Consider the following 144,179-nt stretch of genomic DNA (forward strand, 5'->3'; position numbering starts at 1 on the left):
AATCGTGGTGGGAAATGAGGCCTGAAACTGATAATCTATCAGATTTTATTTTTTGTTCCGATGGTCATTTATTCCATCTAACTCACTGTCGATCACATCGGCGTGCTTTGCCTTCTTGCTGCAATTTTCTTTGTACTCTTGGTTCCCAGCCATGGCCCTGCTTCCTGCTGAATTAAACCGCAACCCAGACAAAACCGAAGAACACATCTCTCCCAAAGGTCATGTAGGAGGTCACCCCTGGTGAGATGGACATTGCAGATGTGGTAGAAAGATTAGAGGTGGCTTTGATGAAACCTTCGTCTGTTCTTTGCCCCTGCTCCTCAGAGTGGAAGATCTCATTGCCTGGAATTATTGAAGACTTTTGACGGGCACCTCCGGCAAAATGCCCCACAGATCCTCAAGTGTGTGTGTGTGTGTGTGTGTGTGTGTGTGTGTGTGCATTTTACACAACACTTCAGAATGATTGAGGTGTTCAAAAGGACTTTGCCAGGTGAGCTCTTTGCAGGGCTCAGATTCCCATAGGTTGCCCTTCCTTAAGGTCCCTCCGTGGCCCTTATGTTCTGTTTGATGACAATTTCTGTTCATTCCAGATTGTATTACTTCTCTTTAGCAGCTTCAAACAGCTCCCTGGAGCTGCAGTTTTAGCATGTGGGTGCTGATCACATCAGTCCCTGGACTTTTGTTACTTTTCACCCCTTTGAAGGTTTCCCTCCGTTCTTCTGTTTTCGGTGGCTTCCGCTTTCATCTCTGCTGCCTTTTCTGCCATGGTGTTATCTATTCATTTGAGAGAGTCTGGCCATTCAGGCATCTGAAGATGAGGCCATTCCCTCCCTTCTGGGTCCTGACTGCCTCCGTGGGTAGCCCTCGATTGGGGCTTTTCATCAGGCCACAGTGAGGACCCCTCTTTGGGCTGCTGCTTTGGTGCTGTGATAAGAATCAGTGTACCACAATTTCGTTTTTATCAGCCTCTTCTGTGTCTTCCTATTTGGGGTTGAGATGCAGGAGTTTCTGGCATGGCTGGTACTTTTAGAAATGGTTTCATCTCTGATCATGGTAGATAATGAAAGGGAGGCCACCTCATCTCCATCTCAGGCACTTTCCACAAATGACTTTTTACTGTCTCTTTCCTCATTGTGACCAAATGACCAGAACACTGAGCAGGCGTCAGATTTGGAGTGTTTTAGTCCTGAGGCCGCCTGGTTTCCTACCTGAGACTTTATCTAAGTCCTTTGCTAACTACCACACTATTCTCCTCTAACATTCCTGCCAGGAATAGTACATGTTATTCTGCCTAATTGAATAGTTCATGTGTTTTATTTCAAGAGCTCTTGTGCTAAATAATATAATTATATAAATATATAATTTGAAGACAATATAGCCTGTTACTATTCTCTTGTTCGTGTGTGGGGGGGGTGCACACATAAAGGGGTGCTCATATATGTGGGTGTACCTGTATGTAGAGGCTAGGGCAGTGGAAGATGTGTTCCTCGTTGCTTTCCACATTTTTGTTTTGTTTTTAGTCAGAATCTCTCACTGAACCTGGAGATCACTAATTGGATAGACTGGCCAGCCCAGGAGCCCCAGGGACCCTCCTGTCTGCCTCTCCCGGGGCTGACATTTGCATGTGCTATCACTCTCTGATTTTTGTCTGGGGGCTGAAGGTCCCAACTCAGATCCTCATGCTTGTACCGCAGGCATTTTACTGACTGGGCTATCCCCCTGGCTCCCTAGTGTAAGAATTTTCTCAATTCAGTATTTCACACCAAGGAGAAAGTGTTAAAAGAGTAGACGTGGGGAGCCAAGAGGCCAGGTGAGCATCCTTTCAATGTGGGCAGAGGTTTGCTTTAGACTTAATGCCAGGAAGCCCCCCCCCCCCTTTATAGTGTTGGCAAACCCATGTGATACAGCCTGCCTGGACCTCTCTTTCATCTCTGAGGATAAACTTTTTTTTTTTTTGGGGGGGGGGGGCGGTGTTGAGACAGGGTTTCTCTGTGTAGCCCTAGCTGTCCTGGAACTCACTCTGTAGACCAGGCTGGCCTTGAACTCGGAAAGATCCAACTGCCTCTGCCTCCCGAGTGCTGGGATTAAAGATGTGTGCCACCACACCCAGCGAGGATAAACTATTAAAAAGTGTTTTTATGTTTAAAGTAGATTAATGAAGAGGTGTCACTTGGAAATATATTCTCACTTTCTGGGGCCACTGTTATGGAGTTACCTTTGTCCCCGTATCTCTGTGACCTGAAAGATAGAAAGACCATAAAGTGACCATCCAGGCCTGGTTTGTATAGCAGGTCACATGAGCTGCTTTCTGGAGACTATTAGGAGGGTCAATGAATTAAAACCTAATTGGTGATTTATTGGTGGCATGCTGTTAAAGGGCCATGTAAATTATGTCTATGGCAGGCATGCACAGATGATATAAAAATGTATACACGAAAAGGGAGATAGATTACCAACAAGGGCATCTTCGGAAGAACAGGAAGTCAGCTTCATGTGTCACTTTCAAAACACCTGCAGGAAGTAGCTTTCCTTGGCCTGCCCACCCGAGTGCCTCACAGTGCCAATGCTTCAAACAACCCGAAGTCCGCTGTCAATGCTCCCCTGGAGGCGATGTGTCAGAGCACTCCAGTGGGAGTCAGAAACTCAGGTTCGAATTCCAGCTTTTCCATTCGTGTATGACCCTGGCTGAGCCAAAAGCCTTTTTTTTTTTGGGGGGGGGGGGGGGTTCCACCTCCTCCTGCCCCTTCCTGAGCATCTGTATTCCCGTCTAGCTTTTTCTTACATTCTTCCTAGGAAAAGCCTTGTGAAAACATCAATAATAAAAAAATTCTATGGGAACTTAGGGGTGACCGTGGAGATTTCACTACAAAGAGCATCATTATTCTGGAGCCTGGGCCCTATATGGAGTCTAAGAGACAGAAGCCTAAGGTACCTGAGCACTAGTCTAGGACATTTGCCGACCACTGTGGAGTCTACACAAAGTGGCTGTCATCTGGCGGGTGGGGGCGGGGGTGGCAGTTTCCACTGCCTCCCCCAAATTAACTGGTTTTCATGGATGTGTGCCAGCTCTTCTGGCAACAGGCTAGCAGGTTTTTTTGCTTGTTTTGTAGGGGTGTGGGGCTGTTGTTTTACTTTAATGAATCACCGTAGCCACTACTAAAGAAGGCACCGGTTAGCATGCACATATGTGTATAAAGCGTCCTTTGACAAACCTGCCACCTCACTTGCTTCTGTTTCCCGCTGCATTTCCCCTTACCGCTAACCTTTTCTTCTCCAGAAGGCTGGCAGGTTCAACATTATGCAGACTTAGAATAGCAGCAGCAACAACTATCTTACTAGAAAGAGCCGTGTTTAAACCCTAGCTCTGAATTAGCCGAGGAAACATTCGAAACACCACTCTAAATAAAGGTGGAGGGATGTTTGGATCATTTCATTATTTTATCGATATTTGGTGAATGTTAGAATTGACTGAAAACTCTGTGTGTCACACAGGTGTCCTACTAAGTAAAACTCTTCCTTCTGCCAGTAGACCTTCAGGCATTGCTTAGTGAACCTTAAACAGCCAAACCCCTGGTTGTGAGGTCTTAAGTAACAAGGGTTATTATTATAGGCACATACAATTCTGTATGTGCAGACAATTGAGAAGAATTGAGATATCCCCTTGTAAATTAATTTTCCGGAGCATGTCTCTATAAATGCTTAAACAACTTCACTTTTATTTTGCAGGGGGAAGGTTTTCAAAATATATTATTATGTAAGTCCCTGTCCTTGTATGCTGTCATTCTTAATGATTCAAAGCTATTATAAACATTAATTATTATGGCCTTCGCAGTATGCCGCAACACAAGATGTCCTCAAGATACCCAAGGTGTGACTGGTGGCTGGCCCCTACACTGAGTGAGCCTGTCCTGCCATAGTTTTTAATTCCTTATGTCTCACCTTTTGTCTTTTCGTGAAATCTCTTCTGTTAATAATTTATCCCGTATTTTTTCTCTGCCCTTAATTGCAAAGGTCTCGGCTGTTCTTTCAAGGCTCTTTTTCGAATGTCTTTTGTATGCCCAACCTTCAGACAGCATGGCTCTCAGGTCTCTCTTCCAGGCAGGCAAGCAATCCCGGACCGCCGGAAGCTTGCTTTTGAAGCACATGGCTTGAGCTCGGTCTCTCGGATTTTAGTGGGCGTCTTTGTAACATTCTCCGTATTTGTGGAAGGCTTTCATGTGAGATGTCTCTAATTATGGAAGGCTTTATCACAATTATTTGTACTTCTCTGACCGCAGTCGTAATTTGTTTAACCTTCTAATTTACCTGTGAACACTCTGAAAATGGGATGCCTCTCTGAATATGATGACAGTGTTTAGCGCAGAAGAACCAGATTCTTTTCACTTCCCTTTCCAAACCTCTCCTACAGCATCTCACCCAATGCTGCTCCCAGAAATATCTCTGAAGGAAATTTAAAATTATCGTCACACACACGCTGTATACCAATGTAGCTTTCGAAGAACTATAATTGTCTTTCGTGTTCTGGAAAACACCTCTATGTTTTTCACACCTTGGTTTAAATAAAAAAAAAAAAAATCAAGAAAGTCCACACTGAGCATGAAAGAGATGAAAATAGAATTATTCACAGACACAAATTCCAAATGCAGTTCAACTTTCCTATGGGAATCTTTGGCTGATGTAAGAATCCGTAGGTCATTATTAGATATAATTTCATTCATTCATTCATCTCTCCCAACAATAGCATTTATTTAATACTCGCTGGGCCCCACCAGGGATACACAAACCATATCAAACTCAATTCCAAGGTTTTGTGAGTCACAGGCCAGCTGCTGTGTGTTTGACTCGCTCCCTTAGCTCAAACTGAAAGCTTCAAATAGAAAAACAACTTGTTTTTCTTTTTCTTAAAAAGAAATCCTGGATTCTACTAGAATGATCCCAAATATTTTGTAATCTGGGAAGGAATTTGAAGAAGGAATGGCATAACGTTTTCTTGCTCGCTGACAAGTAATTCAGTAGCCCCATCCAGGAGCATTTAAAATAGCTATGAAATAATGGGAAGCAATTGTACCTCTGAGGAATGTACTAGGAGCGTGCCTGCCAGCAGGTGATGTTTTAAATGCCAGGTTTGATTCAGACCTGTCGTTTGCTTCCTGATGAGAATTTGTGATTTGGAGGGAGGGAGGGTGTTGTCTCTGGAAAAATTAATATAAATGGAAGTTAGGAAGCAATGGGAGTTTTGTAGACAGACACCCTTCCGGATCTCTTTTGCTGTGTGATCATATGCGCGTAGTCAGCATCTCTCTCTCTCTCTCTCTCTCTCTCTCTCTCTCTCTCTCTCTCTCTCTCTCTCTCTCTCTCTCCCTGCCATTCCTTTTTCTGCCAGTGACTCATCTTGTTTTGAATCTTCTAAAGACCTGTGATCTTAAACAGTGTCACTTAATCATAGCTGATCCTCGTGATTTTGTAAGGCAATCATTGGTATAAATTTTGAGTGAAGTAACCACTGAGTGATGGATTCTGTCTCTGACCTACCACAGTGTACTCTGTAGACCTAATGTCATTTCATTAGCTTAGGAACACACAGGCAGAGTGAGGCCGTTCCACAAAAATCATTCATGTTTTATTGCCTTGTAGTCTTTTTTAAGAGCATTTTTAAAATTTTATGTATTCATGTATTTTGTGTGTATGAGTGTATGAGTAATTTGTCTGCATTGTACATCTGCATACTAGAAGGCATCAGACAGTTGGGCTGCCATGTGGGTGCTGGGAATTGAACTCAGGACCTTCGGAAGAGCAGCAAGTGCTCTTAACCACTGATCAATCTCTCCAACCCCATTGCCTTGAAATCTTAAGGGTCACATTAGAAACCATTTCAGATAGAATCACGATATGTTCATTAATTAAATATGTATTTTAGGAATTCTTGAAAGAGAAAAAAAAGACATCGTATTTCCAGAGAGGACAAACTTCTGTTTGAGGCATCACTTTTAAACATTCAACAAATGTTTTTGAAGTAGAATAAATTACCAGCTTATTTTAAGTCGGACCATCCTGGTGCTACGTTGTTAGAAAATGGTGCCAATATTGAATTTTGAAGGCTAACAGAGCCCGGAGTCTTCCATATTCATTCTCATGATGGCATGGTCTAATATCCTGATCATGCAGCACACAGCAAGTGTCTGAGAACCAAAGCATCTACTTTTCAATGGAAACTTTCTCTGAGTCCTTTGGATTCCCTGGATCTACTACAGCAGTGTATGGTGGTACCCAGATGCCCACTTCAGTTCACTGTTCAAACTCCTCGTTGAAATATTTTGCATTGTTTACTTTGGTACAAACTTCTAACGCTGGCTTATAAACTATCCTGATCAGTGATGAAACCAACAGTGTGCCAGATTCTAGAAGTCTGTGATCATTAACTAAATTTTCAGGTCTTTCCCAAAACCCTTGTTAGAGATAGGCTATTATTTCTTTCAGTTTTATAGGTGAGGAGACCGAAGCTTATAGACACACAGCCAGTCGGGTTAAGACCAGAATGGGAAACCAGATTTTCCAATCCCAGCTCCGGCACTCTTTCTATCATGTGTTCCAATGTCAGCAAGACATTTGCTTAGTCGACAAATATTTACCCAGCAACTGGATGTGCCAGACACTATGGTAAACCTTGGCATAATGGGTGATACAAAGAGACTAAGACAGGCAGTGTTTTCCCTGACTCTGGAGATGAGCGTACAAACGATTACCAAAAAAGAAGGTGAATGAGGCCAATGAGATGACCGAGCAGGTAAAGACACCCGCCGTCAAGCCCAAAGACCTGAGTTCAATCCCAGAGACCGGCATGGTGAAAAGACAGAGCTACTCTAGCATGTTATTCTCTGATAGCACGTGTGTGTGTGTGTGTGTGTGTGTGTGTGTGTGTGTGTGTGTGTGTGTGTGTACACACAGAGAGATTAATTTTTGAAGAGAAAAAGACATTAGGGAAAGAAGAAGGTACAATTAAAAACAAAAACAGACATAAACAATGAAGGTGAAGAGTCAGGTTTACAAAGAGAGCAGGCTGTAAATGGGGGCCTAGAACTTTTCTGGTGGAGGTTGGGGGTTTCTCCATCCTCCAAAGACCATGGCCTTTCAACTGAGAACACAGAATGACAAAGATGGATGGAGGAGTGGCGTCATCTATTCTCATTGTTGATGAGTTTTATATTTATGAATCTTTACAAGCATCAACATTTATTTATGACCCTCCCCATCAGTGTTGGTTTTGTGGGTGCGGGCAGGCAAGCAACCACGCAGGGCACCCAACTGTGAAGTTCCCATTTCCAGCTGAGGCAACACTCTCCAGCCCTGTTTCGTCTCTCTCGGATTGTAAACAAAGGGGCTTCTTCCACAGTCTGCTTAATGCCACATTTGCCTAATCTTGGTGCTTTTTGTTGATAACCTCACTATTTGAAATGACTGGCAGTGTGGCACTCGCCAAAGAGCCCTCTGGGGCTCCTAAGTGTAGGAAGGCCAGTGATGTGCTTGTAAACTCCATGTACTCTCAAAGCTCCCTTCGGTCACAAATCCAGGACTCATGATACTGCTGGCTGTGAGGTCGGTGTAAGGAATCAACAGAATATATTAAGTAGGGTGGCTTTAGACAGAACCATGATTAAAAACAAGGTTATGTCTTCACCAGTTGGCAAAAGTGCTTTGAGCACCACTGGCAGAAGGATAAACCCACCTTTTCTCTGGGCAAGATGATTCCATACTTAGTGTTTCTGCTGACTTCATTAAACATAGCTATAGCAAATAACCAGAGAGACAATGCATGGATAAGCAGCAGAGAGCTGCAAGTTTTGGTGTGCATGCAGAGCAATTGGAGTGCACGCATCACCGGTTGGAATGTAAAACAGCACAGCCACTCTGGCAAGCACGAGGCATTGCCTCTGTGAAATGTTTGCAGCCCTCCTTATGACCCACCATTGCTAGACATTGACCCACATGGAGTCAAAATGCACATTCCCACACCAGTGTGAGTGTTTACGACAGATTTAACTGTGGTTCCGAAAATGGTGGAAAATACTCTTCTTGTGCTGGGGAAGGAGTAATCAACTTCATTCAATAATAAGGCGCAGGGTGGGGGCAGTTATTGATAGAATAAGCATTGTGGGATAAATCTCAAAAGACCTCATACTAATACACCATTTGCGTCTGTATGTTTGTGCATCTGCCTATCTGTGTATGTCTAGATACACTTGCAGCTTATGCAGCGGTATGTAAAGGCCAGAGAATGCTCTCACTACCATTCCTCAAGCTCCATGGACATTTCCAATTAGACCAGGCTGGCTGTGCAGTGAGCCCCAGGGATTCTCCTGTCTCTGCCTCTGCCTCCCTTAGACTGCGGTTATAAGCATGTGCCACTACACCTGGCTTTTAACATGTGGATTCTAGGGATCAAACTGAGGTCTTTGTGTGTGTAAAGCAAGAGGTGTCCTGGTTGAGCTATATCTCCCTCTTTAGAAGCAAAAATATACAGAAGAAAATGGAGCTCCAGTTTCCAGAATCTGAATAGAAGGACACATTGACTACAGAGAGGTATGCAGGAATACTGAGAGGAGGAGATCTTGACTGTATTGGTGCTATGCCCTTAAATGCCTTTATCAAAATGCTGTCTGAAGGGTAAATCATAACATAGTATTTTTTATTTGCCACAGTAACTCACAAAAGCAAGAGGGGCACTCCAGGTCTTCCCCTGTCATTCTAGCTGATAAAATACTGTGAGTGTAAAACAAACGCTGTATAATGTTTGAGGTTACATGATGAGTTGAGTGGTGTTTCCTCTGAACACACAAAGACATTTTCTTTCCTCTTGTTTTGCAATGCCCAGGTCTCACGTGGTGACAGGGAATACTTATAGGCTCTTCGACAAGCATTGAAATCTGCACACTTGACTGTGCTTCCAAAAAAGAAAAAAAAAAAAGTACGTTATTTATTAGAGGACAGAACTCTTTCATGACTGGAACTGTCCGGTTAAATGGCAGTTTGACCTTGAGACCATAGAAAAACTAAGACATCAGAGAAAATATGACGCCACCACTTATCTTCCTTGTGTGTGTGGTTATTTAACCAGGGGCAACTGTCAAACATGGATGGTTTAGCTGCCCACGTCCTTGGAAGCCAGAGAGACCCACCACATCATCTAAGAGCTACTGTTGTTTTTAGTCTTCCTTGTTTATGATAGCTTTGCTCCATTAACTCAGTTATATTTCAAGGAGTGGGGATGTCGTAAATGAACTCACCATCACAATCTAGTTTATGAAACTCAGTTTCACCATACAAGGTGTACCTAACCTTTGGAGTAATGGGCACGCTTGGCTCTCTGAGACAAGCCTTTGCAGCAAATTCAATAATGTATACCAGTCATTTCTCCATATTGTATACTGCGGATGCACCAACAGGTCCTTCCTGTAGCACCGCATTTTAACAATTACCTTACATTTTCCTTTGTGATGTCAGAAGGCCTTAACTCTCTACGTGTAGTTTTGTTTTGTACGAATGACACTTGTGATGAACACACATACCACAGCCACTTCAAAAATGTAGGCAAGAATTTTACTCAAAGCACTCAGAAAGCTCAGAGCTCTGCTTAACCATGTGTTAGAGTAGGTGGACGAGATAAGATCTTATGACACATATTGCAAAGGGCACTTACAGAAAGAACTGGGATGTTTCCATTTGTTAAAGCAAAAGCCAGCAAATGTCTTTATCTTATATGATTTCTGTAGAATAGCATAAACTATAAAGTTACTATTTTCTACATTTGTAACACATTTGTTGTGTTTGGAAGCTTTTAGAAATGCTACTTTTGGTGCTTATAATTTTTAAATTTCCTTAGGATTACTTGTAACATCCAGTTATTTAGAGCTGTATATTCCAAAATGGAAAAAAAAAAAAAAACTCCCCTCAAGAGTTAATTTGTAGCAAGTGTTCCTTAAATATACAAATGGTAACATTGTTTCCAAACAAGGTAATTACAACTGTGTACAGAATGTTTCTTCATTAGTAGTAATTAAATAATTTACTAAATTGTGCAATAATTCATGACGACACATGCTAGCCCTGCTCGGTTACAGGAGCTGGTGATAGAAGAATTCCTTGCACCCGTGCCTAGATGGAATTAGAGTGGCAATTTTTGATTCCTGGAGAAGTCAGCTTGTGCTTTTAAAATTACTGAGTAGTGCTGAACACAAGGAAAACAAATGATAAATCATTTGAGCATTGTGGCCTAGTGAGTGAACACCTTAGAATCCATATGTGCAGGAATTGCTTAAATACTGATTCTGTAGTCTAGGACATGTCACTTGATTTCTTTGCTCCCTACTTCCCTTGTCTGTGAAAGGAGCACAGGAAAATGAAAACCCAGAATGTATTTTGGTGAAAAGAATTTTGAAAGAAAAATGCACGTCTGCCACACAGGAAATCCCAGGAAATGGTCTGCCAGCAGGAGAGGAAATAGAAGCAAAAGTAGTGGCATTGAATCTTCATCCAAAGTCATTTGGAAGGTCTGGGGAGATGGTTCAGTCCTGAGTTATAATCCCAGCTCCAGGGAGAGAGTTGGAGACAGGAAGATCCCTGGGTCTCACTGGCCAGACCGGATAGCCGATGGTGAGCTCCAAGTCCAGTGAAAGACCCTCACTCAAAAACCAAGGTGAAAAGCAATAGAGGAAGACACCTAACATCATCAGCCTCTAGCCTGCCTGTATACACACACACACACACACACACACACACACACACACACACACACACAGAAAGCCATTTCAATTCCATGAAATTCTGGGTGGGGCAGACATGCAAGATTGTATCCACACACTGGATACTAAAACTCAGATGTGAATAGATTGCTTAATTTAGTCATCCTCATCTTCCAATAGGTAGGGATCATTTTTCAATTCAAGAGGAGTGCGGTGATTATCTTTTAATACAAATTAAACATAGTTGGAAGGCTTTAATGTTTTCATTAAGAAAAAAATACCCACTCGAGTTTGCCCTGGTTCTAGTGTTCAGGGCACACTTGCACTGCCCTGGACTTAGGCGTAAATAATAGATGGGCTTCTGGGAGGGAGAAGAGGCTGCAGTGGAACACTGTCAGCCCGGATGAGTTCCATGCTATAAGCTGGGGCTTAGATAGGAGCATCCAAACTGCTATTGACATGCGGCACAATTGTCTGAAATGTCAATAGATATAAAATGAGGATCTCATAATGCAGAATAATTGATTACTCTGCTTGACTGAACAGGAACATATTTTGTCTGTGAAAGCAAAATAATGACAGCATTTACTCCTGCAAAGTTCCTCACTTCAGAACTTGAATTTCCCAGCAAAGCCCACGTGACTCTGTGGGCTTGATCACGTGTGAAAAAAAATAGGGGAAACTGTCTGTAATTGCTTATCTTTTCTTCATCATTTTGTATTTATGTATGATCAGGGCTTTTTAAAAATAAGATACAGTCTTTCCAGGAAGTGTCTATATTAATAGGAGCATCTATTATAATTTTCAGAACTGACATGGATGAGATACAAAAATCAAGTAACGTTCAATTTATCTTGTTCATCCTCAAATGCTCTGCTGAGCTTTGGGGAAATCACACCACTTTCTACTTTACTTTTCCTCCATGCACTCATAGGCTCTGTGTGTTTTACTAAGTATAATTTAACCTGATGACTACCAAACCAACTGTAAATCCATGCAATAAGACTATAGACCAAGCAAGATAAAAAGACACCCATTTTCTTAAGCACGGTTTCTTTCTTATGCCCTGACCCACCCCGCTACACACACATCCCAAACACATTCCATGATTAGATAGAGTTTGATTTTTAAGTTTTATTTGTCTTGGTTTTTCTAGGGCCTCGTGTTTCCCAGGTTGGTCTTGAACTCACACTCTAGCCAAGGGTAGCCTTGAATTTCTGATGCTCTTCCTTCTACCTCCTGAGTTCTGGGATTATCGTGTGTGCCTCCATGTCCAGCTGAATGTCTACAGTTTGAAGCGCTCAGTGCGAGGCATGTGAAGGGGAGGCAGAAGATGCAGCTATGGGTCCACCATTTAGACTTTTCCTCTTCTCTGTCTATGTGTAGTATATGCTACTGTGAACCCTTAGCACTGTTGCCCCTTTGCCTAACTGGAACCCTTGTGTTCCTATTTCTATCAAGGTTGGAGCCAGACTTCAAGGTCTAGCCTAGATGATACCTTCCTTCTCAAAAAAATATAGCTCTGTACACATTAATCTCTCTTGTTCTTTTTTAAATTTATTTTATTCTATTTATTTTTATTTTATGTGTAGCTGTGTGTGTGTATGTGTGTGTGTGCGTGCCTGCTTCACTGTATGTCTCACGTGTATGCAGTTCCCTCAGAGGCCAGAAGAGGGCATTGGATCCCCTATAACTGGAGGTACAGGCAGTTGTAAACTACCCACCCACTGTATAGGAGCTGGGAAACCAGAGAACTCTGCAAGACCGCCAAGTACTCTTAACCACTCAGCCATCTCCCCAGCTTCCACCTCTCCCACTCTCGACTAACATAGCCCTTGATTTCCAGAACACTTAGAGTTAGCATCACACGTTCTGTCTAACATTGTAGCATCACAATCATTCTCATTTGATTTCCTGCTGGATCAGGAGCTCCTCAAAGGACATCATAAAGTTCTGCTCGTTCTCCTTCCCTCTCTATGTCCTCGCATAGCCATGCATAGAGATTTTTTTACTCATTCTATGGGAGCTTGCTCTCTCACAGAAAAAGAAATGTAAGAAACTTGCCTGACCAAAGTCCTCTTAGGCCAAGCAGTAGCTAATTTTTGTATTCCCTACTACCTACATAGCAGTTGCTGAATAAACACTTAATGTTTCCATGTGTATATATGTGTGTGTGAGTGTGTGTGTGTGTGTGTGTGTGTGTGTGTGCATGCTTGTGTGCACAGGTGCACATGCACATGTGGGTGTGTGCTTGTGAGGCCCAGAAGTTGACATAGTATGTCTTCCTTGGTCACTCTCCACCTTGTTTTTCTGAAGTCAAGTCTCTCACTGACCCTGGAGCTTGCCAATTTAGCTAAACTGCCTAGCCTCCAAGCTCCAGGGACCCTCCTGTCTCCACCTCTCATCCTGTCTTCGCCTCTCACGGTGCTGGAACTACATGGTGCTGCACCCAGCTTTATGCATGGATGCTGGGGATCTGAACTCAGATCCCTGAGCTTGCATGGCAAGCACTGTCCTCAGAAGGCCCTGTAATACTTACTTTACATCAAACACACAGCTTCAGCCTTTGTAGAGAACAGAAGTGTGTGCCGATCTCCTTCCAACAAATCTTTACTAAAGATCAGTGTTTTGAGTTGGTATAGGTTCTATGTTTGCTAAAATATGGGAATTAGCTCCTTTCTGTGGTACCTCCTAGGCATTTGGCTCCATCAAGATGAAGCTAAGTAACTCCTTCCCAGCCACCAGCTGTCAGAAACTCAATGAAGTAGATTATGAACTCCGACTTGGTTTTTGCTATGCACCAAGCATGGCCACAGACATAGCTGCTGATGCTCTGGGTGAAGAGTAGGAAGGGTGTGTGGTCTGATCAGTGCGGGGACAACAAACAAGGTCTGCCTGTGAAGCAAGGTGTCTTGATCAACGGCAGAGTGCGCCTGCTGTTGAGTAAGGGGCATTCTTGCTATAGACTGAAAAGAACTGGAGAAAGGAAGAACAGGTCTGTTCAAGATGCATTGTGAATGACAATGTGAGTGTTCTCGACATGGTTATTCTCAAAACAGAAAGAGAGAGAGAGAGGGAGAGAGAGAGGGAGAGGGAGAGAGAGAGGGGAGAAAGAGAGAAAGGAGAAAAGAAAGAAAGAAAAAAGGAGGAGGAGAAGAAGTATGTTCTGGAACTGATAGATACTACTGTGCCTTGTTGGTTGGGGCTCAAAAGAGCTAGCAGAATCTGAAAACTTTTCAGTCTCTCTACAGAAGATGATGTCCACCAATGTTGTCAGAAAGCCATTAAACAAAAAAGGTAAGAAGCCCAGGACCAACAGAGCCAAGATTCAATGTCTTGTTACTCCACGTGTTCTGCAACATAAACCCCAATGCTTTGCTCTGAAGAAACAATGCACTAAGAAAAGTAAGGAGGATCTAGAATATGCTAGATTTTTAGCCAAGAGAATGAAGGAAGCCAAAGAAAATGCCAGGAACAGATTTCCAAGGGCTGCCCTCACTGAGAGCTTCTACTTCTGAGACTCCAGTCAAAAATAAGTCTTTAAGAGGGACAAAAAAGTGATCAGAACTTGAAAACATACAGGAATTAGTAGGGTGGAGATAGATTGTTCTGTCCTAAGTGTTAGTGCTCTGACCTTTCTTTATATTTAATCTGCCTTATGGCCCTGCAGGACTCTTCTGTTCTTACTTCACATGTGATGAAACAGAGCTTTGCTCAAGATCACTCAACTGGTGAGTAGGATGGAGGCTGGTTTTGAGCCCAACTTCTCCATCGACTGCCAAAGCACTTTCTGCCATAAGACAGAGTTAGGAAGTGAATCAGGCTCCTCCGAGAAGTGAGGAGAAAGAGCTCAACACCAAGAAAGGAATGATGGTGCTCTCGGAACATGAATGGCTGTGACAATAAAGACCTTTGATATCTCGTTACTCCCTCATTCCACAAGGGACAGACCTCGGTCCTGGGAGGTGAAATGACTTGTCGGAGGTCTCACAGAAAGACGCCAGTGATGCATACAACACTATGTCCTTAGCCCTCTTGAAATCCCTGTATTGAGAGAGACAGAGACATACACAGAGAAAGACAGAGACAGAGAGACAGACAGACAGACAGGGGACTACTTAGGGGAAGGCAGGCAAACAGCCAAAGATAGGCAAGGGTACCAAAGTGGAACAGTGGGAGAAATGGACGATTGAGAACCAAGTACAGTGGCTTGTGTGTACAAACATCACAACAAAACCCATGGCTTTGTATGCTAACCCTCAAAAAGGAAGAAAGAAAGAAAGAAAGAAAGAAAGAAAGGAAGGAAGGAAGAAAGGAAGGAAGGAAGAAGGAAAGAAAGAAAGAAAAAGAAAGAAAGAAAGAAAGAAAGAAAGAAAGAAAGAAAGAAAGAAAGAAAGAAAGAAAGAAAGAAAGAAAAGAAAGAAAGAAAGAAAGAAAGAAAGAAAGAAAGAAAGAAAGAAAGAAAGAAAGAAAGAAAGAAAGAAAGAAAGAAGTATACTCATGTATATTTAAATGGTTTCAGACATGGCCTATTCTTCCAGCGTTAGATGTGTAATGAGGACACCCCTGGGAACTTAATGGAATACAGGCCTCCTTGTCTCCAGTTTGCTTCTCCTTGCTCGCCACCTTAGCAGGTGTATGTGTGGAGAAGCACCTGCTGCCTACGTAGTCTATGGAGGCCGGTCATCTCTGCCTGCCAGTGAACTTCAACCTTTTCCTCATTGTGATGGTTACAAAACACAGGCCAAATCTCTGAGTTTCCTAATAGCCATATGAAATATTTGGCTCTAGAAATCTCAAAGTCTATGAAGCACTGCCTGGCTTCAGCCAAACCACCCACCTTGATGATCTATTCCACTAATAGGCACAGGAGTGGTCCACAGCCATCCATCCAGTGCTAGTGGACATGGTCACCCAGATACTAGGCCCCTCCAGAAAAGTGCAGCTTTACTCAGGGAAATGACTGACTTCTGTTCGGTTTTACAGCAAAGGTCATCTCATTGGTAAACTTCTCAAAATCAAAGTAATCGCCTTCTTCTCTTTGTGTTCTGGAGTACAGTTCTAGGCATGAAATAGTCAGTAATTGTGGTCAGTTAACAGAAGTGTGTGTGTGTGTGTGTGTGTGTGTGTGTGTGTGTGTGTGTAAAACTGAGGACATCTTTTGCCACTCTAATACTGTGTTTCAGCAGATATCCTGGACAATGTATTTGCATACACTCATGTATATTTAAATGCTTCTCTACTTTGGCCTTAAAATAGTGAGCAAGACAGACAAGCTGTTAAAAGGGTCATCCCCTCCTCTTAACACTCATAAACAAGATAAATCAAGGATTCCCTTTCTTACCTTTGATTCCTGGATCTCTCCAGTATTATTCATAAAATGTTGTTTTGTGAGACCCGAAGCCTTCTAGAGTCACAATTTGGCAAGGCCATGATCTAAGTAGGGCAATGGGTACCTTCTCTGTAGCTTCCTGTGTAGTCTTGCTGGCCCTGTGGGTCTTTCAGAAAGCTGATCCTATGGCTCTGTTTTAGCCAGAATAGTCTAGCTCCTGAAGAATCCAGTGCAGAGTGGCCAAAGATCCAGCTGAAACAGGTGTATAGGACTACATTAACCTTTGGGTGACCTCTTCCCTGTTCAGTTAAAATGAAATGAATTATCAAGCTGAGAGACAGAGAGAGAGAGAGAGAGAGAGAGAGAGAGAGAGAGAGAGAGAGAGAGAGAGAGGAGGGAGGGAGGGGAAGAGGAGAGGAGGGGAGGGGAGAGGAGAGGAGAGGAGGGGAGAGGAGAGGAGAAGAGGGGAGGGGAGGGGAGAGGAGAGGAGAGGAGAGGAGAGTATTCTTTTTTTTTTTTTTTTTTTTTTTTTGGTTTTTCGAGACAGGGTTTCTTTGTGTAGCTTTGCGCCTTTCCTGGGACTCACTTGGTAGCCCAGGCTGGCCTCGAACTCACAGAGATCCGCCTGGCTCTGCCTCCCGAGTGCTGGGATTAAAGGCGTGCGCCACCACCGCCCGGCGAGGAGAGTATTCATATTCACATGCATCAGCAAATGTTGAAATCATCTTGTTCTGGGATCTTGGAGAGTTGGGACAAATTCCTCAACCTACTGGTTTGCTATTCTCCCCCAAAGCCTTATATGCATGCTTGGGTGTGATATACTATATGATTAGATTTCCGTGTGGTAAAAATCCAAATCTCAGAAAGCTAAGGATCATTTTTTAATTAAATTTCTTATTTGACGATTTCATACGTGTATATGATGCACTCTGCTTGCTCTCGTCCCACCATCTCTCATCTCCCCACTTCCCCCGTCTGTCTTCACATCCCTACTAATCTCCCACACTCCGTCTTTTTCTTTTGTTTGTGTCCCTCAGGGTTTGGCCAAGGCCATCTGTATGGCCTTACGATCAGAATTATCCACTAGATTTTGGCATGTTCACCAGTGGGTATCCAACTGAAGACAGTGATTCCTCCCTCTCCTAGAGTGAAGGGTAGGGCTCCTTGAGCTCTTCCACACCCATGGCTGACTGCTGGAAGCCCTATGTTGAGTAGGCCCGTTGCAAGCAATTGCAGCTGCTGTGAGTTCGTGCTTAGTTGACTGTTTGGGATTAAGAGAATGGGACTTCACTGGCCTGTCCCCTGTCTTACATTCTTTCCACTCTCATTCTACAATGCTCTTTGAACCTTAGAGGGAGTAGTATGAATGACTTATTTAGGGCCCAGGCCTTGTCCATTGCTCTCTCAGCAGCTGGGGCAGCCGTGAGTCTCTAGATTGATGAACTGGCCCTGTGGAGTGGAGGCCAAATCATTTTCTTGACCTCTGAAAGAGAAATTGGCAGCTTCCTGGTCATACTCCAGTCTAGATCCCTGCAGAATTGCCCCAGGCTCCACTTCTTCCCAAGTGCCAGATCCAGTGTGATGAAGCACAATGGGACCCCATGAGAGTCTGTGGCCATCTGTAAACTCTGAGGTGAATTGCATGTGTCTGTAGTCCATTTTGACCCTTTTCCTGAGATTACCCAACACAAATGTTTGAGAGTTCATGTGTAACACTCTCCGATCAGCAGGAAAGAGTTCCCATCCTATGGAACTGCCTTCATGTAAGCAATAGTCTTCTTTTTCTTCCCCCTTTCAGACCACTTATTTAAAAGAATGCAAAGAATGTATTTCTTAAAGCTATTTCCCCTATAGTAGGTACTCCACTGCATTTATTTAATAAAATCCAATTATTCCTGTATACTTGTAATGTTTTAATATTGTACTGTGTCTCTATATGATGATATTTTAATTTAGTGTGTGAAATTTTATAAAGAATGAATCAGTTGGAGTTCCAATTTGATTTTTTTGAAGGAAGATATATAGCCTTTCATTCCTGGCTGATTTGTTTGGCCAAAGACTTATAATTTCATAGGAAATTTATTCTATGGGCCATCTGTTAAAAAAAAAAAAAGGTCTCTCATTTTTATTTCCAAAAGTTTCATAAAAGCTGTTACTATGAAGAACAATTATCTCCCCTAGGTTAAAAACTGATGATATGCAATAGAGGCATGTATTACATATAGCATCTAGCCACCCAGGGAAGTTAGGACTTAATATCTGAATTCTGCTGCTCATTGGTTGTAGGATGTGAGAGCAATACATTTCCAAAGGGCAAGGTCAGGATTACATTATCCTGAAAATATCTTTGTTGAATGGATTTGTAAATCTTTCAAATAAGTATGATGAGATTCTGTTTCTGTTGAGGACCTCTCTGTAGGAGGAAAGATCAGCCTATTTGCAATGGTGGGAGTCCATGTCACCTCGCATGTCATCCCTCATTACCCATTTCATTTGAAATGGCCTGGAAATAACCGATTACTAGTGATGTAAGACTATTTACCTTGGAGTCAGATGTCTGGCAGGCAGGCTGGAGCTAATGGATTTGGTTATTTTCGAAGCATTCTTATCTAAAGCAAGATACATGTGAATTCTCAGTTGTCTATCAAGATGTACTTGCATTGCACAGAACACATGAGCATGCTCTCTATGATTATATTTTCCTTCTTTAACAATACAAAGAATTGAAAAATGCACCCAGAACCCAATGGTAGACTAGTCTGGTGGCACTCCTCTTTGAACATTATTAGCACAAGGAAAACCCAGAACCAAATTTGAAGAATGGGGCATTGCCTCATTGGGAGATGGAGTTGCATCATGGGAACATGGTGTAATTTAATTTCATAATTGTAAACATTACAGTGGGTATGGCTGATTTCCTTTGTAATCCTTGTCCACTTCACTATGGCTGGACAGCTGAGTTAACATGGGTAGGTCCTGGCTTCACATTCTTATCTTGTCTTTTCTTATTTTTTTGTGGTTGTATTTCAAAAAAAAAATTCTAAAGAAAAAAAAACCCACTTGGGGATGGATGTATCTAATCAAACATTTTTGTAAAGCCATAGCTTGACTGAAAGACAATGAAGTTTTCTGACCATTCCAGTCCCAGCACTGTGTAAATGTTTGGAAAACTTCATTTTTCCTTGAAATGGGATTGGGAGGGTGGGAAGTGGGCAAATCTGAATCTTTGTTTGTTACAGGGCTGGATGTCTGCACGTGTTCTAAATTATGGGCCCAATACAGGGTCAGAGGCAGCTTGGTTATATGGAAAGAGAAATACTAGAATCCTTCCAGTTTGATTATCAGGAAGGGGGAGGGGTGTCTCTAAAGAACAACAGTAAATAAGCAAACTTGGCTTAGAATTTTTTTTTCCCCCTCTTGTGCTCAATACTGTAGGCATGCTTGCCAACGTTTTAAGTAAAGCAGACTCCCGGTAAGTAGTCTTGAAATTCATCGTGAAGAGATTCATCTGGGGACAAAAATAAAGCCATGATTTACGTTTCCATAAATCCAGTTTTTAAAAAAAGTTTCAAATGTTGGAGGGAATTAAATCTCAGTTGTAAATTTAATTGTATGGTTAACGGTGTTGTTTGTTGTAGCTTCTGTTTAAAATACAATGCCTCATCTTTGAGGTTAGAAAACTAGCGCCCTTTCCACTTGGAGGTGAGTTTTCTGGAGAGTTCTGGATAGGATGAGCCTGAAAATGAGTGGCTCAAATTGCCTGGCACCAGGAGCTCATTTAGCAGACAGACATGGTTTTCCAGACTTCCAAGTACAGGTGGTCTTGAATACGGGATGCTGCAGGAGTGGGCAGCAGGGAATCAAGACCTTGGATGCTGTGAGCTGGGTGAATCCTGAAAGTCTTAGGGGGAGCTTGTCCCTCAGGACCGGTGTCAGTGCGGGACGTGGGGGCTGGGATGCTCTGGGAACACGAGGGAGACTGAAGCTCCCCCAAACCAAAAGCTTCTTTGGGGCCAACCATCAGGTGCTTTTGTCACCGAGAAGGATTCCGGGACGGACTGTAGAGTGGCGTCCCGGTGCTTAACTGAGGGGGTGGGCGTGTGGAAAGTGATCAGACGCTTGGCAGAGAGCTTCCGGGCCGCCACAGGTGATCGGCATCTGAGGAGGTAGCTAGGGACCCCGGTGCAGGCCCCCGGGAACGCAGGAGGGCAGCACCGTGTCGGGGTGGGCCGCTCGCGGTCACCTGCCCGCGGGGGCGGGGCGCGGCGCCCGGGCGCACCCGCCTCCTGCCTCTCGCTCCCGCCCCGGGAGGAAGCGGAGGGGCGCGGTGTAAACAGAGCGGCGGCCGTGATGTCAGCCGGTCACATGGAGCCTCTTATGGCTCGGGATGGCTCTCGGCGGGCGGGCAGCTGCGGCAGCTGCTGCTGTGGCTCGGGCGGCGGCGGCGAGAGGGGGCTCCGGGGTCGGACGGTCGGCTCTCCCTGCGCTCTCCGCACCGCGGCGTAAAGGATGTATTTTGTGATCGCAGCGATGAAAGGTGAGCTCCGGGGGGCCCGCGGAGACTCGGGTGGACTAGCGGCTCCGGGGGGCGGGGAGGAGGGCAAGCAGGGGGAGGGGTGGGCGCGCCTGCCCGAGCGCACGTACAGCCTGGGGGCAGCTACTCGAACCCAACGGGGCCACCACAGCGTCGCCGCTGGAGCCCCAAAGGAAGGATCGGCCTGCCTCGGGTCGGGGGAGCTAGACGCACGGGCCCGATCGCCCCTCTGGCGTCTCCTTAGCCGCTGTCACTCGCCTGGGTGCGCCTAGCACCCGGCGGGGCTCCCCAAAGAAAGTTTGCCCAGAGTCGCAGAGCTTGGGACGCGCCAGGAGGGTCTGGCAACCCAGAGGAAGCTGGGGACGTCCACACTTGAGTCCCCAGGGCCCGCACCCCGGGACAACTCTGGCCTGTGTTGGGGGAGGAGCGGCGGCCAGGCCGGGCCCTGCTTGCTAACGCTGGTGGTGTCATCGCCGGGACTGGTTAGCGTTCCAGGCCTGGCGTCCGAGCTCCGCACGGCCACCCCACCCTCTGCTGCTCCGAGCGCCGGAGCTCCCGGGCGGCCAGCGGGTTGGGGAAGTGCAGCAGCTCAGCGCTGCGTCCCCTGGACGCCGCCACTTCCGAAAGCGCGCGGGCCCGAGCCAGCCCCGCGCCCCGAACGTGCCAAGACGCCCTCGGCCGCAACCCCGGCCGCAGCGCGCCCCGACTAGACACTTAGATTTGTGCATGGATGTAGGGAGACAACCTGATCAGTCTACGGGATTGGCGGGCCGAGGCCGAGATTAGACTGCGGCGAGGGCCTATGGCCATAGGTTAGCCGCGGTCAAGCCTCCGCGCCCCGGGCCTTCCTCCAGGAGCTGGTGTCTAGAGCTGGGCAGTAGTACCGTGGAAAGGAAAGAGGAAAATGGTTTGCCGGGACGGCTGGCTTCAGGTGCCCCAAGGTGAGGCGGGAAGAAGCCCAGGCAAGTCAGGGAAGTTTGCGATGGAGACAAAGTTTGGAGGTGCGCAGGAAGTTGTTTGTGCCGCAGGGAGAAACAGACACACACACACTTTGACCATTGCAGATGGCCCTGGAAAGACTCAGCCCGAAGCACTCTGCGCGATCGTGAGCCTGCTGGGTCCTCACGGGCGGATAATCTGCCCTAGCAGTGTGCAGGCCCCGTCGCCCGGCTTGGGGATTTAAAGCTCCATCTGTCTGTGGCACAGTGACGGCTGTTCTCAGGGGCAACAACTGTGCGCACCCCGAAGGTCTTGCGGGGGTTTTGCCCGCCAGCGCGGGCGACCCGGTGCTCGTTAAACGTTTGCTAGATTTGGGATTATTTCATTGTTGCAATCCAGGATGGACACCCGTACCATATCTGCGCAGGGTTTACTTTCAGATCACCGTGTGTTTTTCACTGGAGATTGGGTGGCATCTTTTATTAATTATTAACAGGTCGAAGCATTCGGGACGCCGAGATGAGCTGGCGGTGTGCGATGAAATCTTTCTGTAGGATGCGCCCACGGCAAATTTAGTGCCTTTCCCCTACCACTGGCGGGAAGTGAGACTGAATCACTTTTATAATATGTGACTGGTATAGCAAAAGAGGGAAGAGCTGCCTGTGATCTTAAGTGTGTGAAATTACTGGGGAAGGAAAGGTGTTGAGGTTTCTTATTATGTAAAAGAAATCTGTTTCCCCTCCCCAAAAGAAAACCTCGGTATTGCTTCCTCTCCTTAAACCGGTTAAGTGAAAAGTGACATCAGAAGCCGTGAAGCCAGTTGTATTTTGTTCCCTCACCTCCCTAAATTAAAAAAGAAAGAAATTGCTGTTTGGGAAGTGTCAGCGATCGTCCCCATCCATTCTATTTACATTCGAGTTGATTGGGAGAAAGGTGAGAAGCTGAGGAGACTTCTTTTTAATTGCCTTTCTTCCTGCTGAACAGTAAAACCCTCAAACATTAAGGAAATATCTTTTGATGATGTTATTGGAGGCTGATTTTTTTTTTTAGTAAGTTGACTTGGTTTTTGTAGGTCTAGTACCAAGTGAAATTCTAGCCAAATCCTCCCTGTGATAAAACCCTGAGATCCTCAGCTTCTCCCCCAAACACCCCCCACCCACACACAAACCCTTCTTGGGAGCATCCTCTGGCTTCCTAGATTGATAGCATTGTCGTAGAGAAAGGAAAAAAAAAATGTTGCTTATACCTCCTGGCAGTGAAGTTTCCCTTAAAACTCATGCCCTGGGTGTATGTGTTATCAGGGGGTTGGTGATAACAATTAGGATGTTTCGGTTCCAGCATCTCTACCTACAATCTTGTGTCTTCACAGGATTGACTTGCTTTGGTGCAAAATTTAACTGAAGAAAAATAGTTGTGGGAAAGCAAGGAATGCCGTAAATGTTTCCATATCAGATTTAAGGGAGAAAGAAAAAAAGAAAGAAAGAAAGAAACTGGCCTGGAATCATATTAAATACTTCCCTGCTGCCTCTTGGTTTTAATAGTTAAATTGGTTCCATATGCAGGAGTTTACATAATTAGATTTTTTGTGCGAAACAGGAAGGCTCTTCTTCATAGTATAGCTTTCTGGTGTGTAGATGCCTGTGAACAGAGGATGAGAACAAGCCACTATAAAAGAGAGGCATCCTCTTTGTTGCCTGATTTAATGATGTTTAAGAAACATCATTAAATCAGGCCTTTTTGAACTCACCAAAGAAGCAAATCCTTTCTCTGTGTCACTTGTCAAATTAGTTTAGGCTTAAAGTAGTTCCATGCTTAGGAAGTAATAACCTTGAGTTTGAGCAATTTTCCTCTCAGCTGTCAGTGTTGTTTGTTTGTTTGTTTGTTTGTTTGTTTGTTTGTTTAATTAATTAACAACAAATCCCCACTACCGTTTGGATTGCTCCTTGGGCACAGGGAAAGAGTGGGGATGATATTTAGTACTGAGGCAAGGGGTACTTGTTCTGGTCATCATGAAAGTGTATGGGCCAAGTGCCACTGGCTGGTAGCTGAGTGCTGAAAGACTTGGAGCCGGGCTGCTGGTATCCTATGGCTCTGCAGCCTCTGTTTGTGTAGAGGGACCTTGGAAGGCTCAAGGCGCCAGTGTAAGCTTCCATCCTGTCTTGGTTCCTTCCTCCAGTTTGTCACACAGGTGCAAGGCACCTTAAACCTTGGCAAATGCTCTGTATACTGGTGATTCCTGTCACACTCCACGTCAACAGTCTGGAAAAATTTCGCTTTTGTTTTTACCATGTGGAAACTGAATTCAGTTCCTAGTCTCCTTGTAAGCATCATTCCTGTGGTAGCTCTGACCTGGGATTTGTGTCCCATTTAGGGGACCTTTGATGGCTAGAACTGTGACAAAGTGATGATTGGACCTTGAAAAGCAAACATTCAAATGGCCGCCACTGCTGAGCCAAGTGTTATTTGTCTTTTTCTCTTGTAAAGAGGATTCGGTTCTGTGGAGGACAGAAGGGCTGGGGTCCGAGAGATGGTTCATTGGGTGAGGGCACTTGCTGTCAAGTCTGAGGACCTGAGTTCTGTCCCTGGAACCATTGGCCTCTGACCTCCACATGTGTGCCATGGCAAGCACATACCCACACGTCTATGGATATAATAAATAAATATTAAAAATAATTCAAGACAGAGGTCTGAATTTGTGCATTGGTGGCAGGGGAGCCTTGATTCTCCACGGGATGGTGTCTAAGTGCAGTTTTCGTAGGCAGCCTCTCAGTGCTGTGTATTTCAGTCATGTCACAGGACGTGCACAGCAACAGTAAGCTGCTGTCAGGTGCTGTGCGATCAGCTCAGCTGAGCGCTATGATGCTGTAAACATTGCCCAGGCGGAAAACAATGCGATCTCTAAGCAAATATATACTGTGGAATTTAAGTCCTGGTTTTTTTATGCTTGGTAGAATACCTTTAAATGTATCAACAGTTCTCTAGTCCTCTTTTCTCCCATCTTTCCATTCCAGACAGGGGAATCACAATACCAACCAGCAAGATCAGTAAATAGATCTTGGCCAAACGTCTGGGGGAGCATCCGTGGGCTTTGTAACTAGCTCTGTGGCTCCTAAGAAGATAATGTTTAGAAAGGGCCATTTGTTAGGACAAAAGTTAACTTCGTGGAGGGATGGGTGGATGGATGGATGAGTCTTCTAAGATAGATGTGGAGTTCAGTTTTCTTAAAATTTTGACCACCAGTAAAGTCCCTTGGATAGAATTTATTGTCTGGGAATACTCTGTAATGGAGATGCTTTGGGCAGGCCTGGGGTAAGCTCAGTTGGTAGAGTGCTAGCCTCGTATGCACAGGCCCTCTTCCCTTAGCACCAAAAGAAAAGAGAAAGATGGATTTTTTTTTATTTTCGAAATACTCACAATTTTTACTGCAGAAAAATCAGGGCTGCTTTAGTCTGTATGTTTCGTATTTGATCACTAAAAACCGTGATCTTTTTAGTCACAGCAAGCCAGCAGGTACACTGATTTTTATATTTTTCTAATTTAAAATATATTTTTGAACATTCCCCTGGGACGTCAAGTATGAACTGACATTTGATAATGTTTCCAAGTCTGTACACTGGTCCTGTGAGGATGGACAGACAGAGTCTCTGCCCCATCCAGCCACTCCTTGAGTGTCCTGCCCATTCATTCCGGCCTTTTGACTAGTGGATGGAGAGATTCCCAGTCTGAGCTCTCCATAACTATCAGTATTGTGTATGACATGACAGAACGGCCTTTTCCATCAACTGTCAGAGTGCCAGGCCTAGAAAAGAGGTATCAATGAGAGCTCATATTAGCTAATGGGCAATATGGGACAAAAAGGCAGTGGAAATATTTTGTTTCTAGCTTGTCTTTTTTAAGTGAAATGTTAGCCCCCGTCAGGTTGTGAGATAGCATAACTTCAACCTTTGTGCTCATGACTATAAAAAGCAAGGCCAAGTTTACTCCTGCCAGGGCTCTTCTTTGGTCAGATGCTGACTTTCCTCTGAAGTTTCCTAGGCAGTTTCCAAACCAACAGGGACAGAGTATCCATCTGTGTGCATTAAGCTGCACTTCATGTCTCACACACACTCCTGCTTATGTTGTCTGAGGATCCCGTGCATGCATGAAGAAAAGGAAGCTCACGCAGGTGGGAAGCCATAGCCAATTTCTTTCAGCTGACACCTGGTAGAGCCTGGCCCAGGCCACTGAGTCCTACCATCTTCCTACCACCCCCTGAAGGAAGCCATAAAAATGTCCTGTACATAACTTTGCCTCTAGTTAGTATAAATGAGAAGTCTGCCATTTATATGGGGGGAAAATAGATTCAATTATGTAATGCTTTGCTGAGCCTAATATCTTTAAATTACTCTTTAATAAAATCAATTTTATATAAATGGAGTTATTCTTATTTGCTTCTCATTTCTCTTCATGATTTTCATTAAGCCTGCTTGCTATTAAGATCTGGGTGAAACCTAAGCTAGACTTTCCTAAATAATATAGACTACTATCATGAAGTTCAGCTGACCTGTGCAAGGAGTCCCAGAATCCAACCGAAGATGTGTCTGTCTGTCTGTGCCGTCTATCTTTAGGCAAAGGGTTTCCAAATGTGTCTTTTTATTTTAATATGCCTCGTGTGTTCAAATGGTTGTGAGCTGTGCCTGCAAGCATGGCCGTGTTGATAGGCAAGGAACATTGTTACACGCCGTTGAGAGACGCGGTGTCTTTCACGTCAGCAGAAATCGTTTTTCCTGAAGAGGTGCGGACACTCGCATCTTGCTGGGCAGGCACTTAACCTTTCCAGCTCCTGGATTGGGGTGTGCTGTTATTTCAGAGGCTTGGAGAGAGTTGAAATTTTTTTTAAGTCCCTCGGATTAAACACCCCATCAGTGAGTGGGTGTTCTCCACAACATTCCTGTGACATGAATGTCCTGTTACGCTTGAACACCTCCTAGGATGGGGAGCTCAGTATCTCTAGAGGTCGTGTATTCCATGTTGAATTAGAAAGATCATTTCCTATCAAGCAGACATCTCTGCCTTGTTCTTGTAATCCTCTGGTTCTGAGTCTGCATTGCAGTGCGTATGGGGTGCGTGTAATCCATCCTTGGAACTGAAGACTGGTAGAAACGAGCACGCACACACCTAATCTCTGCTGTCCCCTTCGACCCCTCTCCAAGTTCACGGTTCAGCCTTCTTATGATCTTGGTCAGCTTGGTCAGTTTCTTCCTCAAATGCACAAACACTTGACATTGTGATGCCAAGAGTGAAATCAAGGTGCCGGATGTGATATGGCTGACATGGTGCTTAACTCACCACATAGGAAAAAGGAAAATACCACTTAGAGATTTAAGAAAAAAAATACCTTGTTTCAAACATACTAAGGTATATAAAGAAGGCGCTATAATCCCACTGGGGATCAGTCTTTGTGGTAATCTTTGTAATTTGTAAAAGTGGGGGTCTTTATTTGACTTACATTGATTATTTAAACTATCCAGGAAAATAAAAAAAAGTCACAAAAATAATTATCGGAACATTACAAGCGCTTATGAGCTTTTTGGTTTTTTTTGCAAAGCAGTATCACATCTGAGACAAGGCTGCCCTCTAGTGGCTACGTGCACCTGACAAGCAAAAGCCACGTTGGTGCGATGAAATTCCCATCAGGCTAGTGGAAAAGGTCAAAGGTTGTGGATATTTTCTCAGCTGCTGTGGGGCATTCCTCACCAGATTCAAAAGTGTAATTCGTTGCCTTATGCAGTTATTAGAAATGACTGATTAGATAATGAATTTCTAATGTTTTCTTATTAGTAAGTAAGGGACATTTTTAAGAAACTTAAGCTCTATGAAAGCTTGTTTCTAACAGTCTGCTATGGATACTAAATTTGAGTGGCATTTGGTTTGTGAGCAGTTAAGACCTGTAGAAAAATCCTTGTCCTGTCTCAAAATTTTAACTTCTGTTCTATTCTCCTCTCTCTTTTTTTTTTAAATGGGTCAGTGAAATCCATCATTTTTTTTTTTTTCAAATCAAAATCTTTTTAGGAAAAAGAAAGAAAGAAAAAACTCAATAATTAGACTCACTGATGATCTTCTTGGCATCAAAACAATTTTAGACATGGGTGCAGAAACTGTTAGCTCCTTGGTTTATGAAGACCCAGATGGTTTAGTTCATTCAGTTAGTAGAGCAGAGCGCTTGCCTTGCATACAGAAGGCCCCGTGTTCAAGCTCCCATACTGCATAAAGCAGGTGCGGTGGGGCATTCTGGTAATCCCAGCACTCATGAGGTAGAGGCAGCAGGATCCAAAATTGAAGGTCATCCTCAGCCACATAGGAGGGCTTGAGGCCCGCTCCTCAAACAAAAGACAGGGCTCAAAGACAGATGGCCCAAAAGAACAACAAACGCACAAGCACTCGGTGTAGAATCAGAGGAGAGGGTTCATTCGCATAACATGGAGGCTCTTCAGTGAGCTTTGAGTGTCAACCGCGAAGCCATCAGACCTCTGTGGAGAAGCCAGAGGCCCAGAGTTCTGATTTTCCAACGAAACGCCGTGGGTGGGGGGACATCCCAGAGGTGTAAGAACACATGCGAGGGTGGGATTTTCGTTGCTCCAAGCTTGGGGCCCGAGCTGTCAGCGCTGAGGTAACCAAGATGAAAGAAAGATGCCTGCCCGTCTGCCGTGGCATTAAAGGAGGAGGGGTCTGGCTTGCTGCTGCTACTCGAAAGAGGCTGAGGGAACTTTTCATGAAAAACAAGGCGGTAACAACAAGAAGAAGGTGGGGGTGGGGCCAAAGAAACTGCTGTTTGCGCCCCTTGATCTTAGAAGTAAGACCGAGGTTCAGAAGTGAGGACTTGTGGTTAGGTTGAGATCAGTTATTGAAGCAAATTGTTTTGTTTTTTTTTTTTCAAAGTGTCCCACCCAAAAGTGTGATCCTCATACTGTTTGTTTGCTATTTTTTTTTTTTTTAATGTCATGGATTGTTATCTTCATTTCTCACTTCTGATTTCTACAGAGCACAGTGCAAACATAAATATTTATTTCGGACAACGCTTAGGTGTTTCCTGTATGCCAGATCATTCTGGTGCCACCTGTATGTTTTTATAGTCAGATTCAAGGCCTTCCTGTCAATCGGGTGTCTCGGGTCATGAATCAGCATTTTTAAAATATACCAAGATGTTGGCAGTCACAGTTAACCAGAGGAGACTTGTGTTGAGGATGTTGGGCGCTCGAATTTGTAGTTTCTCAGAGGTTCATGCCATTTATAACCAAGGAGACAGCGATCCCATGAAACATTAATATAATTGGGGAAGGCCAACTCTTACATTTATGTGTGAACATGGTTTTCTTTCAAGTAATCTAAGAGTTAACTATAAAATATCTGCTTAATGATCCTGCTTAAGACTAGTTCCCAAACCCTGGAGTAAAACTCCTAACTTAATTCTGTAACAGGCAGATTACTGGGTCCCACCTAGAGATGGCCTGATGGAGTCAGTGTGGGGTGGGGCCCAGAGGGTGGATTTAATCAGCATCCTGGGTGTTTCTGATGCAGGCATCCTTGGGCCTCAATTTGTTACACCCTTGTGTCCTAAGCTGTCAGAGCTGGGGTGGGCAGTGAGGTGCTCTTCTCCCTCAGTGGTCCCTGGATACTGTCATTCATCACCATCCCATGGGAAACATTCATTTGCATAGAGTTCTGCTTCTGGTGGTCTGGGCCAAAGCCAAGGAGTCAGTACTTGAAAAGTTCTTCTGGTGGTCGTGAGGACTGGATAGGTTTGGGAAGTCCTGCTCTGGCCTCCTACCTAAGGAAAGAAAGTGAGGTTCCCACAGTTTATCTTCAGGTAAACATAAGCTTCCCTTGGTCCCACTGAAAAGAGACAGAGATAGGTACCCAGAGTGAGGGATTTCTGCCATCACCTTGCTTTCCACAAGTGTGGAGGAAGAAGTGGGTAAAATGGTACCCCCAGATCTCCTAACCCCAAATGACCCAAACAGGAGAGGGTCCTGAGGCAGTCTAGGTAGCTGATAGAGGTGCCTGGGACACTGGCAACGCTCTGTACTCCTTTTTCTGCACGACACTGTCTGGAGTTGGGCCTCTGCTTGCAACATTGACTCAGTGAATTCCAGCCCTGTGTGTGGTGGGGACAGTATCTCCTAGGCAGGTGGGGGAGTCTACCACAGAGTCCAGATCAATTACAATGGAAACAGCAATGTCCTTTCCATGTTGCCTTTTTATATTTTTATTTCTTTTCAGCAACAAAGTAAAGATTCCCTACCCCTCAAACTCCCCAGCATTTCCTATTAACAAAAGGCCCTTTCTCAGGTATAAGCATCAACTGAATGTGTCTGTAGTGGCCAAGCTGGGAGAGTGGGGTTAAGGGAGCCGATTCCAAATAACTAGACACCCTACCTCTGACTCCAAATAACCAGACACCCTGTCTCTGGTTTCAATAACCAGACACCCTGCCTCTGACTCCAAATAACCACACACCCTGCCTTTTGTCCAGAGTGAGTTCTCATCTGGCAAAGCCAGTAAAAGTTGGACTCCGAGTGCTGGGGAGACAGACAACACTCCAACGCGCTCCGACCCTGGGAAGTGGTTGTGCAATACCCCATTGCTGTGGTAGCTTCAGTGCTGTGGGCTGTGGGGACGGTGGTGACCATGACATGTGTAGTCAGTGTCCTCAGTGTGTATGCTGTGGTGGGTGATGTTTAAGGAAACAGACCGACTGCCTTCCTATAGGTCACTGAAGGAACACGGCCAGTCTGACACAAGTATGGTGGCCTCGTGGATGAGCATGAGAGAGCTGGGTCACAGAGATTCCCCTTGCTAACTGCCCTGCAATAGGCCCAGGACAGAAGCTCAGAGGCCATCTGGTCCCTCAGCACCCAGTATTGTCAGAATATTAGACTAGACTGAGCTTCCAGAACATACAGGCTCTGTCAGTGTGAGAGATGGATCAGCATTGAAGAACACTTACTGCTCTTATAGACGATCTGAGTTCTGTTCCGAGCACACATGTCAGGTGGCTCCAGGAGCTCCGACACCCTCTCCTAGCCTCCTTTACTCATGTACATACCTACACACAGACACAGGCTTAAAAGTGACTTTTTTTTAAAAAAAACTATTTTATTTTTTATATATTTTTAATAATTTAATTAACTTTATTTTATGTGCATTGGTGTGAAGGTATTGGATCCCCTGGAACTAGAATTAGGCAGTTGTGAGCTGCCATGTGGGTTGCTGGGAATTGAACCTAGGTCCTCTGGAAGAACAGCCAATGCTCTTAACCACTGAGCCATCTCTCTAGCCCCCAAAAGTAAATTTTTAAAGCGTGTGTGTGTGTGTGTGTGTGTGTGTGTGTGTGTGTGCGCGCTATTTGAGATTCTGATGATCTTGATCTAATGGCATTGGTGAATATCAAGTGTTGGTAAATTTTAAGCTTCACAGATGATTCTGATTGAGAAATCGCTCAAGTTCAACACGTTTATTTTATGCGTGAGTCATCTGGTCCCCAGTGTTGTGACACCGTGTTGAGGAGTGGAAAGCCCCTTCGTGTGGAGAGAGGCAGGAGAAGATGAAGACATGGGTCCCAGTCCCAGTCTGTTGCATGGTAAATGGCAGGGTTTTTCACTTACATTCTTTCCCTGTTTGTAAAATTAGGAGGTTTTGACTGATAGATGTCAGGGTCTTTTCCAGACTTCCCTGTTTATGAAAATGTTTCTGGTACAGCTGAAAGGTGGGCTGGTGTCTAGTTCAGGAAGTGGGAAAGGCAGACAGAAGCCTCCTGACTTCTCCATTCCTTGTCCCCTGCCGTAATTGCTAAAGATACTTCAATCGGCTAACCAGCTCCTTTTGGAAGTGAAAATTCTAAGGTAAAGAGAGGTAATTGCTAGGCCAGCTATTTAAATACATTTTAAAACAAGCAGGCTTTCATTAATATTAACAAATATGCCCAGACTTAGTTCTGGCAAATTACAGCCCTGTTTTATCAAGTTCTAGCCCAAAGCCTTTTCCATTTTTGATGGTTGAGTTGAAACCTAGGGGTGGGGAGAGGCTGAAAAAACGAAATGCACCGAACAGCCTCAACCACTGTATTCCACAGTAATTGTATCCCTGACCTGACATGAAAGCCCGAATCCCCAAGAAATGTAATGTCTCCCAATTTGTTTGCGTTGAATAACAGGCGGGACAGTGTGCCTCCTGTGCCGTCCATTCGTGAAAAGAAAACACCAGAACTAAGCTCTCGAGTGGAGAAGATTCTGTCCCTCCTTCATCGGAGGCCGGCAGCCCTAAGACCTTGGGCTTCATTGCAATGTCAGATCAGAAAGAGAAGAGTCTGTTAGAAACCAGCATAGTGTGATATAAGCACCTTCAGTGTATTTCCTTTCTTTCTTTTTTTTTTTGGGTGGGGGGGAAGGGGATGATATTCAACATTTCCGGGAGTGATTAAAACAAACTTTGGAGAGAGAATCTGATTGGAGTTGGCACGTGAAATTAGAGTCATATCTTCAACGGTGATCTTTAAAGATGAGCGTGTTGCCGGTTCTCTGGTTGGGTAGAAATTTATGGGGAAAGCAGGCTTCTATCCAGCAAAATTTTCTTCTAACAGAAGTTTCCTGTTTCTACCACCGCAGAGAAACAAAGTTGATTACCATTGAGTTAAGAGGGTTCAAACTTTTGGCAGCCTCTCCAAGCCCCCCTGCTGCTGTTCAGCCTCCTCAGACCCTTTTGAAGTGGCTCAGACATTTCTGTGTCATTTCAAATGGCTGCTTAGGAGAAACACCACCGACTGAACTCGTTCTGACTGTTGAGATGGCTCGAGTGTTTTCGGAATGTTTTTATTTGCTAGAAATCTGTTTTGCACTTAAGCTTCTCTTGTTGGAGAAGCTTGGTTACCAGCCATCTGATGATGCCTCGAGGTGTCTGCAGAAAAAAACGTGGGTGCCACAATTATATGAGCACAGCCCTCCCCCACCACAGATAGCATGGTAATCAGCAGCAATGGGGAAAACATGTATTTAAGGATTTGATGCTTGTAAAAGAGGGGCTGTAAAGGAACATGGTTGTTCAGATGTGAGAAGTGACTGGCGGCTCTCCTTGTAGGCATGCTAGTAACAATAAAGTCTCCAAGTTCAACATCAAAGCCATCTTAGTTTACTCCACCAGTGACTTGCACATCAAAAGGGGAGCTGAAGACAAAGAGAGTGCATGAGGTATGTTCTACCTCATTGCCGGATCCCTTGATGGGGGGCGGGGGTCTGCATGAATGCAAATCAGTTTTTTGTTGTTGGGGGGTGGCTTACAGATCTTCATTTCATAAGCGGGGCAAACGAGAACTTCATTTGTTCTTCTCACTCGACATTTACTTAGGAAGGATTCATCACAGGAGAGACTGGGGTCCTCTCTGGCTTCCTTCAGGTCACAAACTCTGTACCAGGGTGGGCATCCCAAGCTTCACCCTAATATGCTACATGGAATTCTCTACCAAACAGCACAGTTTTAATTGGGTGAGTTCGTAGTCCGTTGTTGAATTACCCTTGACAACATAAAATGGGACCTCAATTTGTAGAGCCCCCCATCCCTTCTTCTCTCTGTCTCTCTCTGTCTCTCTCTCTCTGTCTCTCTCTCTCTCTCTCCCCCCCACCCCCGCCCCAACCTTGTGGGTGGAGTCTTGATGAATCAGGTGTGGGGTACTTAACAGGTGTGTGTGTGAGTGTATGTGTGTGTCTGTATGTGTGTGTGATAATGAAATTTAGACCTGCTAAACCGGCTCTTAATTAATCACCTGGTCTGTGTCTCTGTTCCCTGACTCAAGTCATGTGTATTCCAAAATGCTGAGGTTAGAGCAAGAGTCAAGACCTGATGACACACCCCCTTCAATATTACATTGAAGATAAAACCAGCCACGCAAGTCTGAGGGGTGATTTGAAATAATATGCTCAGTTTTCTTTCTTTCTTCTTTTTTCCTTGCCTTTGAAATTTGAGATTCCTTTATAGTTAGCTTCAGTAATTTACTCATTTTTAAATGCTATTGAAAAATAGTAGTGCCCAGCGCAGTCATTAATAAATACAAAGCAGCTTTCTCGGGGCTCCAGGGAAACTTAATCAACACACAGTGTTACTAATTGATGCTATACTGAGCCAGCAGAAGCAGCACATCAGTAAACAGGAGTTAGGAAGCAAGAAGTTAGGGAGCTATAGGGATTATGTCAACATCAAGGGCTGGAAATTATAATAAGGCCTCTTTAGGGGAGTATTCATTTGCATTTGGCTGAACTGGGGCTCCCGATTACTTTTGAAGACACTGGTAAGAATGCACCTCAAGTACCCATGGCATGAAAGGGCTAACGGTGGGATTGTGGGCAGGAGCTGAACCAGTCTTCATTTTTTAACTCACGATGGTTTGATAAGTTTTCAATAGCATGGTTTAGTAGCTTCCTTTCTTAGCAATGTTAAAGAAATCAACTGTACAGATTCTCTGTTTCCAGGAGTGAGTGTGTGTGTGTGTGTGTGTGTGTGTGTGTGTGTGTGTGTGAGAGAGAGAGAGAGAGAGAGAGAGAGCACACATGTACACATCCTCCCCCAATGGTGCGCACGAGTCAGCTCTTCCTTTTCACTGTGGGTTCTAGGTGTTCACCTCAAGTCCATAAGACTTCCATGGCCAGCAATTCTACCTACTGAGACATCTCACCAGATTCTTTGTTTTATAACACAAAATTTATACTGAATTACCACAACTAAATTTTTTTTCAAATAAGTAAATAAAAGCAGAGAGGACAGGTGGGTGGAGACAGAATTAAACTAAACCTTTTAAATCTTCTTTAACCCCAACTCTACCAGGACACAAGCCTTGAGCAGATTAGAGTGTGTTGGGATTTTATTGTCTTCTACACAGTGGCCCTCTTGGTGTGTGATCCAGGGGTCTCAAAGGGTCCCCAGGGTCCTCTAGTGGGTTCTAAGGGATTAAAAGAAATTGCATGAAAATGTTAAGACATTTGCTTAACATTTTGCTCTTTATGCCCTGCCGACCTCTTGCACCAAATGGTGAACCGAATTGGGAGGTAAGACTGCTGGATGCAGCCAGAGTCCAGGCTGTGGTATTCTTTGTGCTGGTGGCCATGGAGATGACTTCCTTATTGCACACTTGGCGTTAATAAAAAGCAACATTCAGTGCCAGTTTTATTTAAGAATGTCCTTGATGAGGCAGTCCAAAAAGTACTAACTTTTAATTTAAAACATTTTTTAGATATTGTGGGTGGGTGGGTGGGTGGGCATGATATGGATGGAAAGGGGAGTTATTCCACATGCCATTGCTTACCTATGCAGGTCAGAGAACAACTTTGTAGAGTCAGTTCTCTCCTTCCACCTTTAGGTGAGATAAAGGGATCAAATTCAGATCTCTAGCCTCGCATAGCCAATTCCTTTACTGCTGAGCCATCTCTCCACCCCTAACTTTATTCAGTTTTGACCACTGAGTACACACACACACCTTCTGAGTGGTCTTTGTAAAACTTCTGCTTTGTTCTGAAGCACCATTCTGTCTCTAGGGAGAAGTGCTGTGCCCTGGTCTGCCTCGAGAGCTAGCTTGGTACTTCTTACATGGAAATCTTTGTGCTTGACAGAATGGCTGTGGTTATTCAGACTTGGCTATGTGTCCCCGTCCCTGTGAAGTGAACCCAGTGTCTGTCGTGTGGAGGAGGACAGTCAGCTGTGTTTATTATCAATAAGTTCAGTCTTGCATGCAGAAATGACAGGTTTGGAATCCTTGGGTCCAACCCCACGATCGACCTGATACTTTAGGCGCTGCACTGGTGATGGGGGGCGGGGAGCTCAGCATGGTGAGCCCTTGAGATGATCGCCTCTGATAAAGAGATGTGTCACCGCGGAGGAAAACTACAGAACTCAGTGAACCAAACATCTCTGTGAAACCAATGCCTGGGATTACAAAACCGTGCGAGGCTTCGAGGCCCAGCCACAGGACGAGATAGAGCAACTGATTTGAATTGAGCAGAGCGTCAAGTCACTGGTGTGGTTTCAAGATCCATATTCTAATTAATGACTGGCTGGGAGTGGCATTTCCCACCTCTCGGCCCAGCACTTGAGAGGCAGGAAGTTTGTCATCATTTTGAGGCCAGCCTAGTCTCCAGAGTGAAATCTTGTCTCAAAACAAACAACATGAAAAAAAAAAAAAAAAAAAAAGGGAAAATTCCCTCTTGTTAAGTTTGTGAAGCATTATAGAACATCCAAAATTGCCTGGAAGAGGCCAGTGGTACCGCTCCGTTGGTAGACCACCTGCTTAGTGTAGGAAGGCCTTTCCCAGGATGGTGGAGGGCCGGCGAGCATGGTGGTGCACAGCTTGATCCCAGCACTCAGGGAGAGGCAGGAGGATCAGAAGTTCAAGGTCATCCTTGGCTGCAGAGTGAGTTTGAGGCCAGCCTGGGCTACTTGAGACATGCTCACAACCCCATCCCCGTGTGTGTGTGTGTGTGTGTGTGTGTGTGTGTGTGTGTGTGTGTGTGTGTAAGACTATTAAAAGTAACCTTTCCTTTAGCTAGTCACTTATCTGTGTGTGACCAGATTTTCTTCTCACACATTTCCCCAAGAGAACATCACACAACACATTGAATGCAGAGAAACAGCCACGAGAATCCATAGATGAAAAAGATTTGTGAAAAATAAAATAAATAGAACATTGGAATTTTTTTGCTAAATTCTGGTGGAATTTTTTTTTATTATTGCATGACAAGTAAATGTTTTAACTGTTTCTAGTCTTCCTTTGTAATGTGGTAGCTACTGATGTACAACCCAGAGACACCAAAGCTCCTTGAGGCTTTTAAGAGTATAAAAGGAGCCAGCAATCCAATGTGCTACAGTTTACTCCAGCCAAAAGAATTTGTGGCCGAGTCCAAGGTGGGAGGAGAAGAAATTTCCACGTAGACAGATTCATCGGATGGGTTTGAGTAGTTTACTAAACAAGGCACTTTCCAATATGAATTCTGCTCTACTACACTAACATCCTGTTGTCGTGGGCAGTGGAAGGCCGTGGCTGCTGTTGGTGTTTTTTCTGGTTTTCTGTTTTACTGACCTGGCAGAGATCCACTATAACACGGTGATTTCCGGAGGCGTTATGGTGTATCCCTAACTTTCTGCAACCTGCATTAGCAAACCCAGCACTGGTGAATTCCTCCCGCCTCCCTGTTGGCTTTGCACTTTCACGGAGGAAGTGCTATTTTGATCCATTGGTATCACTAATAGCAGTGTCCCAGCTTCTGGGAGCTGGGAGGCTCCTGCCACTACTGTGGATACTTTGGTGAATTTTATCACTGTGTGATGGCTCCTTCAGAAGAGCTGTCCGTCACTCCCGCTCAGACCTCCATTAGGGAACAGTCAGCCCAAGTATCTGTCGGCACCCAGAGTGTGACGAGAAGGCTCAGCCCTCATCTAGCTTCAGATACACTTGGCAGAATCTGGTCCATTACTCTAATTAAATGCCTGAAAGCCCAACCTTCCCTGAAATCTCTTGGGGAAAATAGCATGCAGCTAGAAAGCAATACCTAATATTTGCTTGTAATTTTATAATCACTTTTTTGGCATCTGACACAGAGATGTGTACACTGCCCTCTGTGACCGGGCCATTGCCTCTTTGTTATTATCAAGCAAGGGGCACTGGGGGTCTCATGTTCTCACTGGCTTCTGATGCAAAGGTTGCTTGGGGGAGCAGATGTGTTTGGCATTCTGATGCCAATAACTGGGAGATAACTGGATGCCTCTGGCGCCTGATGGGTCTTGGTATGGGGATGCCTTGCTCCGGCTTGGTTTTATTGTCCAATTAAAGGTAGAGCCTGGGCACACTCCCTTGTATAAACGGAGATTGTGCAATGGCCCCAGCCAGGCTGGCCATGAGAAAGCCCTTCCCCCAAATCAGGAGGGCTGGGAAGAAAGAGTGCTGAGGTGCAGTTGCTGTATGGTGAGGGATGAGGCCAGGGGAAGGGAAGCAAAGCTAACTCTGCTGTCCTCCAAGTCCCTGAAGGCTGTGGGGAGGTGAGGCCAAGGCAAGCCTGGCTCTTTAAAGGTTAGAGAAACAACAACACATCTTTTACTGGCTAAAGAGAAAGCAAGGGGTGGAGGGATGGCTCAGCGGTTAAGGGCACTTTCTACTCTTGCAGAAGACCCCAGTTTGGTTCCCAAAACCTGGGGGTGGGAGGGCTCACAACCAAGTGTAACTCCACTTCCAGGTCTGATGCCATCTTCTGGCCTCCATGGGCACCTGCATACTTGGCGAATACATACGTGTGTGTGTGTGTGTGTGTGTGTGTGTGTGTGTGTGTGTGTGTGTGAGAGAGAGAGAGAGAGAGAGAGGGGGGGGATAAAAACAACAAAAATAAATTAAAAAATAAAATGAAACACTCAACTTTCCCTCTTTGAAAATAACATGTCATAATGATTATCCTCTTTGAAGTTTACTTTTTAATGGGTTCCTACGCTTTTTTATTTTATTCAATTCCTAGCATTGTCCTGACAACTGACTTAAAAGAATAGATTTTATATACTAAGTTGTATAATAGTTAGTAGTTTTGACCAGGCAAAGGTCAAAATACCCAAAACCAAAGGGCATTATTTTCCCCTGTGGATGTTGACTCAGAATAGTCATCAAAGTTGTATTCATGATTTTAACCTGATTCTGTATTATTATTATTATTATTATTATTATTATTATTATTATTATTGGAGGACACTCATGCCATGGTACACATGTGGCGGACAGAGACAACTGTGTGGAGTCACTTTTCTCCTTGCACTTTTATGCAGGTCCTAGGAATTGAACTTGGGTCATCTGCATTGTGTGGCAAGGTACTTCTTCCCTGCTGAGCCATCTCGTTGGCGTCATGTTGCATTTTGATATAAAGCTTACTCAAAGGGGAAGAACATAAAAGTACTAATACATTTTTTGGAACTGAGAATAGACTCAGCTTTGGGATTTTTCAGTCATTTTACAAACACTTTTTTACAACTATAATTGTTTCCTTCTTTGAGAATTTCATGTATGCATACAATATATTTTGATCACATCCACCCCCTACTCTTACCCCTAACTCCTCCCAGATCTACCCCTAAATCCTCTTAGCTTCATGTCTTCTTAATATAAGTATGTTTTATAACCCACCCAGTCTAATTTGTGCCGCCCACATACTAATAGGTATGGGGTCATCCGCTGGCACACGGTCCACCAGCTGGGGACCACACCAGTAAAACCGACCCTCCCGGAAGCACTCAGCTGCCAATAGCTCCTAGGCTAGGGGTTGGGGCTCCTAAGTCCCTCATACCTCCACACCAGAACAAACTTTTTGTTTATTCCCAATTCTTCACACTTCCCCTTCACAAGGTGAATTGGAATCGGCAGCCTTGCAGCGGAGAAAGTCAAGGCACCAAGACTATCTTCCTTTACATTTAGGCCTTGTGTGAACACTGTAAACACTGACTCCTAAATGAAATAATGGGGTAGGTGGGAAGGAAACGGTGAGATGGTCCCGTGATGTTGCCATGGGAACCAGAAGGTCTTCTGCAGTGTAATTCTGTCTGGACACTCTCTAGCTCCTGCTGAAGGTTCCAGCCCAGGCAGAACTAGCCAAAGCAAACTGGGCCTTGTTTTGTAAGTGATCACCCCTCTTTGGGGGCATCTTAGTCCTCTTCTGGCTTAGCTGAGGACACAGTTATATCTGGCCACATACAAAGGAAATCAAGTGGGTCCATCTCTCAGATGTCTGGCTGTCTCTTGGTTCTAAGGAATAAAGAAAACAATATCCACCTGGTAAGAAACTTGGAAAGGAGGGTACACATATGAAAGACGCTTGATACATCTCACCTCTCACAGACACTGAATTCGTCTATGTAGGTGTGATGTTATAACAAATGTCATCATCCTCTCTTACACAAGGTCTGCAGTACATATCACACAATCAAGGTTGAAGTTAAGGGAATGACTTTGCCCAAGCTCACCTCACGTGGTGCACATTGCACTTGAACCCAGGCCTGTCTCCTGCATAGGTGATCTGGTCTGATAGGAGCCAATGGGAGAGCTTGGATGACAAGTCTCACCTATTGGAACCTAAGAATCATCTAATCCTGTGGGATCCCAGCCCTGATACTGCAGTGAGCATCGGAGTTCTCCGCTCATGGTTTATCAAGTGCTTCCTCTGTGTGAGATAGATGACCACATTTAATACTGATGCCTCTCATCTCCACTTCTTACAGAGGAGGAAACTAGGACTCAGAGAGGCAGAACAGCGTGCCCAGGATCTCAAGTCCAGCATGCAGCTGCATCTGGAGGCTACATCCACCCGACTCCCTAGACTGGGCTGACCCCTCTACTGTCCTGACCCAACATCCCTAGCACCACATGCATGTCACAGAATACATTGTTCCTGACTCTGTGATGACGTCCCTGTGCATTTCTCAGGGTTCTTTCTCAACATGTCAGTGGATGCTAAATACAAACAAATGTGTTATTAAGCATGTGATAGGTACTAGGTACATTATAAAGGGATAGCAAGGGCCTGGGGCAGGAAAGAGTCATAACACAGGTAAATGCCTGCCCAGAGGGATACACACAGTTCATGGCAGGGCATAGCACAGAGAAGTCCTGATCAGACCAAAGGCCTAGTTGCAGCTTTCTAGAAGAGGTAAAGGCTGAGCCATGCTTTGAAGCAAGGAAAGGTCACTCCCAATAAACGAGCGAGCTGGTGGAAACTCTCAAGGGGTCGACGCTCAGCAATTTGGGGGACAGCAAGAAGTTCAGTGTGTCCATCTAGGGACCACTGGAAACGAGGCATCCAGAGGGAGCTGCAGGGTTCAGACTGAAAAACCCAGCCGTCACTCTCCAGAGTGCTGCTCTTCGGTTTCAGAGTGATGGGGGGACGTGCTGAGGGAGGTTGCCAAACCTTTTTAAGGCACACAGAATCACTTAGTACAATCGGGTGTACTTAGTGGCTTTCTTTTGCTTCATTATTTTGGAGGGGATAGAAAGCAAGCTTTCGGGACCCTTCTCTGGAATGATTTGGGTATCACTGCCCATGCTCCATCCACGCCCACCCCACCCCACCCCCTGTGAGCTGTCACGAGATGCATGAAAGGCACCCACCATGGACTCTTTCAATGGATTTTTTTTTTTTTTTGCACTTTGCTTATTATAAATTGATTCCAGGACTTCATTACAGTGTCACCAGAGATGAATGGGGCAGTAGTGTTTTGCCTTGCACTGCCAGAAGGAGGGAAAACAAGTTTCTACGGAGCCGTAGTTCAATCACGCTGCTTGCAGAAGCAAGGCCATGAAAGGCTGGAGCAGTGTGGCTTTGATTCTAGAAACCCCCGTAGCCCTGTGGGTGCTACAAGCAAAGGCGTAAATTAAAGGTTGGAGCCAGCTTTCAAGTATCGACTATCGAGCAAAAAGCTCAGCCCACACTCACGCACTTACTGGGGCTTGTTAAAATAAAAATACGATCTTGGCTGGGCTCGTGTCGCAGCCGGTATAATTATGACATTGAAGATTGCTGTTTGAATCGGGGCTGCTACAGCACGCATTTATTTAAAGATAGGCTTGGTAATTTAATACATGTTAGGCAGGACTTCGCTCCAAATCGGGGGGGAGAAAGCACTGTTGCCAGCTGCCTCTCAGGTTGTTTCTCTTCCAGGCAATACAGGTAAATAACCCGGCACTAGGCAAATTTAGCCAGAATGGAAGGGGTCTGGTTCCCTGACTGTATTCATGCTGGCCTGTTCAAGCTTGCCATGACGTTATTGGCTCCCGGTTATTTCACAGATGAGATATGATGATGTGTTGAAGGTAGTTGGCTTTTGAAAATATAGTTTGGTATAGGCATTGTTTGTGGTGTGTGTGTGTGTGTGTGTGTGTGTACGTGCATGCGTGCACACACATGGCTCTGGAGCCAGAAGTCAACATCAGGTGTCTTCTTCAGACCACTCTGTACTTCCCTTTTGAGACAGGGTCTCTAGCTAGCCAGTAAGCTTCCAAGATCCCTCTATCTCTGCCTCCTCAACCATAGGATTAAAGGCATGTCCCTTTACATGGGTACTGGGGATCCAAACTCAGGAACTCATGCTCAACTGAGCCTCTTGAACCATAGCCCCAGCCCTACATCCTAATTATAAGTTTCTTTTTTAAATGGGAGGGGGGTGCGTAACTAAGAAGCTACTTTTCCTTCCTCTTCCTACCAATGGCTGAGGTAGGGTGACCAGCTAGGTAAAACAGTCACAGCCTATGAGACACAGTGGATTATATTGACTGAATATCCCTAATCTCCAATACTCTCAAGCCTGAAAGCTGAGAATGGGCACAATTGTGGATTTGGGAATGGTTCCGTTTTCAGTTCAGATATTACTACCAGTACTCCAAAATCCAGAAGCAATGTGAAATGCCTCTAATTCCCCGGCATTTCAGGAAAGGGGTACTGGCTCTGTGTTTCCCATATTTTGGTTTGGGTTTGTTTGTTTGTTTGTTTTTTATTTTTTTATGCTTCATCATATCGTGAGTATTCAAGGGTTCAGGAAGTTGTGGAGAACTACACAAATACGACACAGAGTGCTCATTTGGGGACTGCCTTCTCCCGCAACTCCTTTTCCTAGCATGTGACTGTCTAAGCCATTCTCTCCTCCCTTGCTCCTTCCTGGTCCTGTGGAGCCAAGCACTAAGCATCTTCTCTCAAATGAATCAACTCATCCCCACGGACTGAGTTGTGTTTGATGTTGAAGGCCACTCAATTATGTCAGTTAAGAAACCCCTGAAGTAGCTGGGCGGTGGTGGCGCACGCCTTTAATCCCAGCACTCAGGAGACAGAGGCAGGAGGATCTCTGTGAGTTCGAGGCCAGCCTGGTCTACAGAGCAAGATCTAGGACAGGCACCAAACCTACACAGAGAAAGCCTGTCTTGAAAAAAACAAACATACAAACAAACAAAAAAACAAAAACAACAACAACAACAAAAAAACCCTGAAGTCAAGTCTGGGAGACAGAAGAGGTGAGGCTTCACCCACCCAGCCTCTTGACCACAGATCTGTGGGATTCCATGCAAGGAATGCCACTCACAGGCCTCCTCTCCTCAGGAGTGCTGGGATGTGGGAATAGACACCCAGTGTGTGTCAGCTATCTTGTTCACTTATCTGAGTTCCTCACATTCTTCCCTTCCTCATGGACTTTTGAACGGAGTCACAGGACAGTGGTAACACGGGTTTATGTGCAGACACGCTGTTCTGATGAGTGAGGCTGATGATTCCCCAGTCGGGATTAAGACTCTTCATTGTAGAAAGGGACAGCTCACTGCAACAGCCTCCTAGCCACTGGGGCGTTGTGTAGAGTACTGGAACTGTAGACCATAGGTGGCATCTAGTCCAGTGTGATCAAACTGCACCAGATGGGAGATTAAAGGCCAAGCCTAGGCTGATTTGGTGGAAGGTTAAAGACTAGAATTAGGATCTTCCCATTTCTCTGCCAGGGTCTGTCCATAGCTCATACTTCTCTGTACATAGATAGCACTAAGAATGTCAGGGCAATGCTATAGTCCAAAGGTGCAGGTGTCATGTTAGGCCTGTGTACCACTAGTCTTTATGCTATACATTTGTGTGTGTGTGTGTGTGTGTGTGTGTGTGTGTGTATATCTGTATGAAGGTGGCACCTGTATGTTGTATGTGAATAGTGTATGTGTTCATGATCTGCTGTCTTGCTCGCTCACTCTCTGCCTTAGTCCTTGAGACAGGGTCTCTGACTGAACCTGGTGCTAGGCTGGTAGTTAGCAAGCCCCAGCAATCCTTTCTCTTTCTCCCCCCAGTGCTAGGGTTACGGGTGCATAGATGGCCATGCCCAGCTTTTATGTAGGTGTTGGGACCTGAATCAGGCCCCCATTCGAGTGCCAGCAAGCACTCTTACCCACAAGCCACCTCTCTAGCCTTGATTATATGTTTTCATGGAAAAATTAAACTGTTTCTAGTTAGTAGACAAGCGAGAGAGAAAAAAAATCCAGCAGAAGACCTGTGTATACAAGGGCATTAATTACTGTAGTCTTTAAAGGCACAGAAAAACAGAGGAAACCCCTCAAATCTAAGTTCCACTGAACTCAGAACTGTGTCAGAGAAGCCAACAGAGTCATGTCCTTTCATTCTGAGTGTCATGAAAATGTACCCCTTGCTGTCAACTGTCAGTCTTCCCATAGGAGACTCGGTGACATCCCTCTCCTTACCCCCACACCCAAGCTAAAACAACACCAAGAATAATAAATAACCAATATTCGGATAATACCAATATCCAGAATTGATTACATAAGGTAGTGTTGGCAAAACAAGAGAAAGAAAAGGTGGGTAAAGAAAAAAAAAATTATCAGCTATTGAGCACTGGACCATACAGGGCAGAAAAGAGACTGGTAAAATGTGTAATAATATGGTAATATGCGTCCTTCCTGTCTCATAAGCGGGTCCTGGCAGTTATCTAGTCCAAGTCACTCCTGTGACTTGAGAGGAAAGAGGAGCTCAGAAAGGTTAAGTGGCTGGCTCGGCATCACCACTTAGCAGCAGAGTCAATTTTGGAACTTTGGTCTCTTGACTCTCAGGGCAGTGGCCCAACTACTGTACCATGACCCTCTAATTGATTGTGTGATGACAACCTGTGTCCGGGGTATGGGGTCAGCTTCATGGAGACCTCTAAACGAATAGCTGTTGGAGACTTACCGGGAAAGCTGTTTGTGGTTTCAACCATCTCCAAAGGACCAAAGTAGATTAATACAGTATGGCATAAAATCTGACGTTCCATCTGGAATGGAAGGAAGTTTTGCATGTACATGGAATTACCTAATAAGTATTTATTAAGTGCCTGTATTGTGTTTGCGTGACCTACAGCCCAAGCTCAAGTGTCTCCTCTCTAAGAGGCGGGGGAGGGGGAGACACCACTGGGTTTGTCCCCTTCACGTCCCTTCCCCTCTCTCCTGTGTCTCAGGTACACATCTTTCCTTTCTCTGGGTTGTCATATCCTTTCCATCTGCTCTTTAAATGTCAATCTCTGTCCTCTTCTCCTTTCTTAGCCAGTGTGGGTTTCTCCTCTTTATCTTGCTCGCCTTTGGCTGACGCATTCGATTTGCATGTCTTTAGCTGCAGTTAATATCTGCTAAATCAAACCATATTGGCTTGAATGGCTTCCATTGAGTTCCGAATAAAAGGATGCTTCAGTTGCCTGGCTCGGCTCTCTGTAGGTTCTTTGTCAGTCAGGAGGTTTAACTTACTCAAGACCTTCCTTGTCCTCAGCCCGCGTCCCTATAGTGTTCATCTTCCCTGTTTAAGCCAGCTCACCCTTTGAGTTGTTATTCCTGTCAACTGATCTCTGTTTGCGGGGGAATAACTGCCATTTCATTTACTCATGATTTGGTGAAATCTATTCACCTGTTGTCCCTGTTTACTGTTGTGTGGTTTTAACTTCTGCTGCTACCCTACCATCATTGTGAAGACCACAACCACAGCTGTCTTCAGCCAAGCCACAGTGAGCACGCACTGTCCGAGCATCTGTCAGAGGACTTGAGCCTCCAAGGAACAGCTCTTAGTCTTTTCAGAAAAGGGGAGCAAGATGAGCAAGCCACTTTCATTGATTAATTGAATTCAACCAGTTTCCTATAGCTAATGCCTCTCACCACAGAGAAAGGATTAGATTCTAAGTGCCAGAAGAAAGGTGTGAACAGACACTAACCACAAAAATGCCTTTTGTAAAGTATGTCATCCGCCATTGATTTTACACTCCAGGAAGTGCTAGTCTTGAAATTTGTGTTTGTTTGACGCAAAACCACCTGAACCGAAATCCACATGAAATATATCAAAACTCCTCAGCCAACTTTTATCCACTTCATCTCTCTCATTCAACAGCTGCCTGTTCTTCCCGTCTCAAAGAAGCCATGCTAGGGGTTTGCTAGCAGAATGGTGATACTTAGATTCAAGATCAACTTCCATTACAAGGAAAGTGAAAGGAATTCATCGGGGAGTGGGCTCTATGCCTGCAGGCTGCAGAAGTGAACTGTGGAGATGCCCTGCAACTCCATCTGACATATTCCCGGATTTGCACCTGCTCTACCTCCTGCCTCCTGAGTATTAGTGGCTTAGTCGTGACTTCCTATGGAAGACACACTGGAGAGAAGGAGCTTCTTCCTTTCTGAAAGGCAGTCTCACACCACACTAGGAAGCTGGGTGTGTGAGGGGTTCAAGGCCTCAGAGAAGATGTACAAAACTCATCCTTTCTCCCAAGTCTACCAGCTATAGAAGGCAAAAAGGAACCTCCGTGTCATCACGCATTTTTGGAGATGCTGAAGATCTCTCCAGTAAGAGAAGCCTTTAGGGCTTCTTTTGGTACCACTGTCTGAGGCTACCTCCCATCATTGGGGGCAGCACTTATTTCTGGCAGATCCAAAATGTACATGAGGTCAAAGTGGCAGTGGAAACTTTAGGCATCATCCTATCCATTTTCCAACAGAGAACTCCTTCCCTCCCCAGAGCTTACTATCCAGGAAACCGTCCTCTCCAGTATGGAGTTCTCAAGGGGTTACAGATGTTGTCCATGTGTAGAAATTTTCAGATTATCACACCTGGAAAGAGCTCCCATCGTCTAATGAGGAGAGGCCAGGGATAGTGATAAACATTCCATAATACTCAAGACAGCCTCATAGTAAAAGAACTCTCTGGCCTTAGAAATCCCCACAGAACATGGTCATTGCCTTGGGTTCATAATAGATCCCTTACACATGACATCTGCATTTTTTTTATCAAAGTTTTAGTTCTATTTTTAAATGTTCATTTTCATTGAACCTGATGAGACAGGTCTTTAATCCCATGTACTCGGGAGAAAGAGACAGGAGGATCCTGAGTTCAAGACCAACCTGTGCAACCTCACAAGATCCTGTCTCAAAATAAAAATAGGCTAGGCTTGTAGCTTTGTTGTAGAGAGCTGGCCTGGCATGTGTGAAGCCCTGGTTCTATCCTCAGTACTGTTAAGAAGTGCTTGTGTTCACTTTCTTATGTGTGCAGGTGTGTGTGTGTGTTACAAGTGCATGCAAAGGCCACAGGTCAACCTCAGCTGTCATTCCCTAGGTGCCAACCACATTGTATGTTTGGAAATAGGGTCTCTAATTGGCCTGGAGTCCACCAAGCTGGCTAGGCTAGCTGGCCAGCAAACCCAAGGATTCCTCCTATCTCTGTTTCACTGGTGCTGGAAATACAAGCATGAGCCACCGTGTATGGTCTTTTTTTTTTTTTTTTTTAAATGGGTTCTAGATGATCAAACTTGGGTCCTCACGCTTGCAAAGCAAGTAATTTACTGACTGGGCCCACTTCCCAGCCCTCATCTTTCCTTTTAGGTATAGGAATGTTACAGGCAGGAGGGACACAGTAAAAGTATTTCATTAGCAAAAGAAGGGAGAGGCATGCTGCATGCCATGGTAGAGTCAAGACCAGAAGTGAAAGAGGACATCTTGCTACTAGAGAAGACACGAACACAAATGCTCAGTGCCCCTAGGCAGGTGAAGTGAGGGTGATGGACAAAGGCAGTCTGGACATGTCTGGACATCAGACATGCTGGTGAGAGAGCCCCAGCCCTTGGCTCTGACCCACTGACAACGTATGGGATAACTGGTCTACCACAGCAAGCTTTGCTCCCATTTTGTTCTAAGAGAATATGTCAGTTTGAACTTGATTGTGAATCACCCCGGTTATTAATTATTAGAAACACGTTTTGAGATTCATAGATGACTTATGAAACCTGATTAGTGGTTAGGGCTGTTTCAGCCTGTTGTGTCTTTATGGTTATTGAGATTGTGCAGCTAAACATTGGGCAGGTAGCATACATCAGCCCTAACAACATGTGGATCCACATTTGGCTCTTTCTGTTCCAAAACCTTGAAGTGAGGTAGTAAATAAGTTCAAACTCCTTAGCAAGTGCTTGGGCCCTTCAGAGCTGTTGTCTCCCACCTGGCCCCCTGCCTTCTGTTGTTACTGTGATGTAAGCCTTTCACTCCTCTCACCCTTTCCTGTAGGCCCGGCCAGGCTGCCTTTGAATGTACCATGTGTCTTTCTGCTTGGAGCTCTGTTTAGCGTCTCTCTGTCCCATCTCAGCACCTGCTCACAATAGTGTGACATTCCTTCTTCGTGGCTCCGATCAGATGGCAAGTGACCCTCCTGAATTCACTTTGAAACCAGTCTGATTTGGTATATTGTGAGACTCTAGTCTTTACAGGTTGTTAGTATGTGCTAAACTGGTCACCTCCCAAATATCTAAATCTGTAATAGTAATATCTAAAGCTGCTGGCTATGAAATCACCTTGATTACTCTCTTTTCCATATGGACTTAGCTTTCAAAGTATTTAAACCTAAGTCCCTTAACTGTTTACCAGTATGCACTATGATTAATCAAGTTTTCTGCATGAAACACCAACATTTCTCTTTTCCCTTCCTATATGAAATTTTTTTAAATTAAAATCCTTTTAAAGCCTAATCAGGGAATTAGGCATTTTTATACTACCTAAGATCCTTTATTAAGAGAGAAAAAGAAGTAAAATCTTAGCCAGGAGTATTCTTATTAAATACCTGGAATGGCCCTATTTAGAATAAGCATTTTTACAGAGTTAAATATTTGCGTCTATACTTAGATCTATAAATTATTATTCTTTGAACTTGAAGTGGATTTTGAACTGGGCTCTCCATAATTATAATAATCATCCATTTCATTTATATATACTTGAACCATATAGACATTAACTAATTACTTCTTGATCACACAGCCTAATAGGAAGACTTTCCTTGCTGCCCTGGTTTTTACAGTGTGCGTATGAGTGTGTGTTAATTACAGACCCCTCTGATTAACTTGGCATCATATTATCCCAGTGCTTACTTTGCAGCCCGTCAACATCAAGGGTTTGGTAGGTGGGCAAGAAACTTGTATTAGAGTTAACTTCTGTTTTCAAGCCAGGAGGTAAGTGACATTTTATGAACCCATCAAATACCTGGCTTGGGTCCAAGCACAATTCATTTTCCTTAAGTATTTAAATAGTTGTTTGAGGAGTGTTGACTTTCTCAATTCAGGCCACATCATAATTGCCTAATTTTAAAAAAAAAAAAAGAAAGAAAAAAAACAGGTGGTCTCTAAATATATTTGAGCCAAATTGAGCTTTAGTATAATCCAGGTTGTGTGTAGGTGACATGGTTAATTAAGTTAGCCCCATTAGGGTATGCTTTCAGATGTGGCTTTTGCCCTCTGTCTGTTCGATTAAAATCTGCCGTTGTCACTCATTTAACATGAAACAGATCCATCTGGAGAAAGTCCATCGTGAAGGGGACAGAGGTGGCCGTGGGTGACACTGGTGGAGGCTCACGGCCAAATACAAATGCTCCGTAGATGCGGAGACACAGCGCGAGTGCAGTTTGTTTCATTATTCTGAGACCCCTGCCTGCTGCTGAGTCCGTCACACAGATTATATGTCAGGTGCACACACGCGTCACAGGAGCGGAATCCCCGGTGCTGCCCTCAAGTCAGAAACCAGCAGCCAAGAAGAGTGCTTGAACCTCTACTTGCAAGAAAGTAGCCTTTAAAATGGTTTTAATTAGTCAATTGCAAATTTTCCACGGTCCCCGGGGAATGGAACCCCAGGGCCTCTCATGGGCTGGGCACTACCCCTTCCCTTTGATACTTTAAAAATGAAGATGAAGGAAAGCAAGTGGCTTATCTGTGGATGTTTACAGAATAATTCTTGGTAACACACCCATTGTATCGTGATCAACTTGTGTCGCCCTCTGTTAAAACTCCTATTGTGTCTCAAAAACAGCCTGTGTGAAAAGAAGACAGTGTCCCTCTGAGTGCTGAGGGATGAATGCGGAGGCTGAGGTTTCAGGAACATTCTATCTCTTTGCTGAGATACTTCTGGAACAGGATAGATAGTATTTGGGGAACTCATGGGGACACCACTGTTGGGCCACCACAGCCTACCCCGCACCCCCCCCACACACACATACACTTTCCTACCTAGAGAATTGTGCTTAACACAACCAAAAGATCAGAATTCCCCCAGCCCAGCAAGTTTCACATGCAGGAAAGTTCAGTTGCCCAGTTTTCTCATAAGTGAAGGGTTTGGATAGTTCTCTCCAATCTGTCATCCAAGCCAGGAAAAACAGCTCCAAAGGGGCCAGCAAGATGGCTCAGCAGGTAAAGGCCCTTGCTGCCAAACCTAATGACTTGAGTTCAATCCCCAGGACCCCACATGGTGGAAGGACTGAACCTTACTCCTACAAGCCATCCTCTGACCTCCACACATACGTCATGGCAGGCATGCACACATATGTACACAAAGTAAGTGTAATAATAATTATTTAAAAAAAGTTCCACAGGAGGATCTTATTTGGTGGCCAAAGGTGAAAAACATCACATTCAGGTAAAGTTGGTAATCCATAGCAACACGGCTGACATTCACTCATTCGTTTCTACATGCCAGACACTGGGCTAAGCAATCAGCAAATGTGTCAACAACTTTAAAAGTAAGAACCATTCTTGTCTGTGCTTTAAAGATGAAGGGGAATTAAGGCCCAGAGAGGTTCACGATCTGCAGAAGGCCACACAGCCTTCTGTGGGAGAACCAGGATTTGAGCAGACCCATCTAACAGGGGCCTCCCTCCCAGCCTGTCAACTGTGTCTCTATATCTGTGTCTGGTTGTAATATGGATGGTTCTCAGATGTCAAGTGTGTATTATGACAGATATGTTCAAGTCGGTGTGCACGGGGCTGGGCATCAAAGAACAAAGAGAGAGATGGATGAAGGTCTGTGGAGGATGGGGATGATGACCTTTGCACACCAAGTGCCATGCTTGCTTAAAAACAAGTATGTAAGCCGCAGCCATTGCGTGTGCACTTTCTGCATCAGAGCAAATCTCCTGATGACCACTAAGAGTGAACCACAGTGACCTAGCACAGTGACCTCTGATTAAGATTGCCTGTGATACAGCCACACAGGAAAAGCCATGGCTCGGACCTACGGGGGCGCCCGTTTCCTGGTAAGATCTGTGGTCTTCCAGGAGTCCTCTGTCCCCCAGGCCACGACATGGACCATTCTGTTGTTGAATATCAGATATTTTCCATACCAGGAGGTGACGTGGGTCTTGCAATCTCCACACTTCTAATAAAGAAACTGAGGCTCAACCAAGCCTCTGTAAGGCGGCAGACACAGGACCCTGGGAGTTTTTGACCACAGTAGTTACTGAAACATGTCAGAAGCATCGCCTGAAACTCCCCAAGGTCAACTTCATTTTTCCTGAAACTCCTTAAGGTCAACTGCATTTTCAAGTGAAGTGGGACAGCTATTCAATACTTCTTGCCTGCTAATCTACACTCAGCTAACATATTGGAAGTGGGATTCCACAGGGGAAACGGAGGTGTCTAGTTAGACCAAGAGGACTGAGAGACTGTCCAGTTGCCAGGCACATGCCCTGGTATTTGCATGGTCAGAATCTTGCATTTTGTGGGTGCTGGAAAAGTGCTTGTGGTTTGTTTAGGTACCAGGGACTCTGTCTGAATATTAAAATACCATTTCTTTTTGGTTCGCTGTTGGACTGACTCCAGTTTCCCTTTGGGAGACTGCTCCTGTGGCTGTGGTTTGGGATTGACATTTACTTTCCTTCTGGGTTAATGGCCCCTTTAAAAAGTGTATTGCTATTTTGCAATTCAGAATCTACTACATTGTGGAAGGGAGTTCAAAAACCTTGGGAGCCATCTTGTGGTTAGAGCATCTTTCTCAAGTTTTTCTACAACATTGCATGGAATTCTTGTGTACTTTTTGAAGTTAAAGGGCTGAACTTTTTTTTCATTGCTTTGTCATTGAAATCATAATTAGTACTTAATTATCAGTTTGTATTCCCCAACATTTAAAAATTATAAATTGAAACTTACCGTGTTTTATATTTATAATTTATAATATATTATTTAAAATTTTAGATTATAGAGTGTCTCTACCACCCTGTGGGTGTTCATGGGTGTGTGTGTGTGTGTGTGCGTGTGCATGCATATATACATTTTTCAAGCTTTGATTAGCACCAGGAGTAAAAATCATGTGTTTTTCTTGATAATTTTCTATAATTTCTAAATTTGTTTCAGTAAACCTATATGATATGTAAACATGAGGGGGGAAGCTAAAATTACAGTTAAATTGTGTTAGTACTTGTTACAAAGGAAAGTTGTACAGATCGCCCAAGCAAGCATATAAAGAGGCCATTTAGATCAGTTTATTCCGAATATTCATAACAAAATTACAAAAGTGGCCGTTGACTGGGCTGTTGTGCAAAGGAAATGTTGGGGGTGTGAAATATGATCCTGTGGTGGTGACACATGGTTATATCACACTTCAGAAAGTACGCAAATAAGCAGTGTAACCCGCGTCCCCTAGGAAAACAAAACAAAACAAACCCCTCAGACATGCATCCTGGTTACCTGATGGCCTCCTGTTAGCATGTAAGTAGGCCACTGTTTTTGGCTTCATGATCATTTTCAACCTCAACTTACTTGAGATGAGAATTTTCTAGAGACTTCTAACGGGGGTGTGGTCTTGCGGCAAACAGCAGGGTGGTTCCTCTCAGCTTTTTATTTTCTTTTATTTTAAACTTTGTCACATATAGGCTACACGTGGTGGCTTGGCTTGATCCAAAAATAACATGAAATCACAAATTCAAACCACTCACCAGCTTCTTGGTGTAAATTAAGTCGCTTGCTTACTGAAAAACAGCTATACTCAGTCTTAGCTGTATAATCAAGAAGGAAAGAAAACAAAAGTCAAGATTCAACAGGGCAACATGAAGCAAAACAAAGCAGAACAAAATGCTGGTGGCCAAATTTATGAGATCAGAAGTATTTGCCTTTGGAGTCTTTTGTAGAGCATAGAGTTTTGCTTGGCTTAAAGAAATATTACAGAGATTTGACGTTCTTGAAGATGTATCTGCTGTTTGGTGTTAGAGAGAGGGCTCTGAAGTTAGGAGCACTTGTTGCTCTTGCAGAGGACCTCAATCCCATTCCCAGCACCCACATGGCAGCTCACAGTTGCCTGTAACTCCCATCCCACGAGGTCTGACTCCCTCTGCTGGCCTCTACAGGCAACTGCACATACATGGTGTACATATGGACAAGCAGGCACAGGCACAAAACAATAGAAATAAACAGATCTTCAAATGTATCCACTTAAAATCATGGAGAACAGATAGAAAGTTCTCTCAAATTGAATGTCTTTCTGATCATTATCAAGGAATTATGTGACTAAGAGAAAGGTGGTTGCCACAGGTCTATCATAGTTTCCCTGGGCTGTTCAAGAATAATGATCTGTCAGTTACATTTTGTCTGTTAGATGGTTCCATCATCCTACTGCAACAAGCCTTCATCTATCTTCCTGTAATGTCTTCTACCAGGAGCTAGCTGAGGGCTTAGGACGTAAGCAGGCACATTCCACACTGCCAGAACAGCATCCAAGTTCAAGCACTACAGCTTATACACCTGACTTGCAGGAAGTCACTTTGGATCCAAGGCATCCTATTCATAATTGCTTTCTACCCAGCTTTCCCTGACAATGTCAGCAACTTGGTTGAGTTCCAAGCACATAGTTAAATTCTTAACACAAAATATTGGGCTTGGGTGTAGCTCAGAGGCCCTGGGCTCAATCCCCAGAACTATTTATATATTTAAAAAAGGAAAGCATACTCATTTCCAGTCAGTAGGGGGAGGGCCAAGAACACATCTCACATATGACTGAAGAAAGGAAAAGAACTCCTAATCTGATGGAGCGGGAGAAACAACATATAGGATGAAAAGGATAGCAGACCGCAGTTACTCCATGTTGGAGCCATGTCCATTTGTCTCTTAGAAGACCCCAGGTATATGACAACATTTAGAATGACCTCATACTTCTTTAGTAAGTTTCAAGGAAATCTTAAAACAAGTTATACTGATTCTTCATCCTCAAGAAGCTGAGTAAAGTGGGGCTCTAGGTGTAGCACAGTTGGGAGAGCACTTACTTAGCATGGCCAAGCCCTGGGTTCTATCCCCTACACCACAAACAAAAGGAGTGATCGTGAACCCCAGGAACCTTAGCACTGGGGAGGTGGAGACAGGAAGACCACAAGGTCAGGATCATCCTCTGCTACATATTGAGTTGAGGCTAGTCCTTGCTGAAGCTCTGGCCAGCTGAGGTGTGAGCCCTTCTGCTGTGAAGTGCTTGACAGTCACAAAGCTGTCTGGAGCTAGGAGGACTTGCTGCATTGTATTCCTTGAAAGGTTACCCTCAAATCATCATTTGCTTGTTCATGGTTGGCAGGATGTTTCTCTTGTACCCTTATCATTTGGACAACTCTGACCCAGGACCCTAGAGTTTGTAACAGTATCACCAGCCCAGCCAAGCAGAGGTTGTAGCTTATTACATAAGAGTACAAAGAAAATTTGGCCAAAATATGGCATTCCCTCCCTTGGCCTTTTCTCTCTCATGTAACTTCCACCCTGTGAGTTTGTTTAAGACAGGGTCTCCTGCTGGCCTGGAACTCACTATGTAGTTGAGGATGGTCTTGAATGGCTAGGATCACAGGCAAGTCCTAACACACTTCGTTTCACTCTAGTCTCTTCTGTTTCCAAATGAGGGCATGGCAAGAGTGTTATCGGACATATCCTCTCACAGAGCCCACCCCTCTGGCTCCCACATAACCATAATAGTTGTGAGCACTCTAGCTCTTTCTTCATTGAAGAAAGTGAGTCACTTTTAGGTCTGGGTATAGAGAGATGGCATCTCTCTCCCATGACAACTTGAAACTCAACTTGCCCAGAATGCATGAGTATTAAGCAGAAAGAGTGGAGATGGGAAAAAACTATTCCAGCCAGTGAGGAGTTGGAGAAGTTTCTTCTCGAAAAAGAAGAAAATGATAACCAGTGGCTGTGGGGTTGACTGGACAGTTGGAGTTGGGTTTGGGGCCATGTCATCAATACTTACTGAATGTCAATCAGGCATTGAGTGACATGCTCTGCAGAATGATGCTTTCCTATAAATCATCCATTGTCAATCCTCAGTGAGTTGGGGTGCAGGAACAAAGGCTCAGGAAGGATACTGGCAGGGTAGTACCTTCCCAAAGGGAAGATAAGGAAATGCAAACTGGACATATTCGAGCCGAGGGGAAACAACTATTGGGGTTGACAGCTTGTCTTCATTTTTCTGAGACTTTCTGAGGTGACTTTGAACCAAGGATGGGACTCCTGACATGATGCACATAAAGAGAAGTTGTGAGCATGCAGACATGAGAGACCCCATTTATAGACAATAGCCTCTGTGGGACAGGGCTAATTCCTTCCAAGTTCCAGAGATTCTGACTTTTAGGGCCCACAGACAGGGCCTCCTGTCACACTTTCTCAGAAATGTAGGGGCAGTCGATGGCAAAGCCTTCACCTGCAGAGTGAGAAAGAGCATCTCCCTAGGAGATTGGAGCAAGTAGTTATCAAAACTTATCTTCAGATCTCCGCCTTGGTTTTCTGCTCTTCCACAGGGTATTCATCGAGGGAAACGGTAGAGTAGAAATGGGGGTGAGGGGGAGAATGGTGCACATTTACAAGCTCTCGCCTGGTCCAGATTTTTCCCCTCCACCTTTCTATTTGTGAACTACCCACAGCACTTTCAGTTTTCAGAGTAGCATTTTTCACATTAATTCAGTGTGTGTGTGTGTGTGTGTGTGTACGTGTGTGTGTGTGTGTGTGTGTGTGTGTGTGTGTGTGTACACATGCTAGTGTATGTGTGGAGGCCAGATGACAGTTTGTAGGAGTTGATGTTCTTCTCCCACTACGGGGGTTCTAGGGATTGAACTCAGGTCAAAAAGCTCGGCAACAAGCTCTTTTACCTGCTAAGCCACTTAGCCAAACTCAAGAGTAGATTTTAGCTATGTATTTTCATCAAAAGATAAGTAGGGAACACAGAGCCCTTTGTCAATAACTGAACTGGTTTATAGGACCAAAAATGAGGGCTGAGGAGGTGGTTCAATTGGTAAAGTGCTTGCCACTCATGAATGAGGACTCAGTTTGATCCCTCAGAATGCACACACACATGAACGTGTATACACACACACACACACACACAAGTCAGCAATGTGGTGTGTACCTATAATCCCAGCACTGGAAAGGAAGAGATGGGCATCTCTGGGGCTTCCCTAGCCTAACTGGTGAGCTCCAGGCCAGTGAGAGACCCTGTTTCAAAAAACAAGGTGGGATTGTGACTGAGGAAGACATCTGAGGTTGATTTCCAGACTCCACAAGCAAAGGTATGCACACACACACACACACACACACACACACACACACACACACATACGATGTTCATGAAAAGAAAAGAGGGGGTACATGAAAGAAGAGAGATACCATTCCTTCCCACCCCTCCCCAGTGTTAGACACTTAAAACATATTTGCAAAGAGCAAGAAACTTTCCTGCTCTCCATGCTTTGACAGGAAGCAGAGTGATTACTGTTTTAAGTTGAGATGTGTGTAACAAAGAAACTCAGAAAATATGTCAGTGAAGCCAACAACCTGTGCAGGGGGGGCGTGTTCTGAGAGGTGTGACTTACCCAGATCCACACAGAATTATCAACAGAGGACGGAAGCGGAAGAATGGAAGAATCTTTTCCGGGCAGGAGGAAAAGAGGTAGACGGATTGATGGGCGGGTCTTTATTTGGATAGCTGCCACTGAAGGCATTTTTAAAATGTTTCCTTAAAATCATTTTGCCCAACAGATTACAATGTTTCTGAGAAAGGGAGTCAAGAAAACTTGAAGCCATGTGAACCGAGCATCCATCCACCACTTTTCCTCTCTTCCCATCTGTGAGTTCGAGGACCATTTCATTCTACTTGGCTGCCCCCCTCAGCCTGAGTATCCCAGCATCCTTCAGTCACTGCTGGTTTTCAAACACTAACCTGGTACCAAACAGAATTTTAACCTAGCCTTGGATTCTTTTGAACAAGGCTGTGTTGGCAATTATGAAACCAAGTAGACGTTGGCAAGCGCTTTCAGAGTAATTATAGGGTCCCTTCAGTAGTACAGTATAAATAATTGCCGGTTTAAAAGCGTTTTTGTGAACAGCAATTTATACTGAAATTTATATTTGCTCCTTGAAGCCAATCTATGTCAAGGGCGCCACCCTCCCACCACACTTCTCCACCTTGAGATCTCAAGGGCTTTGGGAAGCTTTGGATTCCATGGAGCTAACTTAGCCAGGCGACGAGGAGGTTGCACACGTCTAAGTTGTCGTGAGCAAGGACAAGAGACTATAATCAGTGGCATGAATGAAGTCATGAAACTTTCTAAGCTCCGGCCACCTAGTGTGCTCCCAGAATACTGCTTACAGAAAGAGTATTCAGGAGCAGATGCACATGAAGAAGGGCAGCGATGTCCCTGGCAAATAGGACACAAGGAAGATTATCACCTCCTTGTGGTTATGATGGTGCAGACGCAAGGCACAGAACACCAAGGCACAGGAAACGCGTGGATATAATGCAGTTCTAAAATAGCCACTGAGACTTATTAAAATATGTATGTTCCTCTCTGTGAAATTTTTAATTTTCTACTATAGCGTATTAAGAATGGCTAGGGAGTCTGGGGAGGTAGTTCCGCTGGTATAGTACTTGCTTAGCATGCATGAAGCCCTGAGTTCAATCCCCAGCACCACATAAAACCAAGAATGCTGGTGCGTGCCTGTAATCTCAGCACTTGAGAGGATGTAAGCAGGAGAGAATCCGAAGTTAAAGGCTGGGCCAGCAAGGTGGCTTAACAACTAAAGGTGACTGCCACTGAACCTGACAACCTGTATTCAGTCCCACAGTCCCACGTGGTGGAAGGAAAGAAGCAATTCCAAGCTGTCCTCTGGTGTCTTCCGCATGTAACACACACAGAGAAATAAGTAATGTTATTGAAGTTTTTAAGTTCAAGGTCATTCTCATCTACGGAGTTGGAGACTGGCCTGGGCTATCTGAGACCCTGCCTCAAAAATACAATAACATATGTAATAAAATAAATTGAAATGACTGGGGACAATCAAAATGGGGGGGAGGGTAGACTTTGGTAATAGAGCAACATCTGCATGCTGGAAAGGCCCTTTTCCAAGCAGGTGACCCCATGTGCTATCTTGTCTTTCTGTTTGTCCCGGGTGGCTTCTCTTACCCAGGATGAGAACTCCCTTGAGTGTCTCACATCCCCAGCATCTCTCAGCAGAGTAGCAAGTGTCCTAAGATAATGTGTACTTTTGTTTCAATCGCTGTTCTTGGTTTCTGCATTCTAAAGTCCCTTTTAGACCATATTTCTTTTTCCACGATTGTTCGGGTGCTGGCTTTGGTATTTAAATAAGCCTTTCAATGGGTCATTAGCCCTGTAATTAATTCCAGCTATTTTTAAATGATGCCTGGGTTATTAAAGGGCTGTCGCATTCACAGCAGCCTTGTCTTTCTTAGGAGGTTTCACTCAGTGCTGGATGAGTTTTCTTCGTGCCAAAAATGCTGTCATTTTCTTCTCATTTCAAATTTATTTGTCATTGATAGGAAGAGTCTTTGAATGAGGACAGAAAATACTGAATTCTGACTCTCTGTGTGGCAGGTTCCTGCTTTTAATTTTCCTTCAAATAATTTCGACAACTATATATCCTGGATCTGAGGCCCCCATCCCTCTCTATTTCTCTCTGTATTTCACTTGCAGTTTTTTTTTTTTTTTTTTTTTTTTTAATCAGTATTGGTAAATCGCAGGATTTAAGTAAGAACTGGCGTCCTGGAGTAGAAGTTCCTTGCTCACACACATACACAAAAGTGGCTTTGCAACACCAGGGAAAAACAAACAATGAATCAATACCTTTCCCTCTCCCCTCTCATGTCCAGTGTCTGTTCCTATAAAATAAATTAGAAAACTGACTCAGTAGCAGAAAGGGACATCTCTGGAATATCTGCCTCCGGGGAGGGGCGGGGCTTGTAGGCAGATGATGTGACGTGAAGGAGACAGAGTCGGACCTGCAGGCTCCGGTGTTGTTTCCATGAAAGGTGACAAGTTTGCAGAGAGACAACAAGGCACAGGAAAAGTGGCTTGAAGGTCGTCAGAGCAGGAGATTGTGGGACGTAAATATACAGAATGAAGGGACGTGAGGCCCCGTTCAGTGAAACTTGGTTTTGCAGGTGCACCTGAGAGGAGATGGCAGAGGAGGGACACCTTGTCAAGGAGAAGCCTGTGCCCTACCCAAGGCAGAAAGGGTCTTTCCTGCATCTGCTGCCTTTACTTGGCCTCCAGCTCAAAACAACCCTCATGCCAAAGTGGCATGCTCAGAGCCAGCGGATCCCAGGCCCCTTTACCAGTTACCTGTGGACTAAAATTGGAACCCAAGACACATTTAGGGCCATCTCTCTCCATGTATCTTTTTTTAAAATATTAAAATAGCTGCTCATCTCTGCAACATCCCAGAGGCTTACCTGTTCTAATATTAGAACCCTGGCTCAGCTCCACACCCTGGGCAGACATTATAATCGATTGTAGCACAGTTTCTCTCAACCAGCACACGCTGGAAATCCATCCAACTTGGAAAGATGAGCTGAAACCCACTTGCCATCTTGACCTTCGAGTAATCCGGGGATTAAGCAGTAATTCCTAGTTCAGAAAAGCAGATGGAGATTAACTTTGATTATTGAGTCTTATCTGAGAGCAGATAAAAATACTTATAGCTCACATCATGGGAGCGGGTAGTTCCCAGTGTACACCAGTCACTTGAGTCTCATAACCCTGTCAAGTCACTTCTATTATCTCCATGACACCAATTAAGAAGCAAGCATGGGAAAGGCTAAATAACGTGAGTAGGATCACAGTAAGTCATAGATTTAGCATGGAGCCTAGGGCCCTCTATCTCTGAGCATACCCCTAACTAACAGCACACATAGGGGCATCTGCCCAGACTCCAGATATCAGAAGAATGGTTGGAACCTTCCTTACCATGAAAACTCCACCTTATTCCCATCTCTCTAAACATATTTTTAAATATGTATTATTTATTTATGATTATCCGTATGTGTGGCCAGAAGAGGGCATCAGATCCCCGTGGAACTGGAATCATAGGTGGTTGCAAGCCACCTGATGTGGGTGCTAGGAACTGAACTCAAGCCCGCTAAAAGAACAGCAAGTACTCTTAACTACTAAGCCTTCTCTCCCTAGCCTTTTAGAAAGATCTATTTATTGGGTGTCTGTGTGAGTGTATGCACGTGTGTGTAACTGTGCATGCCCCTGTGCAGGTGCGGAAGCCGGAAGGGGGTGGCAAGTGCCTTGCTCTCTCTCTCTCTCCACCAGTTCCTCTGGGACAGGGTCTCTCCCTGAGTGTGGAGCTAGGCTGGAAGCCAGCACGCCCCAGAGATCCTTGTGTCCACCCCTCTCGGAGCTGGGTGACAGCTGTGCATTGGGCCCTGGCCTGTTACAGAGGTGGTGGGACCTGAACTCTCGTCCTCATGGCTGTGCAGCTTGTTCTCCTATCTGCTCAACTGTATCTCCAGTGCCGCCTTCAGCCTTTCCTTTTGGTCTTGTGAAACCCTTTGGCCTCTTGGGGCTGCTGGCTAAAATGAGCACTGTCAGTTCAGAAGAGAGGCTGGCCTGGGGTGTTAGGAACACATTTGATTCTTCCTGTTCCATTTCCGTGCAAGAAGGAAATGCCTGACAGTACCCTTGGAAGTTGGATTCACCAACTTCTCCCTGGCTTTGGGAACCCGCGTGTTAGACACTAACACAAACCATGAAGAAAGGAGACAGGTCTCTACAGTAAACATCTGACACGCTAACCTTCCCCCCATTCAACCCCAGAGACAGCTAAAAGCCTTCCAGAGGTGATAAGTGCCATCAAGAATGAATCCAGATATTCACAGCAGGTGACCTGTTCTGAGAAGGCCAGGGGTGTCTCTGGGTTTTGAGTTCTTGTGCACCTGAGGATGGATATTAAGGGAGACTTTGAAAGGAAAGTAGCACTTCTGAATTTCTGGGTGTGTCTGCTGTGTGCTGTGGGGAGGACTGAAATGGGCCAGGAGTAGGATCCAAATTAGTCCAGGAATAGTTTTCAGGGTTAGTTTCTCTTTCTCTTCTCTGAGCATCTTTTCTCCCCATGACTGGCCATCCCCGAGCTGTTCTGCCCGATGTCCAAAGCTCACAGTCTCTCCCTAACTTCACCACTGTGAACCATGACCTGTGTTTCTTGTCCTCAAACTCAAGGCCCTTTGGCCTCCAAGGTTTGACTAAATGCCAGGAAGCCCAGTCTCTGCTCCCTCCTCCCACATGAGCTGGGTCTGTTCACCTGAGCTTCATGAGATGAGGATCAGGGGATGAACCGATGGCAGGTGAGCAGGCAGATGTGTGTGGTGCCCCGACATCAGTACCACCCCAGCTGGAGAATCTCGAGATACCCTTTCACCTCTCTAAGCCCCAGTTGCCTTGGCTGAAGAGTAAAGAGCTGTTTTGTTTAGTGTGTGTACACGTGTGCATATGTGTGATCATGCACATGTATGTACTTTTAGAGGTCATAGGAAGGCATTCGGTGTTCTCCTCTATCACTCTCTGACTTGCTTCCTGACCCTGGAGCTCTTTTTTTTTTTTTTTTTTTTTTTTTTTTTTGCAGCTGGCAGCCCAGCGAGTCCAGCTGGGGTTACAGGTGTCTTAGTCAGGGTTTCTATTGCTGCAATGAAACACCATGACCAACAAGCAAGTTGGGGAGGAAAGGGTTTATTCAGCTTACACGTCCATATCAGTCTTCATCTTCAAGAAAGTCGGGACAGGAACTCAAGCAGGGTAGGAACCTGGAGAGGCAGGAGCTGATGCAGAGGCCATGGAGGGGAGCTGCTTACTGGCTTGCTCCCCATGGCTTGCTCAGCCTGCTTTCTCTAGCTTGTGTCAAGCTGACGTAAAACTAGCCAGGACACCAGGCATGCATGGGCCCACACTGAAATTATTATAAGTTGCTGGGATCTGAACCCCGGACTTCATGCTTGTATAGCCAGGCCTCTTAGCAGCTGAGCCATCTCTACACCCTCAGGAATATGGAGTTTAACTGGGTAATCTCAGAGGTCCTGAAAGATCTAGAATTGAATGGGCTGAAAAGCCCAGTTCTGCTCTCTAGAGCACGTTAAACTAAACAAAAACTATGGTTTACTCCAGGCAGATTCCCCTGCCTTCATTTTCTCACCCAGAGTGGTTTCAAGGTTGCTGTGAGGTCACTGTGGACAGCGGGGACAGGTCTATTGAAGGCCTTTTACCCTCCTCCTGAGGATAGGCAGGGCTGGGGATGGATCCCGAGCTTGAAGCACATTCAGTGATGCTTTGCCACCATGCTCCTCTCCTAGCCTGCATCCCCTAAGCCGTGGAAACCTAGCCAGTTTAAATTATGTCAGCCACCTCTGCTGACCAAGATGTGGGGCTGTGCACCAAATCACTCGCTTGCATAAATCACTGGCCTCTTCTTATCTGTCATTTCTCTCTAGACTGAGGTCAGAGTGGTGAAGTTATTGTGCAGGCTATATTTCCGTTGGCTTGAAAGACGTAAGATTGCCAAGACAACAGATAAGGCTGCCCAAGTACCAGTAATTTCCAAAGGCTGACAATAAACTTGTGACTATTCTATGTGGTTATATCAAATGTGCCGCGTATGCCCTGCACAGCTATGAGTTCATGGCTTTCACTGGCGGAGTCCTGTGAAACCCCCTTGCAGTAACTTGAAAGATGAGACGCCGATTCCTGGCTGCCTCGATAGTCTTCTAAACTGGGTTGCTTTGGTGTGGTAGAGAACAAGGGGTCCACACAAGAAGCTCCTCACAGACTCACAAAAGGAGCAGTCAAGCCAGCATGCTTCTGCCAAATGCTGTGTCTGTTTTCTGTGAGTATGGTTGTGGTTTCACACGGTAGATCAATTGTTTCGGGCTGCTGGCATCTTCCTTTCGAGGTGTGAGTTCAGCCATTCAGTACTTGAACTTTTGTTATTTCAGAATGAGGGGACGATGGTCCATGTCACCTCTTTTAGAAGTCACCCTCCATGTGATAATATTTACATGTTTTTCTGAACGTCCTCAAGGAAGGTAAACATCAAAAAAAAAAAAAAAGTGTGCTGGGCTGCGGGGTGGCTTGGCTGGTAAAGGGCTTGTTGTGTAAGCATGAGGACTTGACTTTGATCCCTAAAATCTATGTGAAAGAGCTGGGCATGGTGGCCAGCACTTGTAATGCCACAAACTGGGGAGGTGAAGGCAGGTAGGTCCCTGCAGCTCCCAGGCCTGCTATTAGTCTAGATTAATGGCAAACTGCAGGCTGTTGAAAGACCTCATCACAATAAAAACAAAAACAAAAACGGGGGTGGGGGGAGAGGGGGGCGGGCAGGTAAATAGTGCCTAAAGAATGCCAGAAAAAAAGTTGATCTCTGGCCTACACATCTCACACACATACACACACACACACACACACACACACATACACACACACACACACACACACACACACACACACACACGTGATGACAATAACTTTAATCCCTCTCATATTTAAGTAAGGATGATTGAAAGCTGTTCACATTCCCATTGATATTTTCTAGATATGATACTAAAGCAAGAATTTTTAAATATATTTTTGTTGAGTTCTAACAGATGAAACCAGTGATACATGGATTATAAAGTCTATGGCTGTTAACATTAGTTTTGAGATATGTCTGGGGTGAACATTCAGATTTAAGTCTGAAGTAGTTTAGATTTTTTTTTAAGAATGTTGTTTTTGGCCATTTACTTTCAGATCTCACTTACATTTTGTTTAATAAAAGAAGCTGTGTTGACCACGGGGGGGGGGGGGGGGGGGGGGGATGGGAAATTCAGACACTTTCTATAAAATAGAACTCATGAAAAAGAAACACTGGTGTCTGCTTAGTAGCTATTTTCTAATACAAGGATTAAAATATAGATTTTTAATTTCCCATGGCTTGGAAAAGAGCAGGGTAGACAGCAGTGTTGCAGTTTGAATTTATAATTTGGAAGCACAAACCATGAGTGAGATTTTTTGGTGAATGCCGTAATAAGTATCACCATCCCCCACATGGTCCCAGACAGTCTTTCAGTGAAAATTCACCTTGGTCTTCAAAGGCTGTTGTAATGTTGGTCATGATGGCATATACCTGGAATCCTCCCACTCAAGAGGCTGAGACAGGAGGACCAAGAGTTTGAGTCTGAGGTTTGCCTAAGCTATACGGAAAGCCTCTGAGTTTTAAAAGGAACTCAAAGAGCATTTCAATAAAAAAGGAGACTCACTGTCACTGTAGGCAAGTACAAATAGGTTGTATCTTCGAAAATTGAAAGGTGCGCTCTACTACACTTTGGTAACTTGTTCTTACAGTATTAAAATCCCAAAATGAACAGCAAACATTCACTCTGTTTAGCCTGCTCCCTGATGCTTTTTACTTGTTCTAGACAAGGAATGGAAGAAGAATAGCTTTCTTGCTTGCTCATTCTCTCTCTCTCTCTCTCTCTCTCTCTCTCTCTCTCTCTCTCTCTCTCTCTCTGTGTGTGTGTGTGTGTGTTTGTGTGTGTGTGTGTGTGTGTGTGTGTGAATAGAAGAGGAAAACACACAACCACCACCCTCGTGTACTTCCTACCAAATAAAATACCTTTATTTTCTCTTTCTTGGGCCCAACTTGATTATGTAGAGTACATGTCAGCTGTGTTTTTAATATTATCCCACTAAGTCCACACTGCTTACTATGCTTCCTTCTTTACCCAATTCTCAGATGAAGTATGGTAGTTGGTTGTGTCTACGATGTAGTCAGGCAACAGACTCAGAACATAAAAGGCGCTCTCTATCATCAAACACATTGACAGATGCTCTAGTTCGGCCTGACCTTCCCAACAAGATCTACTAATATCTGCATGGCAAGAGGAGGTTCAATGAGGGCAATGGGAAGCTACTATGCTATGACTGCATCTTTATCCTGGTATTTTGAGCTGATGTGATGCAGCATGTCTGAAGGTCATATGTATACTTCTTGCCTTCTAAAGCTTGAGGACTTCACCATTAACTTAAAGAGTTTCTCAGAGAGGGGCACATCCTCCCATGAACATTATGGAATGGCTTTAAAAACAAACTGGTGGCCTGAATGTGCTGAAGTGATCTCGGGCCTGGGGCTGGGGTAGACCACTTGTCTAGCATGAGCAGGGCACTGGGTTCGATCCTCACACTGGCAGAATAACATTGTTTTCAAACTGTGATTGGGTGATTGCTTAGAGTGAATTGCTCCAGGAGTCCCCGGAGGAGTGCTAGCACAGGGCCCCACATGCCGGCCTGTGGAAAGTCGTGGTCTTAGCTGGGAGATGACTGGAGCTTCCATGGAGACAGTGTTTTCGCATGGCTGACATTAATGACAGCCCAATGCTCTGCCCTCATGAAGGGTTTTCATTTCAGAAGAACATCAAAACCACTGAGTCCTTTCAAGTCATCTTCTTTTACTGCGAAACCAGAAACCCTGCCGACGACTGCTTGTCGTAATAACCTGTGTCCCCAGCTGCAGGCTGTAGAAACTCGCCGTCATATAATTTTCTAATTTGTGTGGAGGTAGTTTCAGCAAACAAGTTGGTTTATTTCAGAGCATGACATCAGAAAATGCCTTTTCATCAGTGGCAAGGGGTAACAGAATTTCCACCAAGTCCACCCTCATTGAGCAGTATTGTCAAGGAAAACAAAAAATGCGGTACAGCGTCTCACTCCAAGTTCCGTATGATATTAGGTAACAGGGCCGATTTTATTTTAACAAATGTACCAGGAAGCATCCCTTCCCGTGAACTTTGTCCCTTCGAAGCAGTCAACCAACCAGGACAGCCAAACGTCTGTGCCAATGATGCCGGCACTGCCAGAAAGTTGATGAGCAATCCTCTCTGGAATTGCCTCCACCTCCTTCTGCAATGCCTTGGTCTTTTCTCCATGGTAGCTGGAGAAGTGGACACGATACTCAAGAACATCCAGTCGTTAATTCCCTGGGAAAAGTTAACATCAACAGCCAAAAAATTTAAAATAAATAAATAAATAAATACAAAGTCCCAGGCTGTTTTTCTTTGCAGGGGGAGGGGGGAGGGCTAGGAAGCAGCCATAGCCTTCCCATCTCACTGGCACTCAGTGAATACAAAAGAAATATGGCGCTGTGGCTGTGTCAGCTTGAGTGCATTACAGATCAGTCCTCATTTTGGTGTGGAAGATGGTGCCAACGGTGGGGGTTGGGGGTAAAACTCAGCTGTAACATTGACATTGAAGTCCTGTGGAACTGTCACGGCTTTATCCCTCCTTGTGGGTAGGTATGTTTAGAGAGATTCAAATGGGCTAAAGTTTCATGATTTCGAGCTTAAAATGCCTGAAATCCTAGCACTCTGGAGGTAGAAGCAGGAAGATCAGGAGTTGAAGGTGAGTCTTAGCTTCATAGAGTTCAAGGTTAGCCTGCACTACAATGAGACCTTGTCTCACGAAATGGAGGAGACGAGGGTGGGGAGGGGGCTTTTTTAAGGTGTAGAAGATGCCACTGGAGAGTATTTGCAAGCACTATATTTCCCTCGTTCTGCTTTTTTTCTGGGGATTGTTTTGGGCTTGCTGCAGAAGAAGAAAAATGGCCACATTGGACTGGGACAAATGACGATATTCCTGGAAAAGTCATACTCGGGCCTGCCACTTGGGATCTCAAACCCCAAGGCCCACTGGCCATTTAGACACATGGTTAAAGAATTTGTGACTAATCTCCCCCAGTTTAGCAGCTGTTTTCTCGGTAGACACAACCTACATTAATTCAAATGACACTGGATACCGAATCCAATTCGTAGACTAGTTAATAACCCCCTGGCTTGTGGAGTCTGTTGTGAGCCCTGGAGTCTCCCCTTTTATTCTATTACAGAATCCTTGCTCCACATTTTTTTTGTTATTGTTACAGTTGAATTAAAAAGTGAGCTGTGGCATCATAGCAATGATGGAGATGGCAGCTACCTGTCAGGTTAGGAGATGGGTCAAGAACTCTGGTGTCTGGTGGTGCCAAGGGTTCCAGAAACCCTTGACCCCCTTACTCAGGTTAACCTGAGACAGACTGCTCACTGCCTTCAAAAAGTGGTTTTCTCCATCTCAACTGCTGCCTTCAAGTCCCTTTAAGAGAAACTCCTGGAATGACACATTGTAAAAACCCACATCTTAAAGAAGTCGTTGCTGGGACTATTCCTCCTACCCCTTTAGAAGCCTAGGGGGGTTTGCACTGGGCCTTGAAGTTTGAGAGCCATTCTCAAAGAATATTTGTAAATGGACTGGAGCTGGAGCTCAGTTGGCACAGTGCATGAAGACCCAGATTTGATTCCCCAGCACTGCATAAACCAGGCAAGAGAGCCTACGTAATAACGAAATTCAGGAGGTGGAGTCAGTGCATAGGGATCAATTCAAAACCATCCTCAGCTGCATAGAAAGTTTGAAGCCAGCCTGGGTGACCTGAGACTGAGTGAGTGTGTGTGTGTGTACATTTGTAAATTAATTAGCAGCATGCAAAAGTCAAGGATGAGAAAAGGAAGAACAAAGGCTTAGCTCTGAAAGGACTTCCCTGCCCAAGAGCTTAGCAGTCTTTACTTCAGTAGACGCCAGTGGGAAAGGCTGGTCTTCCTCTTGAGGTACAGCGGTCCACTCTCGGGGAATGTCTGCAACGAACAGGGATGAACTGCTGGCTTTGCTACCAACTATGCTAAGTTCCAGAGCAAAGCCATCCATTCACCTTGTTGAACTGACATCTCAAAGAGCTGATCCCAAGAACAGAACATTGGCTTTAATCCAAATATTAGTATTTAGTTTGGAGGCTGGGAGTGGATCAAACTTTACCTTCATGACATACTTTGACTGTTTTTTTTTCCTAAAAAGTTTCCTTTGTTATTTGACAGTTTTGTGTGTGTGTGTGTGTATGTTTGTGTGTGTGTGTGTGTGTGTGTGTGTGTGTGTGTGTATTTATCACATTCATCCCCTCTCTTATCCCTTCCACACTCCATCTATATATCTTTTTCTCTCCACCAAATACCTCTCCTACTTTTCACATCTGGGATGTCCTAAATGACTTTTCATTCACAGTAGGTGATATCCACACTTCTTGTGATTGGCAAAACTGCTGGGAGGCATGACTGAAATTTAAAGCTAACATACCAAAGGTTACGTATTTGAAAAACTCCCATTACACTCAGAATTTGAATTTAGACATGCACCCGTTCATTTAGATGATTATTTTTCTGGGCATTAACCCTTCTTGAACTCCATTTCTGGGAATTGTTTGTGGTGGTGGTATTGGGTCTCTTTGAATAATATTGAATAACCAGGGCACAGCACAGTGAGTAGTTGGGTTGGTTTTCCTGGAAGTCGGGGCTGCCCATAGCCACCACACTGGGTATTGGCTCCTCAGCATCTAAGACAAAGAGCTGTGGTCCAGGGCCTCATGCTGTTATGATGCTGTAGGAGGCATTATTTCTGTGTGCTGGCAGGCCTTGGTTTCAAATCTAATACCTGAGACATCTGTGGGTGTGTACAATGCAGCTTGAGACTCTAAGATGCTCTGCAGATGGCAATGGTTTGTTTTCAAAATGTGTGACAGTGGGTGAAACACTAATGTGGCCTACAGTGAGTATTGTCGCTTCTGATTTAAAGCATGGGGTAGTAGACCCTCAAAAGGACAAAAACCTGAGCAAAATCCTGGTGTGGCGCTTTGATTTCAATTGTTTACTTCTGGAGGACACACAAGTATTTTTTTCCTTTTCCTTCAGCAGTGCCTTAGTCTTGCATTGCCCCATGTCTCCCACCAGAACAGAATAAAAGGGAATCACTGAGAGCAGCAAATATTATCTAAACAAGGCAAGAAAAGGCTGGAGAGATAGGGCCATCAGTGGACTGCTTGCCTTGGAATTTGAGCCCCAGAACTCACATTTTAAAAGCCAGGCATGGTAACACTGCCTTTATAATCCCATTGCAGGAGAGGCAAGATGGGAGGTGGGGTAGGGGGAGTGGGAGTGGACCCCGAGGGTTCACTGGCCAGCTAAGCCTAGCCTACTTGTGAATTTCCAGGCCACAGAGAGATCTTGTCCCTGAGGAACCCCAGTCGCCTTGTCCTCTGGCTTCCACGTGTACACAGAAATACACGTAAACACAAAGGAAACACGTAGGCAAAACAAGAGGCCTAGCTCTGTAGAAACGGTGTCCTAGCGCCACTGTGCTCTACCAGAGCAGGGACTTAGAGACTGGAAGAGAACATCTCATAGTATTCCCTTTCTAAGCCCCCAAGTGAAATTGGCCACACTCTGTCCACGTCTCCTCTTCCCTCAGTAGGTGACACCACAGGAAGACATGCCTATGGTTGAGGAGCTAAGACTTTATCATCATCACATCCAGGGACAGGATCCAGCTGCCCATCTAGTCCAACGCTGTGGAGCTCAGGACAGAAGTGGAGGTCAAGTCCTGGGGGGAAGATGGTCACTCTCTAGCCCAAGTGTCTGAGAAATGGTTTTCAGGTCACAGGGACCTGTGGGTGCCTCCTCCCCTGCAGCTTAGTCTCCCCCCCCCACTTGAGCACAGTGTGCAGTGGGGGGGGGGCTCTCCCCCACTTCCTCTGCTCTCAGCTCCTCTCCAGGATGCCAGCTCTGCTGTGGGCTTGCTCTAGAAAGAAGCAGTGGCTTCTCCGGATGCCTTGTGTGCCTGTTGAGGGTTAGTTCTCAGGGTAGGTCTATGCAATCGCCGTAAAGCTGCCAAACATAGAAGGAAATAATGGCTTATCCCTTGTCGTTTTTCCAAGGTTCCCTCTGTTCTAGCTGCAGCCTCACTGTCACATCTACCGTCCTTAACAGGCAGGCCGAGATGATGATCACAGCGAACGCTCACTGAGCGCCTGCTATGTGGAAGACCCTCGGGCTACAGGCCCCTTTGCCTGTGTAGGCTACAGTAACGGGGCAGAAATGGTGTGAAACGTGAGGAAACACACGGGGCTTCATGAAATGCTCAAGTTCACATAGCTAGGAAGATGTAGGACAGAGACCCAACCTCAGGCTGTAGAGTTTTGCGAATTAAAATCTCCATACTTTCCCTTCTTCTCCTCTAAAAGTAACTTCTGCTTGTATCTCTCATTTACGTGAAGAGAAGCTGGAGTTTAATCTGGAGTGATGCTAATGTTACAAGATGAACTGTTTTAGTGGGTTCTTTGTGCCCAGTTCATGTCCCTGACACCGCGGCCTAGCATGGGGTAATGACAGGTGCAGTATTGTATATGATAGATGTAGTGTGCGTTTGTGAGGTATGGGGAGTGTGTGTGTGTGTGTGTGTGTGTGTGTGTGAGCGAGCATGTAGTGAAACAAGCTGGCAGCTGCTGGTGGTGTTGCACTCTGCTGTTCTGAGCTTCAGCTGTGACGGTACACAGCACGCATAGCAACTGTTAGCAATCAGATGTGTTTTCGTCCTGTTAGCAATCAGATGTGTTTTCATCCTGTGTGGAAAGTGCTACAGTGGATAGGAAAACATATTCCAAACCTCGCCATCCGGAAGTGCCTAAGTGTGCAAGTCACAGACTTTCACTGCAAATTAGAAGTCACTTCTGAATGAATATGTCACACTCAAGCTATCCTCCGTGACAGATACCCATATGGCCAATATTAGATAGTTGACAGGGACATGTACAGGATGGCCAGAGTGTCATTTGAAATGTCTGTTGTCACAGGCCAAAGGAACGCCTTATGTAGGACAGAAAGGACAGTGTCCTGTGTCTTATTTTAGTGTCTCTGTGTTGCTGTATGTTCGTGCCTCACTCCCATGCAGGACTTAAAAGCAGCCGAAGGCTGGAGGAGTGGTTTGCTCAGCAAAATGCCTGCCTTGGAGGACCAGAGTTCAATCCACAGCAGCCACATAAGATCGCCAGGCACGGTGGCGTTGTCCTTGTAACTCCAGTGCTGGGGAGGCCGAGTCAGGAGGGTCCCTGGGGCTTGCAGGCCAGCCAGTCTAGCCAAATCAGTGAGCTCCGGGTTCAGGGACAAATACTGTCTCCAAGGAAGTGGGTGGCCTGCCTGAGGATGATGCCTGTTTCTCCTCTGTCCCCACCCCACACAGAGATGTGCACACACACAAAAGTAGCTTTAAGGCAAAACTCCCAGATAAACAGTTCGTTTTACTAGAAAGATGACGTTTATAAGGTAGTGCGGTGTGTGGATTCATGCTCAGATGTCAATGCTTCTTAAAAGGAATCTGACAGTCTCTCGCCTGGTCCACAGCATTCATTCCCCTCATGTCTCAGCAGTACCTGCTCATCCCCCCAGCTCTGAGCCATTCATTCCCCTCGTGTCTAACCAGTACCTACCCCTGTCCCCCCAGCTCTGCTGCCTCTCTCTGAGTTTGTGTTTTACAGCCAACAGCGCAACTGTCTCTCAGTCCAAGTTTTCAGAGTGTGCATTCAGAGATGGCATAGGGAGTCTTCTTTCGCTTTTTCTGAATATTCCCATTCCTGGCTCTACTGGTTGTCCTCAAAATGCACAATGCAGAATGTTTAAGAAACACTATCAATGGTTCGGCTTTTGGCACAAACCTTTAATCCCAGTACTGGGAGGCAGAGGCAGGTAGACTGTTAGAGTTTGAGACGAGCCTGTTCTGCAATAGTGAGTTCCAGGGTTGCATAGTGAGACCCTGTCTGTCTCAAAATAGAGCAAAGAAGGGAGGAAGGAAGGAAAGAAGAAGGGAAGGGGGGAAATCACTATTGGATTGTAATCCAGAAATGTATCTATGATGGATTCGAACTTGTCATCTATGATGGATTTGAACTTGTCAGATCTAGTGTTCAGATGTTATTGACCGTGTCTTAGAAGTTGGATGTACTGGAGAACTGGTAAAATTTGTCATCCTTTATGGTCTTGCAGTCTTTTTATTGAGACAGGGTCTTACATAGTTCTGCTGGCCTTGAACTTGCTATGGAATGGAGAATAACCTTGACCTGCTGATCCTCCTGCCTCCACTTCCCAAGTTCCAGGCTTATAAGGATGTGCCACCATAACCAGTTTATGCAGTGCCGGCGATGGAGCCCAGGGCTTCCTGCACTCTAAGTAACACTCTGCCAACTGAGCTACATCCCTAGCCCATGATCTGATAGAGCTTTAAATCCACACCCCTGTTTCTAGCAAGCCTAAATTCTTGCTTGTAAGTTTTAACATAAAAACCAGACCCTTCTCTATCTGTTGTATAAACTTCCACTCCGTAGGAATTATAGGGAGGTAGTGTGGAGGTGGGACACAGAGATGGCCTTGGCTAGTCCTCTCCTTCATCCTCACCCGTTCACGATCTGTGGACCTTCAAAGTTAAGCTCTTGTGGTTCTGTGTTCCATGACCACGTAAGTGGTGAATGCTGTCTTTCTAGTCGCCTGTGGCTTGATGCAGAGGGAGGTAAATGCGTTTTCAAGGCTTAAAGTTACATGGTTTTTCCAACTTTTCATCATGAATCCAGGGTTTATTTGGTTGGAGCATATTTCCTAACTGACATCATCCGCTGTGCAGGGAGCAGCCCCTGCTCTTCCAAAACCACTCAAGGTCATGGAAAGAAACAACAGGCTTCTTTGCCGGGGACACTTGCGTGACTTAACCTGAATTCTGGTGACTTTGACCCAGTTCCACACATCTTGCTTCATCCGTCTGGTTTTGGTGAGAGGAGGTCATGGAAAGTAGGTACCTAGAATTAGCAATCAATGGTTGACTTTTCAGGCAGGAGACTCTGGTCTTTTCAGGAGTGCCCTGAGGCAGCCAGGCTGTTTAGAAATTCTGTGCTCAGTGCACTCTGGTGCCATGTGTCAAGGACTCCAGGGGCCACACTCAGAAAGCCATAGGGCAAATAGGCTTAAACAAACATCCCAGTTATTATAAAACCCATATCTAGGTCCACAGATTTGTGGGGGTTTTTTTCCTTGTTTGTCCTTGGAGTTGAATCATCTGCTTGGCTCTTTTCATAGCATTATATGTAGCCATTATTTAAGAAGCTTCCCACTGGAAATACCACGATTATAAAATGGATCTAGCTCGCTGTCTGCACAGGCAGGTAGAATGAGGGGGAGCTGTACAATGAAGGGGTTCTCTCTTGAGCTTGGGTGTGAGAACTATGCTGCAATTGTGGAAGGTGGGACTGTGTCATGGAACGCAGTAAGAGTCTTAGTTCTGATGGTTCTGGTGGTGCAGAAACTAGGTAAGATCTCTAGATTGGGTTTGGTCTTTAAAGACACTTCTCTGCTGTTGCGAAGAAACGGATTCTGAATGACAGCAGCAAGCCACTGACCCCCTTGTCCTCAGCTGGCAGGAAGACTTAACCTAAATGTGGTATGAGCGTTCTTGCTGGAAGTGGGGGAGAACTTGGTATCTAGAGTAAGGCTGATCTCAGAAAAAGATTAGATGCAGCTTCAGACATGACATTTTGCTTCTAGTAGCGTATAAGGGACACCTATTTAAAAACAAGATTTCTGGAATCTCCCTTGAGCATAGTCTAACCAATAAATAAAACGGACTATTTTTCCTGATGGTATGAAATAACATTTAACCCACACCAGAAGATTCAGCAGGAGTTTTCTAAATGCTCTTTGTGCTGGAGTCCTAGAAAATCTTCAGGAACTATATACTGGGACAATATGCGTGTGTATACACATATATTTGATTCTAGAATCTTCTAGTTCATTAGAAAATCTTCAAAGAAGCTTCATGCCAACTGAGAATTCTGATAGAATGTTTAGTGACCTTTTCCTTGGTCTCTGATTTCAATTAACACCACAGAATCATAGCCACAGATGTACTCTGTGGTTGACAGGGATAAGATTTGGGGAAACAAGAAAAAAAAGGGTTTGTATTTGTGATCTTAGTGGCATCGTCTGGGGGTGGGGGTGGGGGCATTACTCAGCATTTGGCCCAGTTTGTGTGCAGAATGACGTCTTAGAAAGCATTTTCTTCTTGCTGGTCAAGTCATGTTGCTCAGGGTTTAGTTGGTAACTAGGGAGTTACCAAAAGAGGTCAAGGAATCAGTTACTTTAAATGTAGACACCTGGTGTATGACTATGGAGATGGAGAATTCTAGAGAGACTTGGGTCTGAAAATCAAAGCCTTCCCATACTCCCTTCCATGGCAAATGTGACTCCTTTCTCATTGGAGAGAATGCCCTCACCTAGAGATGAGCAGGCTCACCTGGATTTGGCTTTTAGCAAACACACACAGATCCATCAGGGGATGCAAGTCTGTTCCTCAGGAAAGCTTAATCAGGGTGGGGTGGGAACATTACAGGGTTAATGTTTTGTCCCCATTGTCTGAACTCCCTGCATCTTCACAGAAAACCACATGAGAAGATGGGCCTGGCTTCCTTACTCTTCAGAGACTTCCTGCATACTCAACTAGCTCAGCTCTCTCCGAATTCATTCTAGGACATTCTGGCCTCCTGTTTGAACTCCTCTCCACCTAAATTGGACACAAAATAGTCCAAGTTCCAAATGTCCAGTTGTGCTCAGTTTTAATTATACTTGGCAATCTTTGTTGTTTGAGGTAGAGATGTGTGTGTGTGTATCTGCCTGTCTGTGACTCTCTATGTATTTAATGAGTATTTACAGTTATGTCTTTAAAAAATTATTTTAAAAGCTGCTAAGCTTCAGGGGAAAGCTCAGTCAGTGTGAAGTTTTTAAGTAGTGGCTCATGGACTGAGGACATAGGCCCATCACAGAGTGCTTACCTGGCATGCACTACAAGGCCATGCTTTTGCTTCCCAGCACCACACACACACACACATACCCCCTTCATAATAGGTAAAATTTAGGTCTTCAAGGACAAAGGCACAGAAAAATATAAGTCTTTGTTTCTTTGTAGCTTAACAGGGGGGTGGGGTCATTTAAGTCAATTAAAAAAGTTAATACTGAACCTTGGGATGTCTGAGGACCACATGAACATGTACTGTGTTTACCAAGTGGGCGTCATGGCACCAATGGTGTTCCCAAATGGCTGGTCTAGCCCTGTTTAAATAGTGTGGCTCAGTGACTTTGCTGTGACTTCTCCATCTGAAGGGCCTTTTTCTTTCAGGTAGAAACTATCATAGCGATGTCCAAACCTGTCAGTCCCCGAGAAATGAAGGGCTTAAAACTTAATGTATGTCTAGCTCACAGGTACAGATTATAGCACCGTGTACTTTGATTCTTTGTGGTGGACCTGTTGTGGGCAGTGAGGGCATGGCGTCCTGGTTCTTGCCAACAGTGATATGCCAAGCTTCCCAAAGCTTCCTGTTTATATAGGTTTTTCATCTTCAAAGAGGGTTAAAGGCATTCATTTACTACCACTGCCTGGGAGGTAAGACGTATTCCCTTTTTATAGATGGAGGAAGTAGAGGTGTAAGTGACTTACCTGCGGCCACCCAGGGAGTCAGGTGTCAAGGACAGGTTGGAGGGCTGGCACCACCTCTTCTTGGCTGGATGGCTCTGCGGCTCTTTCTCCCTGGTGCCATTTGTTCTTAAGAGCAGTAGACCACGAGTAACAAATCCATGATACCTAATAAACCAGAACAGGAAAGAGATACCACGTGCACTGGTTGTGTGTCTGTCTGTCTGTCTGCCTGCCTGCATGCATGTATATGACGCTCTGGGGTATTTAAACATGAAGGAGACTTCATGTGACCCTCCCGAGGCTTTTCTTCCCCATCTGTAGAATGGGAATGCTACAGTTGCCTCCTGCGGGGATGCTGTGCATGTGGAAGTCAAAACAAGCTAATGAGGTCAAAAACTTGCAAAACCGCACAGAGCTCTGTAACTCTCGGCTGTCATTACTGCTGCCGGAAAATGACGACGGGGCTGCTTATGGAATGGGTATTGAGGGGGTAGGACTTTCCTAATTAGGGGTCTAATTGTTTTGGTGATGTGTGGCAATGATTTCAGTACTGTCGTGAAAGAATCCAAAATCAAGGGAAGAAAAGCCTCTCTTCTGGGGGAAAGCTAGCATTCTGAGCAGCATATATTTAGTAGACACAATGGCAAAACAAGTTGATTATGAGTTTTCTGAGAGTGCAGCTGGACTGTGGCCCATGCGGGGGGCCAGGGAACAGAGCCACACTGTATTCCAAGCCACAGGTCCAGGGTGACAGGCTGCTTCTCCTCCCACCATAGAGATAAAAGGAGAATGCTCGGTGAACTTCAAGGATGGGTCAGCCCTCCCGAGGCAGGAGGGACAGAAGAGTTGCCATTGGGCTCCTGACCTTTCCCTGTACCTATACCCATGGCAAGCACTCTGTAAGTTGTAACACTGTGGATGAGGGCACCACCCAAGGGGATGGTTTAAACAACAAAATGAGCTCCTCTGGGCAGACCAATCGAAGAGGCCTCCTCAGCAGGACAACAGGTCCAGCTGGAACGTGGACCTCTCCTTTTTTTAGCTGGACTCCCCTAGGTAGGGTGCAACCCACACAACCAATGTTGGAGGTCCTGAAACCAGAGGAACCGAGATTGCAGAAACCTGTAGTTTCCAAAGGCATTCCAGGGTGAAGACTCAGAGGCTGTGGGCCAGGCGGCCTTGACACACAGGCCGTGCTGCTGTGCAGTGCCATGTGGGAGCTCCAGGAGCCTTTAATACCCCAGCAGTTTTAAACTGGGGATAAAATAAAGTGACTAATCCACAAAGGACTCGCTCGGCCATTTGACTGAAAATAAAATCAAATGCCTTAGGGTTTTTCTTTTTAATCTTTATTGGTTTTTCTGCTTACAAAAGTAATACATGCTGGTTGTAAAAAAAAAAAAATTCAAATGTTAGAGAAATATGTAACAGAGCAAGGAAAATGTCCTCCACATGCTCAGCCTTCCAGGAAGAAAAACCACCTTGACAGATTTGTGCAAATCAGAGTCCCTTTTCCAAGGGGATCTTTGCCATTTTTTTTTTTTTTGCAACACAAGCAAAATTGATTGACATCCACATGTGTGACAGATATAGTATCATAGCTGCACCCATGGTTTGGCCCCTAGCCATTTTCCTGACAAGCTAAAAGTCACCCCAAACACATATAGTCCAATTCAAGATAGAATGGGTGCTGAGATGACTCAGTCCTTACAAGCATGAGAACCTGAGTTCAGTCACCAGCACCCAGGTAAAAAAAAAAAAAAACTAGGTAGAGCAGGGAGATGGAGACAGAGATGCCTGGGTTCAAGGTCTAGCCATATTCATAAGTCCCAGGTTCAGTGACAGCCCTGATCTCAAAAAATAAGGTAGCGAGCCATGGAGGAAGATACCCAACATCACACTCTAACCTTCACATGCTCATGCATACATGTGTACATGCACCCACACAAACACAAAGGATGGTGTGCAAATGAGCCCAAGGTGAAAAATGATTGGCATGAGCCGGGTCTATACGTTGTGCTCATATTTTCTATGAACCAACAGAAAAACCACCAACATCCTACTACCATTTGTGACATACACTGTCGCTGAAGCTAAGTGCTGGTGTGTGTGGTGCTTGTGTGGTGCTGCTGTGGCGGCAGCACCAATTGCCTTTCACCATCCTTAGAAAATAAGCAGCTTTTCTCTATCCCCACTTCGCAAAGAGCTTAGACTCCAGAGGAAAGACTTTCATTCCACTATGAGGCAGGACTTCTTATCAACAATAATAGCAACTAGTAGTTATCAAAGAACCAAGCGGTATGTGCCTGAAGAGGACGCGTGTATAAAACAACCATGTGGAAATGGTTCAGAGAGGCTGCCGTTCATACACTATACCAGTGAATCTTCAGCTGGGAAGCTGGGACCAGAGAGGCTAACTAATTTGCCTAGTCTTATGAATTGGTAAACCTGAGGTCAGTCACTGGAAGGTCAAACATTCTGCCTGGAATTCTGCAAAATGGAGAAGGTAGCCCACAATGTGAATGGTAATTTTCAGCTGTGTGCTAGGCAGGTAATTCCTAGGAAATGCCACCGACACAGGTTCCTATGGCATGGAGGCTCATCCAGATTGCCGAGAAGGTGTCGCCTGGTCCTCCATTGATTGTGTACCAAGTGCAAGCTCATTGGTTGTTATTCAGTCTGTTCAGCCTGGCAGGGTGGTATGATGATAAATTGTTTTGCTTGTATTACTTTGTGTGTGTCTAGGCACAAATGTTGTATGACACACATATGGTGGTCAGAGGACAACTTGCAGGAGTCAGTTCTCTCTTTTTACCATGTGGGTCCTAGGGGCTGAACTCAAGTCATCAGATTTGGTGTCAAAGGCCTTTAAGACCTCTGAGCCACCTTGCAGGCCCCAGAGTCACATTTGCTTAGTTATGCAGTCTTTTCACCCATTGGAGGAACTGATGGCTACTTCTCCTGTAGATTAGAAATAAAAAGCAAACTTTATATGTGTGTGTATACATATATATAATATATCATGCTAAGTGACCACCCAGCTCAAGAATCATGTGGTCAGTTAGCACGCTAGCATTCTCAGGCTTCCTACTGTCACTTGTCAGCTCTAGAAATCTGCCTCTGCAAGTGTAGAGATCCTGCCTGAATTACGTAGAGTGTACAAAAGCAAACTATTTAGGCAATAGGGCTTTAAAAAAAAGTGTGAGCAAATGAGAACTTTTCATAGCAATGTTGCTCATTGGGAGGCTGATCTGGGGCCATACAGCCACGTCTGGCTTCCAGGGATCTGCTCAGTGATACTGGCTGGGAGAAATGCACGTGTGTTCCCGTTAGTCTGTGTACTTGTGATTGTCAACCATGGTGGTGTCTGACAGAGATCATGCTTTGGAATGCTGGCCAAGTTCATGTGTGTAGTAGATAAAGGAGCTAAGACACATCCTTTGTGTGGAAAGAGTATTATTTGGAGAAGACAGTGCTTCCTGGTTGAGAACGGAAAGGCTGGAGGGATGCAAGGCAAAGGGATTCTTATCCTTCCCGTTGAAGGGAAAACTTAAATTGGCGGGACTAAGCCGCCATCTTTTTGAAATGTCTGGGAGGCATCGACTATGGTTTTCTTTTCTTTGATTCATTTGAGTCTGTCAACTGAGAGTAAGTAGGGCTGGGGTGGCTGAGGCGATTGAATGGGGAGATGGGTGAGTGCCTTGTTCCCAGCTGCAAATGTTTGCTGTGGGAATGTCAACACGTGTGATCCTGTGATCAGATGACATTCAGAGCGCTTGCGGTAAGAGCAGGTGCATTTTCGTCACTCCCAAAGAGCACTCGGGGCTGAAATATCTCCTGAGATAAGACAGCCATGCAGGGGGTCGGCTAGCAGAGCCGTTTAAGCTGACCAAACAAAAGAGCTGAACCTTGCTCTGCAGAGACCCTTCTGGTCCCCACCTGGGCAGTTCCTGGAGAAGCTTGTTCTAACTCCAATTCTTTAGCCTACAATGCCCACTGGGGCTAAGCACATCATGATAGAACAAAGGTCTGGGGGAATGGCCGCATCCTGGACAGACAAATGAGTCTACGTGCGCCCATTCATTCTTAGCTTTGTGGCCTCTGTGTAAACTTGTGCAATCAGCTTGGGTTTGGATAGCCTTGAGATCTGAAAGACCTGAACTTACGCAAGACTGAAGACCAAGGCTGCCAAAGCCTGACTCAGGCCCCCAGCCCTGACCCAGCAATACCCGCCACGGGAGGCTGTGCGGCCATTAGTTCCTGTCCTCCCCCAGTCAGGCCATGAGCCATTCCTAGAGGATGGTGGTAATAAGGCAGGGATGACACTTCTAGCCCCTCCCCCTATCAGGAGCATACCACCAAATCTCCCTATATATAACATTTCAGTAGCCCTTTATAAGCATTCTGAGTACTCTCTGAAGTCCACCCCAGAGCACAGCAGTAGCAGTCACATCCCAACTTGATTCAGGTAGTGTTACTTAGTCTCCCTAGACAGCCTGCCCAGGGCCTTCAGATCCTGATACAGAACTGATAGACGTATCTTCCATCTTTCAGACAGACTGAAGATGATTTTGTTGTTTTGCATCTGTGTGGATACACATGTGTGTACATGCATGTGAAGGCCAGAGGTGTGTGTCATGTGCCTTTCTTAGCCTCTCTCTAGCTTATTTCTACGTTGAGGCATGGTGTTTCATTGAACCCAGTACTCACCAATTCAGCTGGTCTGGATAGCCAGGGTGCTCTGGGGACTCTCCTGTCTCTGCCTCCCAAACACTGGAATTACAGACTGGCTGCCATGCCCACCAGGCATTTAGGTGGGTGCTGGAGATCTGAACTCCAGTCCTCTGCTTGCAAGACAGATGTCCACCCACTGAGCCCCTGTGCCCTGAAGATGATTCTCGAAAGGCCCAGGTTGAAGATGAGTGAGGCTGCTCAGTTTGCCTCAAGTGGTTCTGATGCTGATTGACACTGGGGTGGGGGTGGAGGGGTATCGAGGTCTGCTCATGTCATTTCAGTGATAGTTTGAAGTGGAGCAGGGGCAGAAGGCAGCTCCTGGTTGGTTGTCTTTATTTCCCAGATAAATTCTGTTTAATAGGTGGACTGAGTCGTGTCACCTAATTATTCTTTTCCTCACAGGTCAGGGTGGAGGCAGCCAGTTCTCATTATAGACCAGTTCATGCATGTGAGAAAACCCAGGTTGGAACTGTGTGGGCTGACAGAACTTTTTAGATACCTTTTTTAGATACCTTTCTCTCTGCCCCTTGTCTGAAAAGCATTAAGCATAACTCTGCCTGGTGCGGCAGACTGCCTTTCCCGTGATGTTACTGAAGATATTGAGAGGAATGCTCAATACAGGGCCTTATGCTATATCCCTCGAGGAAGTCAAACGAGGCACGGTTGGAAACGGGATGTTTATTAATACAGCTCTAAATGTTCTAAGTTCCAGTAGCACCATTGTGAGACAGCAGGCCTCTAGATGATTTTGAACACTGTCTAAATCTGGTCAGGAGAGATGCCTCATTGGTTAAGAGTTCTTGCTGCTCTTCCAAAGGGACCTGAGTTGGGTTCCTGGCGCCTATGGTCACTGTGACAACTCCAACTCCAGGGAACCTGATGCCCTCTTCTGGCCTCTGTGGGCACTGCTGTCACGTGCATATACCCCCCCCCCACACACACACACCTAAATCTTGGATGAACAAGCATGGTATGAAGTGCTGAAAAAAATACATAGGGAAAAGACCCTCCTTCTAGAAGAGCTGAAGTCACCACACGCTTGTGTTCATCTTCTTGGAAGGGGTTAGCAGACTGCATAGTTTATACTGAGTTTGAATCCAGGAACTTTGTGTATCTGGATATGGCATTGCATCATTGCATCAAGTTCAAAGTCAGTGGTTACAGAAAATATCCCTGGATATGGTATGTCATTAGTAAAGAGCAAGCCGTGTGTGTGTGTGTGTGTGTGTGTGTGTGTGTGTGTGTGTGTGTTGCACACATTGTGCAACCGAGTCCCTGGATGGAACCATTGCTTTGTGGAAGGCACAAATCTACCCAAATACTTGCATAAAATGAAGTTAACTAGGGCACTTGCTATTCTGTCTGCATGTCTAACTCGGCAGATAACACGCTATGGTGATAGCCAACGGTGAAAATGTTGGAATGTAAAGGTAGCACAACAGAACATTCTAGGTAAATGGGACCATAGCCATCACTGTAGATCAGTCTTGGTCTCCATGATTCCATATAGAAGTCTTATTTAAGAGATGAGTTAAACGTGGGATTTTCCCCCCATGTATTCTATTCTGTATATTTCAGTTCTCCATTCTGCTTTTTTCTGACTCTACTGGAAACACAATGTGTTTATTTAGAGATGAATAGATGCCTAGCCAGGACTTCGAACTTTGGTGTGATATCTTAATCAATTGGTTTTCCAGAGGCAAGCAGCTTTAAATAATCAATTGCCTAAAAATACGTTGCATGCTGCACCAAAAGAAAAATCAATTTCCATCATAAAAAAAATTCAGAAGCAACTTCTCCTGTTTGGCAAAATTCATCATTGTTAAATTCAGGCAGGATATTAACTTTATGGCTGAGAGGTTTGGCTGTACAAAGATGAACTAATTTTGAACACATGGCAACTACATTAATTCTTTTAAAAGATGAGTGAGGAGCCCTTCCTATCATATGTAACTTATTAATATTTTGAACTGAATCATTTTCCTAAGTAGACCTGACTTTTGGGGGGTGTATTTTTCTCTACAAGTCAAAAGCCACATGCTCAGCCAAGACAGATTTATGACCTTTTAAAAATAATGATGGAAAATGAGATGGGATGGGAGGGGACACACTTTAGTATCGGCTTTGCTCTGAGGCCTAAACTGCGAACTCTCCAGTTCTGGAAGCCTTTGAAATGCTGATTCCAGTCTTCTTGTGGGCTCTTAAACACCTTCTCAAATGACCCATTTTAATAACCCGAAAGCTATTATATAACGAGCAGCCATAATTTAGTCCAGGGCTCTAGGGGGACCCTCACAGTTCAGCAATGAATAGTTAATGCAGGATAATGTTTAGCAGGTTATTAGTTTTCACTATACAAATGCTGATCGGGGAACGCTTTTATAAGGTGTTTAAAAGAAAATGTAATTAACTGGTTGCATGCTTCTGTTGCAGCTCAAATTGAAATTATTCCATGCAAGATCTGTGGAGACAAATCGTCAGGAATCCATTATGGTGTCATTACGTGTGAAGGCTGCAAGGTAAGCTGTTTTAATTGTTGTTGTTGTTTCTATTCATGTTACGGGGCATCTTTGCCATTTCTATTTTTTACTTCCAGTCTGCTAAAAATTCAACTCCTTGAGATTCTGAGTGATGATGACAGGGTGTGGTCAGGACTGCGATGTTCAATTATCATTACTGCAGTTACATATACTTTACTCCCTCCATCAACATGGCAGGAGAATAAAGAGCAAGGGACCAGAATCTGTTGCACTGATGAGCTACCTCGGGGGCTGGGGAGATGGCTCAGTGGGTAATGGCATTCCGTGTGCAGGAATGAAAACCTGAATTCAAATCCCTTGGTGCCCATGTGAAAAATCCAAGAATGGCCACCCGTGCCTCTTTCCCCGGCTTTCTAGGGTAGAGATCCAGAAGCTACTGGCCAGCTAGCCTAGCAGCAACAGGGATGTCCAGGTTCAGTGTGAGACCCTGTCTTAAGGGAATCAGGCAGGGAGCTCCAGAAGAGGACACTGACATCCTATTCTGACATCCATTGGTGTACACACACACACACACACACACACACACACACACACACATACACACGACCTCTGATTGCCCTGTTACTGGATTTATGAGAAGGTATTTCCAAGTTTCACATGGATGTGACTAAGTCTTTCTGTTGGTATCCAGATGTTAGTGCACCTGGTTAAATTATAGAACTGAGCTCTACTTCTGGTGCCACTTGCCCACATTGTTTGGGACACATCTCAGCCTTTTTAATGACTCAGCTTTTTCCATGAAGTAGCCATGGCACCTGCCCTTCCTACCTGTTCGGACTATTCCAAGAATAGGAGGTGCTTTTAAATAAAAGCCCAAAGAACAGAAAAGAGTCATTTGAATGAGTAGCATCTTTATTACTACTACTGTGACCATTTGTATGATGTGACCCTGGGGCCAGGGACACAGAACAAGCTTACTGTGAGAACGGAAGACAGAGATGCTTAGTCATTCCAAGACCATGCCCCCAAACTTATACAAATTTCCATCGACTAAGTTTTAAATTCTTCTGCTTGTATGGGAAGAGTTCTGAGACAGCGTAAAAACGGCACAAAATGAGTAGGAGAAATGTTATTTGATGCAAACAGCCTAGGAGACAGCTACAGCTAGACCCAAATTAGCCCTGAGGCTTTTTAAGATGGGGGGGGGGGGAGAATTTGCAAATATGGTTTGCATTCCTTTAGTGAAAACAAGAATATATTGTGTCATAAAATAGAAAAATCTCCTGCAGACATACGTAATGGCTGAGAGATCTAGGGGAGATTAGCCTCATAATTGTTAAAATTGTTCCTCTCACTGCTAATCATAATATCGTTTGCTGATTTACATATATGTAAATACATCATCTAGACCTCGGGTTAGTGAAGATGGATTTTTTTTTTTTAATTATTACGTGTATTTACTTGGGGAAGGAAAGTGGTGTGCAGATGCCATGGCATGCATGTGGAAGTCAGAGGACAACTTGCAGAAGTCAGTTCTCTCCACCATGTGGGCCCCAGGAACTCAGCCATCAGTCCGGTGGCAAGTACCTCTACCCACTAAGCCACCTCACTGGTCAAAGCTTGGGACTTTTGCATATCACCAAATCCTTTTGTACTTTAAAAGGCCACCCACCTTTTAGAAATGGGAAACTTGTTACTGAGGGGAATTTTGAATTATTCATCGCTGTGGCAAAGGCCTCGTAGTACTGGATTTATTTTAAAAAAAAAATCCCACACCCTTTTCTTCCTTAATCTGGCCTCTCTGAAATAAATTCTTTTAAAAATGAAATACTTGGGGTTGGGGATTTAGCTCAGTGGTAGAGCGCTTGCCTAACAAGCACAAGGCCCTGAGTTTGGTCCTTAGCTCCAAAATAAATAAATAAAAATGAAATACTTGAGGCTGGAGAGAAGGCTTAGTGGGTAACACTGCTTGCATTGCGAGTATAAGGACCTAGCATCTATGTTTAAAAAACTAAAACGCTGCATGCGGCTGTGTGTGCTGGAACCCTGGCATTGGTGGGGCAGAACCAGGAATATCCTGAGAGCTCAGTGACCAGCCACCTGAGCTGAAACAGTGAGCATCTCTGTCTCAGGCAATAAGAGCAACAGTGGAAAAGCCCCCTGTGGCCTCTGCATGTCTCCCACACACGTGAAAAGAAAGTTGAAATACTAACCTAGCTATGCAAATGACCTGTCTGTAACCACAGCCTCAACTTCAGCCTGCGTCCCCAAAGCTGTATCCATGGTAGAAGCACCAGAGCCTCTCCTATCCCCACAGCGTTTGCTGCTCTGTCGTGGTCCTCAGTAAATCTGGCGTATCACCCGGGTGTTTATACCACCTAGGTCCTTCCATTCTGCCCAAGAAGCTCAACCCTCCCTGAGCCTGCCCACTGTGCCCCTGTGGTTCTTCTATGTGTTGAACTGACATACAGTAGTTGGAAATATGAAATACAGGGGCGGGGTGACTTGGGTGCTATGCTTTAGCAATTTGAAAGGCTCACTAGTAACAGGCTATTCAGTAAATCCTCAAGTGGCAGAGGACCGCTGCATTTCCACATGCACATGGAACATTGTAAGGCCCAGTGTTTATTCTGGAGGAAAGAAAAACAGCAAGGCTAACAGTAGCTAAGATCCTATTATCATCTGGAATCCCTTCCAAATCCTGTCCACGTGACACCTCCATGCTGAAATAGCTTTCAGCTGTTGGTTCTGAGCCTCTGCTCAGGTAGCTTCCCACAGTGAAGGCCACTAAACCACTAAAGTATAATCTATTCAGTGTTGTAGATTTTTGAGGGATACAGTACCCGTTCCATATTGCAGTTTCTGACTGTGACAGGTGTAATCTATTCAGTGTTGTACATTTTTGAGGGATACAGTACCCGTTCCATATTGCAGTTTCTGACTGTGACAGTTTTATCCCTAGTTACAGTGAAGTCAAGAGACTTCTGCCACTGTCATTAATTACCAAATTTTAACCAGGTGGAGGTGATCCCACCATGGCTAATCATAAATGGTTTTCCTTCTGGCAGTATAATTAGACATAGGAGGGAAAAACCACAGTACACATCAAGTAGGTATATAACCAGGAGGTGGGTAGTGTATTATATACACACATATAAATCATAATATACATACACTTACATCATAGTATATTTACCATGAAGGATTCATTTATCTGAGACTTATTCATCAGGACTTATAGCTAAGATAGTGTCCTATGTGAAACTTCCTCTTTCAGCCAATAACAGGGAAATTCACAATCATCTCCACATATATGCATTCTCATAAAATAACTATAGGAAGGTTTTTAAAGAAATTTAGAGTATGTAACAGATACTTTTCTCCCCTCTGAAGAAATTGTTGTCAAAGTATGTTGGAGCTTTTGTATGTGCTTGGCTGGAAAGAAGCTTGACCAATGTTCCCTTCAGGCCCAAATAGCTCTTCACGAATTCTATTTGATTGTAAAAAGTCACTGTGACCCCTGAGCTGGTTCTGTCTAGTTTTCAACATTAATGCTTTCATACTCAATATTTTTACTTTTAATGCCTAGTCCTGGATTAGAGTTCAGCCTTTTAAAATGAAAATTAGATTTGGGAAAGGCTGCTGTTACTTCCCCCTTCAACCATCCAAGTTTTCCATTCTTCCACGTGTAAGTGATGAGGTGAATGGAGTACTTCCGGTTCAGTCTGCAGCGCCTCAAAACCAAATGACCTGTTAAGCATGTCTCAGTAGCTACTGTCCTTCCTCCACTCACAAACACGCTGGGTTCAAGGCCGTGTGGTAGGTAGAAATCCTCCCTGCCCTAGTGCTAGATTTCTGGAAGGTTCTCCTTGGGGGCACTGAGTGCCTTTCCTGGGATTGGATCTGAGAATGTTGGAGCTCAGGTGCTAGCAGATTTCTCCATTTACAAAGGGGACGTGTGAGGTGAGGTCAGCTTCACATCAGAGTTCATTGGCACACACAGTTCCATGAGGAGGTGGGCCATATCTATGGAAGAAAGTTTCCCTGGGTAGGGTTGCCTGGCTAGGGGACCTGTACACCAGCTAACTGGTGCACATGAGACTGTCTGAAGAACCTGAGTCTCAAGCCCGTCTGGTGGTGGTGGTGGTGCACGCCTTTAATCCCAGCACTTGGGAGGCAGAGGCAGGTGGATCTCTGAGTTTGAGGCCAGCCTGATCTACACAGCCTCTTTCTTTGCCTGACTTCAATCTATGGATGACCTTTCCCTGAGTAAAACTGACAGTTACCATCTTTCTCCCCTTGTCCTGCTGCTCCACTTGCTCCCCACACTCATCCTCACCCTCCTGAACATTCTCAAAAGAAAGCTCCCAGGATAAATAAAAAAATAAAATTGGGACATAGGGCGTCGTTTTACACAGAGGACTCGGCTCTTCCCAGCCCCAGAAATAAAACAAAAAAAAGGCAGACATAGAACCCACTCATAAAGTCTTCTGAAATTCCAATTCTTAGTTGAATTTCAAAACGCAATGCTTTGGGCAGGCCTAGGAGCACTCCCGATAACTCAGAGTCATGAATAAATCTTGGTTGTCAAAAAGCAAATGTGTAGCCATTCCAAAGCGTCTGCCATTAGAATTCCACAAGGCAGCTGTCAGCTGTTTTCTTGTAATTAAACAGCCAATGAGCAGCTAATTAAGACATATGTGTACACAGAAGTGGAAGTGGGTATGTTAATGAACTGTAGGAATCAATTCATTACGTGAAAATTGTCAAAAGACCAAACATCAGATCAGTATTGCAGCCTGTGCTTCATGGAGGAGCAGCCCCAAGTATGAGGGGACACCCCCACCCCAAGGGTAAGACTCCTGAGTACCTCCCCACCAGACCTACAGTTCATTGTCCCGCCAGCCCACATGCTTGGGCCAAACCATTAATAACCCTGGTATTTCGAAGACTTTTATGAGGCAGATCTAGCAGACTAGTTTCGCCAGCTATGTAGAAACCCAGCGTTTGGGACCCTGTTTCAACCTGGATTTGATCATTATCAGCGACTTTAACTACAAGTCTGAGAAGCAGCTAGGGGCCTTTTTTTTTTCCGATCTGTCCTCCATACTTCTGTGACCTGAGGCTGAGGAGATGTCTTCATCGGTGAAGCGCTTGCTATACAAGTTTGATCCCCAGTAACACACACCTGTACTCCTAGGAGAAGCAGATGGGAGAATCCCTGGGGTCAGCCTAGCCTAACTGGTGAGCCCTGGGGCCCAGTGACAAACCCCTACCTGCAAGGAAGGAAGGGAGGGAGGGAGGAGGGAAGTAGGGAGGGAAAGAAACACAGCTCCTGAAGATTAATACCCCAAGGTTGACCTTTGGCACACCCACCACAAAAACAAAAACCTGTGACCTTTGGAATAAGATGCACCTAGAATCAGGAACCCAAATCTGGCACCTCCTGTCATCTGCTTGCTGTGAGGTCTTGAACACGTAGCTCCATCTCTCTGAACTTGAAACTTGTCTGTAAAACAGAAATGCAAATTGCTGCTTTACATACAGTTAATGAAGTGTCCTGCACAGCACTTAGAAGCATGCTCAGAACATGACTGTTACTGCAGCCCCGCCCCCGCCCCGTCATGATTCAACAAGTATCGGAATGAACAATTTTGAGCAAAGAAGGCAGTCGAGACAGAAGTAACACAACTAGAGAGGTAATTCAGAGTAGGAATATGCCTGGGATGGGCTGGCTCAGAGAAAGTCCCAGAAGAAAAGGGGGGGGGGGAGGCATAGATTATGAGTTTCCAGGCTATGGCAGGCAGGAACAGAGGTCATCTGGGGAGCTAGGACACAGTAGTTTAGGTTGGTCTATGTGTGGCTTTGGGAAGAGGATTGAGTCTGGGAGATAGATGCCTGGATGGGTGGCCGATAGGCAGGGAGGACCCCAGCGCTGGGTCTTAGATGAGTGTGTACCCCAGTTTGGATGGAGGAAATAAAGTCTATAGTTTCAACCTGAATTTGGGTTGATAATTTCATCTCCATATATGAATAAGAAAGTGAGAAAACAGAGACACATTTTGGAACTTCACATCTTCGTCAGTGAAGATGTGAACAACTTTGCTGAATCATTTAGTAACCTTCAAATTCTGGACGAATACTTCCACCTTTCTATGCTCTCCCCAATTCCATGGCCACAGTTATGACACACTCTCGCATTCAGTCTGCATTGAGGTCACTTTCTGTATGACCTTTTCAGTTTAGACAGCCATCAATCAACCAAGCTTACCAGTTTCCATGGTGTAAATAGTCCATGAGGCTACTGCCAGCTACCCAGGACACAGCCTAGCTAGAGAGTCGGGAAGAAATAATCGGTACTTCAGTATCCCCAGCTGTTGCCAGCCTTCCAATATACTCGCAGCACACACCCTAACAATCGTTTTTTAGTGGTTAGGTTTAATAACTGGGTTGAATGAATTTCCTGACATTTAGCATTCAGCTCTTCAATCCAGGTATAAGCTTTCTCCCGAACACCCTAGCCCCAGGTCTAACCCAGGAAGACTCCCACCCAATGGTCAAATTCAATATATATAACCATATCGTTTTCTGAAAAGTACCAGGGAATAGACACGCCCAAAGAATAGTAAGCAGGTATCATAAATAAAGCTAAAAAACTGTGCTCTAAGTATAAGGTAACGTGGGGCTGGAGAAATGGTTCAGCAGTTTAGAACACATATTGCTCTTAGAGAACCAGAGTTCAGTTCCCAGTACCCAAGTCAAGTGGCTCAGAACCCCCGTAAACTCCAGTTCTAGAGGATTCAATGTCCTCTTCTGGCCTCCAAGACACTACATTCAACCATACCAGGGACACACATATACATTATTTTTTTACTTTGAGATAATATAATTAAATCATTTCCCCTTCCCTTTCCTCACTCCAGACCACCCCATATACCCTTCCTTATTCTTCCAAACTCATTCCTTATTTCAATTATTACACACACACACTCATATATATTCCTAAATACAGCCTGCTCAGTCTGTATAATGTGACTTGTATGTATGTGTTCCGGGGCTGTTCATTTGGTATTGGATAACCACTGATGCTCGTCCCTGGGGAAGACTATTTCTCAGGCTCTTGGCATTCTTTGGTTGCCTATGGTTCTTTGTGGAGAGTTGAATGAAGCCTCTTGGGCTTTCTGCTGCCCGTGTTAGCCTGTTTTGTTATCGTTGTCCCTCAGCTCATGTTTAGGTAGTCACGGTGGTAGGACGTTATGGGTGTAACTATTTCATATTGCTCAAACTCCATTGTGTCACCTGCTGAGGGCTAGCTACAGTGCCTGATAATCTCTCAACTTCCTTCCAGCACAGAAGGCTTACTGGTGTTGTATTTTGAAGGGCTGCATGGCAGCATATAGCCACTAGGTGGTGGTAGTGTGCCACAATCCAATGTTGTGGGATCGTTGTATGCTATGTGAAGATATATCGCTGTGATTGGTTTAATAAAGAGCTGAATGGCCAATAGATAGGCAGGAGGTATAGGCGGGACTTCTGGGCAGAGAGCGAGGAAGTTGGAGATGAGTCTAGGTGTGTGAGAGACATGAGGAGGCACAGAGGAAGTAGTACATGACAGAACGTAGATGAATAGAAATAGTTTAGTTTAAGTAGGTTCTAAAAGCTAAGGCCAAGATTTCATAATAAGTCTGTGTCATTATTTGTGAGCTGGTAGTCCAAAGAAAAATCTGACTACAGTCTAAACATCTCCTACCTGAGGTAGATCATGGTGACTTCACTCAAGCCCACCATGTCTGGAATGAAACCTCTCGGTGTTCTGGCATACCTTTTGGTACTAGTAAAATTGAACAATGATGTAGTTAATGTCTTTCTTGCCGTCAGTGCTGGCTCTGTGGTACACATTCCCCTCAAAGCTTAGTCACAGGCTGCTCAGCCTCAGGAACTCATGTCTCAGAGGGACCTTCTCTAGGACATCTACAAGCAGACAGAATCCTGCTTCTCACTCAGAAATGTGATGCTTCCACATTAAGAAATGTGAAATCAAAAAAATTTTAAAGAAAGAAACAAGGAACCTACTAAGCTTTCTTCTGTTTCCTTCTCATTTCTAATTCTCTCCTTCATATTCTTTTGGGTTTTTTTGTTTGTTTGTTTGTTTTTTGAGAAGGGTTTCTCTGTGTAGTTTTGGTCCGCTTTGCAGACCAGGCTGGCCTCGAACTCACAGAGATCCACCTGCCTCAGCCTCCTGAGTGCTGAGATTAAAGGTGTGCACCACCACCTCCCGGCTCTCTCCTATGTATTCTAAAGCTTTACTTATTTTGCTGGTATAACTTCCTCAACATTAAAACTGCTTAGAGATCCCCACAAGGAACACTTAAGAGGTCTTTAAAGAAGGCCAGGGCTGAGCAGATGGCTCAGCGAACCATTTGCCATGTAAACATGAGGCCCTGCGTTCAATGCCATGTTAAAAGCCAGGTGTGATTGCACGCATGCACTTGTAATCCCCTCAGAGAGAAGAGGGGTGGGGTGGAGACAGGCAGATACTCAGGGCCTATGGTCAGCCAGCCTGGCCTAATCATGAGTTCTAGGTTCAGTGAGAGACTCAGTCTCAAAAAAACAAACAAAAGTCGAAGGTGGACAGCACCTGATGAGCAGGGTATGCACAGGTAACACACACCGGGGAAGCAAAGGACTCATCTCTCTGAAAACACAAAGTTCAGTTTGGCTAAGTCATTGCCACCTCCTCAGACTCTCCCTAGAAAGCTACACCGGACCCCTCCCATAGGGGAGAGGATATTTCTTCTTGAGCATGGGGCTCTGTTGTCTTCGCCCAAGACAATGGCCTCTTCCTGCTTCTCAGCTCTGCCCTGTCACAGCTGCTGAGCAGGCCTGTGCTTGACGGACTCAACTGAAGAGTAAATGTGAGGTGAAGAGGGGGTGTGTGAGGGGGCTTGCTCTCCCAAATCCTTCTCAGTGGCCACATCTGAGCAGACAGCTTGGAAGCCAGTCGTGAGCTCCAGGATTGCTGCCACCAACCCTAGATCCACAGAATACTGCATCAATCACCCTTGTAATCAATCCACGAGCCAATTTACTCAGACGTCCTTAATGAGAGTGACTCTGAGACCTTGCCTGGAGTTTCGTTGCCCTTCACTCTATGAATGAGCCCAAGTGATCACCATATGGCTGCGGTAGGTAAGGTGAACAAAAGGAGACAGACTACTTCTGGGCAGAGGGAAGGAGACGATGGACTTCAGAGGCCGATTTCTCACGTGACTCCTACCCCACCTCAGCGGCAGTTGTAGACCCTGATTTGATAAGATGCTTGGGCAGTGGCAGCCCTGGGCCAGCTGAAGGAACAAATCTAAAGGAAAATGTTGATTTCAGAGTCATTTTACCAGTGCATACCTTGGCTTTGGACACTCATATAATGGTGGGCCTCGATGAGAATGGCGGGGGTGGGAGGGGGAGGGGTCCTTTGACAAATTGTGGAAGTGGGGAAACAAAAGGGATGAGAGTGTTCTGGAAAGCAGCCTGGAAAGTCCCTGACCAGACTTCCTGTCATGCTGGAGGTGGGATTTTGAGCAAGTCACACCATCGAGAGGCTTTAGTACCTTTACCCTTCATACAAATAAATAAAATGAAAGAAACAAAGAGGGGGTGGACAGTGGCCGAGTCCCAGGACGGCGGTAAACACTCAGCTCAGACAGAGACTGAAATGAACACCCCTGCAGGTGACCTCTTGGTATGTTTTTAAATATATTTTCTTGGCTTTTAAGAAAACTTTTTCACCAAGGACCACACACACACACACACACACACACACATTTTAAATATTTTGACAAGGGACTGCTTTCCAAGACAATGGCCTTGCTACAAGGCCGATTAAAAGAGCTAAGCTAACGTGCATCTAACTTACATGACTTGGTCCACACAGACCCCAGTCCCCATCGGAGCAGCACATGAGGCCAGGAGCAGTGGATTCCCAGTGCCTTGAACGCCTGTCCACTTGTAGAGTAATAATCAGAAAGCAAAGAGAAAAGGAGAAAATTAGAGTCACTCATGGGCCTACTAGCCAAAACCAGCAATTCTTTTCATTTAGGGGCATAATTTTCCTTCATTTTTTTATATCAAATGTGTGATGTTCTCGCACTTACAAACTGGATTACCTAGGTTTAGTTATTTAGCCAATTTTATCACCTTTTTATATTAACACTATTTCTGAAACATGATTTTCAGTGGTACCCAACTCCATTGGGTGAGTGTGTACTAGAACACATCAGTCATGTTGGGCAGCTAGTGCTCTCAAGAGCCTCCTTCTGGATGAATCTTTGTACCATTTTTCTGGTGGTCTTTTAATGTTTATTATTCCTTAAAAGATTCCTGACTTACAGGACAAGCACATTTTGTTTCTGTTCTTAACGATTCTAATATAGTAGCCAAATTGGCCTCTGGAAAAATCTGTTGGCAGAAGCATATCACTACTATTTTGACATTACCTGGTCCATTCTTCCTTTACTCCCTGACCCATCAATGTCCCCTTGGTTGGAGTCATCTGTCTTTATCATTAAAGAAAGCTCTGAAGATGACCATTCTCTCTCTTATACCCTTCACACAAATAGTTCCTTACCTTACTTTTCTTTTGGGTGTTTTTCTTTTGCCCAGCTTACAATGCCATTCAAAGAAAAAATATATATAGATATGCATGCATACACATACACACGCATATATATGTATAGATATACATGTATACATATATGTGCAGTGCATATACATACATCTCCAATGACTCTGGAAGTTAAGAAATATGCTTCTAAGTAGCACATGTGTTGCATAAGAAATCTACGGCAGATTAGAACACATTTTCAAGAAAGTGATAGTGGAAATACTGTACCTGTGGTAAGCTTGTGGGTTGCTGCTAAAAGATCACTAAAGAAAAGCCTGCACATTTCAGTCCCAATACTGAAAATCAGGAAGTTAATAAACACACAGCAAAAACAGCATCCTTGAGGTCAGCAGCTCCCTCATGTCTTTGCACACCCTCTCATTTCCCACACAGCACTCAACACAAATGAGAAATCCCATGATCACAACGCTGGACCTGTCAAATCCTAAAGGCTTTGATTCTAAACACTGCTGATTCTCAACCACTGAGGATGGAGAATTCCCCGTACAACTGATTTTAAAGTAGTCAAACCAAGTGTCATTCAACTGTTTCACCAACAGGTTCAGACTTAGGGAGTGAGAGATGCCTAAATGGCCCGAGACTTGAGTGGCAGAGAGAAAACTCCAACACCACAGCACACCCAGACTGCAGCGCGCTGAGTGCAACCACGTTTTCCTTAATGTTGGGCAGCCTGGAGAAATGTATACTTTACCAAAAAGTGTTTTGGAGTCTGGGGAGATAGAAGACTTCATGGGTTAGAGCATTTGCTGCATAAGGATGAAAACCTAAGTTTGAATCCCCAACACTTACACAAAAAGCCAGGCACAGCCATGGGGACTGTGGGAGACAGAGAATGGAGGATCGCCAGGGCTTGCGACATGACAGTCTATTTCCAGATACAGAGAGACCCTGTTTCAACAAATAAAGTCGAGAGCGAGAGCAGGACATCTGATGCCCTCCTTTGGCCTCCACAGCACACACAAGCACACTCATGCATACGCGCATGTGCATGCATACACACACACACACACACACACACACACACACACACACTTGTGTGTACACCTCCATACATGCACCCCAAAAAAAGGTATTTTAGAGATACAGGTTAAAGGCAAATCCTTTGGTGTCATCCAGCAAGCACACAGTTGTTTGTTTGTTTGTTTTGTTTTTTGATCAGCCGGATCATGTGTCTTTTACACAGTCAACTGGGTGGAAGTTAAGGAAGTTTTGCATGTGTAAGGGATAGAGGATTAGACTCTGGGGGTTAATTTTATTCAAGGAAAAAGAAGCGACTTTAATTTCATTAATGGTCTCCTGGACGATTCTGCTCCAAGCTTATCCCTCCATTAAATATTAATTTAATGGTGCCCAGTGCTTAGCCCACGGCCTTTGGCATCCCCGCTGGAACGGACACTAACCTGTTCCGTATTTACAACTGAATCACAGGGCTTTTTCAGGAGAAGTCAGCAGAGCAATGCCACCTACTCCTGTCCTCGTCAGAAGAACTGTTTGATCGATCGAACCAGCAGGAACCGCTGCCAGCACTGTCGGCTGCAGAAATGCCTTGCCGTGGGCATGTCTCGAGACGGTGAGCCTCTCAGAGCCGGCGTGGGGCAAATGCGTGGGGCTGGGCAAGCACTCCTGAAACGTGGGCACTGCTCCGTCAGGGGAAGCCCTCTCGGTCTTCCCGGGTCCCCGGCAGCATTCTGCAATCCACAGCACTTCCTGCAGTCAGCGGACTAGCTGATGGGGGCAGACATACAGAGTAGTGTCTTGTAGTGAGAGAACCTTCAGATTGCCAGCATGTCACAAACGACAGGTATGTGTCATCTGAGGGCTTTCAGAAACACGTCTCCTGCAGGAAACCCAAACCAGGACAAATGAAGTAGACTTAACGCTGGTAAGTCTATGGGCATTTGGCAGGAAACAGTTCTTCTGGTAACTGGGTCAAAGTCAAACATTTGCAGCTTTCGAACATGTGAAAATAGTGCAAAGCGAGGCTCGGTGACAGATGTCCTTTTTCATTAAGAGAAGGACTAGAAATGGGCCAGTGTCCAGTTACAGAGCACCTGAGCATCCTCCCTGAAACTGATCTTAAGTGCACCAAATAACCAACAGCAGGATTCAAGACAGTTACGCATGGACCTGGGCAGGAAATGCAGCAGGTCCGTTTTAAGGGCTTTTCCGAGTGCACTAGCTGACTGTCTCCAGAGATCTCCTTGGATGGAGTGTCAGCCTGCCCTTCCCACCATCAGATGTTCTTAGGACCCGGTGGAGCCACCCAGGCAGGCTCAAGTTCATTTTCACTCCATATTCTGCAAGTCTACCCACTACTAGAGAGGTCAGGCTTTATGCCACTGGGGACAGGCATCATCTCAGAACCCACACTAAGTCCGTCTTCCTACAGCATTAAACTGACAGTTAGGTATGGCTCTTATCAGCTTGTCAGTTAAAACTGAAAGTTATACATGCACTTCTTTGGGTGCTGGTCATTTTTTTCCCCCTCACTAGATACAACTGTCATTTTATTAAGACGAAAGCTAAAGCATAATTACGGAGTCAGAGACATTTTACCCATGGGGGTGTTCTAAAATATTCCTTGCCCCTCCCCAAATTAAAAACCTTCAGAATGGCTTCTTACATGTAGGTTGTTGTGAGGAAGAAAATGTATTCAGAGGTTTATAAAATTACATGACTGTTTGGCGTCCAGCCCTACCTGAGCTGGAGAAGCTCCGAGGTTGTTGATATTCTCGTCTGTTCCTCTGTGTGAAGGACAGGACATCCTCCCCTGGCGAGAAGAGGCCACCAGCTGGTCAGTGGAGTGGGCTCTCGGCTCCCAATTTCATTTTCATCTCCCCTGCCTTCTGCCCCTCATGTCACTGGCAGTGGTGGGATAAATGAGTTCATCCCCCCAAGTCAGGAATCAGTTAAACTACTATCAAATCGGAGAGTGAAGTCTCTCCAGCAGAGGCTACATCTGCAGAGTGCTTAGGCAGGGAGGAGGAAAAAAAAAAGAACCTCCGTGGGAGAATTCAACCCAGGAAAACGGTTTCCTGTTGCCTAGATGAGTGTCTCGGGAGCAAACACCTGAGGTAGTGAACCGGGAGCCGCTACAGCCCTGCCGTCTTTCACCTGGAGGACGGGTCCTGAGCACCAGTGCTGCAGACAGGGACCATCCCCGGGATCTTATAAGACCTGCACTCCGCTGTCCTTTTACCTGAGGCTATATGATTGCAAAGGATCACTTCATGGTGGACCCAGTTCAGACCCAGGGCTGTGTGCCTTAGCTACTTGGGAGGCAGAGAGAATGACCCCCTTGCACCTGGGAGTTCAGGGCTAGCCTGGGCAACACAGTCAGATGACCCCAACTCCAACAAGAAAATAAAGACAGGCCCATGGCGGCCAGGAGACCTCCTAAGTCAGGCAGATTCAGACATACAGTTCCACAAACTCTAGACAGCCTCCCCATAAAGCCCCAGATCTAGCTGCTTGAGCAGGAAGAACTTCATTCTTGTGTACAGACTAGAAGACTTAGTAAAGGATGAGGCTTCTGCCTCAGCATACCCCAGAAGCCTTTACATCTCTGCCTTTCTGTCCAAACACTGCAAAGTAAGGGGTAGGTCTAGGCCAGGCCATGTGATAGAGAATGAACAAACCCATTAAGCTATACTTCAGAGCCAGGTTTGGGAGTATGCCTGTAATCCCAACACTTAGGAGGCTGAGGCAGGATGTTCAGCAGTTCAAGGCCAGTCTGGGCTACTTAGTGAGACCCTGTCTCAAAAGGGGGGGGGGGGGTCTAAGGGCATAAGACTGCAGGAAAACAAAGAGAAGGTTGCCTGGGATGTATGTTGGAGGCATGTGAGGAAGCCTATTCTTGCTTTGTGGGTGACCTGCTTTTGTGCTGACCTGCTCTGAGATTTTCTGGAAACCCGAAAGCTTGGGAAAGAATAAGGCTGCCTGGTTCAAGGTACACTGTGCTCTCTCTCTTCCAGCTGTCAAGTTTGGCCGGATGTCCAAGAAGCAGAGAGACAGCTTATATGCTGAGGTGCAGAAGCACCGGATGCAGCAGCAGCAGCAGCGAGACCACCAGCAGCAGCCTGGGGAGGCTGAGCCGCTGACGCCCACCTACAACATCTCAGCCAATGGGCTGACGGAACTGCATGACGACCTGAGCACCTACATGGACGGGCACACCCCCGAGGGCAGCAAGGCCGACTCGGCCGTCAGCAGCTTCTACCTGGACATCCAGCCCTCCCCTGACCAGTCGGGACTGGACATCAATGGGATCAAACCCGAACCCATATGTGACTACACACCAGCATCTGGCTTCTTTCCCTACTGCTCCTTTACCAACGGAGAGACTTCCCCAACTGTATCCATGGCGGAACTAGGTAATGGCGGGTGTGCATGCTGCCTCTGGCTTGCTCTGGGCATGCCCTGTGAAGTAAAAGGGGTACAAGGGACTGTCCTCTGAAGGCTGGGATTTCCCCTCCACCAATTCAGAGGCCAGCCTTGCTGTGTGATTGTTCCTATGGTGTTTGCAGTAAATGTCTTGCTCAGGCACTAGTCAGGGTGTATGTAAGCAGCCTGTGTCCCACAGCGCCCAGGGGAAGGCCACTCAGACGAGTTATTCACTTAGACTCCAGGTATTCCTTTATGCCTGAGGTCACACACATACATAATAATAATACCTAATCTGAGCCATAGGTATATTTTTGTAATTTTAAAGTTTTAATTGGTTGCTAAAACGTTTACATTTTTAATTGACACCTAACAACTATGTATAATCATGAAGAACAGTGTGGCATTTCAATACATGTTCACATGGAGTAATCATTGACTAAGGGCATTTAGCAAATCTGTGACTTTGGACACTTAGCATTGATTTATAGTGAGCATTCAGAACCCTCCTTTCTAGCTTTTTCAAAGGGAAGTCCACATTACCATTCTCGGAGCCGCCCTCCTGTGGGGCAGCAACCCACAGTTGGCTCCTCTCATGACCCCAACTGTACCGTGTGTCTGTTAGCCATTCTCTCTAACACAGTCTCCCTGCTCGACTTGAACACATATAACAAAAATCAGTTTGTCAGCACTTTTTTTGGAGATTTAATTTTTTTTTTCATTACATTGGACCAATATTTGTGAACCCCAGTAACCAACCGGTACCGGTTGGGGAATGACCCATCTGGTGCACCCCGCAGGTCGCCAAGCTTTGCTGCGCTGGTGTGAACTGTATGTGCCTGAGGTGACGTAGCTCTCAACTTGCCGAAATGTGTTGAAGAGGACCAATCAGTTTTTTTGGTGACCAAACTGATAAGGTTTTATATAGGGCTCAGTTTGCCAAAATAACGACCCAACACTCACTTCCTTATTGTTTTCCTCTTGGGAGATGATGACCTAGAAACACTGATAGCCAGACAATGGAAACTTTCCCTTCGCGTGTGTTATGCTAACACCCTCTGCTATATTTAATCAATTTTTTAAATACGGTGCTATTATTAGAAGAACTTTGATAAGAGCCTCCGCAGTGGCTGAATGATCTGCCGTTGCCAGCGTTTCTACACGGGGTCATTACAGTCCTTTGGGGTATTTCAATTAGCTGCTGCGGAGACCAGTGCGCTCCGAGGGAGACCCGGGGTGGCAAAGAACCAGCCGGTCTGACTTGAGCACAGACATCCTCGGTGCACAGCCACAGAGGCCGTGTTCTTTAGATGGTGCCTCCACCTCTGTACCCCATAAAACATCCCTTTTAAGTGAAAATTGATATTTCCAGTCAAAAATCCCCAAATAGAACAACTTGAATGTTCTTTACAGTTTTTACACAAGCATCTCTTTCTGGATCTAAATTTAAATCCTTGGGAGCGAGCCGGGGTGTTTAAGCCTGCTCTTTACCCACTGCACAGTACTGAAGGTGCACCACCGCTCTTTTGATTAGCAGAGAAACCTCTGAAGTAAAAGTCATGCTGAGCAGAGGTAGGTTTGATTTTTTTTTTTTTCCCCTGAACTAGAACAAAAAACTTTTTCTTTTTTTTTTTTTTTTTTTTTGGTCATGGAATCTTGGTTGGCTGAGCCTGAAGCAAAACTGTAATGAAAACTAAATTTTCAAAAATGAATAAGGATTTGATTGAAAGCCGACAAAGTTCCCACGCAAAGTGACCTGACTCACCCCAGGCCTGCCGCCGCCGCTCCACCGGAGGGACAGTGAACCTGCCTGTTCGCCTGCCAGATAGACAGTGTTGAAACAGAGCCAAAGAACTGAGTCAAAGCATTACACCCCCCCTCCCCCACCCCACCCCTACCCCGTGCACATGATATTTTGGCTAAAAGAGCAGAAATACCTGAATGGGGCTAAAAATGGCTTAGCTGGTGCCCTCCAGTCTCTGGACAGACCTACACTGGTCACCTCCCAGTGGATGTGGGAGTCATGGTTATAGCATTTTCTAGGATGAATAAACTAATAGAACCAAACTCAAAACCAAATTAGAATTCTTCTGAGAGAGGATATTTTCTATCCCACTTGTATGTCAGGGTAGTTCAAGGTTGCCGAACGTGGAAGTGGCCGAAGACTGGCTCAACCCTCTTCCGAGCTACCTCATCTGCTGTGAGATTTCCTTCGCAGCCTTACGGCCTGTGGTCCTTTCTAACAAAAGCTCTTGACTTCCTGGTAGGCTAGACTTTGTCATCAGAATTTAAGCCAATCACGCAATAGGAAAGTAGGTTCTACACGAACATATCCTAAGTCCAATCCCATCTTTCAAGAATTATACCCACGGTATTTTGAGCAGAACAGGTCTTTATCCTTGGCTAGGAAACCCTGCCCGTGGCGTTCAATTAGTGCCTGAATCACACATTCCAGATAACCAGCCAAGGTTGGGTTTGTTACAGTAACGGATAGCACCTTGTTGCAAGAGCTGTCTGAGTAGACACAGTGAGACAAGAAGTCAGCTGCTGTGGGCTGTGGGTCCAGCTTCGCTGTTGGTTGCACAAGCCACTCTGAGCCACGCAGCCCACAAGCAGCAACTCTCCTTGTGCATTCCCATATGTAGAGAGGTTAGCACGCACTCTGAAGCCAGACGCTATCTGCATCAGAGCTCTGCCCCTGAACAGCTGTAACACCTTGGAAAAGTTACTTAACCACATTGGCTCAGGTGCCTAGCCGAAGAAATGGGGACAGTGCTGTCACCTTCCTTCATCTTCTGAATATATATATAATATATGTGTGTGTGTGTGTGTGTGTGTGTGTGTATATATATATATATATATATATATATATATATTCAGAAATATAATATATATTCAGAAAAGATGTAAATCCTTTGGGTCTGCACACAGCAAGTGCTGTGTAAATTTTAATTATTGATATCATCTGTAAAAATGAGGTGCATTCAGCCCAGATGGTACCTAAAGTTCTAGCCTACCCAAAGAGTCTGAGAGAAAATCTTATAAGTCAGGACTCCCCATGTGAGGGGTTTAACTGTTATAACACACACAGCACAATTCAAGTTAAAAACGGAGATTTTCTTGCCTTCGGGTTTTGTTTTGAAGTAAGCTCACAACTTTGCATTGGGCTGCATCCACAGCTCTCCGCAGCCATGTGCTGCCCAGGGGCAGCAGCTGGAACACCCTGGGGGCCCTGACAGTGCTGCCATGGTCATGGTTGAGGAGGAAAACGGACTCACCTGTGTCACAAAGCAAGAAAACTCACTCACCTGCTGAGCTTTGCCCAGAAAGTTTATCTCCTAACTCCTAACAGACCTCACTGTCCCCTACCTGGTCTGAGAGTCACACTGACTTCTTAGATTTTTATGTGACCTGGTTAGACTCTCTTCTGCTGAAATAGTGAGGTGTCTTAAAAACATTAGCCTTGTCAGATCCATTATGAACTGGAATCAGAAACACTGCCTGAACAGTTGGTCAGAATGTAGCTGCTGCCCCCTGCTGGCCCACTGTGTGCACTGCGTTTGTCGTTGTCTCTTCCTATTGGCTGTTGTGAAAGTCCCACCTAGGTCCAGGTGTCCATGAGCCATTTTGCAAACGCTGGGGATCAAACCTAGGGTTGTGAGCATGACAAACAAGCACTCTGCCTCTGAGCTACGTCCTCAGCCCTGGATAAAATTTGAGACAGGGCTTCACTCCGTACCCCTGGAACTCACTACATCCCTCATGACCTAGAACTCATGGCAGTCTTCCTGTCTCAGCCTCCCAAGTGCTGGGATTGCAGGCATATGGCACCGTACCTGGTGCCCAGTAACATTTGTTAGGATCAACTGAAACTAGATGTTGCCCATACTTACTAACAGGAAAAGGCATAAGGAAGAGCAGAGTGTGAGCCCTGTAGGACCTCCTGAGCCTCCTTGTTTAAAAAATATGCTAATCTTGGTTTATAGTCTAGACACTGTTCTCCATAGCGAGAGCTCTTTATCTGAGCATTAGTTTTCTGCTTCCCAGCACCCATTCTTTTTATCTTACGAGCTGGCTTCTCCGCTTCTCAGGTCTGTCCGCTTAAAGTGCTTTCTTTTTTTTTTTTACAATCCTGTTTGTTTGTTTGTTTGTTTGTTTGAGACAGGGTTTCTCTGTGTAGCTTTGCACCTTTCCTGAAACTCACTCTGTAGCCCATGCTGGCCTCGATCCACCTGCCTCTGACTCCAGAGTGCTGGGATTAAAGGCGTGCACCACCACCGCCCGGCTCTACATTCCATTTTTAAAAAAATATTGTTTATCCAGGCTGCTCTGGTACCTGTGTGTTGCCAGACAGGGCTGTTAGGGTTTGTTATGTTTCTGCGTCTCTAAGGAGACTCTGGTTTTGGATTACATTTAGGTGAACTTGCCGTTCTCACACAAGCATGTCTCCTGCTGTCTGAAGGAAGCTGCAGCATGTTTATAAGCAAGCAGGCTCTGCCGCTGTTGTCCCCAGCCTTGTGTCCTTTGTCACCCTAAGTGGCTTGCCTGCCGTGGACTCAAGATCCTGGGAAAGTGGTTATTTTTCAGTATGATTTGATGTTCATAAACTCCTGTCAATTCTTTCCAATGCATTTTTTTAGACAGGGTTTTGCTATGTAGACCTGCTAGCCTAGAACCTTCTATGCACAACAGGCTAGCCCCAAATGCATGGCCGTACTCCTGCCTCCACCCCAAGAATTCAAGTTGCAGACACGTACTGTCATGTCCAGCGTTTTAAACATTTGAGTCATGATTCCATTCCCTAACACTGACTACTGTCCTGCTTCACGCGCACTCTCTCCGATCTCGATTTTAGCAGCTGCCACCCTGGTCCTTCTGCTCTAGCCTTTCTAGGTCCCAAGATACCAAGCACAAAATTGCCTGTCCTCTGTCCCCAGATGCAATCTTCAGTACCTCAGTTTTCCTGGCAGAGTTTTGCTTGATCCTATTGTTGTAACATTTCCCAATTCAATCCTAAACATCCAAGATCCTTCAGAAGATGGGCCCCTAGCTACCCAAGTCTGCTTTAACCCTGTCACACCATCCAATCTGTCTGTCCCTGGCAAATGCCACTGTGTTCTTTCATCCACTGGCCCTTCTCTACAGAACTGATCTCCTTCCCAACACAACTGACCACTCCTGCCAACCCTACCCATCTCTTGGGGTCCAACATGGTATCCCTCCTTTTCTAGGAAGCATTCTGCAATCCTAGTCAACCAACCCTGAACTCTCCCTTCACGGATAGTGACTACCTTTTATCTTGTGGTGTGATTCACCTCATGCTTTATTGTCTGATGTCCTGAATTATCTTTTCTGTGTGTCAACACATGTCCACAGATGATCAATTCTAGAGATATCTTTGGCATATGTTTAATATTACCAAAGCCATTGTACACAGTCTAACAACTGTACAGCATCGTATGTGATGCTCCTCTGTTCTAATTGTGATTTCATTCCATTCTCATAGCAGCCCCATGAACAAGTGCTGTAAGAAAAGCAAAGTACAGGGAGGTTAAAGGACTTGCCAAGGCCATACAGCTCAGAAGTAGCAAGCAAATACATGGACCCAGACCGTCTCAGTCCAGGGAGGGTTGCTCTCTTCACCAAACTAATACATAGTCTGTTCATGCCTCAGCAATGCTTGTCCCGATGTCTGCTAGAAAACCAAAGGTAATGGCCAGCTGTCATGAGAAAGCTGAGGAGATGTTTCAGTCAATAAAGTGATTGCCGTTACAGCATGAAGACCTGAGTTCAATCCCTAAGAACCTATGTTTAAAAAAAGAAAAAGCGGGACATGATGTAAGCACAGCTGTGGAGGAGGAAAGTAATGGAGGCAGACTCTCGATGCATGTACACATGCAAAAATAAAAAAGTTTATATACATACACACACACACACACACACACACTCACATATACACACACAAACACATTCACATAATTTCCTGGCTTTTCAAGAGCCACTTTTGTTAGGATATCCTAAAAAGTCAGGAAGAGGCTGTCAATCATTTCCCTAAGGCCATCAATCTATGTTCATCTCCAGACACTGGCGGAAAGCCTATGACAAGGTCAAGGTCATCAAGGTCTCTGAATCTAATACGCTCCATGCAGTCAGTGTTGGCTTTGCGAGGCCTCTGTTCTCCATCCCCCTGTCCGTATACAGAAGAGTCCCGGCTTGCTTGCTTAGCTCCACACGGGAAAGCAAACCTTGTCAGCACACCGCTTTTCAGGAGTAGCTTTTGAGGGCAAATGACAAGGAGAGTCACTGGTGCCTGTTCACGGTTGTGACCTCCCGTTTTCTCCCCAGAACACCTTGCGCAGAACATATCCAAATCCCACCTGGAAACCTGCCAGTACTTGCGGGAAGAACTACAGCAGATAACATGGCAGACCTTCCTGCAGGAGGAGATCGAGAACTATCAGAACAAGGTAGGGCCATTGAGGCAACGTTGAGAAGGGGGTCGGAGGGAGGCCTTCATTCAAGAGTGCAAACAGACTGAAGGCAGACAAGGCTGTCTTGCATCAGATCTCTAATCTCTGCTTAAGGACCTGACTTCCAGAGCTGATCACAGGCTCAAAGCTTTGTTGTCTTCCTCAGATGCTAGTGGGTGAAAGTTCAGCTGGAACAAATTTTATTGTGTTTTATAAGTCCCTCTGTGCCAGTGGGAGACTAGATCAGGTAGCTTCCAGAAGTCTCTATGAGCTAGGACTTGTCCTGATGCCACGGTAGGAGATTTTGAGAGCTAAGAATTGGTAAAATAATCAGCCCCATGCTGCATGCTTCTAGGTTAACGAGGAGTTGGTTAGAGATTGTGGACAAGAACGGGGCTTGGGGCACTGGAGAGATGGTCCAGTGGTTAAGAGCACTTGCTACTCTTCCAGAGGATCTGAGTTTGATTCCCAAGACCTGTGAATCAGGAAGCTTGCCTGCAAGGGGGGTATTGGGGAAGGACCGGACAGACAACAGACAGACAGACACTTAAAAATCTTCAAAAATAAGAAGAATGAGATTTTGGAAGGTCTGGATGTAACTGTTCAGGACTGAAAATGAGCTTGGCAGGTGGTGACCCTGCTTGCTTTTATCTCTATGACACTGACCAATGGGCCACTAAAATGGGAGGGTGAGCCAAGGTAAGGCAATGGCGACTACTCATTTGCCTTTGGGAAGAACTGTGGTGGCCTTTGCCAGGGGTGGTAGAAAGTCAGGCTGGCAAAGGACCATGGAGATGATGGAGGCATATCCTCCCCATCACCCTTCCTGGGGAGGAAACCATCATCCCGTGGCTATGGCTGCACAGTGAGAGCATCAGGACCATGTCCTCAGGCGACTCAGCTCCAGGGTTTGGTCCCCATCATCCTGTTGGAAATAACCTTAAACCACAGGGTGGAGTGGGAGAGCGGATGAGCAAAACAAGAGCTCCGGGACACGGTGATGAGTGGGAGGGTGGGATGGGAGGAGCAGCTCACTCAGTGTGCCTGAGTACAAAGTCAGCCCATCACCCAAGCCACAAAGGAGAGCCAGCAAGCCTTGTGAGGTGGGGCTTTGGCCTCAGCTCCACTTATACCTACTGGCTGAGAAGCCTCAAGAGTTTTGGTGTCATTTCTGAATAGTAGACAATTTGTATAAACATGAAACAAGGGTATCATCAAGCATCTAGCTCAGCAGGTATAGACAAAAAAAAAAAAAATGTACTTGACATTCCTTTCCTTCTCTCCACCCCCTGTAAAGTATGGGTAAACTCCCTAAAATAAATGAACTGATAAAAAAAAAAAAAAAACCCTCCATTTACTGTGGAGTCCACAGTTACAGCAGTCATGTATATCACTGTCTGACTTGTGTCTAGCTGTTGGTCCCCTATGTTCGAAATACCCCTGACTTTCTGCTCCCCCACTTCGACACCCCCATTCAGTTGCCTTCAGACAGTAAGCTAGGAACCTCAGGAGGCAGAAAGGATATGGAAGCAGGCTTTTATAACCTAAATAACAGAGACTATATTTTTAATCCTATAACCTTTTTTTAACCCATTTCCAAAGAAAGCTTTTCACAAACTAGCGAGCGGGAATCTAGCTGCACTAGGGTCCCAGCTCGTCGTCTGTTGACATGTTCCCTCCTTCACAGCAGAGAGAGGTGATGTGGCAGCTGTGTGCCATCAAGATTACAGAAGCTATCCAGTATGTGGTGGAGTTTGCCAAACGCATTGACGGATTTATGGAGCTGTGTCAAAATGATCAAATTGTGCTTCTAAAAGCAGGTATGTGCTCTGCAAGTGAATCCTGATGTCGCTTCCAGCCTGTTTTCACCAGCTTGTTAAAGAAATGCTTGCTAAGGAAGGTGTCGGAGCCGTTTTCCCAGGGATAATAGCTCAGGGTTTGCTTAGCAGAGACTGAACCCTTTTTTATAAAAACATTTTAAAGATGCATTCAGTGGGGCTGGAGAGATGGCTCGGTGTTTAAAAGCACTGGCTGCTTTTGCAGAGGACCCAGGTTCAATTCCCAGCACCCACATGGAGGCTCACCACCATCCATAACTACGGTTCTAGGGGATCCAGTGTCTCCTGACCTCCAGACACCAGGCGTATACATGGTACACACATATACATGCAGGCAAAGCACTCACACATAGCAAGTTATTCGTGTATGTGGTGTGTGTGCACATATATTATTAAAAAGATGTTCAAGAAGCATTCCATTTTCCTACTCCCCTGGGAGGGAGGTTACCCTGGGGAATATTTGCACCCCAGATCTTACCATCACCCTTCAGGCCCTAATGCTGAGTTGTTGGGAAGATGTTTATGAGCTCAAAGAGTCATTCCTAGGCTGGACTGTTTAAATAACTATGCATAAATGTTTCCCAAGCGACTTTAAAACTCTGCACCGCAATGTGAGTTGGTCCTCATTTCTTCTGCCCCTTGGACAGAGGGCTGGTGTGACTGATAACACATGGCTGCCCTGCACTCTGCCACTGTGCCGTCTCAGGAAGGCTTCTGTTGTTAGCAGCTCAGGAAGGAACTAGGATCAGTGGACTGATGCTAAGCAAGTCTTCCCCATGCAGGCTCTCTAGAGGTGGTGTTTATCAGGATGTGTCGTGCCTTTGACTCTCAGAACAACACCGTGTACTTTGATGGGAAGTATGCTGGCCCAGATGTCTTCAAATCCTTAGGTAAGGAAATCTCACGCTGCTGTCTCTGTAAATGGGGGTCATGTTCAAGGATGCGTCTGGATGGAAGCTCTTGTTGCACAAAATGAAACTGGTTATTTGGAACCCAAATTAAAGGGTGATACACCTATTTTACTCTATGTAGCTATCTGCTATAAAAACAGTCTGCACGCAGCAAGTACCTTTGTCTACATCATATGCAAACTCAAGTTCATTTGTAGGTTAATCATTGAGTGAGTTACTGTCTACATCACAGGTAAACTCTTTGTAGGTTGGTCATTGAGTGAGTTAGTACATGATCTTTCAGTTCCCCTTCCAGGTTCAAATAAATGAGATTTTCAATGAATAAAGTGTTCAAATAATGGAGAGAATATGACTCATATGGAAAAATGAAGCAAAAATGGAAAAGTCCATCATCCTCTCATATTGTAACCATTTACGAAAAGAAAATGTAAACATCGAAAAAGTCCAACAGAAGAAAACTATGGCATATGCATCATAAAAACAGTCCTTTTGAGTTTCTGTAATATAAATCATCAGAATGCTGCCATTAAGGGGAAACAAAGGAAACCCAAGATAACGTTGAATGGCTTGTTTTAACCCTTAGTGGCCGGAGGTTTATCTAAGTGTGGCACAGCCCACTGCCACTTACAAATAGTAACCAATGGGCAAACCTGAATAACAGAAACAAAACTCAACTCGTCTTAGGTGAGTTGAATTATTATTTTAGGGGACTTTCACATTGTTTTCAATTTGATGAATAGTTACAACAATCACACCACCACCATGGATCTGAGTATCACAGCCAATAGGGCATTAGATCCTGTTCATTCAAAATGAAGGTTCTGAAGTCAGACAACCTGGAGTTGAATGTCAGGTTGAGTTTCCATTTCCTCAGTCCTAAAATGGGAATGCTAATAGTAACATGCCCCTCACAGGGCTGTTTTGAAACCCGAGGAAACGCTAAGAATGTTGTTCAAGTAGTTATCTGACTAGGAATCACAGGACAAATGTTCTCTCCCTTTACTGTAGGTAATGATGGGGGGGGGTCCTGATATGAAGCTGATGGTGATGGATGATGATGATGATGATAATGCTTTGTGATGATGGTGGCAATGATAAAGGTAGTACCAGGAGATGTTAATAGTGATGGTGATGTTGGCTGAGCCAATTTCTTTTTTAATACTTCAAACTACTCAACTAAGAAACACTCTTACTATCCCATCTCATCTCCAACTTCCACATCTCTCTTCACCTTGTTCTGTATTCTTCTCCTAGGGTAACCGCCGACATCCTAAACTTGCTTTATTTTAATCATAGGTTGTGAAGACTTCATTAGCTTTGTGTTTGAATTTGGGAAGAGTTTGTGTTCTATGCACCTGACTGAAGATGAAATCGCATTATTTTCTGCGTTTGTACTGATGTCAGCAGGTAAGAAAATCAAACAGAAATATGACAGTCTCTGACGTGTCCAGGTACAGAATGTTTCCACAAGGCACAGGACTTCTTCATCTTCTCCCGTATTTGAGGAGCTCTCCAGAGCAGCTGTCACCCTCACTCAGTTTAAAGTTTCTCAGAGAATACCCCCTCTACACAAACACATACAGCTCCTTTCTAAAGACCTACGGGACCGGGAAGATGGCTCAGGGGGGTCAGGGCACTTGCTACACAAACATGGGGACCTGAGTTCAGATCTCAGCACCCACATTTAAAAAAAAATGGTTGGGCACAGTCACACACGAGTAAGAGTGACCTCAGCACTAGGAAGGTGACTGGGAGAGTGACGGCATTTGCTAGCTGCCAGACTAGCTCCAAGTTCAGTGAGAAACCCTGTCTCAAATGAATATAGTGGAGAGTGGTAGAATAAGACACCTAATGTCCTCCTCTGGCCTCCACAAACGTGTGTACACATGCATTCCTCTCTCAAACACACTTGGGGACGGGGACACACACACACACACAGACCTCATGATATGTAGATAACAATTTTAAGAAGTACTCCACATACCAAGACAAAGGATTTCAGATAACAGGGCTGCTCTTCTTGACGCCAGTCTTTGTGAACACTGCCATCCACAAATCTATCCTGCCTCCAACCTATTTGGAGTTCCCGCAGGTCTGCCTCTTGGAGAACAATCCTCTACTTGGAATTCTCACACAAAGACGTTCCTAAATTAACAACCCTTAAGTCATTTGAAATTCTGTTGACAGTTTGTGTTGCCCCGGATTAAATGGCAATTTTACATTTCCAGGAAGGCCAGCAGGACAGACGGGATACTGCCTGCAAAGGAAGTACCTAAAAAGGGCGGGCAGAGTGGGTTCCTGTACAGTCATTGGCCCTAATGTAGCTGTCCTTCAGAGGAAGAGCACCCGCCCTCCCTCCCAGGACCAGGGCAGGGGGAAGATTTAACAGCCTGGCATGCTGTGTCAGAAGTTGTCTTTCCATGCTGCAGAACTGGCCTTACTGGCCTGCGAGTCTGTAAACACACACTACAGCACAGAAAGCAGTGTTTTGGTCAGGAGGAACAAGGGTCTGATGCTGTGTTGAAGGAATGGTACTGAGTCTCCTTTTTTCACGTTTAGATCGCTCGTGGCTGCAGGAAAAGGTAAAAATAGAAAAACTGCAACAGAAAATTCAGCTAGCCCTTCAACACGTCCTACAGAAGAACCACCGAGAAGATGGGATTCTAACGAAGGTAAGGTCCACAGGGGCCCAGTTGGCCCGGCCTGACCTATCTCCTGGCATAGATCTTTTTTGTGGTGTCTTTACAAATCACATGGCCAGTCCCAGAAAGTTATCAGCATGCCTGAGCTACTCACTCAGAAAGTTCTGTTGGGCCAAACCTCATTACTCAGGTTAAACTCTATTTATTATAATTGATCACAAAGTTTCCTGCAGTAATACAGCAATCTGGGAAAACACCATTTATTACATGTTAAATTACATGTTAATTATGTATATATGGGGCAGGGGACATGTGCATGCCGGTGCTACAGAGACCAGAAGAGGGTGTCAGATCCTCTGGAACTGAAGTTATAGGCAGTTGTAAGCTGGCAAACTTGTGAGCTGGGAACTGAACTCTGGTGCTCTGCAAGAGCAGTATGTGCTCTTACTCACTGAGCCATTCCTCCAGCCCCAGGAAAGACTCCCCCCCCCACTTAAAGAATGAACCCTCTCAGGAACCTCTTCCTGTTCTTCAAACTTAAGCATAGAGCAGGGTCAGCATGCTGCACTGACTTAAGCAGGAGGCTCTTTGAATCCAGGAGGAGGAAGCAGAAAAGAACTAAGAGAAGATAACCACGTGTTCAAATATTGGTTCTCTTAAATTCATTAGTTGTCAGCAAGAAATCGTTTTTGTATTTTGTTTCCTACTTCTGTGCTGTGTTAAAAGCACGAGGCTTCATTCGTTTTTGCTAATTATCCTTGGCAGCTAAAACATGATAGATGTCGCAATGCTGCTGCTTCTGACGTCAGGGAAGCATCCATTTCCATTCTTTGCTCGGTTGCTGTGTTTGTATTGTACAGAAGGTGATTTGAAACGTTTGGTGCTTGGGTTTCCTCCCTGATTCCTCCTGTTGTTTTTCTGATGGCTTGGGGAGGTCAGAGTGGAGAAATTGGCTTTGATATTGTACATGGTCAGTGAGCAAGAAGCAAAGGGGAGATCCCAACTGCCCAAGCATGAGACCACCATGAGGGCTGTTACCTAGAGAGGGCCTGACGCAGACAGGATCTGGTGAAGCCCTTTCCTAGAGACAGTGACTCTGATCTGCAACCTTTCTGTAGTTCAGTAGGGTTTACAAGCAACTTTGCAGGTCATTGCGGTTACCTTTAGCTGCTAGACTTTCATTAGCTGAGACCCTGAGTGGCTTTATAGTATAGAGAAAGATCTCTCTCTAGAAGAAAATCACCCATATACAGTCTGGTGAATGGCTAAGAGACTCAAGACACTAACCAGATGATCTGAAATGTGACCCCCCCCCCAGGACCCACATGGTGGAAGGAGAGAGCTGACTCCCAGAAGTTGTCCTCTGACCTACATACACACACATACCATATATACATACTTACATAGGGAGAGCGAGCTGAGATAGATCAATGTAATTTTAAAAACTAAAACAAAAGAATTGACCCTCACTCATTCTGCATACGATGTATAATAGGTGCCCCTCTCCAGCTGTAGTGACCTTGCTAACCTGCCACTCACCTACTTCTCCATCAGGAGACCTCTTTTTTTCCCCACTGAGGCAGCCAGCAGGGCTTCAGATGGTGCACCCCGGATTAGGGAGGAGCCCAGAACCTCATCTAGACTCTAGCAATGAAGGGGGGAGGGGGCAAATTTGCTTATGAATACCTCCTTGAGTTAAATTATTCATGTTCAAAATGCATGTGGTGTTTTCCAAGCGTCCTAACACAGGACCTCCACTCATCTCTCCCTGCCTCCTCACTGGAGGCTTAAGCAGCATCAAGTGCGTCTTCACCATGATGAGCAGTGTCGCGGAGGTCACCCTGAGTCCTTGAATTTTCCCTTTCGTGACCGCCCTCCCCTGACATCCTGTCCTTTCTCCTGCTTACAGCTAATATGCAAGGTGTCTACGTTAAGAGCCTTATGTGGACGACATACAGAAAAGCTAATGGCATTTAAAGCAATATACCCAGACATTGTGCGACTCCATTTTCCTCCATTATACAAGGAATTGTTCACTTCAGAATTTGAGCCAGCGATGCAAATCGATGGGTAAACGTAGTACCCGAGCACTTCTAGACCATCTGAAGTACAAACATGAAAAGAAAAAAAAAAAGGAAACAAAACAATGACAACGAAGACAAAATTAACTGAGACACTTTCTATGGCCCTGCACAGCCCTGGAGCGCCACCACACTGCACAGACATCTTATGGTGATCGGGGTTCAGGCACAGAGGGAAAACAATCAGAACCAATAAAAGCTAAACTTGTTTTGCTCATGCATATGATTTCCACTATGCCGACAGATATGGACCCTTTTTCTGTCTCGACTTCTAGAGCGGTTGACCTCTGCATATAACAGGAGGAGGGTACTACGGTCAGAGGAGTCCCTTTTCTTCTAGCTCACTGCCCACAGACTCTTACGGGTAACGACAGAGTCCAGCAGTAATCGGTGACCCCGGTGTGCGTAGTGGGGGGGGGGGGGGGGTCGCGGCGGTACTTTGCACAGCTTGCTTTCTGTGTCATGAAGGAAGATTTTGTTTTTCTCACCGATTATTGCCGGTCAGCGGGATGGCGTGAAGAGGGGATCCATAGCGCTCGCAACAATAGCATTATAATATATTACACAGGGTAAATGGGCATGAAGACTATATATAGCTAAAGAGATATTGTTTATATATTGTTTTAATTAATATAAACTGTAGTGACTGGCGTAGCTTTTCCTGTTGAATTGATAAGGCACTTTCCGTTTTGCACCTTTTGTTTCCTTTCAATTAAATGCTAGCGTGTTCACTGTCGCCATGTCGCATGTACACCAGAAACACAAGTTTAGCTGAGAAGGCTTGGAAGGTACGTCGGGAGGTGTTTATGCTGCTGTTTACAAAAACAAAAACAAATAGCAATTACTTTTAAAAGACTGGCTGGTCATATCCAGAAATCAACATGTTGAATTTTTTTTTTCCCACCTGTAAATTTGGAATTAACGGACTGCTCCCTAAATCATATTTTGTTTTGCATGCAATTAAGAATGGGTGTGTTTATGCTTCAGACAGAGTCGAAGAGTATCTGGTGCTGTGGGCTTAAACCATATGTGCATTTTTTTTGAAGTTTTTAAAATGCCACCTTTGGGAAGTGGAGGAGGAGAGACTCATTTGACACAATTCAGTAGTCAAAGTGACACAGTATCAACTTGGAATTCGGATGCTTTCAGAACTAATTAGTAACCAGAATTGATTAAATTTATGGATTAAATTGTAGCTCTTATTTAGAAGGAGGACCCAAAGACTCTATGTGGAGCAAACACACTCCCCACATTTATTGAATGTCTTATGTTCTTGGCATCAGGAGCCCTAAGAATTCATCTCAGAGAAAACTGATCCTGGACTAGCTGTCCCAGGTTCTAGACTGCTCCTCTCCATGTTGGGTAGACAATGGATGAAGATGGAGGGAGACAGTGTCGAACCTGGTTCCTGAAGGCTTATTTAAAATAAGCCTTCAGCGTGAAGGTGATACCAGCTGCAGACATTTTCTCGTGTATTCATCTTCACTAGGAAACTGTGGACTGTAATTTATTTTTTTAAATATTTAGAAGATAGTTTGGCTTTTGTGTTCAGGTAAGAAGTATTGAGGTATCCTTGATTAATTCTGCATTTAAAAAAATAATGCCCAGTGGGAGTAGGAAGGAATATTCTTATGTTCACAGGTGTGTATATTTGAAAAGCAAGGGCCCTGGGACTAGAGAGAGATGGTGGCATAGAGGTCAAGAGCGCTTACTGCTCTATCAGAGGAATAACCCCAGCAATCAGATCAGGCCACTCAAAAAGCCTGTAGCTCCAGCTCCAAGATACCAGTGTTCCCTCTGTGAGCAAGCGCACACACAGTGAGAGAGACAGAGATTTAAAAAAAAAATCAATAAATCCTTTAAAACAAGTGCCCTTTTGAGAAATTTGGAGGCATTTGGGAGATGACTTTGGTCATAAGACACTGGTCTGGCATCAAAGACCATATCTGTAAGGAAAAGGGAACATCTTCCATGGTACAAAGGTGGGTGCTTCTACGAAACCCTATACATCTAATGGCCTCCTCTGCCACTAGGGTCCTTCTAGAATCTTTTGCCAGCATTTCTGTTCCTGCTGATGTCCATATGATGGGTTTACCAGGGCCAGCTTCCCAGAGCACTTCACAATTTTTAACTTCGCTGACTTTCTGCCTTATTTACTGAGGGACTTGGAAAGTAGGAAGGAATTATTTGTACAGAAATGTATGGGTGAAGTCTAAATAACATCTGATTTTTTTTTTCAAAAACATAGTTAAGGGTTTAACCATAAACAGGAGAGTGATATTTACTTAAATTTCTTACAAGCATAGAAAATTTTATGTGTTTATATAGAGAGGTTAGCTGTCAGCATATAGTATTTATATTGGGCAAGAAGGGGTAAATCAAAATTTTATTTAAGCATAGTTCCTTTAAAGATTAATAGTATTTATATTCTGAAAAGAGTACAGTTTTGTTATTTATTTACCCTTTTTTTTTTTTTTTTCTGTTGTTTCTCCTGTGTGAGGGAATGGTGTGAGGTTGGGTTTGGTTTTCGTTTTTCCTTTCTTTTTTAGTTCAGATTCACTAAATTTGGGGATGGTTTTAGTAAAATATATTAACTTCTTTTTAACCAAAGCTTTCTGCATATGACCAGCCTCAGGTGCTAGCGCACTAAAGAGCAACTAAACCTAATTCCAGTGTCCATGTGTGAATAAGGTGAGCTGACCGAACTTCTCTAAGGGTGAGAGAGAAGGTGACATTGAACTTCAGAGAAATTCGTTTTCCCAGAAAGGATTCTGCATGTACCTACTGCAAAACAAACACAAGATACTGCAATCTCAGTACCATGCCATGGTGACATTGCTTTGACAATACAGCAGGAGAGGGTGGTGTGATACTGTTTCCAGGTGTTCCTGAAAGAAAAGCAGGACGTAGGCTTTCAGAGCAAACTCCTCCGACATTATTGGGACGGAGCCATAGATACAGATGCTCTGAGAAACTGAGGGACAACTATGGTTTGAGGGACAACTATGGTTTGCACCTAAGTTGAGAGTCACAGGAAGTTCAGAACAGGATGTAAAACCTTTGGCATTTTTCTTTTCTTCCTTATGGTGAGAACCACTGTGTGGTGTCACAAGGTGGTTGCTGACACAGAACCATAACGCTTACTAGTTCATGTCATTGAAGTTGCCTGAACTTAAAAGGCTCAACAGTCTCCTGGGGACTGAACAGTATTGTATGCTCGGCTGCTAGAAGGCCATCAGACAACTCTTTTTTACAGAAGGTAAATGAGGCTTTTGTACAAAATCTGGATGTTGTTACTGGGATACTCAAGTGATCCAGCAACTTCATGAAAAATTGGCCTTGGCCACAGCGAAATCCAAAGTGCAGCTGAAAACACTTTTTGGACAGATCACAAATTGTGCTAAGGCTACGGATTTTTTTTTTTTTTAAGTATTCAGCATTCTAATTTGTGTAAATCCATGGATTTTTTTTTTTCCCAAAGTCTTTCACATCCTGATTCACCCTTCCTAACTTAAGGAAAACATGACCTAAGACACTGCTTTAAGTTTGGTTGTTCTTTAGCGAGTGGATACCAGATCTCTGTGAGTGGATGGGGGTGGGCTGAGGATCAGGGGAGGAAAGAGTGTTTTTGCGTGTTTTTGCGAGTGTGTGTGTGTGTGTATGTGTGTGTGTGTGTGTGTGTGGCTTTTGTATGTATGATATGCGTGTGTTAGACCGCTTCTAGGCTACTAAGTGTCAATGGGAAAGAAAATGTATTCAAAATACATAAATCAAAACTAGAAGATGGAAAGAAAAAGATTTATTCTATACAAAGCCTTGTCTGGACCACTCTAGAGAGACTTCTATTTTTTTAACCCTTCTATAAATATTTGATGGCACTAGAAATATTCCTGCAATAAGATGTGATTTGTGTAAAGAAAAAAAAAAAGATTTTGTAATGTGAAACAAAGAAAGAAAGTAATGTAATTTTCTAAAAAAAAATACAAACAAACAAACTTTGTATTATTTTCTTGATGGAATTTGCCTATCTGTCTTTGGAAAAAACTTTTTATTTCATTGAATGTGCCATAGTAGATGTACGTGTTTTTAGTTTTAGACTAAGGGATGGCTGTTTGTGTTCCGACATTCCAAAATGCAAAGCAACTTAGAAGAAGCCTTGATGAGGAGGTTTCAGTAGGATGCAAGCGTCTCCTTGTCGCTCATTTTGCACACGTCTTTAATTCCTACCTAGTGCAATATCTGTACATAGAGCACTTGCGGGTGTACTTTGATCCCTCAGGGAAAAACACATATTTGTACAGTTGTTGGGTTTGTTTTGGTTTTTTGTTTGTTTTGGGGTTTATTTTCCTTTTGGTTTTTTGGCTAAGGAATGTCGATCGAATCACCTGTCAATGTTGAGAGGCAGCCAGATAATCCGCCTAAAGCCACTGTTTCCAACACCGATTGTTTGAGTCGTGTCTTTCCAGTACTATTATTTTCAAATAACAATTATTAATAATATTAATAATAATAATAAAAAGCTATTTTCCGACAGTTCTTTGTGCTGACTGGTGGAAACCGAAAGGGGGAACAAAAGCACCTTATGATTGACTTACTGTGAATGACAATCCATCTTGGTGTCAAGGACAGCCCTGTTGTCTGGAGTTGGGGCTGACAGTCAGAAACACTGTGCTCAGGGATCTTCTAAAACTCTTAAACAGGGTGGCCAGTGGACTGGGACAAATTGTGTTCTTACTATTAAAAAGAATGATGAATGCTATCCCTCCAAGGCACAAGTGAACTGTAGAGAAGTGTGTATATGTGTGCGTCTGTCTGTCTGTGTGAACTCTTCACTGTCTCATTTCAGAATACTTTGTAACTCCTGAGGCAGTGTGACGTTCTGCCAATGTGTATGAAAGATGACTTCAGAAGTGATAGACCAGTCAAGGAGCAAAGCCCAGCCCGTTTGCTATTTCCCTAACAATTAAGACGATCATGGGAAATAATTTTACATTTTAAACAGTTTAAAATTCTATGTGTTATGAATTAAGTTGTTTTTTTTTTTTAAACCAGTAGTAAAACCTATCAGTGAAATAGGCAGCAACAGAGTCTTTCAGATCTAGAAAACAACAGTTTTGGGTTTTTTTTGTGTGTGTGTGTGTTTTTCCATTGTATTCTCCTCCAGGAGCAAATCAAACTCCTGTTATGCAAAACAGTTCCTATTCCACAGCCCTAGCTTTTTTTGGTTTGTGGGGTTTTTGTTCGTTTTCTTGTAAGAGCTGACATTTAAAGACAGATCAGTCCCTTCATGACAGACCACAACTCGATCTAGCTTTCAGGGTTTCACAGTTCTGACCATAGTTCTGGCCTCACATTCCCATATACCACTTCCCATAAAGGCAGCTCAGTGTAGCTACTGATTCTGAGTCTCCTGCCCCATAATACATGCCTGGCAGAATCACATAGCTTCTTATTGCTGTAAGAGAACTTGGTACGGGAAACCTGTCCCTGTCCATCAGGTGACAATACCACCTTGCACCTTGTTTGGAGTGGAGAAGGAAGCAGAAATCTCCCTCCTTTTCTCTCCCCATCGATGCACCTGTGTACATGTGATAGACATTTTTACATACCATCACAGGGCCACCTCTTACTCAAAGTTGTGACGCAGAACCCCACAAGGGCAGCCTTGTACTATGGATCAGTTATGTGCCCAGAAATGCAGCCACAACAGTCAAATACTAATTAACTGCTATTTTCTGTCATGCTGCTCTTCATTCTATTCCCCAAACACTAATGTATGAGATGCTTCTACCAGCTTTGATAATAGGGACTTCCCGTTGCTGTTGATTTTTAATTGATTGAGAAGGCCAACTATCAATGTCATCAAAGGTGACTGTGTGCTCCCTGTGCCCATGCATGCATGTGTCTCATCAGTTCGCGACACTATCAAAATAATGTTTTTAAACAAGCAAACAGAAAGGCTGCTTCATACCAGGAAGGTGGCTCCCTGTCCATGAATGGAGGCAGAGCATGTTCAACCACACACACCCTCAGAACTTAGAGCAATAAACACTATTCAGTCGCTTCTTTACTTGTAAATGGGTGACAGAATATTTGATCCAAATAGAAACCACCATTTCCCAGGGGTCTCGTGTGGAGAGTAGCGATGAATGTTTGGAAGAGATACCCAGAGAATGTGTTCTCTGTTTACATGCAGTGTATTTTGCCACATAAGCTGTCCTGTGCTTTTCCTTTGATCCTCCTAGAAGCTAATGACAGCTTGCTGTTAGCTTTATATGCTATGCATGTCATTATGTTGTTCTCCCAGAACAACTGGCTTCTTTCCCGTGTTCCTGTATGATTCCTTTCTCATGATGACTTGTGTGGAGAAGTCACTACGTCTAAGTGATGATCACTGAACACATTGCATACATAAATGCAGAAATTTCTTGAGCAATATAGTGAATATGATTTCACACACACACACACACACACACACACACACACACACACACACACAAACTGGTATGTACTGTACACATCTCCCCGAATCCTCAATTCTTTGCTTCTCCACAGTGGTTTGAAATCTCATCTACAACAGTGGCAACCGTTTTAAACAGTAGGACATTAGCTGGCTGCTTCTTTAAATGTACCTGTACTGTCTGCCTGCTCCTTTTGTGGAGATGTGTTTTTGTATTGGATGTTTGGGCCAATGGGAGGCTTCAAGCTACAACCTATTTTCCCAGTTTAAATATATTGAACTTACGACAAACCCCAGACAAGGCTTTTAATCTGTAAAGAACTGCAGTGTTGGGTGGTTTATTTACAAACCGTTTTCAATGTTGTCCATTTTTATGGCACCTTTAACAATATACTTGTTTCCAAAGTACAAAAAAATAATAGGTTAAATAATCTAGCCATAACTGAATGTCAAGCAATAAAACAAATGACTTTTGTGCATAGACTTTAAAAACTACAAATTTTAGACATCTGCATGTAAATGCAATCTCTTGTTTACTGCTTTCTTCAACTCAAGCAACAGATTCCTTATTTACTATTAACTTAAGAACTTGTAATGGCCTGTACACATTCTCTCCTACTCTTCTTTCAAATTTACCTTCACCCTGCTTTTGAGTCCTAATATTTAATGTTGTTCTGCACACCTCTATACAGTTAACTTTCTGGCTTTCGTTCTGTATAGATAAGAAGATGTTATATTATAAACAGCCTACTCAGTGCAAATATTTATCTGTTTATCAAATCCACAATATGCTGTGTAATACTGGTTTTACGATATAATCTATTTTAGACATAGCTGTTTAGAACTAGAGTGTGCTATTTTTGTGTTTTTCTGATGTGTGGTGCTAGATAAGTTACTTTTGTGAACAAAAAAAATTATCCCTTTTATTCCTAGACAAAACCACCTTTGGGTCTTGTTAATTTCACTGAGTATAACTATATATTTGTATATATATACATATATATATATATTTACCTGTACCCAACTGGCAACTGTATCAGAGTGCTAGATTTGGGACATGCTTTTCTCTTTAAATACATAATATCATTATATAAATTATTCTAGAGTGTATTTAATTAGGATAAAATTACATCCTTAGTATGGATATTTGACATATACTGGGTGAGTTTGTTCATAAATATGGACATGAAAAACTGTTACCATTTATTTAAGTGTGTTGCTCAGCTTTACATCACATCTCTCGAGCTGAAAAATAATGACAGGCCTTGACCCCAAAGCAACAATCTCGTTTAGTGGAGAAATCCTTTCTTGCCTTACTGAGGAACTCTATAATTGGCACCTGACTGAAATCTACATTAATTCCTAGTATAGAAAATATGTAGACTATTTATAGAGGATTGATAGCACTGTAGGCCATTCCCCTCGTCTCAGTCATGAGATGTATGGACATATGCATTGGGCTACACTCCAAATTTAGCAAGGGATGATGTTTTATTATGACCGCAACCAGTTCTGTGAACTGAGTGGAGGACCTTTGTTAACTCTCTGACCTCTTTCCCAAGACCAATTGGCATTGTTAGAGTTGTACAGCAAATATCTAACTAAGGATGTAATTAGCCTTCTTAAATATTGATTAGAATTGTTCTGTAATATTACTGAATTTGTAAGATCTTTAGCAAAGATTTTTGAGCAATTTATAAATATAGAGCAAATGTTTCTGTTTACTGCACTTTTTGTAACTGAAGGTGATAACTTCTCAAGTCACAATTAGTGGATCCCACGCATCACAATACATACTTAGCCACCATTCTGGACATTTCCCATTTTTATTGCTGTTCCCTTGATTATAAATGTAATCAGGTGGTTAATGAAAGCTAATGCTAATAATTGACCTTTTAAAGTGAATTTGATACAATTTAGGGAGAAATCTCTTTTAATGCAATCACGCCATTCCTTAACTGTCTAGCTTGAAGAGAAATTGAAACATTTTTTGTTTGTTTGTTTGTTTGTTTGTTTGTTTGATTGGATTGATTGATTGATTGACTTTTGCACAGTTTAGTATCCCAAGCTTCCCTAGGGTAGAAATTTTATCTCTTTGTACTTACACATGGCCAGCACATGTCAGCATTTGATGACTGTTTAAAATGACAAGTGTGCCCACAATTAAAACACTCCCCACCCTGAGTGTTTGGGCAAAAACTGATACTTGCAAAGTCATACAGTTAACAATTCTATATCCAAGTCTACAAGTCACACTGTCCTTTTGGAGGACATGAATGCTGAGTCTAACTGTGTGTGGGTCTCCAGGATCAAGCACACAAATGTCACACAACTCTACAGGTAGTAAGTCTGGCCCTGCTGGAAGTAGCTGTGAAAGTCTGGAAGCAGCGATGCCGAACCTATAAATAAGATGCTGTCTCTTTTGTGTACAGGATGTAAAGCTTCTTTTTCTGTCACACTAGAAATGCAAACCATTTATGGGATTCTTAAAAACCATAGTATGGACCTAAAACTTTGCTAATGATCTTTACTAGAGGCTCATCCCACTTTACACTGACATTGGTTTTCTTTTCAATCCTCTCTCTACAGTAGTAGATTCCTTATTCCCAGCTGTTTATTTTATTGAATCCTGAATTTAAAGAAAAAAAATATTTTGATTCATTTTGTAAATACAAGATGTAAAAAAAAGAGAGATTTAATGTTGTCTTTTAAATACTCCAATTTTCATTCTAATATGGATGTTGTTATATTGTACTTAGCAACTGTACCTTTAACATTACAGTACCTTTATTAAAAGTGCATCGAACACATCAATTTTAGATGTGCTTTGTGTGCTCTTATCCTATAATAAAACTTCAGCTTCTAATGGAACATTTGTCTTGCATTTCTTCCTTCCTGAGTGACACTGTATACATTTCTAATTATATACCCCTTCTTGTGAATGGTCTAGTGAACCTTGATAATCAGTAAGACCCACAGATCAGCCACATTGGCACCACCTGGACTGTTACAGATGGCTCAGTGGCTAAGAGCACTAGCTGCTCTAGAAGAGGGTCTAGATTCAGTTCCCAGAACCCATATGGTAGCTTAGAATTGTCTACAACTCCAGTTCCAGAGCATCCCTATTCTGGTCTCCATGGACACCAAACATGCATGTGGTACACATGTATTCAAACATGCACTCATACACAAAAATAAATTCTAAAAGAAAAAAAAAATGAAAGTCCCAAACTCAACCTAAGACGTAGTCAATCAGAATCTGCATTTTCAAAAGCTCCAGGTGGTTGGTGATGTTACAAATCTCAGAAGCACTGATCATGCGGTCATTAAAAAAAAGATGTGCATTCACTTCCATTCTGCACGGGGGAAAAAACAGGTAGTACAGCAGTGCAAGCTACCCTCTTGCCAGGGGAACAAGGGGACATGTCTCAGTCACTGTGCAGTGGCACCAGGACCAAGGCAACTCTTACAAAAGAAAGCATTTCATAGGGCTAGCTCATTCTTATCAAGAGAAGATGCATACAGGCATGGTACTGGAGCAACAGCCAAAAGCTTTACATCCTGACCCACAGGCAGCAGACACAGACACTGGGCCTGCTGTGGGCTTTTGAAACCCAAAGCCCACCCCCGGGAACAAACCTCCTCCAACATGGACACATCTACTCCAACAAGGCCACATCTCCTAATCCTTCCCAAACAGTTCATTAACTGGGGACTGAGCATGCAAATATATGAGCCTATGGGGGCCATTCTCATTCAAACAACCACAGCCAATGAGGAAGCATTAACTTGCAGGCAATGGCTTAGGGATTAGTAGTAGCTGTTGGAAAGAAGGGTTGAGGCTTCCTGCTTTGAAGAAGTACCCAGGTCTGACTGAGGATAGCAACCCTGAGTGTAGGGAAGCAGTCTTGAATGCTCATCATACTTTCATCTTTGCTTCAGAAGCCATTGAGATGGAATGGCTAAAAAGATGCCAAAGATGGAAAGCCTGATGACCTGCACTGTCACTGCCCTACCCAGGCTTCCCTTCAGTAGATAGCTTACTTTAGGGGGAACCATGGATCGAACGTATGATGGGTATCACACCATTTTAATGGTGCAACAAAGTTACTGGGAATTATTTTTAAAGTCATACCAAGAACTTTTAGGGAGCCTGAGTGTGTGAGTGTATGTACATGTTCCTCAGGAGTTGTGCATCTAGTTTTATTGAGACAAGATCTCTCATTGGCATCTAGGACTTATGAAGTAGGCTAGGCTGACTGGCCAGAGAGCCCCAGGGATTCTCTGTCCCTGCCTCCCCAGCAATGGAATAGCAAATGTGTGCCACCACATCTGGAATTTTATGTTGATATTAGGGATCAGACTCAGGCCCTTATGCTGAAGCAGTAAGCGCTTTACTATCTCCCTAGACCTCCTTATAAGTTTGTTCATTTGTTTGGTTTTTTTGGGTTTTTTGTTTGGTTGGTTTTTGACACATTCTATGTCCCAGACTAGTTCTGGGCTCACTGCAATCCTCCTGCTTCAGCTGTGGCTACACATGTACACTGCCACATCTGACCATATTTTAAAATATTCTGAAGTCAGAATAAAAGCAATTGTCTTGGGTGTCATGCTCTATGCACGCGCTGCCTAAGTATCTTTTATAAGCGAGGGATATTCCATAAGTATCTGAATTGGTCTGAAAGTTTACTTCATGTAAGGAAATCATTCCCCATCTTTTTATTCCCAAGTACTTAAGGGAAAGGAAAAGGTCATGCATATGACGCTGTCATATAACACTACCCACCCAGTACAGCTACAATTGCTCACTTCTAGTATCTCAGGAAATTGAGAGATAATGAAAAAAAGAGTTCAAAATCTGTAATCTGTCACATCACCTCTAGGCCTTGTCCAAATCCATACCTCAATTCCTTCTGCTTAAAACAATAATTCTAGTCACTTCTGCCTCTTGATCTTGCTTGCTCAGTGTCCATGAGAGCACTTAGATGGGACTATAAAAAGAATTGCTTAGAATTCTCATCATAATGATCACATAGGAAAGTTAGAAAGGAGAGCAAATGTCAGGTCAGTAACAGACTCTAGGAAAGAAAGCAAAAGCAGCCGCCACTGACCAGCCGTTACATAAACCCTGCTCACAACAGTGTTTTAGTTTCTGGTTGGAACTACCAAGCTTTTTTCTTGAGACAAAATGAAGCTTAGAAGCCTCACAACGTAGAAATCTAATGTGCATACAGACCAAGTGGGCAGGGACAGAGGTCTCAGTTTCTTCCCTGGTGCCAGGGAAGCCCCTGCTGCGGTCAGTGCAGCTCAGCACTTCAGCACCTTCTTCCCATGAACATGGGACAGGAGACTAGTGTCAAAGCCACAGTCCAAAAAGGGCTGTTAAGGTCCATGGTACACCAGTAAAACAACAATCAATAGGAGTAGAGAGGAGCCGCGGTGGTGGCGCACACCTTTAATCCTGGCCCTCAGTAGGCAGAGCCAGGCGGATCTCTGTGAGTTCGAGGCCAGCCTGGTCTACAGAGCGAGATCCAGGACAGGCACCAAAACTACACAGAGAAACCCTGTCTTGAAAGAGTAGAAAGGAAAGTTGGGCCTACTGGCCCATGCCCTTAATCCTAGTGCTCAAGAGGCAGAGGCAGGCAAATCTCTACGAATTCGAGGCCAGCCTGGTTTACAAAGTGAGTTCTAGAACAGCCAGAGCCGTTACACAGAGAAACCCTGTCTTGGAACCCCCCCAACACACCAAAAAAAAAAAAAAAAAAAAAAGAGTAAAAAGGATTAGTAATGGGTCCAAAATACAGTCAGATAGAAGATGAAGTGCTGAAGTGTTAATGTTGCAGCACATAGTAGGACAACAACACTACACACTATGCATTTCAAAAGAAAGAAAAGAGGATTCTGACTATTTCCAACACAAATGAGCACATTTGAAAATGACGGAGACGCTCACGATTTGACTGGATGCTAACACACTTATATCCAAGTGTCACACTGTAGTCCATAAACATGGACGCTTATTTTGTACCTACTACAACTGTAAAAGGAGGGCATTTTGTTGTGAGATTTCTCCTGAACCCCTGAAGAATCACATCAAAACCTCCCTCTGCCAGCCCACTCCCACCCTCCACCCCCAAGTACAGAGGCCCCATACTCAGAGATATGTACCAGCTGTGGCCTGAGAATTTTCCCTTGTTCTGGTGTCAATGACTTCTGATGTTAGAAACAGTTAAATTCATGTCTCTGAATCTGATTTTATTCTGAATTTTCTTTTTCTTTCCTTGGAAGATGAAATAACTGATTCCAATGAAACACAAGTCACGCCTCAGGAACCATGTGTTGCTAACCCAACATAACTCTCCCTTTGGGGAGAAGTTGCTTCATCAATTGTTTTTTACTTAGAAGACAAAATTATTTTTACTACTGGCCTCACACCAAATTAATTATGATTGTGAACTAGCCCCATATCTGCAACTTCTCTCATGCTCTCCTCATTCCTCTAGTAAAATACCCACAGAATTCTAACGACAAAGACTCTCTACTTGAAATTATCTGTTGCAATCAACTTCTCTGAGATATTTAGGTATTCCCAGAAAAGATCATCATTCCAATGAGGAGTTATTTAGGGGTCTCTTTTGTTCAGCCCAAGGCCCATTAATATAGAACATAGTGAAACATGCTAGAGAAAACATTAACCACTACGTAGGAAAATCTGCAGGCTTTGGGTCTGTTTTCTGATGCTGCATATCTTTTGTTTTGTTTTGTTTTAAAGCCAGACAGGGTGATGCGTACCTTTAATCCTAGCACAAGGAAGGCAGAGGTAGACGGATCCCTGAGTTAAAGCCAGCTTAGTTTCCGTAGTTAGTCCGGAAGCTGTAGTCGGCCTTGATCCATCCCAGCCAGCTGAGGGTTACCCAACCAACGTAAACGAATTCCTCTGGCTTCGGTTTCCGACATGCCTTAGGCGGAACCTAGGGGGTAGGGGCCCGACTCTAAGGACAAAGGAACCGCGGGTGCGTGAGGCTGCGGGCCTCACCCCCTCAGGCCCCTCTTGACCCCAGGGCGGGAGGAGGGGGATTGCTGTGGGGTGGCGAGCTGACTGCGGAGCTCCCCGGAGTGATGCTACATATCTTAAGCCACAGTACTGTGCTGAGTTTCATGGTGGATAACGACTCCCTCCCCACTTAAAATACCACCATTACTGAAAAGCCAGATATAACCAAACTGCTACTAGCAACATTTCCTCACATTTCTAAACCAAACCTCTTTGCTTAAGAGCTATTTCTGGATTCTCACATGCAGAGCACCTTATGGATGACTAGTGACTCGGGAGGTAATTCACTGAGTGAGGGGTTATCAAACTATAAATTCCCAAAGCCAAGTTCACTCCATATCAGCAAAGGAAGGAAGCTCATTAGCTGAAGGGTTGGGGAAATGCCTGAGAACTGATGAGGTCAAGGGGAAAGGATCTCGGATATTTCTGTCTTGATCTGCAAGAAGAAATACATACCTAGAAACAACTGCCATCAAAATTCTGGACAATAAGACATTGCACAAACTCAAAACAAATACAGACTTTTGACAATTATTCCAAAGTTAAATCGGCTTACTCAACTGAGGAGTCTGTCTCACAGTTTTGCAGAAATAGAAAACCAAAGTTTTCTCTGCTTAAAAATCCAGAGAAAACAATAGAACAATTAACTTGGAAAATGCTTTAACAAATCCTTAGAGAGTTACTTAGATAATTTCTCATTACTAGTGGGCAATCCCACTCCTAGGCATTTATTCAAGCAAAACAAAAACACAAAGGCTTCACAAGGACCATGTCTCAATGTTCATAACTACATCATTCATAATCTCACCAAAGAGGAAAGCACCCCTAAACAGTCATCGGAGGTTGAATGTCTGTAAGTGAACTACTATGCACCTACAAAAAGGAATGAACTACCAACATAGCAGCATGGACAAAGTCTAAAAACCCCAGCTAAGATCACATGCCGTACGATTCTGTTTATATGAAATGTCCAGGCAGGGCAAATACGCAAAGATGGAATTCATGGTTGTCATGGGGCTAAGGATAGAAAGCATTGACCGCTACTGGACACAAAAAGAGCCAGTCAGGGGTAATGAAACTGTCCTAAAACCAGGTAGTGTTGGTGGTTGGAAAGCCCTATACATTCACTAAAGTCCCTTAATGGTTACAGTTAGAGTGAAGGAATTATGATACGTAGATTTCAGCTCAAGAATCAGTTGTTACACACAGCCGTTCGCCATAACCCAGAGAATAAAGTCCAACTCTCTCTAGCATCTTAAAGACAAATCTTGCTCCACGTCCCTTTCCACTGCAGTGGTCTTCTCCCCATAAGGCACCACTTTTCCTTCCTCCCCAACACTCAGTGCTGTTTCCCACTGCTCTGGGCTTTTACACAGCTGAAACACCTTTATCCTCCTCCTTCAAGATCAGACGCAGCAGGAGCAAGGCAGCCTAATGGAGGGCCCAGCGCTCACCTGCTGCTCCACAGAGGCAGCACCAAAGCCCCAGGTGTTCCTGCTACACCGTGAGATGAGTAGCAGGGAGGCTACTGGAAATCACCAGGAGGAAAGGGGGCTCTGTAAGAGCCACTGATAGAGCAACAAAATACCCTGGCCTTTGCCACTCCAGAGCTGGGGTGGGAGCATCCCCTCACAGAGAAAGAACGGAAGAGAGAGTCACAGCAGACTCAACCAGCTACGATCATGGTGCTCCTAGCTAGGAGTCACCTGGGCTCTACAGGCTTACAGGTTGACCAGTGAGAGACCTGAATTGGCTCAGGGATCTGACTCTGGACAAGGACTTCGTTCAAAAGCCCTCCCGAAGCTGTAGCTAGAAGCCATCTTGAGATGGTACGTATTGTCTAAATTTAGACTACTTTGGGGGTCAAAAATCCTCATGTATTCCCATCTCTGAAACCACCCCCCACCCCCAGACATTCCCCTGCACTGGGTCAGCAGGTAGGTGCCTCACAAACCAATCTTGGAGTGACCAAGTGACTCTGTCACAACCCCCTAGCATGGTTCTTGTGGGACTTTTCCTAGGGAGGCTATTTTTAATAGACACAGAAAAGCCAAAGAAGGGATCCCATCCAATTACTGCTTGTGGACCCATGAGTTCAATGGTGGGACTTACAGGACCGGGTGACAAAGGCAGCTGGATCACGAGGAAGTCCTCCACAGCACGGGGGAACAGCCACTCCACAGACCTTCCTCGTGTCTGGGATAATCGTGGGAGAGGCGGGGCAACAGAAGTCGCCACCCCCAGGCTCCACCCCCCTCTCCCGGCCCACATGTACACCTGAGGAAGTCAGAAGGTCCAATCTAGAGTCTGCTGGTGATCACAGATGTTCTGCTTCAAGATGGCAATCATCATGTCATTGTAGAGGAAACAGCTGCTCTCTGCAGGACTACTGTTGCCATTGGTTGGGGGACACCCAAAGGAATGGACATCGAGGATCTCGTCTTCAAGACCAGCAGTGTAGCCGGTCTCAGGAGGTTTCACAGCAGTGTTGGGTCTGAAAGCATTTAGCTACACAGTTGTCAGCACCCCAGCTCCCTTTCAGCAACCTGCCACATAAAGGACAGGGATAGAAGTCTGTAGTCCCAAGGCCCAAAGGAGTGGGCTAAGCAGTCGGGGCAACAGCAGGGACCTCACTGTCAGAGACCCTGAATACACTCACTGCCTGGGAAGGAACTTTGGCCACACCCCATTGGCTCACTACAACTGAAATCACTGAAGTGACTGTTCAGTATGTTGAAGTCTACCTATAATCCCAACATTTAGAAGACTGAGGCAGGAGGATTGCAAATTTGAGGCCAGCTTGAGTTTTAAACTGAATATCAGTCTAGCGAGGGGGCTACAGACTGAGACCTTGTTTGAAAAAATAAATAAATAAGGAAAGAAGGAGAGCGAGCGAGCAGTGAACTGAGTGCCCATGCACGCACTGGTAGGTAGGATTTGACATCCTGCTCCTAGCCACACCTACGGTAGCAGCTGTCCCTGACCTTCACTGATCACATGCTTTTGAGAGGACAGCAAAAACAATAGTCTTGAAAAGCTCAAAGAAGTCCAAGAGAACACAGATTAAACCATTGAGTGGAACTAGAAGGCAGTGTGAAATATGAAGGAGAAAAATCAGTGAAAACCGGTTCTGAACACGAACCAAACAGAAATACTGAAAATGAGGAATGAGTCTAATTTAAAAAAAAAAAAAGTTCAATTTCAGGTTTAGAGATCGCTCAGTGGTTAAGAGCACCCTCTGGCTGCTCTTGCAGAGGACCTGAGTTCAGTTCTGAGCACTCATGTGGTGGCTCAACCCACCTGTAACTCCAGTTGCAGGGTATCCAACACCCTCTTCTGGCATTCTGAAGACACTGCATGTACATAGTACACACACACACACACACACACACACACACACACACACACGAGTGTGCATGCCAAACATACATATAAATTAAAATAAAAATAAATAATGGCTGGAGAGATGGCTCAGTAGTTCAGAGCACTTGTTCCTGCATGTACATGGTGGTTCTCAACCATTCCTACCCCACAGGCAATGGGGTGCACAGACACACACGTGGTGCACAGACATACATGCAGGCAAAACATTTATACACATAAAATAAAACAAATAAACGTAAAACAAAAATTTTTTAAATAAATGTCTTTTAGAAAATTCATTTGAAAGCCTCAACTACAGAACACATCAAGTGGGAGAAGACTATGAGAACTTAAAGACAGACAGACCTTTCAAAATACCAAATTCAGCCAAAGAAGAAAGAAAAAGGGGAGCATTCAAAATTTGGATACCATTGAATAAACGAACATTTCCATCATTGCCATACACAAGTCAAGAGAATGAAGTTTAAGGGTAGAGGAAACTCATTAAGTGAAATGCTAACAGAAAACTTCCCTAGCCTCAGAAAAGCATGGACATCCATGTACAGAAGACTTCTGAACCCCCAAAAAGACATGACAAGAAAGGATCTTCACCATTACACAACCACACTGTCTGAAGCATAGGCCAGCACTCGGTGATAGCTCAGGGCTAGAGTGCCTGGCTAGCATACATAAGGCCCTGGGTTAAATCCTCAGGACAACAACAATAATAAATCAATAAACAGCCAAGTATACAACAAAAAAGAACCATAAAGTCTCCAAAGTGCTAAATCACATTTAACAGCAGCCCCATTATGTTAAGAGGAGATTTCTCAGGAAAAGCCCTCCGGCAAAGAGAGCAAAGAATGACATATTTCAAGTCGGAAAAGCAAACAACTGCCAGTCAAGATTACTACACTCAGCAGAGCCATCCTTCAGAAGTGGAGGAGAAACAAAGATCTCCCAAGATAAGCAAAAACTGAGGAACTTCAGAGCTACCAAACCAGCCTTACAACGGCTACCTCATGGGGGATTCAGAAGTGAAGGGAAGAAGGTACACAGAATAGAAGACACACAAGAGAGATCTAGAATCCGACATTGTCTTTATGTCCCACAATAAACCGTCAGATCACAGAAATGAGTAAGAGGGAAACAAAAAGTTCTCAAAACAACTAGAGGAAAATCAACAGCATGGCGACCATAACCCTGCATCTTTCAATAAAATCTCTGAACGCAAGTAAACTAAATTCTCCAATTAAAGCATACAGGCTATTGGAGTATGGTAATGTATGCCTATGCCTATAACCCTAGTGCCTGAGAGGATTGTGAGGTCAGGGCTATCCTGGCTACATAGTGAGTTTAAGGCTACATAGGGAGACTCTGTCTCAAAACAACAAAATGGAAAAAAAGAAGAGAAAAGAAAAGAGAGAGAGAGAAAGAGAGAGAGAGAGAGAGAGAGAGAGAGAGAGAGAGAGAGAAACAATCAAAAACCCAAACAACAGCAAAAGAAACAAAAGCCACCACCATCCGCTGTCCATGAGAAACTCCCAACACCAGGAAAGACAAACAACAAAAAGGGAGAGAGAGAGAGGTGTTTCAAGCAAATAGAAGAGAGGAAGATGCAGATGAGTAAAAGTGAAAGGGAGAGCACACATTACAGCTGATATCATAAAAGTACAAAGTAACATCAAAAAGTATTTTTATAACTATGTTAACAAATTGGAAAACGTAGGAAAAAGTGGACACATCTCTGGAAAATATATAAAATGAAAAGGCCAATAATAAGTAATGATGTGGGTTACAAGGAAAGATATGGAGTGGGGAGTATAAGCAGTAGAGGCCTATAGTCCTGGTACTCCGGTAGCTGAGGCAGGAGAAACACAAGCTCCACCCAGCCTGGACTACAAGGATAGACCCTGTCCATATATATATAAAGATATATAACTTTTTCCCAGAAGTCTGGTAATTCTAGGCCCAGCTACTGGCCAAGCAGGATCTTGGTTTGCAAATGGCTACGTTCTTGCTATGTTGTCACATGGTGGAGATGGATATCTTGTCTCTCTTCTTTTTCTTATACGCTATACATAGTTTCCCAGCTATACTGAATTCCTTCCCAAAGTTCTCACTGCAAAGAACCATCACACTGTAGGTTAAGACTTCAACATATGAATGGGTAGGGCGGTAAACATTCAGTGCCTAACAGATGTCCGAAGTCATGAGAACATCTTTTCAGTTTTAGTTCACTGGCCAGAGGATGGTAAAAGGTGAGTTGACTGCCTGGGCACAAAAGGGTTATCCTAAACAATATCCAAAGTGATTTCTGATCCTAAAAAAGTGTCATTCTATATACCATCTTGCCCTTACTAGGACTCAGATACACCAGGCCAGTGCATAATGCTAACAATAATCTGGATTCTTAACAACAACACATGTTAAATTACTTCCATCACTATGACAACATACCAGATGTCCCAGCCAGTGGGATCTTCAGCAGAGACCCTAGAAGGGGAAATGGCGAATGGCGGGACAAGAGACACAAAGAATTGACAGCAAGACAGTATTCTGATCAAGCTGCAAAATTTTATTTTTCTCAGGTGGGTTTTATAGAAAGCAGACCAGGAAACTTTCTTTGGGAAAAGATCAGGGGATTGTTGAGTTGCCAAGCAACCCAACCAAGCAACCTAACCACAAAACATTGTTACTAATGGTCACTGTAGCAGAAAGATAAGGAAATGTTAAGTTATTTTCTAATAACTCAGGACTTGTTCAGGCATGTCAAAAGTTTCTGGTTAGTGGCTCAATTCTGGACAACAGAAACTTAACTCAGGCAGGCAATATGGCATGGCTCTTGAAATTGTCCTCGGCAACCAGACCCAAACAAGTTAAAAGGGGGAATGACTTTCCTATTTTGAGGTTTCCGTTCAAGATCAGCTTGATCCCTTGCTCTTTTGTCTGTGGGGTAAAAGATCAACTGTGGAGAAAGGAAAAATGTCCCATCCCATGACAGCGAATACACGTCTTTCTTCAGAGACACTCTCAGTCCCTCACCCTAGCCATTTCCCTCCTCCGAACTCACAAAATGTCCTCCTTGCACCGTTGGGTTGATCCTGTCACTGTGATATAATAGAGGGGAGGGCTATAGTTACCTCCTGCTTTCAGTCTGTGGCCATTTGACTCGTTTCTGGGCCGATAGTGAAACAGAACCCAGTGTCCAAAAGCACATGGCAGTCCACAATTCTGCACATCTAGGTAACCAAGAATCAAAAAGAGGGAAAGAGGAGCTAAAACCTAGTATCTCCATCACTGACTCCCAATGGTCAAAAGTTCTGGAAAACTCAGTATGCAGACTTGGTCCCTCATGCACTCAACTCCAAACATAAAGTATATGTGCTCAATGACCTAAATTCAAGTAGAACCTGTCTCTTAAAGAACCCACCATATCCTGGTAACTCCACAGGCCTGGTGACCAAGCCCTTAGCATATAACCTTCAGGAGATATTTATAATCCAATTCATAACACCTTGTCTTAGAAGGTTTATTTTTATTTAAGTGCCTCTGTGTGTATGCCACATGTGTGTGGGTACCCACGGAGGCCAGCAGGGGGTGCCAAATCCCCTGGAGCTGGATTACAAATGGTTGTGAGCCACCTGATGTGGGTGCTGGGAACTGAATTTGAGTCCTCTGGAACAGCAGCAACAAACACTCTTAACTACAGAGCCCTCTTCTCTCCAGCCTCAGTAACACATTTCTTAAGTAACTCATCACTTTCTTTTTTGTTTCATTTAATCAAGGAGACTTTAGAGTCCCCAAGATCAAAAGTTCTTGGAAAACAGGATTTAGTCTTGGCCCTTTGTGAACTCAATGCCAAACACGAAGTATACGTGCTCAATACATCTTTTCTTTATGAATTGCAGCAAGACTAGTGTGAGAAACACGAGAGCCCATTAACAGCCATTGGCATCTATCTAAAATGGGTCAGTGTGTGGAATGAAGAATTTGGGTGTAATGAGGGCCTACCATGTGTTGAGTAGTACGCTAAACACAGCTTCATTCTTTGTCTTATGTAGACCTTTCCAAAACCCCCACGTACGTATTAAAAATTGATGAAAACGGCTGAATATGTAACATGGTAGAGTGATTGACTGGCATCCTGAAGGACTAGGTTCCCTTCCCAACACCATATACATGAGATGTGGTGGTGTACGTCTGTAATCCCAACACTCAGGATGTGGAGGCAGGAGGATGAGAAACTCAAGATCTTCCTTGGCTGTGCTACTTACGGTGTTTAAGGTCAACCTGGCCTACTTGAGACCCCCCCCCCCCGCCCCCCATCTCGGAAACAAAACACACATTAAAAACTAATTAAGAGTCAGGCTCAGGGTTAGGGAAGTCTGTGTGGGTCTCTGGACACTCTCCCCGCGGCTAGTCCGTCCGTCCGTCCTCTCTGGGGACTCGCACACAAGCCCCTCCCGCGGCGCTCGCGTGACGTCATCACGCGCGGCCGTGCGGGCGCCCTCGGGGGCCTTTAAATGAGGCCTTCCTTGGCGCGCAGCAGTGAGTTCGGCAAAGCGTGTGTAGAAGGGTCGGCTTTTCCCCGGGCCAGAGCCGCTTGGGACCCTGAGGTGGGCGGAAAGGCGGCTGCTGCTGCGCGCGGACTCACTCGGGCTCGCCGGGGACGCGAGGGGCGGGAGAGGGAACATGGCGGCCCGGGTCTGAGGTTGCGCCTCACCGGGCTTGCCTCACAGGCCTTCCTCGGCGGCTTCCCTCACAGGCCCTGAGCGGCTCTCCTCGCTCGCTCGTCTCGCCCTTACCTTTCCCGATGCTTTCTCGTCTTGGCCTCCCCTCAGTTCCCTCGGCGTTCACCGCCCCCTCCCCTCCCCTCCCCTCCCCCTCAGCCCCACTCAAAGGGGAAACGTGGGGTAGGTAGGGTGAGAAGGAAGCCCATGAGACCCCCACAGACGCCCAGAAGCCAGTTCCTGCCTTTGAGTCTTAACTCTATCAAGCTACAGCTTTCGTTGTACCTCTGATGGTACAACGATGTACTTTCTGATGGTACCTCCAAGGGTGCCTGTGAATGGTTCTCTTCAGTTGCCAGCCCCTGAGGTCTCATACGTGCAAAGTGGGCTTTGAAAGATCCGAGGTCCTCGGCAGCCAGAGCGCCTGCATTTCTGTGCACTGTGTCAGGATCTGCCCCCACAACAGTATAATCTGACCGGAAGGGAATGGAAACAAGATTTAAAACGGTAGTGAGGGAGTAAAAGGTAAAGCTAAGTCTGCCATAGTGTGAACAAAGCGAGAACACCCTTCTGGTCCGGGGTCTTACTGACTCAGCTGATGTCCCCAGTTAACTAACACTCCTTGCTGAGTTAAAGGGAAATGACCCCTACAAAGAATCATGGCAACGTTCTGCTGTTGGTTTTAGTCCGCTGAGGGTAGATGTTAAGCTAAGGTTCTTTCCCGCCCGAGTTAATAATCTCGGTTTCATCTTGACCTTTTGTTTTTCTTCAGTTGAATGTAGACTCTAGGAAGGATCCGATCCTCATTCTCCTGGAGCCTTCCCTGCCAGGCTGAAATATTGGGAGCTAGAGTGAAGGAGAAATCTAGGAAGATGAGCTCTAGCATAACCATGAGTGAACCGAGACTGAACTGGTGAGTTGGACCTCTTCCTAATCCACTCTGGAGGAGCGGGGCAGGGACGGTGGGTATCCTAGGAAGGGAAGATTTCTGGCTTGAGAGGTTTGTTTGTTTGTTTGTTTGTTTTTTTAAAAAAAAATTCAGGGTCTCAGAATTTACCCTATTCATATTCCAAGCCTTTTCAGTTATAGCTGACCAATTTCGACTCCTAAAATAATAACTCAGCACCCAGATTCTTAGTTATAATTTCATTTTATGATTATTGTTTACTTGTGGGGGAGAGGTGCTTAAATTGTTCTCAGCATTTTAAGTTTTTTAATTCCTTCACTAAAGCAGTATTGACCATAACCTATCAGTGTCAATTATAATGGGCTTTTTTTGGAGGGGGTGGGGATTGAGACAGCGTCTCTCTATCTCTGTGTAAGTAACCTTAGCTCACCTGGAGCTCACTCAGAGAGATCTACCTGCCTCTGCATCCTGAGTGCTGGATTAAAGGTAGGTGTGTTTCATCATGCCCAGCCTGTATTGAATCATTTAAGATCCTTCCTAGTACTATAACATGTGGTTCACATGCTGTGCAGATATTCCTGCACACCTCTGGCACTGTGAAACCAAAATTAATTTTGCAGTGTTAAAGACCTTGGAGCTCTTTCTTCCCACAGAGTCCTACTGGTCAGTGTCCTCCCTAAATTAATCTTAGTATTTTCAATTTTTTTTTCTTTGATTTAACCAGCATTGACTATATTAGTCTCAAACTAATTTTGATGTTATGAAACTCATCACTTTAGAGGTGGTTTTAGCAAACACCCATCATTTACTCCATTTAACAAAATCAGATAAAGCTAACAATAAATAGGGTAGCCAGTGTTTTCATTTGGCACAATAGTACCCGAAACTAAAACAAGTTGAGCCACATTTTTTTTGTCATCAAATATTTTACCATTACAATTCATGGCCAGAAATGAGCCTTGTCTCTGACAGACCCTTGATAATACTTCTTTCTGTACCATCTTAAATGTTCAAGTTTCTGAAGTTTAATTGTGTACTATAGGGAAACAGACTGTTGGCACTGGAGAATCTCATACCGCCCCAAGCTTAAAGCTATCCAAGAAATAGAATATCTAAACACACAGGATCTGGCACATGAAATTAAACTGAATAGGGGTGATGGTCTGGGAAAAGCTGGGGTAGAGGTCATAAATTACAGCTGTAGCATTATGCTGCTTTGTCTAACATGAGATTTTGAATTGTCACATGCATGTAAATTACTTTATTTCACAGGGATGTTACACCCAAAAATGGCCTTAAGGCATTTTTCTCTCCAGAAAATTACAAAGATCATTCCATGGCTCCAAGCTTAAAAGAACTCTATATTTTGTCTAACAGGTAATGTTCATTTGGTTATTTATTTTCACATTTCATTGCTGTTTTTCCGATAGTTGAAATTTTATGACTATTTATATTAGTAAACATTCAAATTATAAAAATGTGAAAAATAGAAAATAGAAGAAAGCTACTGATAACATTTTGATATTTACCTTTCTCCATGTATGGCTGTGTATTTATATACACAAAATGAGATCATAGCTGTAATTACCTCAGAACACCGTAAAACTTCATAATTTACTTTTATCATTAAAAAAATCAGTGTTTTTTATTTATTTTCATGCACACATATAATATTTCCCTTTAATCTTAATTAGTAATTGCCTATTCTTATATTTCTTTATATATGTACTTTAAATTCCTATAGCAAGTCCTGTGCGGGAACTTTTTTTTTTTTTAATTCTGCAGTTATTTCTGTATGGTAAAGTCATACAAATTTAGTCAGACTATGTGTCTATTTTATATTTTAATAGATGGTATCAAATAGTCAAAAGGAATTTTGTCTTCTGTGGTATAAAAATGACTGCTCAGCGATAACGTTCAGTCCTTCCTGCTCACACGCCTGTAGCAGCTCTGTTTCCTTTTTGATTGACTGTGTCTCATGTGCCGTGGGTTTCTCTGGAGACCAGAGGTGTGGAGTAGGGAGCCACTCCAAAGGAGTTTGGCTCTGCTGCGACCCTGTTAGCTTTCACAGGGGAAGAACTGCGTTTGTCCATCTCTTTTGGCCTTCTCTGTTTTTTCAGTCAGATACCCTACTGACTCTTCTGTCTTCATTTTCTCTTGCTTTCAGTCCTTTGATCAACATCTGAAAATACTGCGAGTTCTGTTTTAAATAATCCTCGCCATGGTCCTTTCTGTTCCCGCTTCTTTCATCTGACTTTCACTACTTTAGTGCTGATATGAAGTGAGGGATGAAAAATATGTCAGGCATAGAGAAAACATAACACAACAGTGATGGTCCTTCACAGCAATAATTATTTTAAGTATAGGTAGATAAGACTTCTCAATGAAAAGGCAAATCAGCAGCTGAATTAAAAAACAGGAAAAAGTTGCTTTCTGAAACTTTTCCTCGGGCATTATCAGTGAGCTTTTGACTGGGGAGCTCTTCCACTCAGCTTTCTTCCCAGTCTTCTGGGTTTTGTAGTAGTTCTCAAATTCTTTCACTATCTTCATCTTCATGCTTCTCACAGTGTCTCATCATTAGATGTACTTTTAAGCTTTTAAGAAGTACTGATTTTGTACCCTCAACCTAGTCTGTTGAATCCAAACCACTGAGAATCAAGGATGCTTCTGTGGACTTAGTTTATAATAAATGTGTGTGTTTGTGTGTCTTGTACCGTACACATCAAAATACTCTCCTTTTTATATAATAGGAGTTATGGTAGTATGTATTATTGTACATGTATCTAGATGATAAATTCTTAAAGCATATATGTGCTTTTATTTGGATAGATATTGCCAGATTGTTATTTAAAGCATTAAAATAAGTCTTAATGTTTTTGGTGGTGTAAGCTTTAGAAAGTTAAGATTCACAAGCTACACAGAGAAACCCTGTCTCGAAAAACCAAAAAAAAAAAAAAAAAAGAAAAAGAAAAGAAAAAAAAAGAAAAAAAAAAGATTCACATATGTATGCATTTATGGATTTTTTAAAAAAATTGTTACTGTTATTCAATTTTTATCATTTCCTGGAGATAACTAATTTCATAAAACTTTCCAATCATTCAGTACCTTTGATTATTTAAACCAAATAATGTTTATCAACATTCTTTAGCTTTTATCTGAAATGTTCTTAAGGCCAAAGGAGAAATAGTCTGGGGTTGGTCTGGTGATATGCTCAAATCATGGCCCTGGAGAATTGCCAGGGGTCCTGAACTAACTTGACACCCAGGTTATTGCCTGCAAATTTTCAAGGGAAGCAGGCAAGTGCTGGCAGGCAAGGGAGGCAGGGAAGTGCTGACTCAGCGCAGTGCCCAGAAATGATATGCCAGAACATTCACAAGTGACTCCACAAAAATGCCTGAGGATTCAGCAGAAATGCTTAGTGGTGACCCAGCAAAACCTCCAAACAATGGGTCAGCAAAAACACCAAGTAGATAGCCCAGCAAAGCTCAAGTAATTCAGTGTTCTGGCAAGTTAAATGTCATTTTGATACAGGTTAGAGTCATTATGGAAGAGGAAACCTCGGTTGAGAAAATGCCCCCACCAGATTGGCCTATGGGCAGCCTGTGGTACATTTTCTTGATTGATGATTGATGTGGGCTGTGCTACCCTGGGATTGTGATCCTAGGTGCAATAAGAAGGTAGACTGAACAAGCCATAAGGAGCAAGCCAATAAGCAGCAGTCCTTCATGGCCTCTGCGTCAGCATCTACCTTCAGGGTCCTGTCCTCTTTGAGTTCCTGCTTTGATTGCCTCAGTGATTAACTGTGATATGAAATTGTAAGCTTGAAATAAACCCTTTCCTCCTCAAGCTGCCTTTGGTCATGGTGTTTTATCACAGCTATAGAAACCCTACATAATACAGCTTAGAAAATGCTGAATGGTGGCTCAGTAAAACCCCAAGGGTGACTTGACAAAAGTGTTCTGGGACAGCTCAGCAGAAATCCAGGTAGTGAATCTGGAGAAAATTGCCCAAAGGTGGCTTAACAAAATTTCCAAAAGATGACTCAGCAAAATCATTCAGTAATAATTCAGCAAAGCTGCTAGATGGAGACTCAACAAAAATCTCCAACAGTGGCTCCACAAAAATACCTAATAATTCAGTAAGCCACCAGTTAGTTACTTAAACAGAACACTAAATCATGACCCAGCAATAATACAAATGATAACTCAGCCTGACATCTAGCAGTGACTGCTACCTGGCACAGCCCTGAGATGACTGCCCCATACCAACAATGAGCACAATACCCAGTCATGACGAAGTATGATATACTCTTAATAGAGAAAAGCAGGAGCAATTATGTATACAACCATTGGCTTTATTTTCCTGAAGAAAAAAATTCCACAGCCCGGATTCTGAAACAAAAATCTTGAAATAGAATTGACACCAGTCTCCTTAATGTCGTTTATTTAAACCTGTGAGCAACACAAGGATCTCTGACAGACCAACTTGAGATTTGAGTAGCCAACTGAGCTCGGGAAGACCTCTACACACAAGTGCTCAGGTTAGGACAAACGGACTGTGTGATGCCTGAGAACAGCTGAAGCAATCAATCTCCGGTACTCTGGGAACTGCCCACACAATCACGTTAACGGGTGGCTGGTTTCAATCAGATCTCAGTAGCTCACGTGTCAGCACCCGTTTTGGAGCCAGAGCCAGCGGTGTCACTGCCTGGGTTTACACCACGTCCCACCTGTCACACCGTGAGAAAAGTTACCTGTTCATGCTGGCAGGGCTAAGGCATGATGTAGATGACTGCTCAGTGTGGTGGTCACCTTGTGTTCCGAGTCACAGAGGAACTGGGTATGAAAGAATCTGGGCACTCGAAGACACCTTGCCAATTACCTTGTTCAAGTCCTCACTCTTAGTTGGACAAGGCTAAGTCTGGACAAGCTAAGTAGAAACTCACTCAGAAATAACAGAACTTATGGAAGAGCACATTGTTGTAGAGAAAAAAATTCAAACATACAGCAGAATTAGAACTTCAGTGGGGACTACCATTATACCCAATTCTTGGATTCTGTGAACATTTTATTAAATTCACTTATCTGTTCATCTACCTTTAGCTCTATTCTGTGTCATTACACCTTGTTTGGATGCCTTTCAAAGTGAACTAACATTTGTACTCCTTCCCTTAAAGTAGCATAGTGTTGTTTTTTTTCATTTTTCATCTATTTATTTGTTTAATATCAATTTATATACATTATGGTATCAGGAAAAGTTACAAAATCACTGGACCCATAAATGTGAATTGACATGTTAGTTTCCTAAGGTTCTCCAAGGGTTTTGAGGATTTTTTTTTTAAATGTGTGTGGGTGTTTTGCCGTGTCTGTGTACCACGTATGTACAGTGCCAGTGGATGCCAGAAGAGAATATCAGATCCCCTGCAACTGGAGTTACAGACAGTTGTGAACCTGTCTATGTGAGCGCTAGAAACTGAAACTGGGTCTTCTGCAATGGCAGCCAGTGCTCTTAACCAGTGAGCCCTCTCTCCAGTCCCTTTTAGGATTCATAATGGCAGACTAGGCGATAGCAGAGGCTCCAAGGAACACAGGCCTCTGTCTGCTGCTTGCTCTCTCCCAGGATCCTGCTTTCTCGTTCCAGTTGCTGGAAGCTTCTTCCTTCCTTCAGGAATGATCTCAAGTAGCTGCAAGGAGTGCATGTGTCTTGTAGGGAGAGAGGTTATTGAAAGCTCTCTGATCCTCTTCTCTCCCAGCACCTTTCCTAAACTCCTTAGTTTTGATTTGGGGGCTTCCTCTGTCTTTTGTTCATGTTTTAGTTTAGCATACAAAAATAATGGGTTCCATCGTGGCATCTTCATCCACATAATCCATTATACTGTGTTCTCATTCATTCCCTCTACTCATTAACTCCCTACTCCCTAAGCTGTTTCCCTTTCTCCCCCAGATAATAACCTTTTGCTTTCTTACTGCATGCACTCTGTTATTCTCTTGCTTTTCCACTTCCAAATTAAATTCAACACAAATATATATTTTCAATGTAAGGCCATCATTTGTTTTTCTTAGTCTGCCTTATTTTGCTTAACAGAATAATTTGTAGTTGCATCCATTTTCTTGTAGATATTCCCATTTTTTTTTAACAGCTGCATAAAATTTCAATTGGATTTTTGTTCTAGTCTTCATCATTTCAGGATAAAAATTTCTAACTTTATCTTTTTTTTTTCTTCTTTTTGAGACAAGATCTCCTTATGTAACTCTGCTAGCCCAGAACTCACTCTTTAGACCTACCCTCATCTTTCTGCATCTGCCTCTTTGAGTTCTAGGATTGCAGGTGTGGCCACCATGCCTGGCTTTGATATTAGTCTTCATTCTCCCACCGCTTCTTACTTTAATGGTTCTTTGGAAGTATAGTTTTACTTGGCATTTCTTGGGCATGAGTTATATAAAGGAGAGGATATTTTTCTGGAAGTTAGCCTTTAAAAAAAAACTAAAATCTTTTTCTTAGAATATGCTTCCTGTTTTTAGACTTTTTCATACAGCACAGTTTATTAGTGTAATTTACATTTTAATGTAAAAGAGAAGCACAGAGCATTGATATGTGTTTCTAGATTGTTTTTGTTACAGCAAGGAACTGATTTGGGGGTTCAGTTATTTAGAACTTTGCTTGTTGGAAAAAACATTTTTCATTATTATCCATAATATAGTAATTTTTGTATTCTCTAGCATGTTGGAATTGTGTTGATTTCAAAACTGTGAAATTTTTTTTTTTTTTTTTTTAAAGATTTATTTATTTATTATGTACACAGAAGAGGGAGCCAGATCTCATTACAGATGGTTGTGAGTCACCATGTGGGTGCTGGGAATTGAACTCAGGACCTCTGGAAGAACAGTCGGTGCTCTTAACCTCTGAGCCATCTCTCCAGCCCTAAAACTGTGAAATTTTTATTCAACCTCATCACATCACCAAAAGTCATTTTGCTCCTAATTTCAGTATAAAAATCATTCACTAGACTGTTGTACTCTACACATGTTTGTTAGACATAAGTACCACCAGAATAATGTGATGTTAAAAGTTAGTGTGAATAGAGTAGAAAGTCAATATGGCATTTTTTTTTTCTAGAAAGAGTTATTCATGTAGAAATAAATACCTGCCTTTATTTAAAAATTAAGCATTTTAGTTACAGGTCTTTATAATTGAGTTTTAAGCCAAGTTACTAAATAGTTCTGAATAAGATGAGAAATAATTGCTGTAAACTGATTAATATAAAAGAAAACTAAACTCCAAGATTCAAGTAGATTTTGAGATAAAGCCCAGAAATATCTCCAAATGTGGTTTTTAAAGAAACTGCCAAACTAGTCAACTTAGAGTCTAGCAAACTAACAGTTTGGAACATTCCTTTATTTCGTAGCAACTTGAAGTAAAAAGGAAAATGATGGTTGACAAAATGAAGGAGGAAGTTTCAGACTATCAACTGAAATAAAATGCAGCGGTGTAATGTGTGTAGGTAGTGCTGTTGGGTACTTGTGGCTGCACCTGATGAAGATTTTGACAGCACTGCACTTGAAAATGATCTTGATGTGCTGCCGTTTCATTCTGTGCTGCATGTAGCCAATTTACACTGCTAGAATGTCTTGACATTCCTGCTCGGGCATATCTGAGTCAGCATCTCGTTGCTGCAGCAGCTTAATTAAATTTGCCAGTTTGTGCCAGGAGGACAGACATGTTCTCATATTCAGAGAGACAGCTGTGAAGCAGTATTGTTAAGAGTTGTGGACACAATACTGTTAGGTTTGAATAGCTCTCAAGACATATTCTAGTGAGAAATCAATTTGCTGTAATACATTTCTACCAAGATCAGCAGTTAATATTCATTTTGTTAACCTAAAATGAGCTTATTTTTATAGAGTTAGCAGAGAAACTTTGAGCTAAATATGTGTTCTCTTGCCTGTATTTCTGGAGTCAGCCTAAACATCCCAATTTTAATTTTCAAAATTCTCTTCCCATTGACTAATTAGCTATTTGTTGAGTTTTTCCGTTCATAGTTTATCTCTGAGAGTGTTTTTAAATGATTTTGCTTTATTTGAGGGAGGAAGGTTCTTACTCTTTTCTAAAATACTATTTTCAGACTTTGGAATTTATACCATATTTACTATAGTATTATAAATTAGTAGTTCCCAACTTTATCAATAAGGCCCAAACCTTTTTTTTTGGGGGGGGGGGTTTCAAGACAGAGTTTCTCCATGTAGTTTTGGTGCCTGCCCTGGATCTTGCTCTGTAGACCAGGCTGGCCTCGAACTCACACAGATCCGCCTGGGTCTGCCTCCTGAGTGCTGGGATTAAAGGTGTGCACAACTGTCCAGCCCTTTGTACTTTTTTTTGTTTTTTTGTTTTTCGAGACAGGGTTTCTCTGTGTAGCTTTGCGCCTTTCCTGGAACTCGCTTTGGAGACCAGGCTGGCCTCGAACTCACAGAGATCCGCCTGGCTCTGCCTCCCGAGTGCTGGGATTAAAGGCATGCGCCACTACCGCCCGGCCCTTCGTACTTTTTTATAGCAACTATTTTTAAGAACTAATGTCCCTCCTTCATTAGCCCAAAATGAGATTGATAGCTGGTTACCAGAAATGTAACCTTTAAAAATAGCATGATGTCCTAAATACATAATGTGAAATAGAAAGAACAATACCTACCCTGTATTGTGTAGTGCATCTGTGTACAGACATTCCTACAACAGAAAATGCAATGATTGGGAAGATGTCCATTTACAGTGGGTATGGCATGTGTACAGCCTATAAGAGGCCCTTGATTCAATTCTCAGCACCAAATCTTAAAATGAACAAGACTGTATTTAAGAGAAGCAGAATAAAACATACTAAGCAGTAATCATAGAAAAAAATAAATGTGGTGTCAAAGTAATAGCAAATCAGAATTGTTTTTATGTCAGAGAAAAAGAACCTTTACAAGTTGTGGGAAACAGTGTCATATGTTCTGAACATCCAGTATTCCTCCAGATTATGGCCAACCTTTCCCTCTGGTGATGAGTTAGATGCTCCTATTGGCTTAAAGAAATGAATGCCATAAGGAAAGTAGTACGTCATGATTGCGACCTTTGTTCCCTTCCCTCTTTCCCTCTTAATCCGTGGTCTCTAGACCATTCTTCTCAGCTAGCTATTTGGCAAATTTAGTTTGGATACCTAATATTATTAGTGTGTGTGTGTGTGTGTGTGTGTGTGTGTGTGTGTGTGTGTATGTATGGATATAGTTTTCTTCTTTTGTGTGGATGTGGTTTTCGTTCATTCATTCGTCAAACCACTGGTTTAAGATCCTGACAATTGAAGATTGTACTATAATCTGCTGGTTAAAGCTCTTGGACATAGCATACACTAGCAAGTATAATTATCAATGACTGTTAGTGAGTGAGTCAATAGATACCCATCATTCTCATTAGTTTTCTTTCCTCCATGAATTATCATTGTTTAATTTGGAGCCCAGTTAAAGAAACAATGATTGTGGTAGAAATCAGAGTTGTAGAGACCAAGGAAGTGGAGTTTTTTGGTAGATTTCTATTCTCTTACTAAAATTGTAGGATAACTGAATGGCAAAGATAGAAACAATTTATGAACAAGATAATCTATACTTGTGTGTCCTACTAGAATAGTAAGGTGACTTTTTAAATTGGAGGTGTCTTTTTTTTTTTTTTTTTTTTTTGGTTTTTTGAGACAGGATTTCTCTGTGTAGCTTTGCGCCTTTTCTTGGAACTCACTTGGTAGCCCAGGCTGGCCTTTAACTCACAGAGATCCGCCTGGCTCTGCCTCCCGAGTGCTGGGATTAAAGGCATGTGCCACCACCGCCCAGCGGCGGAGGTGTCATTTTACAAATGTCTAATAATCAGGTTCTCTGGCTGCTACTACTCGTTGCCTTCTCTTTGAACACACCTCCTTATAGATATTCTGTGATTTTTCTTTCACATCCATAAAAAGCATAGAGATATATCCATGGCTTTAACCATATACATGACAGATAGAAGATTGTCCATTCTTTCTAAAATCACTACTGCTTTCATAAAATATAACACAGTTATTGGAATTTTATTTTTAAGTTCTGAAATAACCAATAGAAACCAGAAAATTTAGACTCTCAGTTAGTTAATTAACTTCAAGTGTGTGACCTCATTTTATTCTGTTCTTAATGTCCTTTGTTCATCATTTTAACTGATATACCTTACTGAAGAAATTAAGCATTAAAAACCAAATAGCATTGAAATAAGTAAATGTTAGTATAATTCACGAGAATGATTTCCCTTTTAATAAAAGGGGAAAGTTCCAAATAGAATAGCTGGTTGAAGTGTGCCTCTCCCTCTGCATCAGGTGGCTGAAGGTAAGCCTACAATGAGGTCTTTTCATGCAGAATACTTAATCTACACTAAATGACTGAACATCAAAATGCAGGTGGCAGAGT

General features: G+C 44.1%; 2 protein-coding genes across 4 annotated transcripts in view; both read left to right on the top strand.

The window, feature by feature from the left end:
- The first annotated feature begins 20,478 nt into the window (after positions 1-20,478).
- Positions 20,479-111,614, top strand: LOC131915158 (nuclear receptor ROR-alpha). Its single transcript, XM_059268182.1, has 10 exons — positions 20,479-20,605; positions 82,159-82,244; positions 94,315-94,456; positions 96,861-97,259; positions 103,615-103,736; positions 105,427-105,559; positions 106,360-106,467; positions 107,785-107,895; positions 109,048-109,160; positions 111,040-111,614. Exons 1-10 carry the CDS (start codon positions 20,578-20,580, stop codon positions 111,202-111,204), a joined length of 1,407 nt encoding a protein of 468 aa, XP_059124165.1. The 5' UTR covers positions 20,479-20,577; the 3' UTR covers positions 111,205-111,614.
- Positions 111,615-132,593: 20,979 nt separating this feature from the next.
- Ice2 (interactor of little elongation complex ELL subunit 2) overlaps positions 132,594-144,179 on the top strand; it is a 43,921-nt gene continuing 32,335 nt past the window's right edge. For all 3 annotated transcript variants that reach the window (XR_009380277.1, XM_059268184.1, XM_059268185.1), the window contains exons 1-3: positions 132,594-132,707; positions 133,594-133,734; positions 135,001-135,105. Coding sequence is in view for 2 of the 3 variants with exons in the window: in XM_059268184.1 (XP_059124167.1) it covers positions 133,694-133,734; positions 135,001-135,105 (146 nt within the window). In the remaining variant the exon portion in view is untranslated. The remainder of the gene's footprint in view (positions 132,708-133,593; positions 133,735-135,000; positions 135,106-144,179) is intronic.

Source organism: Peromyscus eremicus, chromosome 7, assembly GCF_949786415.1.
Source record: "Peromyscus eremicus chromosome 7, PerEre_H2_v1, whole genome shotgun sequence".
NCBI lineage: Eukaryota > Metazoa > Chordata > Mammalia > Rodentia > Cricetidae > Peromyscus > Peromyscus eremicus.

Excerpts from the sequence above, each read along its gene's own strand:
- LOC131915158 (XM_059268182.1), top strand. The coding sequence starts at position 20,578 with ATGTATTTTGTGATCGCAGCGATGAAAG. Across the intron at positions 82,245-94,314 it reads TTACGTGTGAAGGCTGCAAG|GGCTTTTTCAGGAGAAGTCA; the intron begins GTAAGCTGTTTT and ends ACTGAATCACAG. Across the intron at positions 103,737-105,426 it reads TCGAGAACTATCAGAACAAG|CAGAGAGAGGTGATGTGGCA; the intron begins GTAGGGCCATTG and ends CCTCCTTCACAG.